The sequence below is a fragment of the Copadichromis virginalis genome, linkage group LG16 (genome assembly GCF_057382275.1).
Source record: "Copadichromis virginalis isolate Kocher_CV1m ecotype Utaka linkage group LG16, C_Virginalis_male_GT1.1, whole genome shotgun sequence".
Lineage (NCBI taxonomy): Eukaryota > Metazoa > Chordata > Actinopteri > Cichliformes > Cichlidae > Copadichromis > Copadichromis virginalis.
Genome location: NC_140633.1, coordinates 10,150,862 through 10,256,000, shown reverse-complemented (window position 1 = coordinate 10,256,000; position 105,139 = coordinate 10,150,862). Strand labels below are relative to the sequence as shown.

Here is a 105,139-nt window from a genome sequence, read left to right as displayed (position 1 = left end):
TTTCCTGAAATCCAGCTTGGTAGTCCTTACTAATCTTACTACAACACAGGTGAGCATTAAAAAAAGTGTAAATATCCAAATATAAACTAAGGACTGTATGTAAAATATGTCTCTGTCCTGAGACCTAGTGGAACTGAAATCTGATTAATAAATTCCAAAATATGACAAAAGTGATGTTTAAAAACACTGGTCTATAAAGAGCTCATTACAGCTACATTTAAAGCTAAAAAAATAACACTTCTATCCATATTTTAATAAGTCAGCTTGTAAAGGAGGTCAGCTAATCAGAGCGCTACTCAAAAGTACAGCTTAACAAAGCAAGAACATAAGAAAACAATCTGGCCTAATGAGTACGGTTGAATAGTCCAAAAAATTTACCTCATATCGTGTTTAGCATTTAGTTTAAAAAGGTACAATTCCCTAAAGCCAACACTTATTCCAGCTGACCCAGAGTCTAAACTGATTCATGATTCTTCATGCATGACAACACCTTGACAAGAAACGGATCGTAAGGCAGCGTAATGTTCACAGGATGTTTTCAAAAATCAAAACATATCAGTGTGCTGTGGCACGAAGTGGAAAGCACATGTTTTATTAACGTTTCCACGATCTCCACCACTTTATCAGTTTTGGTGACAAAAGTTTTGCTGGGGCATATTTACTGATCTTCAGAAGGTGAATCACTATGAATTATGGGATGGCAGTATCTTCGTTTCCTTGCTAAAGTATGGTGTGATGTATCCTGTGCTAAAGACGGTTTAACAAATCAGTGAAAAAGTAGTGAAAACCAAATGCACTCCTCATCATTTAGAATAAAGTGTTGTGTGACGAAATGTGTTGAAACAAATTACCAAACAAGCTGCGCGTGTGCTGTGAAACTCTCATGACTGCAGCAAAAAGGAAATTAAATCTGGCAACGGTGCGGGAGAGGGAGAAACTTTAGACCTGCACGTCTGATTAATGTGAGCGCAGAGAGTGGATGAATATCACCAAACTTGTTTCGAGTGTGTGGTTGTGGATACGGCCATCACAGCAACCGTGACGTCACCTACTGGTTAGTGAAGTCCCTTTGTGAAGGCTGGAGCTGAGCGACTTTGCGGGGGGTGATTCTGACTGAGGAACTACAGAACACTGCACGCTCAAGGTCGACGTCTTTTGACTTGCTGGAGGTTTTCATTAGAGTTCAAACTCATTACGAGCATCTTAAAACCAAAGATAAAGGGAACAAGTGTCCATGTTTCCATTCCTCTATTGGGTTTTCTCTTACATGTTTTCCAAGTTTTGATCTTTTCCTTTATCACTCCATGAGTTTTTCTTCTCCTTGGACATCTCTGAATCGGTTTGATAACTTGAAATTAAGTTTTTTTTATGAACAATCCCTAGCTACATTATTATATAATCAAGGCTCACAAATCATGGTGGGATTCTTACAAAAAATCCCCAGTATGATTCCTACACAGCGGCAGAGGAAGAATTAAGTGGGGCTTTGTGATGGTTTCTCTAACCCTTGTTTATGAGTTTTTGTAAAAACCTTCAACACCGGCAGCCACGGTTGACTCATATATTTACAAGAAAACTTTGTAAGACGTCAACACCAAAAGAAATATAGACAGAATCATCAAAACCTTTCACATCTGTACACTTATGGGCCACATGTTTTCCACTAATGCATGATGTGGAGATATACAGGCACAAGCTGATGTTGCTAGGGAGACAGGTTGCACAGCAGGTTGGGAGAATTAGTCAAAACACAGCTTTGTCGGACAAACAGAGAGGTTCAGCTCAGTGTTAGAGGAACTACAGGCAAAAACGGGTTTTCTTACTATGAGTTCTTCAAGAACTCATGAGTGGCTGATCTCTCTCAGCCATATCTGACAACCAGCAGGCACCCTAACACCTGCTGGCCTCCTGATTTTTGCAAACTTCTGTTATGGGGGTAACAGAGCAAAATAGAGGAACATGTTCAGAGCAGCAAAATCTTCTAAAGATAGAATAAATCAAGTTGTTTGATGCTGTGCAAAAGTCTTGAGCGACCCCTCACTGTCTTTATATATCAGTAGAAAAATGAGAAATGGGTGCATTTATGATGTTGAGGTCCAATGTGGAATTCATTGTGTGTTTTTCTATCCAGGTATGCTTTTACTGCACTGGCGTTGTGTCTGGGATCATTGTCGCACTGAAAGTGAAGCCTTTACCAACCAGATGCTTCCAGCTTTTATTGCACGGATCAAAATCTGACAGCAATTTTCTGTGTTTATAATTCAAACTGATCGAGTAGTATTTGAAATTGCCTTTGTTCTTGTTTTTTCCTGCTGCTGCTTCGTATTTTTATGCAATGCTGTTGTTCTCTATAATGGATCGGTCTACAAACTTTTAAGGGCAAGAATACAGGTATTCTTGAGGTTCGTACTCTATTTTAGGTCTCTTGCTAGTTTTACAGGTGCAGTTTGCGCTTCCAGACCTTAAGTTGCTCCCGTAGCAAAAGAAAGATTTGCTTTTATTTTCAGAAGGATGATAAAGGTTGTTTAACAGCCGCTTGGCTTCTCCATGAGATTCCTCAGCCAACGCCGAACTCGATGCACAGTGAGGTCACACTTGATCCCAGTCATGAATTTCAGACAAATCAGCAATCAGTATGCTTTCCCTCCCTTTGCTATACTGTTGACCCACTCTGAAAAGCATGCAACTCCCTGGGCAGTAACCCTGGTGTTATTCCCACATATTGTTTTTCTGACACACATTCTCCAGTTTTGGTGAAGCAGTAACGCTGCAGCAGGCGTGAGTGAACTCCCATTCGCTAAGACCCGCTAGACCCTGAATGTGATGTTGATTAGTTTTCTAAAGGCAAAATACAGGATCACAACACAACTGCACTAACACAGCAATACAACTGTAGAAACCTTCACAATGTTTTATAGAAGCTGCTGTAAAGAACCAAGCATGTTATGGCATTGTTTCTCCCTAGCTGAAAATCATAAAATAAGATTGTGTGATGGTTTATGGGGCTAGGTAGATGTACACAAGCACAGGAAAACATTTTTGTTTTACATTTGTACATATAAATACAGCAAATTATAGGAGTAGCTTAGAAGAATGTAAGACCTCCGACAAAGCTTAGTTACATAATAGGAGGGAAGATTTATGGGGTTGAAAAAATGTGGTCAAGAGAGCCTGGTAAAAACACCTGGTAAGAAGTCAGTGAGGGAAAAGACTGGATATGTGAAGGCATTTGAGCATATTAATGTGTATTCCCACTGAAATACTGTACGCAAAGCTATTTCTCAAACTTAATATTTCATGCGGTCAGTTTTAATGACATTAGCCATTTTCTACATGTTGCTGTGTGCTCAGCTAGCTAATGAGCTTGATTGTGTCATATTTGACTCAAGCTGTATATAAAAAATATACTTAGTCTCCAAAAACCGTAAAGCAAGAGGGAAGATTCAAGGGTTAACTATGATAGGGTTAAAGTTGGAGTTTTCAGTGGCAAGAAGGTGGCTTTCCTTTTACCATTGACAAGAAGCGTGATGCAAAGGTGACAAGTGTTGGTGTGATTATTTGGAAATAGAAGAAATATAAAATCATGTTGGTCTGGAGCTCCAGGCAAAATGTTGCCTCGTGGGGTAAGGACTTGGAGGGCTATGAGAAAGGTGGTGGATTGCTCCAAAACTACACGGATAGAGGTTGTTTGTGATTTGAAGGCAGTTAGGACCACAGTCCCCAAGAACACCATTGGTAACTCACTATTCTATAATGGACTTAAATGTTGCAGTGCCCAAAAGGTCCCAGTGCTCAAGTAGGCACATGTACAAGCCTGTCTTAAGTTTACCATCTACCTGGGAGAAAGGGCTTGACCTTCCATTGTTGGAGGAAAAGAAATGCTGAGTATGACCCAAGGAACACCATCCCCACAGTCAACCACACAGGTGGAAACATTAAACTTTGGGCTGTTTATCTGCTAAGGGTAGACACTTGTTATTAATCTCTGTCTTTCTTCCACAGCATGTCTTTTATCCTGTTTTCCTTCTCTCAGCCCAACCGGTCGCAGCAGCTGGCCCCGCCCCTCCCTGAGCCTGGTTCTGCTGGAGGTTTCTTCCTGTTAAAAGGAAGTTTTTCCTTCACACTGTCGCCAAAGTGCTTGCTCATAGGGGTCATATGATTGTTCGTTTTTTTTTCTCTGTGTGTATCCGGTTGTTCAGTCTGACGTCACTAGCCGTGTCTGTGTCTAAACTCCGCTGCAGGTCCCTAAGTCACACGATCACCGCGGGATCACTGAGAGTTGAAAAACTGTCTAAATTATTTCGTCTGTAATAAAATGATCAGTGTGGCTGCTCTACCAGGTGTAACAATTAAGTTAAACATCCAGGCATCCATGAAAACGGAATTTATTAAATTTAACGGAGTCAGAAGTTAGCAGGAAGTTAGCTCGCTAGTTTCCATCTAAATATAATATACCATGTTCTGACTGAGAGATTTCTGAAACAAATTCAAACATACAGCTCTGCTATCACTTCCAACATAAATGAAGACAAAGTAAACAGCAGTGACGTTTGTAGGGTTACTGAAGTTTGGCTAGCTGGTATATAACGATGTGCTACGTGATCGCTAGCAACACAGCTATGTTAGCATAATATAAACAGTGAAGCTGGAGGATGAACGCTAATTTTTTCCACTTGATAAAAGTTAACACGAGGGCTCCCAATGGTCAGGGACAAATGCAGTTGCATGGCAGGGTGGCAGGCTGTAAACGGACCAAACTTCAGCCAGGAGAACAACTGAGATAATCCATCCAGAATACGAGGTTAGTCATTCATATACTGCTGCATGGGCTGGGCTGTAGTTACATCTAAGGTCTTAAAAACTGAGCTTTAAAATGATTAGCGGTAATAAAAACCCAGTGAAAAACAGTCACTGACTATTTTTAGGGGCTTTTTGAGATTAAATAGAATAAGATACAAAGCATTAAAACATGTTAAAAACACAACAGTCTTATTAAACGCAGGGTAGTTTGGGCCCGGAAGCAGGATTCATCACGTCATCACTTAAAGACCGGATTGACAATTTGCTACTGTATGCTGAGTCAGCACTACCTTGCATGTCACTTCAATTTAAAACAAACCAACCAACAAACAAACAAACAAAAAGCAAAATTAGGACCTTTAATTCAGAAGACCTAAATAAAATGGTTGAAGTCCCCCCCTTGGCTGTGTGTGTTTTATATACACCCGTAGTCAAGCCCAAATGTGAATTAAAGAGCTAAAACATCTGTGATATTTGATTCTTGACATGCCACCCCCTCATTGTTGTGAGGCACCTCGGATGAAAAGCTCCATCATTAAATGGCTAAAAATGACCCTGCATCATTTTCCCTTTCATCTACAAAGAGTTACGTCTCTATTGCTGTCCTGTCTACAGCTCCTTTTAAACAAGTCATCCTCATCCTCCCCGTCTCTTCTATTATTCTCAAGGAAGCACACATGTCCACTTATTGATAACTAACACTTTTTTCATATCCACAAACAACAAATAGTAAATCTGTTATTTGTCTGTGATATGCAGAAACCTCAGTACAACTCCAGTGCTGTTTTCCACATGCTGGGCTATGCATTTGTGTATTCCTGTACCCTTTATGTGGGTGCCAGGGGAGGTGGGTGGGAAGGCACATGAGTCTGACCTTTGCTGGCATTAAAAGAAACAGATTAAGCCCAACTTTCATCTGCCTCTTTGTTATCCACACCAACGCTCCCATCCGTGTTCCCCCATGAAATCAATAAAAAATGCTTTGAAGGCCTTTTTTTAAACTGCTGTTGGAGGGGAAACCCCAGAATATTCTTTGGGAACCACTCTGTAAGGTGATCTTACTGTACATCATACAAGTAGCCTTCCACAGAAATGCTAAAGTTCTTCTTCACGTATAGTTAGCTGTAGTTGTAGTCCATATGGAGTACAGAGCGTGACCCTAATATATAACATAGAGCAGTTATCTAAGTGCTTAGATAGTGCTTAGATATCCATGTCCCCCTCTCTCTATAGATAACTGATAACTGATATTTATCAGGAGAGAGAGGGAAAACTTGAGAATAGCCCTCTTTCTACATGCAGCATTTAAAATAAGCAAAGTTATTCAAAAATACTACAGTATACACTGTAACCTATAGCCTTCATGTGGTGTGCCTGGGGGATTCCCAAGTGAGTTTTTGAGAGAGCACCCAGAGCCTTAGCACACATTAAAAACTCAGTATTCAGATAAACTACTTGGTCAGTCCCAAATTTCAGTATTTTGCCGTCTGGATAACTTTGCTCCCAGCAGAACATAGTGGTCAAACCTGGGCCAGCCTGGCACCAGTTACATCAACACGTAGAGGTAGCCTAAGAAAAATAGCGGTCTGGTGGTTTGCATGAACAGGGTGGCCTGGTATGGACTCAAAATTCCCAGCCTTAATTATTGTTTTTGTCTGCCCCTGTGTTTAAACCTGAAGCTTTCATTGTACATGCGCGGAAGCAGGGTATGGTTAGTGAAGGAAAAGTTTTGAAATGAAAAATTAGCATGACATTATTATTTATTTATTCTTTTTTTTTTTTTGCATCTTCAAGCGCACCTTAAGGAGAAATCATTTATTTAGTTTTTCAACCTCAGTCAAAACAAATGTGAAATAAAGCAATTGTTCAAAATAAAACAACATTATAAAGCCAGAAAACCACATTAAAGGTTAAGTCACTGTCATTATCAGCAGCTATCATGACTTAACTATTTAAGAACACCAGCACAGCTGATGGGAAGCCTAACAACCAAAGGTGGCATCACAAAACTTTTCCAGAGGACAGCTGATTTCTCCTTTTAGTAATAAGCTCGCCAGCTTTGCTTTGCAGTTTCTATTTTTAACTTTTAACTGATCCTTCAACTCTTTGTTTTGGCTGGCAGCAAACACTGAAACATGAAACATGAGAGGGGGAGAAAAAGGGCAGGTGAGGTGGGGGTGCTGCGATGACCTATGAGTAAAACTGAGCACATCAAGAACCACTGATTTCTCCTACCAAACATCAAGGTCTTAAAAGCACATTGTCCTCCCCTCTTCAACACCGACACCCCATGTTCCTCTCTGATGACTGACACACACGTGACTGATGTTTGTTGGCTGGTCAGTGCTACTCCTGTTGAAGGTATAAAGTGTGTTTTTATGGATTCACCTCAGGTATCAACCATCTTGCTTCTTTGACCCTCTCTCTGTTTTGGCCTTCCTGTAGCAGACTTCAGTGACCTGTTTTAAAGCTGTTGCATGATTTAAGAAATGCCTTACGGTTGGGTCAATGATTTGTTGGGCACATTGTTTAGAGGTTTGCCTTTTGGACACCACCACAGTAGATTTTAAACAATCTACTGTGCAGTCTTTCAGCATTAATTCAATTTTAATTAAAAGGAAATTCAACACCTTGAATCTACTTCAGATGTCTGCATCATTTTTATAACATAACAAGGAAATGCTTTATCTCATGGCATCAGTCCAGTTACTTTTGAGTTTCTAAAAGTTGGGGACTGTCTATCAAAATGTCTTTGATTCCTAAACGGTTATTCCAAAAACCGTTTAGGAATACATTTGGGAATTTATTTTCATTCATATTGTTCATCTTCTCTCCTTTTTCTTCTTCGTCTTCCTCTCTTATAATTGCTACTTCATACGGAGCAACAAATTCAGGTAATGTATAGAGATACAGTTTTTTGGCTTGGGAAATCTTTTTGTAGCCTAAGCCTGCTTTAAATTTCTCAATAACTTTATCCCTGACCTGTCTGCTGTGTTCTTTGGACTTCATGGTGTTGTTGCTCCCAATATTCTCTTAGACAACCTCTGAGGCCGTCACAGAGCAGCTGTATTTGTACTGACATTAGATTACACACAGGTGCACTCTATTTAGTCATTAGCACTCATCAGGCAATGTCTATGGGCAACTGACTGCACTCAGACCAAAGGGGGCTGAATAATTACGCACACCCCACTTTGCAGTTATTTATTTGAAAAAAAAAAAATGTTTGGAGTCATGTATGATTTTCGTTCCACTTCTCACTTTGTGTTGGTCTTTCACGTGGAAATCCAATAAAATTGATTCATGTTTGTGGCTGTAATGTGACAAAATGTGGAAAAGTTCAAGGGGGCCGAGTACTTTTGCAAACCACTGTACCTTTGTTCGACACCTAAGTGCTTTCTAACCAACATTCACACTATGATGGATGCATCAGACCTCCTGAGCTACAGCAACCCAAGATACAGTCAGGTATACATATGTGTGCATAGGTGTTTGTGTGGACCAAGCATCCCCATAGAGAACTTGGCTGTCAGGTGAGATGCAGATGAAGTGTGTATGTGTTTCATATGCCTTTACCTGCCCGCTATATTCATAACTTACAACCCCCTTAAATAACCCTTCTTGTTTACTGCACCCAGGACTTTTCACAGACTGTAAAATGTCCAAAATATGAATGTGTTTCAGGCTACTTCCCAAGAAGTGACTCAGAGCTGGCTTTAAGGTGACATAAAACACCTTCTGAACCCCTTTTGGAGGTCTCCAGCTCTATTGAAAGAGTATTTTTGTACAGGTAATTGAGTTTGAGAACCTCTAACATCACCCACAGTCATATCTGTTGAGTTCTGACCAAAAGAATAAGTTTACAGATATAAAGGTGAGGCTCTTTGTACTGCAAAATACTGTAGAAACAACCAGGATAAGTACTTACATCCCAACTATACGGAAAGGGGAACAAATGTTCAAGTTAGTAGAGCTGAAAAACATAATTTATAATGGTAGACGGCATATATGTAGGGATAGTAAGATGGATATTTAAGGCGAATATTCAGAAACTGTCTCTGTGCACAAAATCAAAGCAACTAAAAGCGACCAGTTTGAGCCTAGTAAACATCATTCTTTGCACAACAAGTAATTCCAACATGAATTTGGAGACTTTAATGTCTTGTTTCAACATGACATCACTCCTGTGTATAAAGCCAGATCCTCAAATAAATGTTTTCCCAGTTCTGTGTGGATGAACCTGACTGGTTGGCCCTCAGCTTTAGGCAGAACTCAAACCTCATCACTCAACGTCTGTGTTAGACCTCACCAACTCTTTCTGAAATAAATGATGGCTGATGAACAAGTTCAGCACCTGGGGGAATGCTGCTTGGACGTCACCATATGTGATCACATTTTTCCAGGTTGTAAAATTGGTAATTTCCAAATCTAAAGAAGCCGAGCATAGAATTTCTCAAATAAGTTCAATGTGAGCTCTTATTTCCGGATTCACCCTGGTGTCTAGATGATGACTTCACTGTTTCTTCTCCTTCTCTGCATCCAAAAACATTTCCAATTTTATAAAAGATAACAGAAGAAAGTGCACACACAGCTGAAAAAAATCAAATGAAAAAACTGAAACCCGTACTGTCCATATCAGGGCATGCTGTGACTCCTTCATGCTACATTTTGCTGGCATGGTTTGGATCTACTTGAGGCAGTGGGTCACTCCAAATCAGCACTAATTCTGAGATTTTTGTTTGTTTTTATTCTAGGACGTGTTATACAGTGACTCGCGTTTTTTAATCAGGGCCAAAGCCCCAGCCAACACTTATCTCCAGTCTTAAATTTGACCTTTACCCTGCACCCAGTAGGAGTATCCTTTGTGAACTTTGCTTCACTTTTCATTATTCCTCCCATGAGTATCACATCCAGGAAAGTTCGTCATATTCTTGCCTGTTTTTCGCAATCAGGAAAAAATCAGGGATGCTGTCGCTGCCTAAATGTTGCTTCTGGTAGAGTGTAAATGCCTAAGCTGTGTAACACACTAAACGGGTTCAGTTCAGGCTCACATTACATTCATAACTGAAAAGAAAGCACAGTACACACCCCCACCCCAGTCAAAATAACCAGCATTTGTAGTAACCAGTATAGATGACATCATGGTTGCATAACAGTAGTCAGCACAAAGGGGAAGTTGGTTGTGTAACCATAAATGTTTGTCAGTCCTGCAGCGAATGCAAATATGCTGGTTTATTTCAATGGGATTTGCCCAACACCTAAAAGCTGCTGCGCCTGTTCAAATATCACCGTCACTCCTGTTTGTGGCCAATATGCTGAAAGAATGATTTTCTCTGCGCTTGGTCAATAGCAAATTGGTCTCAATCCCAAGTCGTTGCTCAATAATAATCGGGACCCTGGGTGTTGTAGAAACTGCTCTTTTAATGTGTGCTTATCACTGTAAAGCAGGGCTGTCTAATTTTCTGTCGTGGGCCACATACAGGCCGGACCAGTTTAATTCACTTTGTCGCAACCCACTAAACAGCAAAAACATCTTATCTGGCACATCACACACAAAAACAATTAACCACCAGATAGTTAGTGTCAGTAGAAAACAAGTATTTATTTTACAGTTAAGGCAAACCAACCAATTACAGGACAAAAATAAACAACCACAGGGAAGCTTTAAGCTTCAGGGTCTCAAAATGTTTTTCAAAAGTGGTTTCATGAAAATCTGTATAACGGTTTTAACTGTGGACAAAACCTCCTGCATCCTCAAACACACTTTATAAGATGAGTCCCAAAGTGATGGAGCGCGAGAACAACTCTAACTACGTTTTATCATAGTGGGTATAAAAGAGAACTATTCCACACATCCTTTGTTTTAAGGTCACATTCATGAAGTAAAGAACTCAGGAAATTATCAACAGTGGACCGAACCACTGCAAGGCCTACAAGGGGGAGTCCATTTACAAACCTTTGCTCTTTTAACCAGTATGAAAAGCAGTGCATGTTATTATTGTATTAGCATCCTCTCTCTTATCCAAATAACTTTGTTACCTTTCCACATAACTGAATGATTTAACCTAATCAAATGGAGACAGAAAAGTTAACTAAAGCACATTTTAAAAAACAAACAAACTTAAACTGACACTGAAAAAATGGTAAAAATCAAAATCTCCTTCCCAGTGTGTCAGAGGGGAGAGGGAATACCGATGTCTGATTTGTTTTTGTAGTTCTTCAGTATTTTTAATGGCAAAACAAAGGACTACAATTTAGTTTATTGCAATAACACGCTTATCTTACTGTCTAAACTGTCTAAACTTCTACCGTTTACATCATATAATGTGACAGTAATAGTTTTATTTATCAAAATGTCAGTCCATATCAGTATATTGATTTATTGCTTTCTTACAGCTCTCCCACATTAGACATCCATTCATACTGTATCTCAACAACAGTTACAGGACATCTTTAGCAGATGCCACAATAAGATGAACAGTTTTGAGTTTTCAGCAGCTCGTTAAATCCCTCAGAGGGATTTCGTTTTACAATATACAAAAAATAAAAACCATTCCAATCTGATTAATATCATCATCATTAAGTAAAAGGCTTTGGTCCAATTTGGTTTATATGACAAACTGAACAATAAGAGGAGGAAAACTAATATTCAGGCACATATCCATCACTGATGGGAGTATAATCTACCATGCTGACCCACTTTCTGGTTTTTGCTTTTCTATTGGCTCACAGCCCAGCAGTTGTCGGGGGAGACAGAGTTCACCAGCTATCATTCACCGGCCTGTTTGCTGGGACACAGTTCAGATTATCCGGTTTATCCCTCGCAATACTTATTTTGAAAGGACGTAAATCTGTCCTCGCAAAGTTTTAGTGTGAAGACTTTGTTTGAGGTTAGCTCCAGGTTAAGGCTGGGATAAAAGGTTAAGACAATTAATGTAAATAATGTAATGTCTACTTAATTTATGAATGCTGTGTGTGTGTGTCTAAAAGAGAGATTTCAAAGGCAGAGGTCCTGTAGGTCTACCACATTAACCCTGCGCTCCGTTTGGCTGTGCACATTCTTTTCCAAATATGTATTTTGAGACCAAAAAAGAATCTTGTTACAAAGTTATATTTAATTATATAATTGTAAAGTTTTGTAAATTTAAAGTCTTAATGCAATTTGCAGTTGATAACAGCAATGACAGCTACACAAACCTGAAGGTTTATCACTAAAGCACACAAAAAGAGTCACCATTCACCCCCTTTGACAGGTTTCTTTTGACATGGCTGCTTTTTCACTTGTTTTTAATCTAATCATAGTACCTATGAATGACTCAAGCAGAAAAAAGGTGCCAAACTCAAAGCATGAACCAGTGAGTTGCTAAAGCACATCATGTGTTTCCATTTCTTTTGCTGAAATGAAAAATGCCAAAGATAACACAATTTGACATAAAAGAGTATTTCTGCAACAACAAGATCATTCCCAAGGTGCTATTAGCTAAAAACCTGGCATGTCTCAGTATGCTTTTCATGTGTGTCCTTAAAAACTGTGAGGAAAGTGGACATGTGCAGGATAAAAGAAGAAGCAGACCTTAAATAATATCTACAGTAGATTAAGAGTGACTGAAAGTCATGTCCTTAAGAAATAGGGAACAGTCCAGTAAAGACCTGATGCAAGAACTGAGAAATGCATCTGGTGCTTCAGTTGATCCATCTACTGTTCGCCAAAGCCTCATCAGTCTCAGTCTCAGTGGATGGGTGGCTTTCAGAAAGCCATAGTTCAGAAAGAGAAAAGGGGAGAAAAGGCTGGGGTATGTTAAATTGCACAAGAACTGGACTGAAACTCAGTGGCAACAGGTCTGATGCAGTGGATGAAACAAAATTAGGAGTTTTTCATTCAAAACATTGTCAATATGGGATGACCACAGTTCAGGGGGATGGGAAGCTCATCTTGTAACCGGAAGGTTGCCGGTTCGATCCCCAGCCATGTCTGTCTTGGTCGTTGTGTTCTTGGGCAAGACACTTCACCTTCCGCCTACTGGTGATGGCCAGAGGGGGCGATGCCACGATATGGCAGCCTCGCTTCTGTCACTCTGCCCCAGGGCAGCTGTGGCTAGAACTGTAGCTTGCCTCCACTAGTGTGTGAATGTGAGAGTGAATGAATAATGGCGTTGTAAAGTGTTATATAAATGCAATCCATTATCATTATTATCAAACATATCATACATGAAGAAGGTCAGGGGAGAGGTACAACAATGAGTGTTTTCAGCCATCTGTAAAACACAGCAGAGGCTCTGTTAAATCAGTCTTGCCTGAGGCGTGTGCTTAAAAGACAATAGCAATGCAACATGAGCGTGCTGTTCTTCTCCTTCAAACATGCAGTGTGCAAGAATCTAAAAAGCTAACAGACAAACAGACAAGTGAGGGCACCTCTGCTATCTGTTGTAAGCCCCTCCCAACAAACCTCTCCTATGTACTACAACCATGCTGATTTCTCACAAAGACACATCTATCCCAGGTGAAAGTCCTCAGCAGACTGTGCAAAAGTCCTATGTGGACTGCTTTTTCTACCATTTTAGTCTCGTTGACCTGATCTGTGATTGCCCCCCCTGTGACTGGCTGATTTTCTAAAGCCTTAAAAAACAAGCTCACTGGAAAGCTTGAAGTACAAGTCTGCTGATATGTGACTGTGGGCTTTTTTCCTGAACTGGATAGGTGAACATGATGGATGAATGGATGGATGGATGGATGGGTACAGCTGATGCCTTGAGGCAATTTGCACACAGTAATCAATATGAACAAATAAAAGGCAGAAGTAAAAAAAGAGACAGTTTAATTTGAGGCAAATTATCCCTTCAGATCTATTGATGTGTGTATTCTCTAATATCTTTTATTAGAATGTCAGTCATGTTAAAGTCTTATTTGACATGAGAATTACTTTTTCTCCCAAAATGAAACTTAAAGCAGTCAGTAGAGACAATGAAGATATGAATATTGTGCTTTGGCAGTGATGCTCTGTAGATTCATCGATTTTGAGGATTTGGACATAAGTGAAGATCGACTGATTGTAGATATTTTTGCGCTTAATGACAGGATTTAGTGGAGGCATCGCATGACAAGTTGTTTCCTAGTCTTGCAGCAGCCAGACACTTTGATAGGTCAGTGGCAAATATAAATATTTGATCCAGTTATGCAAATCATCTTGGCCCAGGACCAGAATGCAGCTCACATGACTTGTTTTATATCCAGCACACGGAAGGAGCCAAATGAGGCCCCATTCAACTGCAACCATCGCTGCTGAACATCTGCCATCTTGGATCTAATAGAAGCACAGGCCGTATGCATCACCTCCCACTTCGCTCTCTTGACAAAAAATTGGATGCCACGTTGTAAAAATGGAAAATAAGACAAAGCAGGTCAAGGCGAAAAAACAATTTCAGCGTTCTGTGAAATACATTCCTGATTAATCGGAGCACCTGTTGTGTTTGAGGAGAAGTCAGAATGGTAACTGAGGATAATTTCAAAGTAAGCAACACAAAATCAGAGCTAGAAGAGAAAGAGCAAGTGGAAAAGGGAAATCTGAGGTGTAAATGAAGACATAGAGCCAAAGAGCTGCCAAGATCAGAAAGTTCTACATTTACTTTGGTAAGAGCGTGATGAATTTGAGTCCTTTCATTGAGGTCTTAGGGTGAAATCACATCTTTGGAATGAAGTTAGAATTCTTTTTCCTTCTGGGGCAAAGTATCATCCTCCACTCTGAAAGTTATCCTCTCATAACACAACCACATTAAAATGAGAACATCATTATGGACTTCAGATGAAGATTCCTTTTCAAACTAGTGTTTTGATGTCAGCTCCTCAGCTGAAAGCGCTTCGTAATGAAGTGAAGGGGAAAGACAAAGGCAAACAGAGGGAACAGAGTAAACACTGTAACAGGCTTAATCGTGATCCTGATTAGATTCTGTTTTAAGAACAGAGCCAGAGAGGGAATCAAACCATCTGAAAGCAAATGTTGTTTTTGGCAGACGGAACAATGGTTATAGGTTTCCAAAGAGCGGTGAGAGAGGGGACTGTTTATTTCACACAACTTAAAGGAAAAAAGCTCAGATTTTTGTTGTATAGAACCTGAAAAACTTCAGCATTTGTGTTTGCATTTTTGTACAAAGTGTGGTTCTTACTCTTGTAATATTTTGCAGTTATGCTTCATATATTTGCCCACATCATATTTCTGTTTTATGTGTTTTCATTGTGTAATGTTGCATGACTCAAAAGTGAAATATAAAGCAGAAACAACAAAGAAGCATCTGCTCCACTACCCCTGCTTTAAAGCACATGTCATGGTCTCTGAGTCTTGAGCCACTTGTTTACAGTTTCTGTTAGTGTTTGTTTTTGTTTAGTATGTTTGTGAAGTGAATAATGTTCATGTTTTGTTCCTTTTTCCATCCTTCTTGAAACGTAGTATTATATTTAACTCCTCTGAGGTTTTGTTTTTGGTAGCGCTTGTGTCATTCTGTTTGCAAACACGATAGCTCGGAAAATTTTGAATTAATTCTGATAAAACTTTTTAGGGGGTTAGAGTGGCGTCATGTTGACAATCAATTCGAACTTGGTTCATGTCCACCAAGGTCAGCTTAGTGATTTATTGGTCAAAAACTGAAACTATGGTTCTTACAAGTGTGTTGTGACATTTATTATGTTAATTTAACCTTTATTTAACCAGGTTAGTTCCACTGAGATCAAAGATCTCTTTGAAACATATGGGAAGTAGCATATAAAGATTTAAAATATCATGTCACCTCTGTGACCTCTGACCTCACCTTCAAGGGCAATAGATTGATCTAAAGGTCAAATTGATAATAATGCTATATAGAACTATTTAAAACTATGTTTTTTACTACCATTGTTTGTACTGATGACATGATAGGGACTAATATATGGGGATTCAAAATATCACCTTACTTTGTGCTCCTGACCTCTTGTTCAAAGTCAAATGAGTTCAAACTCTCATAAAATGTCTTTTATCTTTAAAACTTTGCTTAAAATTGTGCTGCCTTTGTTTTTATCGGTAGCATTTAGTACATGATACTGGTATATGGGGACTATATAAGAGTCACAATATAGTTTGCATCCAAATATCACTTTTACGTTTCACAGCTGTTGTCCCCAAAGTTGACCCCAAAATGCATTATTTTTTACTGCACTAAAGACATCCTAAAGTAGGTTTAAATAGATCAAAGAAAAGAAAAACGAATATATACAAAAATGACGCTTTGTTCCCTTAAAAGTAAATACTGCCCTGAGATTGAGCTGGCTTGGCCGAGGTTTGTGCTCATCATCTTTCCTGGTATTGTTCATTATTACCTTCCCAGTGGCCTGTTTGTATTTTGGCTTACTTAAAGTCCGTCATTTTAGCTTTTCCTTGGATTGAGTTTCCATATTTCTTGGTTAGCTGATGTTTAGTATTAAGTTTCTGTTGCTAATCCACTCTGTATTTACAAGTTCTATTTATATCATATTTTGCATTTGGTTCTCAATGGCTAAATTCCTAGTATTATTTGTCTTATTTTCTTTGTTTTGTTACTCTCAGATCATCCTTTAGTTGGTCCCTTTTGAGTTTCCATTCAGTTCCTCCATCTGTTCCATCTTTGTATTTCTGTGTGTCCCTGTCTTGTGCTCCTCTCTTTCCTATGTGTCACATTATCTTATGAGTGCATTCATTGTCTCTGCGTTTGTTATTGCATCATCCTCCATAACTGCATGAACCCCAGCTCTTGATTCTGTATTTCCTGGCGATTTCTTATGTTTTGGTTTCCCTAGCTCCATTCCTGTATTTTGATCTAATCACCAAACCCTGTTTTGTGTTGGACTTCTGCCTCGTGTGCCCTGCATATGAGTCCGCAATAAACAGGTCACACAGCCCACTTATGACAGCAGAAGTGGAGTTATTCATGAGGAACTCATAAAAACTCCAACAGAACCAAAAAGCAACACACTCTGTCATCCAAGTCTCTGTTAGCAATGATTTGGCAACTGATTTAATCTGCCTCATCATCCATCCATCATCACTCTACGCTTTTAGACATTTTGATTCATATAATGCTTGGGTTATGACCTAAAATATATATTGTGAAGTCACAGAATGCTGGAACATTAAGATTTACCACCTAGATTTAATAAGGTCATTTCAGGTTCAAGTGAATGTCTTTTGAAGAAAAACCCCAAGGCGTCCCTAATATATCACAGTCACAAGATCATAACGCCTCTACTTGTTGCTGCTGCAAGCATGGAGGCATAAAAAAGCCCTCTGTAAAGCTGGATCCACATATTATTCATCAGAGTTAGTGGAAACTGGGAACAACCCCAGATTTCTTTTTAACATTGTAGCCAGGCTGACAATGACTCAGAGCTCTGCTCAGCTTTTTATTCCCTACTAGCGATGACTTAATAACCTTTTCTACAAATAAACTTTAAGAGAAGACAAGTTTTGAGATGAGAGGCTGGCAGCATACGTTAACTTGATCAACATGTCTTTTAGACTGGAGTGCTCAGTGTTGTTTTAACCTGGATAACCACTTTCACATTAAATCTGATTGATCACTTTCATTAACAGTCCTCTGATTATCTTGATGCCAGTAAGAAAATCACTTCCAATTCTCCCACTGAAAATGCTACGTCCACATGAACAGAATCAACTTCATGAGAATCCTCTGATTAACCTCTGATTCAAAATCTGCAGCACGTCCTCGTGCTTCAGCCTGGTGCCTGACTCTGTTTGTAAAATGCATGAAAATGCTGTTGCAAACCAGCTGAGTTTGCTTTGTGATTTGTTTGAAAGGTTTCAGAGCAGAACATAGGCCAGAATCAGCCCTGCTTTAAGTCGCCAGAGGTCTTTTGAAGGCCTCGCACAATTTGTCTCTTTATTTGTTCTGCTAGATCTCAGTGTTTCATTTGACAACATTTTATTACAGCAACTGGAGGTTATAATCAGGTTGAAAGGAATGACACTACGCTGCTCGAAGACTAGAGTAGAAGCACAATCATATACACCTTCCTTAAATTAACCCAGCCTAAGCAAAGTTACTGGCTCACAGCAATAGTGAAAATATGGAGGTGAGTTAAGTGCCTAAACCTAACAGGCGCAGATAGATTCCCTCCTGGTTCTCTATCATGGCTTAAAATTGGATTGCATGAGTTTTTTGTTTGTTTGGGGTTTTTTTGCTTAAATGGAAAAATGACACAAAGTCTTTTTAAGGTAAATTGAGTGTTCATGATCATCATGTGTTCTTCCACAGCATGTCTTTATCCTGTCTTCCTTCTCTCACCCCAACCGGTCGCAGCAGATGGCCCCGCCCCTCCCTGAGCCTGTTCTGCTGGAGGTTACTTCCTGTTAAAAGGGAGTTTTTCCTTCCCACTGTCGCCAAAGTGCTTGCTCATAGGGGGTCATATGATTGTTGGGTTTTTCCTCTGTATGTATTATTGTAGGGTCAACCTTAAAATATGAAGGGCCTTGAGGTGACTGTTGTTGTGATTTGGCACTATATAAATAAAATTGAATTGAATAGTTTAGATACTTCTGTTTAACCAAACAGCCAATCACAGGGCTCCAACTTAATGTATTAAGCCTTATAGATACAGTGAAGAAAAACCTGATGGGGTTCCAACTGAGCACAAAACATGGATGAAGAAAAGTGAATACAGTAACTTTGAATGGCACGGTTGAGAGAGTGATCTAAGTGTTTCAGAAGCTACTACCTGGATTTCCCAACACAACCGGGGTTTACTGTGAATTATCCCAAAATATCATCACTGAACAACCCAGCGAGCAATAGCTCTCTGGGGGAAAATGCCTTGTTGATGTCAAAGGTCAGAGGAAAGTGGCCAGACTACGTGACAGCGAGTTCACTGTGCTCAGATGTTCTCCACAGTCAGCAGATCTCAGTTCCAGAGAGCACCTTAGGAATGCGGTGGGACGTGAGGTTCACCTGAGGGATGTGCAGCTGACAAACTGGATGATGTTGTCATGATATTTATTAAAAATCTCTTAAAAAATAAAATATTTCCAGCATCTTGAATCCATGCCATGAAGGATTAAGCCAGCTCTGAAGATGAAAGGTCTACCAAGAAACTCCCATGGTCTAACTAATGACGAATTTATCCCTGATTAATCATGGAACCTGCTGGATTTGAGGGAGAAGACGAACAACAACTGAGGGAAATTTCAAACAAAGTAAGCACAACAAAATCTGAGGAGGACGAATGACCGAGAGGAAAAAGAGGAAAAGAAAAAGGCACATGATGAATGGATGAAAGGAAAACTTATGCTCAACTCTGGCTCCTATAATTACTGTGGCAGCGACTGATGGTTTTAAATCACTGGAATTAAAATCAGGTTCTCTTTTTTTAGATCTATTTTTTTTAGTAGCGAATAGCTTTGGAAAAATACAAACAATGGCATGAAATCTGACCAGACTTTAGCAATCTCCACTCACAAATGCTCCCACAAAAAAAAATGCTATTTTAAAGCAACTCTAAACAAAAATACTGCTGTTTACATCTGCAGTCACAATTCTGAGGAGGTTTACCGGCAGTCTGAGCTCACAATCAAAGTGTTAAAGCGTGTGTTTACAAGAGTGAAATATCATCTTTCAAGCTGTGTATGGCTGTTTACATCTTAATACTGTGAGCATGAATATCCCTGTTCACAAAAGTCAACAAACACAATAATCGAATCAAAACGGGGGCACAACAGAGCTAAAACACGCTCATCGCCACTGACAACAGCATCATATCTACTCAGTTAAAATTTCCCTAGACAGCCACTAGTAATTTAACACATGATGTTATATATTTAACTTTAATAATTCCACATAGATGTTAAGAAGGTGAAAATTTTGCATTTGTCAGTTAACACTGGGTAAGAGACTGTATTCTAGACACTTTACTGACCTACATCAGGGCAGTATGACGACATGTTTCTGCCTCTATCTAATATGCATATACACAAACCCATTCACACTCATGGTTCAAGCAAAGTGCTGACTTTACTGGGAAACACACACACAGCCCCAACTCGTCTGAAGATTCCCAGAAGAGAAGACGCTAACACTGCAATACCAAAATAGGTCAGAGATTCGGGGCAGCGGGGATGAGTAAAGTGTGAGAGCACGACAAGCTGTCAAAAATCAAAAATGGGGACGTGTTTCATCTGGACTTTTTTCTTAGTTACAGGTCATTCTGGGAAAATTATATTTTGACTGTGACTGGATTGTAAAACAAACTGAATTCACTGTCGGGTCTTCAGAGGGTAACTTCAGACAGCCTGGGTGCTATTAGTAATGCACTAATGTTACACTAACCACAGACTGTATATAAAAGATAGACGTAGCCAATTGGGGTGTCCGACACTGGTCAGTGAACTCTTGTATTGATACCTCGGGCAGAGAGTGAAGATTTTGGTGTTTGGAAGTGAGTGACTGAGCACTGCATACTGACAAAGCAGCAGCTAATCAGTTACAATGCATACTCTTCTTTGTTGTCTCGCTTTGACAGGATAACAAAGTAAATAATATGGACAAATATTATGATCATCTGAGGCCATGGACCCATTAGGAACGTGTTTCGTGGGATAGCAGATCAATGGAGATGAAGGACTGTTTTCTCGCAGGCTTCTATACAGTTCTTTTTGTAATTGGAGGGGTCGCCCCCTAGTGGCCATTGGAAGAAATGTTTAGGGTACTTCCAGAACGTTACAACCTAGGAGGCCATGCATCTTTTGTATATGTTTCAGGATACCTACTGAGTGCATTCCTTAGGCCTGCAATTGTTACACTCTTACCAAGATAAACAGCAAAGCAGAAACTTCCAGGTTAGCCAAATTAAAATGAAGAGAAAACTGAGGCCACATGCAACAATAAAATATTTCCTTTTTTTTAATTTTTTGTTACAGCGATCAAAGTTTGCTTGGTGATACATATGGGTATTACTGTTATCTACTGAAAGACAGGGTTTCCTCTCAACTTCTTCCTTAGTAGGGAAACTCTGAGTTACACCTCTCAAAAAGAGTCGTGTTGAATTATTTCTCCTCTTCTTTACTTGCTTATCTCCGTGTCTATCTCACTCCGCTGCTATGTGTTTCTCTTCTCTCCTGCTTCTTGTCACTGTGAGTTTTTATTTTATCCTCACTTTATCTTCAGTCTCACAGCCCACTACTCAGCCCCCTCACTCCTCTTCCCAGTTTCTGGCATGCACTCTTTGATGTTCTCATTCCTCCATATAAAGCAATGGAAACACTGAGGGTCTCGGGCTGATGATGACACATGCCACTTGTCACTGTGACTGGCTGCATGGGAAAGTGCTCCTCCGGAGAAAACTGAGACACTAACGTTGCTATACCAATATGTTGGCTCCATAGTGTAACTCACAAAGTATACACTAGTAGTTTAAAACGTATGATGTTATCATTCTGCTGCAGAAACAGATCCACAATCCTGACAGCCTGCTGTAAAACAATGCCTTCATGGTTGGATTGCACTAATTTCATTCAGTTTGCAACATGCTGACTGCTGAGAAATACAGACCAAATATTTACTAAGTGAGTTTATGTCCTTATTGCACATTATAATCTGCATCTGTATGGGACAGTACTGAAGAGCAGCCACGTCAACGAGAACCAGCTCAGCACCTTTTGCTGCATTCAAAAAAAATAAAAGCTCTCATTAGCTTTCAGATATGGATCAGATCTCACAGTCCTGATTAAGAGAAGATGCTAAATTCACTCATTAGATACACTGGTTCAACTGCCTGTTAATGCAAATATCTAATCAGCCATTCACATATTAGCTACTCAATGGTCTGCTGGGATTTTCCTGCACAGCCGAGGGCAGCATTTCGCTGGATGTAAATGCCATCTTCACGCTTTTAACTGATAGGAAGGCAACAGAACTCAAACAACCCCCCAGCTACATGTAATGTTCAACATGTCGAACCTTGAAGCAGAAGCATCAGAAGCAGGAAAAACAGGAAAGATTAGACACTAGAACATCGGAAAAGTGTTGAGTCTGATGAGTCTGAATTTCTGCTTTAATAGTTGGGTCACAGGGCCAGAGTTAGTAAACATGAAATCATGCATCTATCCTGTCTTGTGTCAGTGCAGATGTAATGGTGTGGGGGGCATTTTCTTGGCACACTTTGGCCCCATTAGCACCAACTGAGCATTGTTTAAACCTAGTTTTGAGCCTAATCTTAAAAGTAGAGAGGGTGTCTTTCCAGACTGAGAGCTGGTACCACAGAAGAGCGTCCTGAAAGCTGAAGGCGCTGTCTCCTATTCTACTAAAGATTGATCGATCTAATAATCAATAGTATTAAAGGTGTAACATTTGTTCAGTTTAGCCTATTTTTTTAGTGAAACTATAACATCTATTTTACAACTTTTCACAACGTTTAATGCAGGTTAAGAAGCTGAAAGAAGGTATGTGAGACATCTGTGTAGCAAATTTTTAAAAACCACTCTGTCTACAGGAAGGGCAGGGTCTACTTTAATACACTTCATTTCAGCCTTATTTACCTATTTATAATAATTTCTTATATTATTGCTCATTTTTCTGTTTATAGTATAAATAGGTGCTGGTGGAAACTATGCTACTGTTGGGCACAGGAGAGGAAAAAGGTGTGTTCACAGGCAGAAAGGGAGAAAGAAAGTAGCAAAGCGTATGCAAGATTGAAGAAAAGAGGAAGACCACATGTAAAGAAGATGAAGAACATGCAGAGGGTTGGTGTGACAGAAGATGATGCAAGGGATAAGATGAGATGGAGGCAGGTGGTCGACCTCATGGTCTTATTATCTTTTGCTGTCAGTGTTCCAACAGTGGGTTTGTTTCCCTGAAGAGACACAACTGTCTCCCTCTCTTTTGCCTTTCTCTTTGAGTTTTACTATGTTGCCAATTAAGGCAGTTAACCCACACTGACTGCTCTGTCATTTTTCGTAGTCCCGGTGTTTCAACTCAATGGTAAATTTGCTGTTACTAGGCAATTCAGTTTAGAAAACTACAGTAATTATTCTTATTGCAGTTAAGCCCACAATTTGATTAATCCACCACTTTTCCAGCCAGAATCCCATTATTCCACCTGCATAATATTGCTTTTGGCATTCATCTTTACACTGCTGAAAACACTGAGTCACCTTGCTGGCAAAGTCAAACTCTGTGTTTAGTATCCAAGTCTATGTCGCCCGAGCTCGACACCCCAGCTAACTTGAAGGTTGTGTATATCTGATGAGAGTGGAGGAAAAGTAAGAAAATACATTTATTTTCGTGGCCAGAACTTGAGTTATGTTTGAATCACAAATCGGGCTTCTTCTCGCAAATGCAAATTGGTCCTGTTGTGTTACTTAAATAAATCTAGTTAAATTGGTCAATTTTGTAAGATTAACATATTCTAATTCTTTGTCATAACTTCTTGAAGGCATGAATACTTCAGTGCAATTTTTGGCGGTAGAGCAGTGCTCCAACATGGTATCTCACCAGATGAGGAAATAAAAAACATTGGGTTTGGGAGGGGTTTCAGTGGCTAACTACCAGAACTCTTAGCTAGAGGTTTGCTTTTGTTGTAGGGCGTTTATTTACTTTCTCTTTTTGAAATTCTATTTTTTACTTTGTGATTGCTTAGATTTAAGATAAGAGGAGTGTAGGTTAAAATTCACCCTTTGACGACATTAAGCACATGTTGCAAAGTTATCTTGTTCCAATATTTAACAAACTTTTTCACTAGTGGTTTGTTATGGACACAATACCAAGTAAATACAGGGCCAGTGCTGATGCTGATACTTTTAACCTATAAAGGCAGCTGTAGGGAAGAGCAATGTGTCATGCTTTATGAGATGAATCATCATCAATTTGCAGATTTTTATGACCACTAATTGACTTTTTACTTTCCACAATACTGAGTTAGCATAATAAAAAGACACCTTTCAGTTTTTTTATGTATTTTGAAACCAGGAATTTAAACCTCCCTGTCTGTAAAGCACATAACACAAATGTGTTATCGAGTATAAATAAAACAGATGTGACGGTGAACACAAAAGGCTCAGACCTTTTTCATGTTGTGCGTTTGAGGTGTATTTTGTCATTTTCAAAAAAATTTATTATTGCACATAGTTCAGTGGGCTACAAACTGAACTTAGAGGAACAAAATACTGATGCTATGGCACTATATAGATCCAATATCAATTCCAGTGTTCATATTGATATTATTGATATTTAGATCGATCCGCACACATTTTCATTTTTTTCCCACAGTCTACTTTAAAGGATCAGTTGACAAAGAGCGAGCGAGTGAATTCGACAAAGTCGAAAGATGACGGCAGCTCGCGGCCCTTGCTGTCGAGGTGCGGCAATTGTGGCTCAAGAGTTGGGAGTTCGCCTTGTAATCGGAAGGTTGCCGGTTCGGTCCCGGCTCGGACAGTCTCGGTCGTTGTGTCCTTGGGCAAGACACTTCACCCGTTTCCTACTGGTGGTGGTCAGAGGGCCCGGTGGCGCCAGTGTCCGGCAGCCTCGCCTCTGTCAGTGCGCCCCAGGGTGGCTGTGGCTACAATGTAGCTGCCATCACCAGTGGGTGGATGACAGGTTGTGTAAAGCGCTTTGGGGTCCTTAGGGACTAGAAAAGCGCTATACAGACCATTTACCATTTTACTTTTTGGCCACTAAGATAAGTCCTGCAAAAGTGATGACAACAGCTGAGTGCATTTGTTTAGGGTCCTGATGCTGCCGAACTCAGATACTGCTACTGTCCATCAGACAACTCTTAAAGTCAAACAACAAAACAAGCATGACACCCAGCTCGTTCACTGGGACACTATGGCCCTGAACGAGTTGTGCTATTTGGAGAGTCCTGGCAAAGTAGCCACATGTTTCAAGGCAACAGTGTTCAAACATGAGTGCATTTTAAATTATTGTATTTTGTTTTGTGTATTTATTCAGTTTTCACTTTCTATCTTCAACATTTCTTCACTCATAATTGGTTACTTCTGCACACAAATTTAAATTAAATTCATATACAAGAGATAAATTCCAATTTGTTCAGGTAAAAAAATCAGTCTTTCATGTACATACTGTAAAAACATTAATAATGGAGTTCCACAGGGTTCTGCACTAGTACCTATATACTTTTTACTTTAAACATGCATTCCCTGGGAGATATTATTAGGAAAAGAGCATAAATAATAAAAGATTCAAAAATACTTTGATTTTAGGTGGTAAACTGTAAGAAATGAGAAACATAAATGCCTGTATGATTAGAAATGTTCTACTCCTCAGTCCCCAGTAAAGAGAAAAATGGAAAATTAACATGAATTAGCCCTATAATCACTTCAGAAACACATTATATAATTTATTCACGGTGTTTTTGGTTTCTGTAAACTTTACCTGTTGCATAAATGCCAGAAAAATAAATCATGGTGAGAGAGCATTCAGTCCCATCAACTTACGAGGGCAAACCACCTCCATGTGTAAACACACTGGTTTGTTATACTGTACTCTTAGGTAACATAATGAGGACATGATGGAACTGTATGCTGTGTTGACTCTCATATCAAACAAGTCAAACCGGTGTTTGCTTTAAACTTCAAGGAATCAATAGTAAAGGAATGCCAAACGCAAACATAAAAAGTAAACTGCTCAGCACCATTTGTTTGATATTTCATAGGGCAAAAAGAGCCACACTAATACTGTATGTGACATCAGATGGTGATATGCTGCTCCCAAGTGGTCATGGGAAAATTCACTGGGCAGATTTCAAACCAGTGTTTCCTTCTGAAATGGCTGAAAGAAGAATGTTTTAATGCAAAAGCGCCTTATAGTGCTGTGAAAAAATATTCCTTATTTCTTGCTTTTTTACATCTATCATGCCATATGTGACAAATCTGAACTTGTTTAATGATCTAAAACTTTGCCTTTACTCAGGTATCTTTGCCTAATGTTAAAATTTGTTTGATGACCTGAAACAAATATGCAAAAGACTAAGAAATCAAGAAAGGACAAAGACTTTTTCACAGCACTGTGTGTAGTCCACTTTTACCGAGGTAATACATTTAATTTTCCAGCAAAATTAATATCCCAATAACTCTGGCCTGTGTTTAGTTCAAGAGTTTAAAATTAGGTCTCATTTGATAAGTCAGCTGTTGGAGACATTTGCCCTGACATTATTTTTTGTAATTTCTTTCATTTAGTATGTCAAACTCTATGAATATGCAAATTATCCACCTTCTCTCTTCTGATAATTGCTTTTGATTGCCAACCCCACAAAAGTTACCGTGCTTCATTAAGGGTCAATGTCAATCCACAGCCTTGAAGGAAACAACGGCAGGAGAGGAAGGGTTCATAGTTTGAAAACCACAAAATACAGAACATAGAGTGAAAATAGAGTTTGAAGAGAGGAGGCTCCAGCCTGCAAAATGCACAGTCACACAGTTGTGGTGCCAACAAAGCTTGCCCTTTAGTGAACATTTCACATAGACTGTATCGCTCAGAGGGACATTGGGAATGACACCAGCTAACTAATCTTCCAACAGATCAGTCAATGTGGGGATTTATGTTGTTAAAAAAGGGGTGCCCAAAAGCTGGAATGAGTGAGATGCAAATCAAGAAACTCCTAACTTGTATGAGTTACAGCAGGTAGGTATTTGAAGCAATTCAACACATGTGCTAGCTGGATAATTTGGATTAATGATGAGAATACTCATCTCCACTATGTCTCCAGTACTAACGAGGACGAGAGTTGATTATCAAATCAAGAGGATGCATGCATGCTAAGCTTGAGCTGCCTAAAGATAAAAGGGGTTAATCAACTAGCACTCCCTGCACTGCTCATAAGCTGTGTCTTTTGGCTGAATGGGACATAACTAAATTCACTATGTTCACCACAATGTATGCACCTACTAGCACTCGTTCCTAGCAGAGTTTTGGTGGGGAAAGGTGCATTGAGCACACCGGAAATTTGCACCAGTTCTTTCAGGAGTTAGAGAATGGTGAATGGACTGGTTCTTATATAAGGCCTTTCTGCTCTACCTGAGCACTCAAAGCACACGCCCATTCATACAAGCACTTTGTGATACAGTTAAGTGCTTTCTATTTAACATTCATGCTAATGGTGGTGTCAGAGACCATGGCATGCAGACTGGACTGAACCACCAACCTTTTGATCAGCTGATAACCTGCTCTACCTCCTGAGCCGCAACTGTTCCTGTACAGAAGAACTGCAAGAAATGGGCAAAGCATATAGGTAAGGACAGTGGCCGAAGTTTGTTTTAAGTCGACACTCTTCAGTAGTTTTTAAATGGGTTAGCTGTGAGAGGCTCCAATAGTTTAGGCTCATGTTCTTTCCTTACAAAGTCAGCAGTAAAGGTTCTGACCATGATGGAATATTCCAATACAGAAGGCTTTGCCTAAAGAAATGAGCTGCTTAGCTTGCTTTGAGTGGGATGGTCAGACACTTTCACACCTAGAAAAGCAGTAAAAGATGATAAGTGTCCTCGGCTGTTGCCCAGGAAAAAGTTTTGCTCCAACAAGAATTAAGGTAAAATGTTTTGGCTTGGTCTGAAGCATTATAGTCACTGATCAAGCAGTAGGGAATGCTGAGTGGTAAGTTTCTGGATCATAGGAATTGCATGTGGAGATAGCAGAGGAGCAGGCACTGACTGAGTGAGGAAACATGCTTAGTTTGGGTACGGACCCTCTGCGCTGTGACTCTCTGAATCCTTGCAATTAGAGTCTTTTCAAAACACAATAATACTTGGGGCAAAAAATTTAAATATTTGAAAGACACAGCTGATATTTTCTCCCTCATTGGGGTATTAAATGAACCAACAAAGACTGCTGGTGAGTGTGTAATCAGTGAAAGGCCTGTTCTAAAGTACACTGTACTTCAAACTTTGAAGCACATTTAACTTGTCTCTGAAGTGCTGATATGAATGATTGTGTTCTGTACGCGCAATCTTGTCTGTGTGATTGCATTTGAGTAAGACTGTAAGATCCTGCTATATTCTATAGTCTTCCAGCCTTGTTAATCAGTCATGCTTTAAAAAGCCTTTCATAATCTCAGCGAGAGTTAAATATTTGAGCAGAAGTTTTACTTTGTTCTTTTAGATTAACCTTATTGAGCAGAGAGGCTCATGAATGGATCAGCACCTATGGATCTTACTGGGGGTTTTTTTTCCCTGCAGGTAAATTTCCTGCACATTCTGCAGTAATCCTCACAAAGGAAAATTAGGCCCTTGAGTGAACCTCGTCTTGTAGGCTCAGTAATAAAAGTAAGAGGTTAATGCAGAAATGTAACACCACAGTTTTAACTCAGGATTTAAACGGGGTTACTAAGGAGAGAATTTATTAATTCATTTGATATTTTTGGGATTTTTTAGAGTTCGAGAGCGAAGAACACTTGGGTACATGAGGACAGCATTTTTGAAATTCCTGTCATTATATATTATTCTGTGTTTGCAAACACCTAAACATTTGTATTAATAAGAATGTAGTAAGTTCTTCACTGCAAATAATATAATGTATACTAACCAAGGTCTGCTTTCCATGTGTGAATTCAATGCACATTTTTCATTTATTTCTAATTATTTTTTCTTGTCTTTGTTTTTCCACAAGTGAGGCCAGTGTCCTTTTCTCCACTACCCCCCACCCCACACACAAACACACACAAACACACACATGAATCTACAACTGACCTCTGAACTTCATGGTTAAGGTCATGGTTAAGGAAAGTGCCCACCTACACCCTCTAGTGGTTGCATCTTTACAGACTTTTTGCAAAAAATATGGGAAATTGTAGAACCTATAGGTTTACTCAAATTATTTAATTAATTAATTTATTTTTTTTCTCTTGGTCTACTGATGCAACTAGATTGTGGCTCTCCATCTGAGCTTTATAAACAATCTTTATTTCTCTTCCACCTTTAATTGGAGATCCAGATTATATACATATAAACAAAGGTTTATGCTATATTAGCCTTCATCTGTTACCAAACACAGCAACAGGAGCACCCTTTAAAACAGATGTTTCCCTGGAGACTAACAACTTGTGCTCATAAACGTACGCAACCATCGGGTGTCAGTGTTGTACAATAAAAAAAATCTCAGTAGTCCCTTAAACTCTTGTCTCTTTAACAATTAAAACAAGAAAAGAACACCTAAATAACAATTGCACAATCAATGTGTTACATAAATGACATTTTAAATAATCAGTCAGGTAAATTATGTTTCCTGAAGTTGTGCGATTTATGTTAAATGCAGGCTGGGTGCTATATATGCATTAAATTTAAAACAAAACAAAAAAAGCAAAAAAGTAAAGGATTTCAAATTCTGAGTTAAAAACTGAACCATTCAGCCAACAAACTTTTAAACATGGCTAACAAAGAGATGAATCATAGACTGATTTTGAATAGAATAGAGCTGCATATTGCAGTTTTGGATCGAAAGGTTTGATTATCTGTGTTCCAGACTCATTAGTTCAGTTTGCAGAAGACCTTAATTCACATGTTACTGGAAGAGAATCACACTGTGTCATGGAGCGCACTCATGAGATTACTGTAATCCCATTTAATGTACTACATTACTTCCTAAAACTGCCGAGTGAACAAAACAAAACCGTGGTGAGTGAAAGCGAGAGGACACGGCCTTGAAGAGGTGAGAACAAAAAAGAGGAGCCATATGTGGGAGGAATGTGAGCGCCATCACAATGTTAAAAGTATTGAACCTCTAATGCAGAAGAACCAAAGACCATTTGTTCTTCTGTTCTCCCTTTATGACCACCCGTTTTTGACAGAGATGCTGAAATAGGCCAAAGATGCAAACTGATGAATCAGCCCCCCTAGAGATATGCAATTATAATCTGGCCTCCATATTCAAGCAGATTCTTTCACTTTCTCCTTGAGGCTGACATCTGACACGGCCGTGATAGCACACATACCTTTCAGTTGCCCTGCATGCTGTATGCTGATATTTGACACCTGGACAAACTTACACATACTTAATGGGTGGATTATTCCCAAACGTTGCGCGAGTAAAATGTTTGGAAGATAAATTATAAACTTAATGAGCAAATCCGTCAGATCAGAGGCTCCTAATAGCAAAAATGTACACCAGTTCCAGAAAGCCATTAGTCAGGCTCTAATTGGATGTAAACAGCAATTGATATCTGCTGATATTATCCTTGTGTGGGTTTTTTTTTTTTTCCTTTTCCTTATTACAACTTCAAGTTTAGGCAACTGAGAATGCCAGTGACTCACAGCTCAAAGATGACACATCTCTCCTCTTCATAACCACATGGACTGTTTCACAACACGGCTATTTTCATAAAGCTTTCATTTCCAGGCGGGGATGGATGAATGGTGAGCTTTTTCAGGAGATGCAGATGGGCGCTACCGCCTGCTGAGGTGGAAGGAAAACTCGACAGACAAGTGTCGACGATATTGTTCTACTTTCACTGAAGGCACGTATCTGTGAGGTCAAATGTTTCACGTGTGTCTGTGATACCACTGCAGCTCTGGAGTGAATCTGCTACTTCATATGGGTAATATAGGGACTAAACAACTAAGGAGGCATATGTGTTGTAAAGCAGTCCCACCGCCTGCCTTGTGCCTTCAGTCTTACTCCAACACATTCAGCATGAATCCAGCACTTATTTTTGACACTAAGGTCCGCCAGCAGTGTCCTGTTTCGTGTTTGATGTAAATTAATGCGTGCCCCTTGGTCATCCTCAACAGACTCCTTTCATGACCACACCTTAAAAATACCGCCTTAAAAACCAACCTATTAGACTGATTTATGTAGAAGAATTACATGAAAATGTAAAATTGCTGATCATTGGCCAACTGATGTGCCTTAAAGTGAGTTTTTCATCACTTTAGCTCACCAGCAAGGGTCAGCAGGGCACGCTGCAAAAATAAATAAATAAATAAAAACACAGGTGATGTAAAGAACCAGAACCACTATGTGCTGAATGCATGATACACTAGCCATTTCACTTTGCCATTACTCTGCCACTGTCTCAATGTGAAGCTGATTTCTAACGGATCTGGAGCACTGTGAAGGAGTTAGAGCTGCATGCTCTTCTTCTTTTCATGTTTCTAATTTAATGGCCATGCCTGCAAGATTTACACAAACACTGAGGGTTCCCAGTGCAAACTGTTAGCACATTTAAAAAAAAAAAATAAATAAAAAACGAGTCTACATTCGTTAAAGCTTTGACTGCTTTGGTGCTTTTAGCTAAATGTCTATACAAACACTTTTACAGTCACACACTTGCCACATTACATAGCAGCAGGGGGGCACTTCTCAAAATAAAATGTGACCCAACACATTTACCAGAAGGGTCTGTGAGGTAATAAAACGTCTCCTTTTTTGGAGGGTGGGGTGATAAGCTCCTGAACCCCAGTCCTACACCCCACAGCTGGGCTGCTCTGCAGAGTTTCAGTCGCACGGTGTGAGGAGGAGGGGTGGGTGAATCTGCAGGACTCTGCTCACCACGCCTCGGTACGGTGAGTTTGTCAGCCATATTGACTACCTCTTCTCCGGTCGTGGGAGACTAGCGGAGGAGTCTCCCTCCAATGAAGCCTGTATCACTATAGCTACACTCTCAGTACGCACCGTGTCCGGGAACGTGAAACGGTCTATTTTTAATCGCTGTGGATATATAAAGTACTGCTGCCTGCTGGAGGGGGTGACAGTTGGGACACATCCTCGAGCGCAGCTAGGCGTTAGAGGTGAGTTTGACCGTCTTCATCTCTGCCTGTCGTCCTTCTTTTCCTTTAAGCCGTCCATTATGAGAAGGGATTTATTTTCTTCTCTGGGCTGCAGAGCGGCAGCTGTGTCTTTATTTGAACACTCTGGGCCGCTGACGAGCGGCACAACTTATTTTCTAGCGCACTTTGACTGGCAGGTTAAAGGCGGCGTGCCCCCGGTTTGGCTTCACCTCAGTTTCTAACCGGCTTCGTGCACGTTTTAGGACGGGAGGACGGGTGAGTAAGCCCGTGTCGCTTTCCTCTGAAGGGCTCAGTGTCAGTCGGTGTTAGGCAACAGAAGAGGGTAGTCATGGCAATTAGTTGTCATGTCTACTTCGAGATTCAAGCGGAATATATATGTGAGCTTTCACGAGCTCCTCTGAGCGCTTCGATAATGATTTCAACAGCTACCCGGGAGAGCTTGAACGTGCCCGCCTTTGCTGTTGAAATTCAGGCGAGGTCCTGTTCACGTGCTGGAAGGGACTGATGCTCTGGTGGGGAAGAGAAAAAAAAGCTCGCAGCGGAAAGAATGTTTCTTGCGCCGTTTGCAACTTTTGTGGTGCTGACAACGCGCCTTTCTTTCTGTAACAATGTCGAAAACAGCCGCTGCTGAAACACGATTAGCACATCGTTCACACTGAACTGTTAGCAGGTGCAGATACGGCATTCGGGGACTCGTGTGTTGCGGTCACCGCACTTTGAGATACTTGCGGTCGATTTAAATTCCGCTTTTTTTTTAGCGCTGCCTCCAAGATTATACAGGCGATACTGTAACGTAAAAACAAATAACAACTTCGATTTAAGTCTGACTTTTTTTGTTTATCAGCAAGATGAGGATATGTTAACGTTGGCAACCTTGGCCTTAGTTTATCATTTTCAAGTTTAGGCGCTAAGCTTGAAGCACGCGGACCAGTATGGCTTTTGCACATAAATAACGGTTTTCAATTCAGTCACAGTAGCGCGCGCACACACACACATGCAGGACGCTAGCGGTCCATCTGGCACAAACAGATGCTCTGTCGGCGTCAGGCAAATTACGAGCTGCTGATAGGCACAGCGAGTGAATTTATTGGCCATTATTCCCATCGCTCAAATTCTCCTGTTGCTCTCGAGCCCGCCCACTCGTGGGACCGAATTACAACTCATTTGAGAAGGAGGCTCTCCGCACCATGACATCAGATACCCTTGACTGCTGGTTTTAGATTTCTCTCGGCTGCGCTATTTTTTTTTTTTTTTGTAACCTGTTGAATAATCCCACGGCACAAGGCCACAAAAAGAGAATGCTAATGCTTGTCCTGACCACACGTCCATATAGCTGTTAATTCCTGAGAAATGTTGCTGTAAGACCACTTAAATGCAGAAGAAGAAAGCTTTACAGCAGAAGTTATTAATGAAGGCTTGAAAGTACATGCTTACTCATTGGCTAATTAAAGAGACTTGTCATTACGATTAAACTTCGTATTTGTAAATAAACCCTCACTGTATCAAAAATGGTAACCGTGACATAAATGTAAAGACACTAAAATGGCAATAACAGCAGTATCCCTCCGCTATTTTAAGAAAGAGAATAGGCCCTGGTTTTCTTTATTCTTAAAAAATTTAAACCAACTTGCACCAACCAAAAGAATGTTCATAATAAGACAATTTGCCAGCTGGAAGAATTTAGACAGAGTATTCACACACCAGCTGTCAACGTGAAACTCCTCTACTATGTTATGGCTATGGCTGTGTTCGTACTGAGTGCAGTTTTCCCTTATCAGCCTTGTTAATGAAAATTTAGACTTTTATGGTGTTTTGTTGCTATTTCCATTCTATCGTAGTCTATGTAAGCACTTTAAAAGTTTAGAGACAGTATTTACATTGTCTGTTTACATTTCTTCTGTTAATTATAGATGCCTGTCAAGTCTAGTTACATCTAAAACAAAGGAGAAATGTGCCAGAAACATCTATTATTGTCATTCGGTGCATTGTGAAGGTGCATTCATGCATGGGTAACAAGTTTAAATGGTCAGAGTTGAACCAGGAACATGCTTTGCATTGCAGCTGGAATTTAAGTTTAACACTAAGCAACAAAAGTAATGGTGAATCTTTAACTGTTCAAGTGGAAAAAGAGATCAAAAATATAAAACGCAGTGAGTTATTACTGTTGTTCTACTTTTTTCACAAACATAAGGCTGACAGCTTGCAACATCTTAAGTAATATGCCAGAAATATGCCTTTCTGTCTCATGTATGTTGGTGTAATTTATCACATCAGTTGTTACGTTGGAGCATATGTAGTAGTATCAGCTGGGAACAGGGAGCCAATACTTTAGCTCCAGAGGCCTGTCGCAGACTGATGCTATCTAGTTTCTCTCATTTCTCCCTTATTTATTGTGCCTCAATCTCATGTCCTCTCTTTCACTTTCTTTGCCTTTATCTGCTCTGTTTCCTGCACACTTTAAAGCTGGTTTAAGTAACTCAGTGCGTGAAGAATTCTGACACAGAGGTTACGGTTTTGGAGGGACAACAAATGCAAACGTCCTTCATGCACGTCTGTAAATAAAACGGGCTGGTTTCAAATTCAGCCATAGTCATTACACATGCATCTGGAGCTAGTCTTTGTTTTTGGCTGATTAGCGTGGTCTTCTGCGGTTGGCTGTTGAGATTCAGCGTTATACTCCATCCCGTCCCCCAATCCTACCCATTCTCTGCCTCCCATTTCCTCCAACTGAGAGGGGGAAAAAAGTCAGCATGTAAGCTTGGAGCACTTGGAGGTGATTCCAAAAAAGCTGCTGTTTGTGCCATAAATTTTATTATATTTGAGAAACTCATGAAAATTCACACCTTTTCAGTGGCTTGAAAGGAGTTTGTGTTAGCTCAGTTAGTTTCAGAGGTCACACCTGGGACAAGCCATTTGCGTTTTATCACAAAGTCTCCCCTCCTGACATTCACAGAGGGGTCAATTGGCTCTTTGGTGGTTTAAGTAAAGCTTTGTTTTCTAAGCAGTTGGTGCCGATTCCTGCTGTTGTAACAGCTGCTCAAAGTTATGAGTGTGTCAGCCCTGGCACTTAACAGCAGGACATTTTGTGGCTTCTGCAAACACACATGTAATGACAGAGATTTACCGTTGCAAGTATTTCACAGCAACAGTCGCCCTTTGTTTTTTATGTTTAAGCTATCACTATGTAAATTAACAGAATAAAGGAAACCGGTGATGTTGTCAAGAACTGTTGAAAATAATTGAACGAGATCCAGCTCCACATTTCTGAATGGGGTTTCATTACCTTCCCCCTCCCCCCACCACCACTTATTTTATTTTATTGCCATTTTTAAATGGCAAAGAAAGTCAGAACAGTATTTCCCAATATGAATCACAGCCCAACTTAACATGATTAAATGGCAAAGGAGGGACAAGTAACAGAGGTCTGTAAAGGCGACTGGAAAATCTATAAAAGTCTGTAAATTTTTTTGATATTAAGTTAGGGCTGTGCGATCTGACCAAAATCTCATATCCCAATATAAGAATTCTATCGTCCGATAACGATATAAATCACAAAAATGTAACATTTTCTGTAAATTATGTGAATCTCAGGCAGCTCGACTTGCGTGAAGTGTTTCCAGCTGGAGTCGTGTTTTAACCTATGCATGAAACTATACATTTTTAGACATAGTAACGGCCGCCGTTTTCTTTATTACACGGCGTGCTGCAGGGAAAAGCCTGTTCTAACGTTTGAGTCTAAGGTTTATTTTTTAGCACCTGGCGGCTCTTTTTTGCTTCTCATCCGTAAATAATCTGCTCTTTCACGTGATTCATGTGAAAAATCTCAACAGGATCTTGAGCTTTATTGTGAAAGGTTTATGTGGAACATAAACAAGCGGACACGCGATGCTGTTACCGTCGTTGTTGCTAACGACAACGCATAAAAACAGGCGCTTGTCCGTCCCTAGTGTGGTTATATTAAATATAAGAGAAAGAGAGAACTTTAAGAAATTAATAAAAACTACAGTGACCATCAAAACCATGAAAAAATAAATATTGCCGTAAACAGTTTATTTTGCGACACCACGAAACAAACGATAGCGTAAAATGAAACGATCGACGTTTTTATATCGTCATCCGATATATATCTTTATATCAAACAGCCCTATTAACAGTGTTGATATCAACTGGGAAAACGAGAGAGATGAAAGAAAGCAATGTTCACATTGAGAGAGGTTTCTTTTTGCATGAATGGGGACCTGAAAGCTATATCTTTTTTTAAGTGACCCTGTGGTTTCACTAAATATATTACATCACTTTTTTCTAAGCCTGTCTACACAGTGCAGACCTGTGTGTGCTGTGGGTTTTTTCTTTTTTGAACGACTGGCTTTATACTGTTTCACAGAACACAGACGTAAAACCACTTCAACTCTCTTAGCATTCAGTGTCTTCACCTATCTGCTGGCTGCAGGTATATGGGTCAAGTGAAGCTTTGAATTCTTACCGACTTTCTCTCTCTCTCTCTCTTTTTTTTTTTTTTTTTTTTTTTTTTTTCTTCTTCCATCAATTCACTGTTGTAGTCCTTCCTCACTGTCTCTCACCCTCGATGTGAAATAGAAAGACACAGAGCAAGCAGAAGGTGTTACAGGGTTGGAAGAAAATTGCACAAGGTGACTCAGCTGATAAACTCATCCCAGGCTTTAGATTTTGCAGTCTACCTGCTTTAAATTTAAGTTTTCCAGCCAAGGGACTTATGCTGATAATGGTTCAGTTTCTTCTGGTTCAGTCTAGCTGTTATTAAATTGTGGATGAAGTTATTTTAGATCTATGAGACACTTTCTCATCTTTCCTACCTACAGCTGAAAATGGTTTCAACAATGAATTTGTTGCATTGATTGTAATAGGGCTTCTAGTGAAAAAGCTGTTAAGGCCAGCAGGAGCGATGGAACTGTCTGAGTTATTTATGCATTTGTGGTGCTGATACTGATATCTGTTTTTAGGGTGCTTAAAAAAATCCAACATCAATACAAATTGGTCAGTATTTATATATCAGTGCTTCCCACCACAAGTAGAGCTCTGTTGGATCTGGTTTGCACTGTATGTTAACAGCTGTCAGAGTTTGTTTGGTAGATAATTAATCTCACTGTTATTTAGAAAGTTCAGTTGCTGCTAGCCTGCTATCACCTGTACTTTCTATCTTGTGATTTCCATAGCTCTCTAGTTAAGTGGCTGTTCTGGTGTTAGTTTGTGCATATACACTACTTGCATATAGATAATTCATAGGTCCAATAAATATATAATTTCAGCATATCTGGTATGCTTAAGAACCAATATTGGAAGTAAGTAACATTTATTAAGAGCTTTACACAAAAAAAAGTAAAATTAAAAACATTAAGTGCCATAATAGCCAATAAAAAGATAAAATAAGACACAATTAAGAAAAAGATTTCTAAAAGACAAACAAATGAATAATAATAATAATAATAATAATAATAATAATAATAATAATAATAATAATAATAATAATAATAATCCAATAAAATCAACACAAAGCCTGTTTTATTAAAAGTTTTTACTGCTTTTTAAAAGCACCCACAGAGTCAACTAGACGTAGTTGTGGCGGTAGACTCTTCCATTGCCTCGGTCCCACAGACTTAAAGGCTCATTCTCCCCAGTCTTTAGTTGTGTACAGCAAACAACTAACAGATTCTGAACCCGAGAAGATGGTGAGGAGCAGTGTATATAATCTGGACCTTGGCCGTGACTTATTTCGTATGTTATTACAAGGATTTTAAAATGAATCGTAAACCTGTTGGGAGCCAGTGTAAAGAGTATGAATGCTAGTGATGTGGACTTGCTTTCTAGAAGATGTTACTAGCCTGGCCGCAGCATTTTGTATTGCTTGGAAGTGTGAAAGTAAAACTTTGTCCAAGCTGGTAAGCAGGCCATTACAGTAATCTAAATGAAAAAACAAAAACGATAAACATTATTTTCCATTTCAACTAAGGAGAACATAAGTCACAGTTTAGAAATGTTCTTTAAATGAAAGAAACAGGAATCGAGACAAAGATTTTATATGCAAGTCAAACCCCAAAGAAGAATCAAATATTACACTAAGATTCTGAATGCTGGACTTAGCCGTTGAACAAAAAACGTACGAGTCTGACTCATTTTAGGTTATAGTTCACAAGGAGCTATAATTATGGTCTCAGCATTGTTGGTGTTCAAAGCAAGGTAATTGCTAGCAAGCTTATACTAATCTGGGTTAAATAAGATGGACTAGGGTGGATAAAGCTGAATGTCATTGGCATCGAAATGATACGAAACGTAATTAAAAGATTTTAGATTTCCACATAATGACTGCGAGCTACACTAGAGTTTCCTCTGACTCCACCCTGCCTAACCATAGTTCACCATCTTTCAGTTCCTATCCCAAAAGTGGTAGAGATATATCCCGGACAGGCAAGTGTACTCAGTTACATGTCCTATAGATAGTGCAGTATTGTAGATAATGGAGATCAACATTCTCTTCTGGAGAAATTATGAAATGACACAATTTCTTAATTACAAAAGATTTTTATCGGCACAAACTGGAAACCCTGATGTATCTTTGATGGGCAAATATCAGCTGATATCAGGAAACCAATGTACACTACCAGTCAAAAGTTTGGACACACCTTCTTATATAATGATTTTCCTTTATTTTATTTACATTGTAGATTCTCACTGAAGGCATCAAAACTATGAATGAACACGTACGGAATAATGTAGTAAACAAAAAAAGAGTGAAACAACTCAAAACATGTTTTATAATTTAGATTATTCAAAATAGCCACCCTTTGCTTTGATCACTGCTTTGCACATTTTTGGCATTCTCTTGATGACCTTCATGAGGTCGTCACCTGAAATAGTTTTCAACACTCTTGAAGGAGTTCGCAGGGATGCTGAGCACTGGTTGGACTTTTTGCCTTCACTCTGCGGTCCATCTCATCCCAAACCATCTTGACTGGGTTTAGGTCAGGTGACTGTGGAGGTCAGGATATCTGGTGCAGAAATCCATCACTCTCCTTCTTGATCAAATAACCCTTGCACAGCCTGGAGGTGTGTTTGACATCTTTGTCCTGTTGAAAAATAAATGTTGGTCCAACTAAATGCAAACTGGATGGGATTGCATGTCGCTGCTGGATGCTGGGGTAGCCATGCTGGTTCCATGTGATATCAATTGTGAATAAATCCCCAACAGTGTCACCAGTAATGCACCCTCACCATTACACCTCCTCCTCTATGCTTCACGGTGACTATCTAAAAGACACGGTGGGTCGAACCAAAACTCTCAAATTTGGACTCATCAGACCAAAGATTTTCATCAGATGTCCATTCCTTGGGTCTTTTGGTCCAAACAAACTCTTCTGATTGTTGCTTTTCCTTAGTAGTGGTTTCTTAGCAGCTATCTGACCATACAGTAAAGGTCTGATTCACACCAGTCTCCTCTGAACAGTTGATGTAGAGATGCTACTGGAACTCTGTGTGACATTTATCTGGGCTCTACTCTGAGGTGCTGGAAACTTGTGTTTTCTGAGTCTGGTGACTCGGATGGATTTATCCTCAGCAGCAGAGGTGACTCTTGGTCGTCCTTTCTTGGGGCAATCCTCATGTGAGCCAGTTTCGCCATAGTATTTGATGGTTTTTGCGACTGCACTTGGGGACACATTCAACGTTTTAGCAATTGTCTGGACTGACTGACCTTCAGTTCTTAAAGTCATGATGGACTGTTGTGTCTCTTTACTTATGAAATCTAAAATTTGTCAAACAGGGTTGTCAGCTGTGTACAAACCCGACTTCTGCACAATGCAATTGATGATCCCAACCCCATTAAGAAGGCAAGAAATTACGCAAATAAACTCTGACATGGCACACCTGTGAAGTGAAACCATTTCAGGCGACTACATCATGAAGCTCACTGAGAGCACATTCAGAGTTTACAGTGCTGTCATCATGGCAAAGGGTGGCTACTTTCAGGAATCTAAAATATAAGACAGAGTGATTTATCAGTTTTTTTCTTTGCTGCATAATTCCATATATCTTTCTTCATATATTTGATGTCTTCGGTATGTATCTACAATGTAGAAAGTAGTAAAAATAAAGAAAAACCATTAAATGGGAAGGTGTGTCCAAACGTTTGAGTGGCAGTTTATCTGTGAGCCTCAGTTAGCCACACAGTCTTAGTGACTGACCAGCAAACCCACACATTGACCTCCTGTGACTAAAGATAAAATGTATATTTCCTGACCAGCTGGCGATTGATTGAATTTTATTTTATTTTAATGTTTTCAATGTTGAAATCTGTTGCAAAGATGGTGTCACTAGCAGACTTGTGCGGTCACTCCGTTTGTATCGATGACACCAACTTACAACTTACATGCAGACCATATCATCATCATTTGCTCTCTGACCTTTAATGAAACTTGAAAATGTGCAACGCAAACTGGAAATGGAACATTTGCCTTCAAAGTAAAAGTTGCAGTGGTAAGGTGCAACTTTTACTTTAAAGCTGGTAAGCAGATACAATTACCAGCTAGTTTCCATTTGGGATTTTGTGATACCGGGGGTCACCGACCTGTCTCTAGGCCTGCGTAATTGGGGTTTTAGGAGTCAATGTCAATGCTATCAATCACTTGCCAAACGTGGAATACTGAATTTTTCCTCAGGACTGAAAATGCCAGATTTTCACTTGGTGGCTTCTAGCATTGTGACTGAGCCTTTGTACTGGATGCTCTTTCAGTCTATTTACCTGCTAGAAGATGACCTCACTCAGCAGTATTGTGTGATAGAAACCTGAAACTGGTCCTGTCGGAATAGAGCTTTTTTGTGATATGAAACTTTGGCTTGGGGGTGCGTTCAGTTGCTGTCACAACTGTCAGTAATAGTATTGTCCTAGTTGTCAAAGGAGCTTGCAAAGAAAAGCGTCTGGACTTCTTTAAGTTGCTTGAAGACGTTTCACCTCTCATCCGAGAAGCTTCTTCAGTTCTAAGGTCAAATGGTGGAGAGTCCCAGATATAAACCTAGTGGGAGTGACCCCCCACAGAGGGACAAAAGGACCCCCTGATGATCCTCTAATCGCCTGAGCCAAGGTGGGAAACTGGGCGTGGGTCCCAATCAGCCAGAGTTTCGGGTGTGTTCATTGTGAAACCTGGCCCCACCTTATCATGCGAATTCCTGAGGTCAGATGGCCCAGGATGTGAGTGGGCGTTAAGGCGTCTGGGAAGGGATCTCAAAACTGGATTATAGATGGCAGAGAGTTGGTGTCGTAAACCCCCGCCTCTGTTCAAAGATGGTCGCTCACAGTGGACATAGATGGCTTCTTTCACTCCTCTTTCAAACCATCTGTCCTCTCTGTCCAAAATGTGAACATTGGCATCCTCGAAAGAGTGTCCTTTATCCTTAAGATGCAGATGGACTGCTGAGTCTTGTCCTGTGGAGGTGGCTCTTCTGTGTTGTGCCATGCGCTTGTGAAGTGGCTGTTTGGTCTCTCCAATGTAGAGGTCTGAGCATTCCTCGCTGCACTGTACAGCATACACCACATTGTTAAGTCTGTGTTTTGGCGTTTTGTCTTTCGGGTGAACCAGTTTCTGTCTGAGCGTGTTGCTGGGTCTGAAATACACTGGGATGTCATGCTTGGAGAAAACTCTCCTGAGTTTCTCTGATACACCGGCTACATAGGGGATGACAATGTTGTTGCGTCTGTCCTCCCTCGCTGGTGTCTGATCTTCTTTTCTGTGCCTCTTTGCTGACTTTAAGAACGCCCATTTAGGATAGCCGCACGTTTTAAGTGCTTCCTTTACATGTGTGACACACATGTAAAGGAAGCACTCAAAACGTGCGGACAGAGAGGACAGATCAGCCGAAACTCTGGCTGATTGGGACCCACGCCCAGTTTCCCACCTTGGCTCAGGCGATTAGAGGATCATCAGGGGGTCCTTTTGTCCCTCTGTGGGGGGAAACTCCCACTAGGTTTATATCTGGGACTCTCCACCATTTGACCTTAGAACTGAAGAAGCTTCTCGGATGAGAGGTGAAACGTCTTCAAGCAACTTAAAGAAGTCCAGACGCTTTTCTTTGCAAGCTCCTTTGACTACGATGACCTGGATGACTGAGAACCTTCACAGACATATTGTCCTAGTTGATGTGGTCAAACTACAGCTGCTGCTACTGCTGACAGTACAATCAATCTTTAGTAGTCTTAAATATGTTCCTGCCCTCTGAAGGTGCCAGTGTTTCAAACAGTAATATTAGTTTTGCTCACTCTTCTTCTAGAATAATGATTTAAAACATGATTCTGTCCTACATCTTCCTATTTTAACAAGTACTATTTCAAGCGGTAGTCTAGAGGTCACTCGTATTACAATCTTGGCTTAGTTGAGATGCTTCTGCACCTGAAGAAAGAAGCTCATCTGGCTTCCAAAGCTCTCTTTGAACGAAAATGTATTCTGAGCCAGGTAGACCTTTAGGATTTGGGCCTCATAAGACGCTGATGTGATTATGGAAGGCTTGACTGAGACTGAGCAGTGCATTGATTTGCAGGTCATGTTGTACAGTTTTCTGACACATCAAAGGGACTTTTTAAAAGTGAGAATTTGTAAATTTACAATGCTCTCAGATGTGACTATAAAATTTCAGTTTGCCTCAAGACTATTCAAATATGTAGAAATCCTTCTGCCAGCCTTCTAATAGGATGGAAATATGTAGGGCAGTTATTGACCACATTAAATGGATCTGCAGTGACTTCTGTAAAGTATTTAACTGAGGTTAGTTAGCAGTTCAATGTAGTTGTCCAAGTTAATTATTCTTTAAATAATTTTTACTGTTTTTTCTGTTCAATAGCCTAATCCTTTAAATGTGATTATTGTAAAGAATGTTTTATGCAGAGACATGTAAATTCTTGGCTGAAGTCCTCAAAATAATTTTCTTTTAGTCTTGGAGGCGTAGGTTTGTTTAAATTCACTCACTAATAGTTAGACAAACAAAGCATAGCAGAGGCTGACTGCACTGATAAGTCAATTTGAGAACACACACTTTGAAACCAATTTCTTTTAGATCTAAACACCATCTTTATGACATACTGAATGTTTTATTTGTCCCAGTTTACAAACCAAACCTAGTTTCCATCATTATTTCGAAAATAAAAACAAAATGAAGAACTCTTCCATAATTCTTCTTGGATGGCTTCTTGTGGTCATATTAATTAGTGTAAACCTTTCCAGTAACTCTGAGATATTTAGAGAACCAAAATCTTTCACTTTGTTTTTCTTGTCAGACCGAGCCTAAGCCTGTGTCTGAGCCTGGTTTAATGCTATGTGCTGACACTTGTGGAAGGTCTATTTCTAGCCCCACACATCACAAAGATCTGGCACCTACGGGACACCTACTAACTGCTCTCCTTACATTCTAATCATTTTAGGTAACAAGATGTACTAGATAAACCCACACTGTCCAGAGAACATAACATTTCTCAGTAAGCAAGTTATGATTTGTCATAGAGATCATGCAAAGGGCTTTGTAAACCCCCACCACCCCCACCCGTTTTGTCCCCACTTACTGGTTTGTTTCTGTTTCTTCTTTCTTTCCCTGATTTTCTCTATAACTAACCACTGTCCTCTACCTACTCTATGGTTCTCATTTGTTTTTTATGCTGAGTTTAGGACTGCTCCTCTGTTACAGCTTCATCTGAACACTGAGGAATTCTGCTGTAGTCAAAGGATCTCAGTAACATCTGTGTGTGTACAGTATGGTTGTTTGCTAAGTGTTGCTAGTTTAGTTTGTCCCTTTTTCATAACGTACTTGCAGTAAAACATGAAGTTAATAGTGGTTCAGTGATTTTTGTGACGTAATCTTATATCAAATGGCCAGTTTGTCCTGTTTTGACAGTGTGACCATGTCAGCAGTGTTCTGTTTGGAAAGGTTTGCATTTCCCCTTATTCCTTATTAACCTGCAGCAACTGATAAATCTGTTTTGTCAGGGCTATTTTCAGTCAGCGCACACATGGTTTAGAAAGAGATGTACGTAAAGGATTATTGAAGAGGCCTAATCCCACCTTTACAGGTAATATAACAGTTCAGTCACACAGTTATATTGTGTGACTGACTGCGGTGTAATGAAACATCACATAGTCAGACACACAAAGTAAATATGTTACAATAAAGAATTGTAACATCAGATTAAACAGTAACAGATTGTTTGATAAATGGTAAATGGCCTGCATTTGTATAGCGCTTTTCTAGTCCATAGGACCCCAAAGCGCTTTACACTACATTCAGTCATTCACCCATTCACACACACATTCACACACTGGCGATGGCAAGCTACGTTGTAGCCACAGCTGCCCTGGGGCGCACTGACAGAGGCGATAGACTGTTAGACAACTATGTGCTATATAGTTGTCCAGATAACAGTTCAAATCAATATATAGGTCGTTAGGAAACTCCAGTGAAGACTGATCTGTACACAAGGTCTAAGTTTTAAAGTGGGGAAAAATAAATATGTGCAGTAGTGCATGCAGCACCGTAGCAGCAGAGATGGTAGTGAACTGACTACAGCTTGTTCGTCTGCAACGAAGTTTCCTAACCAGTAGGAATTCAGAGGAACACGGTGGTGTGGAAAGTAGCACTGATGCCTTACAGCAAGAAGGTTCTGGGTTTGAATCCAGAATTCAGTCTGGGCCTTTCTGTTGATACAGCCGTGCAGCACGTTACACTTAACTGATGACAGGATTTCTCATTCGGCAGCTTCCTCATAGCTCTCACACATCCTTGCTAAGAGGAGTTTACATGCCTGAGCATAATGAAAAGCACCTTGCGTACATCCAGGAAACTCACTTCAGTTGCTGACTTTTAGAGAGCAAAAAAATTCTTGAGTTGGAGAAAACCCCGTAGGAACAAGGAGCACATGCACACCCCACACAGAAAGGCCACCCTCAGAAGCCTGGGTATCTGAACCCAGAACTCTGTTGCTGCAAGGTGGCAGTACTAGACCCGTGTATTGGTCGGGCTCTAGCATTGAGTGTGTGTCAGCAGTGTTTTTGTAGCCGCAGTATTAAAAATGACTAGGTATGTACATTTATAGTGAGGAGATGTGAATTCAGTTAGTTTATGTATGCACAGTGTGACTAAAATGTGGGAGGTTTATCTGTTACAGCAGATGCTGTGAAATCATCCATCCATCCGTTTATCCATCATCTTCCACCTATCTAATTCAGGGTCGTGGGGGAGCTGGAGTCTATCCCAGCTGTCACAGGGCTGTGAAGTGTATATTAGAAAAATTACCACGTAAGGAAGTGGTTGGTATAATGAAAGGAAACGCAGTGCAAACTGTTGTCAGCATGAACCCAATCAGCAGATCCTTTGTTTTTATCTTTCTGTTTTCTAATCATAGCACTGTTCTGTCTTCAGCACAAATGTATAATTGTACTATAAGAGAACCAAGAAATATAGAAGAAACACACTACAGCAGAGCCCTGGGGCTACGTCTACCTTATGTTGTTTTTTTCTGTTATTTGTTGACATTTGCTTTCATTGTTGCTTTGTGTCTCAGGCGCTGGTGCCCCGGAGTGAGGCAGGAAGACGGAGGACGACTTCTTTCTGTTTCATCAGCAGCAGGGGACAGGAGAGCGGAGAAAGATGCCCAAACCGGTTAGTACCTACATCAGGAATGAATGGTTGACTTACTAGAGTCATGTCATAGTTACTCCCTGTATTGCTATTCTTAAGTCCTGCAAGGTTTTCCCAATCATCAGATTGCAGGGTTTTGGGGGAGTTGTTGCATCGATTTAGGTTTGTATCTTTTTTTTTTTTTTTTTTAATTCTGTGCTATGGGCAAAGCAAGGATCTAATTGCTCATGTCAGCAGCATGTAAGGTTCCTGAAGGTTTGGATTTGCATTTTGCAAATGATTATAAAAGAAATGAATGACTTGAGGATGTTAGAAGATGGCAGCCCATTCAATTAGCTCTAAATTTGCCCAGCTAATGCATTTGCTGGACAGTGGGTTTGTCTGGGTTGTTTCACACTTATGCACACTTCTGATTTCTGGGGCTAGAATAAAGACAATGCAAAATTTAGGTTTCCTGTATATGTGAACAACCTTGAAGTTTCAGGGGCTTTCACACATAAACACCAATTAGTTTGTTTGTTTTTATCACAGTGAGTCAATTTGTCTCTTACAAATATAACATTCAAGAAGATATTAACCACACAACCTGAGGATCATCATTTTATGTACAGTATCTGCTGAGCTCTTGGTTTTTCCTCCATTGAATACTCAGGCTAAAGCTTCTGTCAGAGAAAAATGGTTGGCTGTAAGCTCAGGATGGGTTTTGGGTTCTGGTTGGAAAACCGAAACCATTGTTCTTTTCCTTTTCCTCAAGTGTAGCTGGAGGCAGTAGTACTGGTGACATGAATTACATGAGTCTAGACTTTCTTTTCAGCTCTACTAGTCAGAAGTAATGCTTTGTAGGACAACACAGAGTTTTGGGATAACACACACGCATGCACAGAGGCACAACAGTCGTCCACTTTGTGGGATTGTCCTGTCTGTTGAGGGGGAAAAAACCCACAAAGAGGGCTTTCTCTGCTCTATTTTTAAACTGAAGGACACTGGGAGCTTTCATTTTGCTGTGACACAAACGTGTAGAGGCTGAGATTGCACTGCCGCTTAAATAACAGGATTATATTTTGATGGCTGTGATGTATTTTCTGTCTATTACTTTAATATTACTTTAGAAACACAATGTAAACTCCTCAGCATGATATAAACAAAATTAAAGGCGGTGGTTATGAAGAAATATAGAATTTTATTCCAGATTTAAATACTAACCAAGATCTAACAGAACCAGATGTTTAGTAAAAGTCAATTGTGGTTTTCCAGCCTTAGTTTGGTGAACCAGCTCAATGCATCGCTATAAACCTCAAGCAAATAATAATAATGGGTTCAAAGCAGATTACAGATGGAGCAGATAGTGATCATTAAAAACTAAAGCAAGGGCAGGAAGCTGGACGTTACGGGGCTTTTATGATCCTGCTGCACGTACACGCTGGCTGCTTACACGGTTTTCTTGAGCCAGAGAGCGACAGGACTGAACCCTTGGCCCATCAATCTCGGTAATGGGGAATTAGGCCAGACACAATTCCTGGAAAGAGGAGATTGTGGGGGAGAAGCAGCAAGAGGATGGGAGGTGAAGCATGAGACACAAGGTAATAGAATAGAAAGATGAAGAGATGCAAAATGATGAAACGGCTCATAAGAAAAAGGATAAAAATGACAGAAGAGCAGAAGACGATAAAATGTTCCTGTCCATAAAGATGCCTTCGGAGGGTTTGTGATATGAAATAATTTGGGGTAGTGTTACAGGCTTTTACAACAAATTTGAATACTTACGTAAAGAGGTTAGCTCTGCGAAACAATCAGAGATGGTGCTGAGCCAGATCAGATGGGAATTGCTGGAGAAATTGTGTGGTGGGAGGATGGAGACAGCGCTATGGACAGATAGATGGGGGGTTGGGGTGCAGGAGTGAAGGAGAAATTTGTAATGAAAGTGCAGATTATTGAAATTGACCATCGGGAGTGAAAACAAAGGGATAAAAGAGGATTTGGGAGAGGACTGAGTGATGGGCACTTTGTTCACCTCCAGTCTAGAAAAACGACACCCAAGCTACCCTTGAGGGGAACTCCCACTCTGGTTACATTACAATGCACTTTGACATTAAGCCTAGCGGTTGAATAGTAAACACATCAGCCCTTTCACTGCTTCATTTATGCATTCTGGTTTCCTGAAAATGCTTAAATGTCACTTTGGATTACAAGCTAAAGCTGAGTTCCCCCTGAAGGCATACCTATAACCATTGAGCACATAAGCTAGCCTGACTCCTTCAGCTCCAAGCTAATAAGCAACAAAAGAAGAAACTGTAGACAGGAAAAACGCATCAACAATTGAGGTGACCCGAAAGGTCTGCAAAGCATTTGTCTTGTTGGGGCACAAAGAAAGACCCTCAAAAGGCAAGACAGGCTATAAGCTAGCTAGCCCCAGGAAAGCCATTAAAAAGTGAGTTTGCACTAGATCGTAATCCTCCCTTAAGCAGTGTTTTAATGGCAAGTACACACCCCTAACCCAACATGGACGACCCCTGCTACTGACTGCTTCCTTCCTTCTTCTTTCATGTAGGTCAGAGGGGGTTGTACAAAACGAGTCTGTGTTAGGAAGCAGCCCAGAAATTGATTGCTGTAAAAACAGAGGGTGAATTCTTCAAAAACAGTGAAATGAAATTGAAATGAAATTTTCTTTTTTCTTTCCTCACATTTTCACATGTTGTACTGTGACTGAGAATTTTATATTCCCTCATCAGATAACCTTGATAATGAAACACAATACCACACCCTACCTTCACAATAACCTTGAGCTTGGATTTGGTTGGATCTTGACTATAAGGACGCTTGAACTAAAGTAGGGCTGCCACAAATGATTATTTTGATAGTCGACTAGTTACCGATTATTTTTGCAATTGGTCGACTAATCAGATCATGCATCCATTGAACGTCAAACGTACAGCTTATTGCACCAGCATGCATCTGCTCTTATATAACTATCATTATCTTACAGCTTTAAGTGTTTAAGGTATGTGCTAACTAAAAATAAAGACAAGATGATAGTTTATTAAATTTTAATGAAATTTGCAGATTGTTTCTGTGAAGTTTAATAAACTCCTTGCTATCTAAACTATAACAGGACACCGGAGTATATTCTCGAGCATCTCACACTTCTGATAATCAGCTGTCTGCTTGACGTTTGTTCAGCTGTGTAAAAACTATAACTTTAATCTCAGACAAACTGATTTACTCAGGAACAAATAAAATACTGAAAAAAGCCAAACAATAACATTTTTAAGTTATCAAGTGACTTATATATGTTTAACCTGAGTAGCGAAAGACGGCGGTGGGTTTAAAAATGATTTGCCGGGAGTCCGGTGTTCTCACGGGTTCTGGTGAGCCTTTCCCCCGCTAGCTATCGAGCTAGTGGGTAACAGACGTCTCTGAAAACGTCGGAGCGCTTTTGAAAATATGTGATGTCTTGATAAACTGAGCAGATATTTGAGGTTTATACAGCTACATTCTCGCCTGAAAATATGTTAAATGTTTATTTTGTGACCCAGAAAGAATAATAAGAGTAATATTAAAACTAACTAGCTGCCGCCATTGTTGGAAACTGAGCTGGGCTGCGCTGTGAATTCTGGATAGGTTGGGCCATGAAGTATACACCCGACCCATCCTTCAAATCTGGGGAAATGAAGGACGCATTTGTCGGAGTCACAGGAGGATGCGGTTCCTGAATTTGGACACCACTACGATACCAGACACTGCTTCTTCTTCTTCGGGGTTTAATGGCAGCTGGCATCCTTGTACATGCAGTGCTGCCATCTTCTGTTTCAGTCCGTTATTACACTCTTAAATCCTGCTACTTATTCCTGTGTCTTTTGGGATCTTACAAAGCTTCAAACGATGCGTCGACTACCAAATAAGCTGCCCACGATTTTGATAGTCGACGTAATTGTGACTAGTCGACTAATCGTGGCAGCCCTAGACTAAAGCAACATCTGAGATCAAGCTGAATGTGACCTTGCATAATGTAAGTTATTACTGTTCAAATCCCAAGAACTTTTATGCAGCTTTTAACAGAAATTGACAAACTTCTTATGTTCTGCAAAATCACTTTTCTGGTGATTTCTTAATGCTAAAACTGTTCTACATTTAGAGACATTAATCTTTGGCCGCCAATGCCAACTTCTATTTCTTGCAGTACATATATCCATCAGGAGTCTAGACAATGATGTAAGCTTGATTTGTTTGTGGTAGGGCTGTTTGATATAAAGATATATATCGGATGACGATATAAAAACGTCTATCATTTCATATTACGCTATCGTTTGTTTCGTGGTGTCGCAAAATAAACTGTTTACGGCAATATTTTTTTCATGGTTTTGATGGTCACTGTAGTTTTATTAATTTCTTAAAGTTCTCTCTTTCTCTTATATTTAATATAACCACACTAGGGACGGACAAGCGCCTGTTTTTATGCGTTGTCGTTAGCAACAACGACGGTAACAGCATCGCGTGTCCGCTTGTTTATGTTCCACATAAACCTTTCACAATAAAGCTCAAGATCCTGTTGAGATTTTTCACATGAATCACGTGAAAGAGCAGATTATTTAAAAAAAAAAAAAAAGCCGCCAGGTGCTAAAAAATAAACCTTAGACTCAAACGTTAGAACAGGCTTTTCCCCGCAGCACGGCGTGTAATAAATACTCACAAAGAAAACGGCGGCCGTTACAACTTATGTCTAAAAATGTATAGTTTCATGCATCTGTTAAAACATTCGACTCCAGCTACATGACGCGCAGCTGGAAACACTTCACACAAGTTGAGCTGCCCGAGATTCACAGAATTTACAGAGATTGGAGATTGTTACATTTTTGTGATTTATATCGTTATCGGACGATAGAATTCCTTTATCGGGATATGAGATTTTGGTCATATCGCACAGCCCTAGTTGGTGGAGGCTTGCAGTCCCATGGCAGTAAATCGGTTAAAAAAATGTCTACCCTTAATATACTGTGTGCATGTGTCATTATTTATGACACATGTTTGATTGTGTGCTGCCCACTTAAAATTAAAAAATGAATTAAAGGGAAAAGACTCCCTTTCGAGGTTGCCGGGTTTAGGTCTTGATCAGTTAGACTTTGACACTTCAGATGTTCGGAGCCTGGCTTGACTGTGATGTGCGTATCGTGTATCATTACAGTCGACATGTTTGTTTTACCCATCCTCATCTGCCGGGTCGAAGCCAAAAGTTTAGCTGCTCACAGAGGCCACACGCAAAGCCAGCGTTTGTAGAGAGACCCACTTCTCTCTACTCATTTCACTTGATGATCATTTTAATGAAAATATTTGAAGTTTCAGCGACATGTCTGCCTGGGTGAATGCAGAATGTGTTGTTTACTTGTTTGCTGTGTGTGTGTGTTTGTAGGAATGAGCAGGCATCAGGCCTTTTAATCTAGGGTGTGAGATGCAGCGGGGGATCATACATTATTGATTTATTGCGGCGTTTTGCACATGTTGCCCCTCCTGGCGTTGGTGTCCCTGAGGGCCAGGGGCTTGTAGAGAGGGGGCAGTGAGCCCTCGCTGGAGGCTATAAATATTTTACACAGCCATTTTCATTTATATAATGGGAATTATCAAGTCACTAAATCTAATTAGAGGGAGGGTGTGAAGATCAGCACTACTTCCACCTCCTCTCCCCACCCTACATTCAGTCACTGCTTCAGCTATATTTTCAAAATTTGTAGATAAAACATTAACATTTTAATTGTAAACTTTTATTCATTGTGATCTACAACTTAGTGATTTGGAGAAATAATCGTATGATGTGATTTTAACCATCCAAACGATTCAGTTGTATTTCAATGGAAGCTTGGTGTGGTGTAAAAACGGCAAGGTTCCATTCAGCAGTTTTATGTATGGACCTCTCTAATGTTGCTGGGACTGAATGGGAGGAAATCTCTGCAACCAGTTTCCAGAATCTGGAAAATCATTCGACAAAGCTGGATGCCATCATACTGATGGTCATCATTAGTGATGCACTGATATACAGTATCTGTATCGGCCAATACTGACGATGTTGACTGACACCAGTGGCAGGTAGTTTGTGTCACATTTATTGTGAGCTGGCAAAAAGTAAAAAAAAATTCTCAAAATTGATGCATATAATGGTTTCAAATAACTTTCAGCTCATCCACAGACTGATGAGCTAACACTGTGGCGAGATGTATATCTATTTGCAATTCACAAGAATTACTACTACAATAGTAATACAATAATAGTACTATAGTATTGATCAGAAATCCATCAAACTTACTTTACAGTAAATTCTCACTGCCTCTCCACTGATTAGTACTCAGATCTAACACTTTCGAAAACACATTCTCAATATTGATACATTTATTTATACATAAAATAATAAAGAACTTCATGATATAAGTGAAATACATTAGCTGGGGCCTTCCAATCCCCATTATGTTACCATTAGTAATATAGTTAACGCTCACTTTCACATGGTTTTGAACAATGTTAATTTGTCCCAGCTGTGACTGTTAGTGAGCCTCCTTCTCAGGGGTTAGTTTGTGCCGCACAGCCAACCAAATGAAGCTTACTGTAGGGCCAACCAATCAGGTTTTACAAAGAAACCAGTAAGAGGCGGGCAGTATAGCCTCAACATTTGACAGACTACATTTTAAGAAAATTTGCAGTTATATTTCTGACAGTGTAGGAAAAAAAAATACTGAATGCTTTTATTGGCACTCAGCTTTCAGGCAGCAGCATTTATAAGTAAATGAAGGATTACTTTTCCATCCTTGTTACTGATGGCATACTGCCTCATATAAAGTGTAAATCTAATGAAACAAGGTGCCTGCAGCTTTATTTTATTATAGTGATATAATGCTCTGTCAGTAGTATTGCAAATGACACGGCACAAGTCAAATATAAGCACAAACTGTTAACTGGAAGGTTTTAAGTAGAAGCACAAAATAGCTGCAGAACACTGTTATATACTGCCTAAATTCATACTGGTTATCACAGAAGGTATGATATGGGATGACCCTATAAAGGATATATGTGATGGAAAAAATTGTATGTTGTGGCTCCACCACAAATTTTGTTTGTATTGGTAACCAATGGTAACCAAAGTATAATAATAATTTGAGGGAGAAGGAAGAAAAATCCACCTTTTATTTTCTCGCTGTTTCCTGAGCTGGAGGAAAGTATTAGATTTGTGCTGCCCTTCACTTTTTATTCTTGCTTGGATGTATTGTTTTTTTTCTCTGCATAACTGCAGGCAAAGCGAGATCTTCCATGCTATCCTCTCCCACTTAAGACCGCATCAGCCCTCATTACTGTGTAATTTCCCAGCGCTGATGTATGGATTTTTACTGTGAATCCATAATACCTGACTTTGAGAGCGAAAATACAAACAGCCATTTGAACAAACCCGAAGCAAAACACACTAGTCATTAATGTGCTGAATAAAAAGAGGTGTGGAAGAACAATGGGTCTAGGAAAGCAAAACGATGAATGGAAAACGGGTGAGGCAGAGGTGAGGAGATGAAGCTTGACAGAGGGCAGGTGTTAGATGAGATAAATGGAAAGATCATGCATGATGATGAAGCGCTGAAGGTGGCAGCATAGCCCCCGGTTGCCTTTAAAGCCTCTGTTAACCAGCTTAGCTACCAACAGCTTTTAATTATGGCTGTCTGAGAGTGTTCCTCCCTCACACACACTAACAGTCAACAGGTGGGCTGTATTGCGTGGGCAGCCTGAGCCTGTACACACTAGCCTACTATTTAGCTGTCACTACTTGTTATGAATAACATGCAGGGACTGGAGGATGCTGGTAAACACTGGAGCTACAGGCACACGGGATCCATTTCTCCAGAGTCTCCTTAGATGGAATCTTATTACAAAAACTGATATAGTATATAGTGTTTCAGCTCATCTGCAGTGCAAATAAATATTTCTGCTCTCTGTAGCTCCACTCAACTTTATGGATCTTTCTCTTCATGGCTGTTTTCACACATGCCCTGCAGACCTTTACTTTTCTATATACCTGACAGAGATGCCCCTGAGAAGACAGATGCCCCGTGTATCCAGATTGGACAATAAACTGTCTTTAACCTTCTTTAAAAAGCCACATGAACCCCATAGTTTTCTGTTCTTGCTCAACTCCTAAAGCTAGGAGATATAAATTTTTTCGATAATATGATTTTTTTCAAGTGTTGTAACAGATTGCCGCTGTTACCTTACGCAGTTTTCTGTGTTCTTCTTTTTTTTTTGTTTGTTTTTTGTTTGATGTTGTCTTTACTAAAGTATGTCCAAATAACAGGCACACAATTTTTATTTGGTACAAGCTAGTAGAGCTCAGTATTTGACTTTTCCTCCATGATGTTTGCATGTTAAAGCCTGGAGCCGTGTGACGACACACATGCTAGTGTGCTTTGAAGCAGACAGTACATAGTGAGGAAGTATTAACAGAAGTTAAAACAAACAAACAAAAAAGCAGAAATAACAAACATGGGAACAATTAGTTCGATTAGAGGATCTCAGTGTTGGTTTTGATTCAAGCCCTAGTGCAGGTAATTCTAAATTCGCAGCTGAATACCAAACAGACTATTTCTAGTAGTGTCATGTGGACTCTATACTGGTCTGTGCTACATTAGAGAATTTCCATGTTTGGTCAATGTCACAACCTGATTCTCCAGGCAAAGTCCAGTGTTCATTTGTGGTAATGGTGTCTGGTCCCATATTAATGGCTGTCAGTCAAGATATCATAAGAAGCTGTCCTCAGAGACATGCTGATCATGTGGATTGACGTCATAAGGTTAATATTGTTAACAGTCTACATCAACATAAACAAATCCATGAGGTGTCATGTTGCAGTCAGGCATGATTTTCTACAAACAGCTACTTTTGTTGTCGACCAAGTGAAAGCAAAGGGATCTTCCTGTGCCATCACTCAAAGCGGTGCTTGTGAAATTTACTCATGAATTTTGTAAAGTTTACATTAATAATGTATTTATTTATCATAGCTATTTAACTTTAAACATGTTTGTGTCGTAACAAGTTCAAGCTGTGTTTCAACATGTTGTCTGACTACAACAAGCTATGTGACTGTTAGCGCGCACACTTGTGTGTACTTAACGGGAGTCCTGTTTAGAATAGACTATAATGAGTTTATGACATAGACAGTAGAAAAACTGACATGCTGATTGCATAAATCTAATTTTGATGCCATGACCTGAGCGTTGTTGTTGCTGCGTGTATGTGGAACAAAAAGATGTTATGTGTTTCTCTAAGTTTTATCAGCTGGAGTGAGTCAACAGTAACAGAATAGACTGTGGTCAGTAAACTGCTGAGACCGCCTGCTTTATCTGTTAACAGCTATCAGCAAGAAGACATGGCATGGTTCTTCATCAGTTTGTCCCACTCTCTCTCTGTCACACACAGACACACACAAATACAAATGTTAAAACAGCTCTTGCTCACATGCGTACACACAAATCTACAGCTGGAGTCTCATGTACAATATAGTGAACACTTTATATAAAGAGTTGTTTCAGGTATTTTTTTTTTTCTTTGCAACTAAAAATGGCAAAACATACATCGTAGCGATTTCTCTACAAGTCAGCCTGTTAGAATGTGGTGGTGTTGGGCTGTTTGTTGTTGTTTTGTTTTTTACTGTAACTTCATGTCTTTGGGCTACTGGTCAGACACAACTTAAAAAAAAACAACATATTAGTCAGTGATAACTTGAAGTCGATATCTGCACAATGCATTTTCTGAACTAAAACATGTGGGAGAAATAACACAAACAATCATTTTAGCCTCGCTTGTTTAACGTCGGTTTAGCGTTTTCTTCTTTTACTGTTGCCTGTCTGTTGAACCGATGAGCTTTTCTTTCATCTCAAGAGAGGACGATCCTTTCTAGGCCACCCTGTCAAGTGTTAAAATCCCTCATTAGGACGCCCACATGGCTTTTTAGAAAATTACATTAAAATGTGCCACTGGGATGTTGCTGTGAGGTATTATCATGTGGAATACATGGTGTACAGTGTGTGCACGTCATATGCCCCATATGGCTGCACTCTCATACATACGCACAAATGTCAGTCTTGTTGTTAAATGCATGCACACACACACATATACACACCACCATATGGTAGTGTTCCCATGCTTTCCCCGCATCTACTGCACAAACACTGTTCCCTCTTCAGACTTCAAACACACTTCATTTTTCACAAGCACATTATCAATACATTAACATGAGTAATTATATTTAAAGTAACAGCTACACAGTAACAGTGTGAAAAGCTATTTGGGTCTGAATTCCTGTTTATCCAGTTTAATGACAGAAACTTGATCAAAAATGATTGTGGTGATCAATAATAGTTGAGTAAGGGTTTGGTGTTAAAACTGAGGCCCAGTCAGTGTAGCAAACATCCACAATCTTGTGCTGCGGTCAGCCCGACAAAAATGAGGTAGCTGGTTATGTGTTGCAGCTGTGTGCGTAGGAACAGCCCCCTAGGAGCTGTTGGGTAACGAGTCTCGTAAGATCAACCTTGGATGCAATGTCAGACCAAGAACATTAAATGATGCCCTCATTTTCAAAATTACTTGAATTGGGACCTTTTTTTTTTTTTTTTTTTTTAATTTCTTTCTGCATGTGATAGGAAATTCATTGACATTAAGAGTCAGTAACCCACGCCAAGTCTTTGTGTGTACTGCTTTCAAACTGGCACTTTCACAGTTTCTGATCCATCAGCAGTGTGGTTGGGACATAGTTCTGGCATGTGGACAAGGCTTACGGGAGTGTTAGCTGCTGTGACTGTACAACATGCTGATGCAAAGGATTCTCCTGGTTTTGGTGGGAGTGTTGCCATCGACAAGAAAAGTAATTCAGTTGTTCAGATGCCAGAAGTGCACAGAGGCTATTGGGTTATTTATCATGCTTGTAGCTGAGACATTGTAGAGTCAGAAATGGAGTGTGTAAATAGTGAGTAATTAAATAAAATAATAAAATAAAATAAATCCATACAGTGAAGCAGCTGCTCATTCTGTCCTACCTCCGTATGTTATGAGTATAGTCCGTACTGTCTTAGAGGAGTCGCCTAAAAAGTGTGGACTGCGGCTGGTGGTATATAGTTTAGCACAGTGTGGGGTTTTTTGTTTTTTACAAGAGAGGACCTCACTTTGGTGTGGAACTTATTGGGAATTTATTAGTATCTTTGCAGACAAAAAGATGCAACACATTACAGGACGAGAGGGAAAATATAGAGTATAATATACACACTTTAGTGTGTGTGTGTGTGTGTGTGTGTGTGTGTGTGTGTGTGTGTGTGTGTGTGTACCCACTGTCTGTCGTATATTTTTCAGGTCAGTAGAGCTGTCTGTGATTTCTTATGATTGATGCGTAGGCATCATCTCTTTGTCTTTGTGTGTCTCTAAATATTACACACACACACACACACACACACACACACACACACACACACACACACACACACACACACACACACCTTACTAGTTCCTTATGCAGCAATTTTGTACTTGAAGTGCATTTTATTGCTTTTGTTGTATGCATTTATACTTCAGAGCTGATGCAGGATTGACAGAACTATGACAATAAGAAAAACTCCATATGTCCACACTGGCAGATTACAGTAGTTATTGGATAGCATAGTGAGCAAGCTAGATACAGTTACATTCTATTACATGTAGTTTCACAGGGGTTACTGCAAAGCAGACAGTTGTTAAGGTGGCTGCAGTGTTTGCATTTCTGGGAAGGTATAAGTTAAGCGATTGCATAGATTTCTTATAGTAGTATAAAACGGCATAAGACTGGTAGTTTTTACTGTATCATTGTTATTTCTCATCTCCTCTGTGCCTCTCTCACTCCCCTCTCACTTTCTGCCAGGGTTACTTGAGGATAGTGCCAGTTGGTGGTTGGTTTCACTGCAGAGAGGGTTTCATACTGCGGCACAGGGCATTATAATGTATTGCACCTCGAGTGGGAAGAGAGGAATAGATGCACACCAAGAGAAATGTGCGATTGCATATTTATGTACTGCATATGAGTATGAGTTCATTACTATTAAAAGTGTCTGGAAAGGATTACTGTAGGGCAGTGGTGTGGTTTTGAAGGCTGATCTGATCTCTGGATTTCTTAGTCTTTTAAAACATGTTACTGTGTTAAAATTTAAAATGAGGTGAAATTTCCTGAATTCACGCAGAGACGGTGTGTTTTCCTGAGATATCTGTCTGGGCTTTTCTTATGAATAGCACTACATCATAACTCATTGAGGAAGTGACGCATTCTCCAAATTATTATGGTTGTTTCTTGTGCAAACTTCCACTCTTCTATGCGGAAGCACAGATGTCCAGTGAACCCCAAAGATCCAGGAGAAATGGTTCTTATTTTAGTTTGAGTTAGGGCTGCTCAATTAATCGAATTTTAATCACGATTACGATCTGGGCTTTCAACGATCATTAAAAATGACTGAGCCGATTATTAGCCCCTCCCTAATTTATCCGCGACACCTTAAAGGCCGGTCCGTGAAAATATTGTCGGGCATAAACCGGTCCGTGGCGCAAAAAAGGTTGGAGACCGCTGATTAAGAGGACCCGAGGGAAGCTCGGAAAGCTAAGCAGAAGTTATTTGGAGAGTGACTGCCGTTGGTTGAAAAGAGAGTTTAAAAAAAAAAAAAAAAAACTTCAGTGGTGTTGCACACTATTTTATATTATTTTTTTAAAGTCATTGTTAACCCTTTAAAGCCGGTCAGAGCAGCACGCTCCGTTTTGTGTAACTATTGTTAAATCCCTGTAGAACCTGAACCGTGTAAGCTAGCGCAATAATTTGTTTTGCATATGAAACCGGAGGAGTTGTACTTACATCTGATGCCATCAGCTTGTCCTCGGTCACGGTTTCGTTCCACATATAGCTTTGCAAAAATTGCATAAAAAGCGCTTGCAGGAACAAAAACATAATATTCCAGAAACACGCTTTGCCGTTCCTATCAGCTGTTCGTAACACTTCCCACAGTGAAATGATGCACATGCTGTTTTCTTTGCAAATTTGCATCATAGGATTGTTTTTTGTTTTTCCTGCAGTATATAAAAATTGCTGTATCTCCAAAATAAAACTATGAAGACACTCAAAATAAATTTCCTGTGGTGGGAAACTATTTTTTGCAACTTTATTGTATTTAAAGTTTTGAGGGATAAACCTCTTAAATTTCTCCAAGTAGAAATATATGTAAACAAAACAAAAGCGATTTTCAATTTTTTTTGTAGTTTATTGCACTTTTTTGCAATTTATGTAATTACTATGGACTTAATGCATACATATTATTAAAATATGGGCTATAACAGTTGTATTGATGTATAGCAACTTGAAATGCTCCCACAAATGGCACTACAGCATGTAAAAAAAATAATATAAGCTCTGGTGGACTTGGTTCTATAGTAGGTCTTAAAGGGTTAAATAAATATCGTCAAATAATCGTGATCTCAATTTCAGTGAAAATAATCGTGATTATCATTTTTGCCTTAATCGAGCAGCCCTAGTTTGAGTCATTGTAGTTTTCACTGAGTACCCCCCTTTTTTATTTTTATTTACATTACAGTTAAATCGGAAACCTAGTGACAGGTCTTGGTAAAAGTGGAGTGAAAACTTCCTCTATTCAGTTTACGGGAAGAAGGATAAGCAGCGTAAACAGACTGCACCTAATATGGAAGGTGTGTGTGTGTGTGTGTGTCTGTGTGTGTGTGTGTGTGTGGTCACTATGTGTTGGGAATATTTATAGAAGTCTGACAGGGACTCGCACACAGCTGCACAGGCAGTCCCACCGGCAGACTGTGGAGCCTCAGATCAGTCCAGTTTACTTTTTTCCAAGCTGCTTATATTTGCTTTCTTTCAATACAGTCTTTAGATTTTCACACGTTGTTAGGAACTTTCACATCCTGTTTTTAGCAGTTCTGCTTCCTCCACACATTTATTTATATATATATTTAGTTATTTTTTTTAATATACACTTAGGGTTCCCTTTTTTTCTAAATGTAATATATTAATTCCTATTACATTTCATTTAACCTGTTAAATGTGTTGCAGCTTCCTGTACACGCTTCCTTCTCCTTCCCAGTTATAGTGGGGCAAAAAAGTATTTAGTCAGCCACCGATTGTGCAAGTTCCCCCACCTAAAATGATGACAGAGGTCAGTAATTTGCACCAGAGGTACACTTCAACTGTGAGAGACAGAATGTGAAAAAAAAATCCATGAATCCACATGGTAGGATTTGTAAAGAATTTATTCGTAAATCAGGGTGGAAAATAAGTATTTGGTCAATAACAAAAATACAACTCAATACTTTGTAACATAACCTTTGTTGGCAATAACAGAGGTCAAACGTTTACTATAGGTCTTTACCAGGTTTGCACACACAGTAGCTGGTATTTTGGCCCATTCCTCCATGCAGATCTTCTCGAGAGCAGTGATGTTTTGGGGCTGTCGCCGAGCAACACGGACTTTCAACTCCCGCCACAGATTTTCTATGGGGTTGAGGTCTGGAGACTGGCTAGGCCACTCCAGGACTTTCAAATGCTTCTTACGGAGCCACTCCTTTGTTGCCCGGGCGGTGTGTTTTGGATCATTGTCATGTTGGAAGACCCAGCCTCGTTTCATCTTCAAAGTTCTCACTGATGGAAGGAGGTTTTGGCTCAAAATCTCACGATACATGGCCCCATTCATTCTGTCCTTAACACGGATCAGTCGTCCTGTCCCCTTGGCAGAAAAACAGCCCCATAGCATGATGTTTCCACCCCCATGCTTCACAGTAGGTATGGTGTTCTTGGGATGCAACTCAGTATTCTTCTTCCTCCAAACACGACGAGTTGAGTTTATACCAAAAAGTTCTACTTTGGTTTCATCTGACCACATGACATTCTCCCAATCCTCTGCTGTATCATCCATGTGCTCTCTGGCAAACTTCAGACGGGCCTGGACATGCACTGGCTTCAGCAGCGGAACACGTCTGGCACTGCGGGATTTGATTCCCTGCCGTTGTAGTGTGTTACTGATGGTGACCTTTGTTACTTTGGTCCCAGCTCTCTGCAGGTCATTCACCAGGTCCCCCCGTGTGGTTCTGGGATCTTTGCTCACCGTTCTCATGATCATTTTGACCCCACGGGATGAGATCTTGCGTGGAGCCCCAGATCGAGGGAGATTATCAGTGGTCTTGTATGGCTTCCATTTTCTGATGATTGCTCCCACAGTTGATTTTTTCACACCAAGCTGCTTGCCTATTGTAGATTCACTCTTCCCAGTCTGGTGCAGGTCTACAATACTTTTCCTGGTGTCCTTCGAAAGCTCTTTGGTCTTGGCCATGGCGGAGTTTGGAGTCTGACTGTTTGAGGCTGTGGACAGGTGTCTTTTATACAGATGATGAGTTCAAACAGGTGCCATTCATACAGGTAACGAGTGGGGGACAGAAAAGCTTCTTACAGAAGACGTTACAGGTCTGTGAGAGCCAGAGATTTTCCTTGTTTGAGGTGACCAAATACTTATTTTCCACCCTGATTGACGAATAAATTCTTTACAAATCCTACCATGTGGATTCATGGATTTTTTTTTCACATTCTGTCTCTCACAGTTGAAGTGTACCTCTGGTGCAAATTACTGACCTCTGTCATCATTTTAAGTGGGGGAACTTGCACAATCGGTGGCTGACTAAATACTTTTTTGCACCACTGTATATAGCACTTGTGTTGGTTATTTAAAATCACAGATTCTGTAGAGTGACCTCTCGACAGTTTCTAGATCTCCTTTGCCACCTCTTATTTCAACTCAGTGATCTCAAATTAGAATTTACTGAAGGGGTTTTCCAACACTCTGCATTGCTGTCAGTGTCACAATGGTTACAAGGTGTGGATCATCTTTGACCAAATACAGTGGCCATCACTGCCTTTATGCTGCATCATGGTCGTCTGTGGGAAACATTCAAACCACATAAATCAGGTTTTACATTTTCTACAGTATAAGTCTTCAGCTGACACTCGCAGAGCATGCTGGCAAGCTGCACAGCTATAGAAACCCAAATGAAGCTTCTGGTGCACGTTTTTTCTGCTGATGTTAATGCCAGAAGAGTTTTGGACCATTGCAGTTGTTAAGTGTGCTTTTCTGCAATACACACTTCAGCACTTGGCAATGTCACTATGCAACTTCACGTGGTCTACCGCGTCATATCTGAGTTATTGTGGTTCCTAAACACTTCCACTTTGCAATAACAGCACTTACAGTGGAATATCTGAAAGGGAGGAAATTTCACAAACTGACTTGTTGCAATGCTAGCGTCCTATTACAGTACCACACTCGAGCTCTGTGAGCTTCTGAAAATGACCCAATCTTTCAAAAATGTTCGTAAAGGCTGACTGCATGGCTAGATGCTCGAAAACTATATCCCTGAGGGTAACATCCCACTGAGTATGTCTGTCTTTTATATATCGTCCGTGTTCAACAAGTAGAATTAAGTAAACCATTTACTGATCCATTACTTGTGTTTCACAGATCAATGTGCGCGTCACCACCATGGACGCTGAGCTGGAGTTTGCCATCCAGCCCAACACAACAGGCAAACAGCTCTTCGATCAGGTAAGAGTCGCATACTGTAAACACAAAGATGTGTCTTATTTTTAATTTATTCCGTTTTGATCTCAGATTGTGAGGACCAAATCTTCTTCTGCAGCTAGAAGGGTTCAAAATGACTTCTACTGTTAGAATAGACACTACAGGTATTTTAGACTATGTGACCTACTGAAAGACTCATGGATTACTAATGAAATGCAACACTGAAACTAAGTGCTGGTGCGTGTACCAGGGCGTGCTTGGCTGGGTTCGGGTTGGTACTGGTTCTGTACAAAGAAAACATATAAAGCACTCTTTGTTCAAAAGGAGTCAGCAGATGGGTGGAAGTATTGTGTGGATGGTGTGCATAACTGTGTACGTGTGTACGCTGTCTGGGAAGTAAAAGGGCAGCTTTCAGTGTCGTTTCATGTCAGACTACAAAGGGTTGTTGGGGTTGTGGTGGAATACTGTGAAGACAAAATGCGAGAGAGACACATTTGTTTTCTGCTTTTGTTGTCGCTTTTGTTTTCATGTTCTGTGCAGCATGAGGGGAGTAAGGCTGTGTGTTTGTAATAGATCTGTTTTAACAGCAGAAATCAGGACTTGTTGCAGTCTAAAGCTGCAGATCATATCTGTAGTATTTGTGCAATATACACACCCAGTGAAACTGTGGTTTTGTTTTTGTATTTGTGTGTTCTGCTTCCTGCTGTGGATAGCTGAGCAACCACGTTCTGTTTCAGAGCTGTCTATGAACGTGCCTTTGACCTTTGGGTACCAGGATCCATAGAGAAATCAGACTCACTTAATGACTTGCTTCTGTGACTCGTAAACAGATTTTCCTAACATTTGTTATACAGTTATTTTTTTCTCATTCATATTCTGACACTGATCAGCTCATCTGATTGTTTGAAAGGATGATGACAGTTGGTGGTTGTAGCTGACTCGTGGAAACCACTGAGAAAGATGCCAGCTTCTGTTGACACTAAACATTTTAATCTTGCAGGAAATGCAGGTGTAAAACTGCGTGACGCTGGAATATTAACACATTAGTTAATTTTGTAGTTAACATGAATTGGCTCTTTTTTTTCTTTTTTTTTTTTTTTTTTTGGTGACTTCACAAAGTCTCTGCATCCATTACTCTCTAATATCGCTTTTCTTTCTATGAAACGCACAGACGCACCAAATCTGAACGTTTCAGCTGCCTGTGCCTATGCATCGCCATAGCAACAAACTGTCAAATGCCCAGTGATTTGTGTGTGTGCGTGCACTTGTGCTGCATAGTACCGAATCTGCCAAAGGATGCTTGTTTACAGTCAGCGTACAGTGATATGTGTGTTCAGTGTGTTTCTGTTATATTCACGCTCATAAAAAGAATACCAAATATTCATTTGTTTGAGATTATTTTGGATTTAAAAGCGACCGAAAGTAAGCAATAGACGGGATGCCTTGCAGCTTATAAATGAACAAGCCAGTGGGGATAAAGTATTGAATGATGAGATCTTGTAGCATGTGAGTGGCTTATATAGCATTGGTGTGGGATATTTTGGCAGGTTTCAGACATGTGAATGAAGACACTGATTCTTTGTTCTACAGGACTCAACAGAGACCAAACAATGACAGGTCTCCACAGGGCTACATTCAGTAGCCATACAGATGAGCTCCTTGTTGTCTGTGTGCCTTTCAACTCTAAAAAAGGAGGTAGCACCACCTTGTGGTGATTTTGAGCATTTCACTAGAGCTACTTGAGAAGGCTTCGAACCAACATCGGCTAATTGTTATTAGTACACACTTAAAAAAGCTTTAAAAATCAGTTATTTACCTGAACAGAATTCTTAATATCAGTGAAAATTCTACCCTTCACACATTATAGCACTTATTCAGCTAGAAATAGATACGATGGTGGATATTTGGAGAAATTATTGTGATTATGTTACATGAATATACAAATCTTAATTGTTCCAAAATGAAGATAGCTCCTGTCTTTTCGCTTTGTTTTCCTCCCTTTATTATTTCAAGGCTTGTTATCGCTGTGTTGTCTGTTCTGGTAATTCCCATCATTAAGGGCAAAGCTGTTACGCAGGCAGCCAAGGTATTACAGGTGTATGGATTTAGCCAATGTGCAGTCAGAATTCCTAGAAAGAATTCTGCGAGTTTGATAAAATAGGTTTGTTCAGTCCAGAGATGCCCAATTCCTGCTGTAACTTTGCTATATGTAGGAAACTACCTTAATCTTTATTTGATGGATTTGTTTTGGTGATATTTCTAAACTTTTTTTTTTTTTTTTTTGTTAATAAGAAGAAATATCCCAAAAGTTTGAAAATTACAGTGTTACAGTAACCAAAGTGTGGAAAAACAACTTTGCACAATAAAAAGAAAACCAAACCTCAACTGGTACTAAAAATGTATTTTATTTTATTTATTTTTTTAAAAACTATTAAAAATGAGCCTTTTTGTGATCTTCAAAAAAAAACAAAAAACAGGTTTAAAGTGGAAAAGACTTTGTATCTGTTGCTGTGGCAGCGGAGCTGAAATGAATGTTAGACAAAGTGTTCAGCTGCTTGTTGTAAATGGTGCAGAGCGTGGTCTGGATCCACTAAATATCCAGAGCCACAGTCATTCCACAGAGGAATCCAAACAGTGTGATGATTCAGACTGGATTGGACCCATAATGACAGCAAATTCCCTCATGATGATATGAATGCATTCCAACATCTAAAAGGACATTACTTCATGTTAGACCACCTCTCAATTACAGCTAGTACAGTCCCTCCACATTTCAAATTAACATCCACAAGAAGTCCTGAAGCCACACTGTGGTCCAGGAGTGTGGCAACATCTCACTACAGTGCTCCATGAAGCACACCAGTCTACACACTGTAGTACTGTGCAGTATTATAGTCCTCGCTGCAGGCAGCAGAACTGTCAGAGGCGATCAGCTGATAAAGATTGTCTGTACCAACCTCGGTCATGGAGATGCTGACATGGTTGTCTTTTTGTAAGACTCGGATGTAGTTCTTTTTAAACCATCCGTCATATAAAGTGTGATTGATATGCATAGCAACAACTGACGTGCTTCAGGAGCTATATTTCTTCTGCATCCTTTATAATCCTGTGATCCCTTAAATGCAGCCTGGCTATGTTACCTACAGTACAGGAAGTCACATGTCCAGAAGGCAAACGGAGGCAAAGGCAAATGACATGCAGCACAGGGGAAAAACTGTGCTGCATGTCCTGATTCCTTCGCAGTGATCCAGATTCGCATGAATGAAGTGAGGGCTTCATTGATAAAGAGGCTGCAGAGCTCACTATAAATGGCTCACTCAAACACACACACACACACAGGATGATAAAAGGCCACATCATGATGGAAAAGCTTTTCAGACAAACTAACCCAAACATGTAAGCCTGTGATGGGTGATGATCACACTCGCTTGTAAAACTGCCCGTGTGAGCAAATGTTTTTATCTAGCCTGAAAGTATGAGAGTCCTGCTCAGAGGTCCAGGCAGCTTGATCGCCTTTCCCCGTCTCTGCTACACTCATCATTCCTCCCCTCTCATCCTGAAGTCTCTTATCCACATAGCTGTCTCCTCGTACCGCAGTCCCACTGGAGGCCCGCTCTGTGTAGGCGTATGTGTGTGTGTTTGCAAATGTAATTGATTGTACCGTTACCATCGCAACGGTGTGGTTTTTTTTTTTTTTTTTTTTTGGATGGGCGATTGTGGGGGCTTTCGCAGTTGTGCGTGCATGCGACATGGGTATTTAGCTTGTTTATGTCAGCATCTCTATTATTCTCTGTGCGTGAGAAAGAGTTAATTACATGGTAGAAGTGGCGTGGTATTGACTGTGTAAATCACCTTAACATCTGAGAGAGTGTCTACAATCCCCTCTGGGATCATCTGTGTCTCTTTCTCACGCTTCCTCTCTGTGTGTGTATGTGAGACAATAGTTTGTGAATGACAAACAGAGAATTGTGTTTGAGAACAGGGAGGAAAGACGAGGGGAAAATATTCAGTTTCACTTTTTAATGATGCATCGATTTGGTAAGATTGCTGTCAGTACATGATACCAGTGAGATGACAGAGCACTTTTACTTTATCTGACGCAGTGCGTACAATTTGTGGTCTCAAATCCTGAAAGAACTGAAACTGCAAGTACAGACAACAGTCATACTGACTACAGGTGTCGGGGAAATTTTGAGACTTTTTGAAGAGGAAGTGGAAAATATAAGATATATTTGTGGTTTCAGGTGGTGAAAACAGTCGGTCTGAGGGAGGTCTGGTTCTTCGGCCTGCAGTACACAGACAGCAAAGGCTACGTGACGTGGCTCAAGCTCAATAAGAAGGTGAGAGGCTGCTCAAAACACAGGAAGAAATCCATCCCTCAGCATAGCTTAAGCATGCTTATGTTTATATTCTTTGTAACAACTGAATTTATTCTCACATTAAGAAAACATTTTAATCTTATGACTCCTTGTAAATGGTAAACATTCATCATCCTGTTGTTAATACTTTATAAAACGACGTAGAGGATGGACCATGAACACTGAGATCTGTTTTTAATGTATTTTCAGTTTAGTTTTCTCAGGACTTTCATGTCCCATGCACTTTGTAAAGGGCAGATGATGAAGGCTTGTGTTCGGGTGTTCCTTCCAGGTGACCCAGCAGGATGTCAAGAAGGAGAATCCACTGCAGTTCAAGTTCAGAGCAAAGTTCTTCCCTGAGGATGTTTCTGAGGAGCTCATCCAGGAGATCACACAGAAACTTTTCTTCCTGCAGGTACTGTGAACTGCTCAGGCTGCCAAGCTCATGTACGGGGTAAACCTGCATGAAAACTGAGCTGGATTTACAGCTGTAAAGAGCCTTTCTTATCTAAGACAATAATTACACCTTTTTTGAGCTGGTGTCATATAATGTGGCTATTGTGGTTAGTATAGATCATGCTTACCGGTATATTTGCTTTCTACATCAATTATTGGCAGTAGATGGATCAACATATCAGCAAATAAAAGAGTACGTATGGTTGCCGCTGGCTTAAATTTATTAAATATAATATTGAAAGGTGGTTTGATGACGAGCTGAAATACTTTTCCTGGAGTTTTAAATCATTATTTATTTCCCTATCTGCATTGCCAATGTCTGTCAGCTAAATTGGGGGGTTTTGTTTTAATAACCATGTTTAATGTGCATCCCCCGCTGCAGAATAATATTGACAGAAACACTATTCTCTGAATCCTGCTGTTTAGTGAAAATCCCTGTAATTCCTCTACATTCATTTAACTATAGCCCACCCACTGACTGTTGTCACCTCCAGTTTTCTGATATATGAGTAAAAGGCCTCAATTATACTCTGTTGTGGGCGCGGACAGCTGGAGACACCACGGGTGAGCAGTGATTCCCGTTATGCTTCTTTGAAGCGTCCTTGTAGTCCGCCACCTGAGGTGCACTTGCCTGCCAGTTTTTCGAGACTACGCTTTACAATGCACCAACTGTTCATGCAGCCTAGGCAGTGTGCTTCCATCCAGGTGAAACAGGAATGATTGCTCAGCTGTGATGTTTCCGTGTCCGCAACAGAGTCCTGTGTTCCATTTGCATCGTAAGTTGGAAGGCGGAACTGGGAAGTGACATTACCCCCAAGTTCAGCACATTCATTAGGAATGTCAGAAAAGGAAGAATAAACAAGGTTTGTTTCAGTGCTTAGCAAAGGTAAAGGTAGAGCCATTAATGAGGCACATGCATGGCCAGTGTTCTGCATATGGCTTATTTAATTTATTTATTTATTTTGGCTTATGTCTCAAACACACATATGTAGTAGTGTAGGTTACAAGTCACAAATGTTTACATACACTGCCGCCATTTGGACTGTTAAGTTAGGGTTGGTGGGGGATCACCAACTTCTGAGTTGGAAGTCCGACTAACTCAGAAATTCCTTCTTTGGACTTAAGATGGAATGCTTTGCATTGGCTTACATCTGCCAAAGATGATTTGGCTTGTAGCGCCAAAACACAACAGCAGTCTGCTCAAGGCGCTTTATGTTGTAGGTTACAAACCCTACGAGACACCCTAACAATCAGATGACCCCATATGAACAAGCCCTTGGCAACAGCGGGAAGGAAAAACTCCCCTTTAACAGGACAAAACCTCCAGCAGAACCAGGCTCAGGGAGGCGTAGCCATCTGTTGGGGTTAAACAGAGAGGGACAAGACAGATGGGAGAAAGCCAGAGTGTGAAAGGAATTACTAATTAATGATATAAATGTATTTTAAAACATCTTTGGACTGCATTACTATTTTAGTTCAACTCAGTTCTGCTGGAAAAACAGAATTTTCTTTTTTACCCATGAATCATGGAGTCAGAAGATCTTGACGCTTGTGTGTTTTTGCTTATACGTGTCCTCTGAGCAGGTAAAGGAGGCCATTCTGAATGATGAGAACTACTGTCCTCCAGAGACAGCCGTGCTGCTGGCCTCGTATGCCGTTCAGGCCAAATACGGAGACTATAACAACGATATTCACAAGCCTGGCTACCTGGCATCTGACCGGCTACTGCCACAGAGGTAAAATCAGTAGACATAATATGCTACTCCACGTGGGTCTAATGAAATATCTGATTCCAGAGTCTCTCTTTGTTAAGAGTAAAAATGTGTACATTTTAGCATGATTAAAAGCCCAGGAGTGCTTGTTGTGTTATTGTTTTCACTGTTAACTCTTGTGTTGTGTCTCTTGTGTCCTTTTCTCCTCGGCGTGTCCTGTAGAGTTCTGGAGCAGCACAAGTTGACAAAGGAGCAGTGGGAGGACAGAATACAGACGTGGCATGAGGAGCACAGAAGCATGCTCAGGTGAGTGTATTGTGAAAGTTTCATGGTTATGGTTTCATATTATTTTGCATGGAAAGTTTCATTCACTGGCTCCTGCATGTTTCTCTGCTAACTGTTTTCTCCTATTGTGTGTGCAGGGAGGACGCGATGATGGAGTATCTGAAGATCGCTCAGGACTTGGAGATGTATGGCGTCAACTACTTTGAAATTAAAAACAAGAAGGGCACAGAGCTATGGCTCGGGGTCGACGCCCTGGGACTCAACATCTACGAGCATGAAGACAAGTAATAAATCTACACATTTGCATGGATGTGTACTTGTTGTGTTATTCGTGGATATCGTCATTGTTTCTTGTGATCAGGGACTCAGCTCAGTATTTGTTTGACGAAATCATTCATGTAGCGGATGAAAACCAATACGTCATTTTAACCAAAGAAGGAGCAAAATGGAACAAAAAGAGACGTTTTGTTAGACAGCTGCTCGGTTTCATTTGGGGAAAAAGTGGAACAGAGATTGATGGCTGGCATACATACACTAATGCGGTTTAGAACAGCGGTCCCCAACCCCCGGTCCGTGAGTCGTTTGGTATCGGGCCGCGAGAGTTGAGGCTCAGGTGTGAAATGTATGATTTTCAGGGTTTTTATCGGTTTTCAGCGTTATTTTGTTATCGTTAACTCAGTTTTCCTGGCTCTTTTCACGTGTGTTATGAATAAATCTTCTTTTTCGGTACCGGTACTAGTTTTATTTTGTTGCATTTATCCACGACACCTTAAAGGCCGGTCCGTGAAAATATTGTTGGGCATAAACCGGTCCGTGGCGCAAAAAAGGTTGGAGACCGCTGATTTAGAACTTAATTACACAAGAAAACGTAATTCAGTCGTTTGTTTAAATCGTTAAATCCACCTTCTAACACTTTTTTGATATTTAGTCCGAGTATGTAAATGAGGTCTGGGATGCACTGACATTATTTCCCTCTAATGGTTGTGAACAGTGGTACACAACTGATTGTTGAAACAAAACCAGGATTTTAATGGGCACCCATCGTCTGAAAGCCACTGTTGTTTTGAAGTTTTATGTTTACCAGCTCGTGCGTTTATTTAAGTGGAGTAAAATCTCTCTCTGCTGCCTCAGGTTGTCACCAAAGATCGGTTTCCCCTGGAGCGAGATCAGAAACATTTCCTTCAATGACAAGAAGTTTGTCATCAAGCCCATTGACAAGAAGGCTCCAGTAAGTGCTGATGAATTCATACACGGTTTAATGTTTTGTTTTTTTTCCCCCCCACAGAAGAATAAAATTTTTACTTACTAACCTTTCTTATGCCGGCTTCCTCCAGGACTTTGTGTTCTACGCCCCACGGTTGAGGATCAACAAGCGTATCCTGGCGTTGTGTATGGGAAACCACGAGCTGTACATGAGGAGGAGGAAGCCTGATACTATTGAGGTGCAGCAGATGAAGGCTCAGGCCAGGGAGGAGAAGCACCACAAGCAGATGGAGAGGTACGGCGCAAAAAGACCTATTAATGGATTTATTGCATGAAGTTTATATCTAAATACATACCAGCAGTTTTAAATGGTAGTCATTTCCCACCAGTCTATCCTGTATTTCTCCTAGTACTGCACACTTTGTATGACAACTACATACAGTGGGGCAAAAAAGTATTTAGTCAGCCACCGATTGTGCAAGTTCCCCCACCTAAAATGATGACAGAGGTCAGTAATTTGCACCAGAGGTACACTTCAACTGTGAGAGACAGAATGTGAAAAAAAAATCCATGAATCCACATGGTAGGATTTGTAAAGAATTTATTCGTAAATCAGGGTGGAAAATAAGTATTTGGTCAATAACAAAAACACAACTCAATACTTTGTAACATAACCTTTGTTGGCAATAACAGAGGTCAAACGTTTACTATAGGTCTTTACCAGGTTTGCACACACAGTAGCTGGTATTTTGGCCCATTCCTCCATGCAGATCTTCTCGAGAGCAGTGATGTTTTGGGGCTGTCGCCGAGCAACACGGACTTTCAACTCCCGCCACAGATTTTCTATGGGGTTGAGGTCTGGAGACTGGCTAGGCCACTCCAGGACTTTCAAATGCTTCTTACGGAGCCACTCCTTTGTTGCCCGGGCGGTGTGTTTTGGATCATTGTCGTGTTGGAAGACCCAGCCTCGTTTCATCTTCAAAGTTCTCACTGATGGAAGGAGGTTTTGGCTCAAAATCTCACGATACATGGCCCCATTCATTCTGTCCTTAACACGGATCAGTCGTCCTGTCCCCTTGGCAGAAAAACAGCCCCATAGCATGATGTTTCCACCCCCATGCTTCACAGTAGGTATGGTGTTCTTGGGATGCAACTCAGTATTCTTCTTCCTCCAAACATGACGAGTTGAGTTTATACCAAAAAGTTCTACTTTGGTTTCATCTGACCACATGACATTCTCCCAATCCTCTGCTGTATCATCCATGTGCTCTCTGGCAAACTTCAGACGGGCCTGGACATGCACTGGCTTCAGCAGCGGAACACGTCTGGCACTGCGGGATTTGATTCCCTGCCGTTGTAGTGTGTTACTGATGGTGACCTTTGTTACTTTGGTCCCAGCTCTCTGCAGGTCATTCACCAGGTCCCCCCGTGTGGTTCTGGGATCTTTGCTCACCGTTCTCATGATCATTTTGACCCCACGGGATGAGATCTAGCGTGGAGCCCCAGATCGAGGGAGATTATCAGTGGTCTTGTATGTCTTCCATTTTCTGATGATTGCTCCCACAGTTGATTTTTTCACACCAAGCTGCTTGCCTATTGTAGATTCACTCTTCCCAGTCTGGTGCAGGTCTACAATACTTTTCCTGGTGTCCTTCGAAAGCTCTTTGGTCTTGGCCATGGCGGAGTTTGGAGTCTGACTGTTTGAGGCTGTGGACAGGTGTCTTTTATACAGATGATGAGTTCAAACAGGTGCCATTCATACAGGTAACGAGTGGGGGACAGAAAAGCTTCTTACAGAAGACGTTACAGGTCTGTGAGAGCCAGAGATTTTCCTTGTTTGAGGTGACTAAATACTTATTTTCCACCCTAATTTACGAATAAATTCTTTACAAATCCTACCATGTGGATTCATGGATTTTTTTTTTCACATTCTGTCTCTCACAGTTGAAGTGTACCTCTGGTGCAAATTACTGACCTCTGTCATCATTTTAAGTGGGGGAACTTGCACAATCGGTGGCTGACTAAATACTTTTTTGCCCCACTGTAAGTGACAGTACGCTAGTAACCCTTTCTGGCCACTAGGGGGCAGTGCTGCTTTGAAGAAAATCATAAGGCTGAACTTTTTTCTGTTAACTGTAAATTTCCACATATTTCTATTTGGTAGCAGGTGATGTGGCGATTTTTATAAATGCCATCAATGTGTCCAGCATTGGTTTCACTTTGTGCTGAATCTTTGTGTGTGTGGGTAGATTTAGTTTTACTTAACAAATTGGTAAAAGTGTCTTTTATTGACTACATAAGGGTTTGTTTGTTTTTTTTGTTTTTTTGTAAGTGATTCTAAAACATATTGTTTTATCATCTTCAGTCTGTGTGTGCCAATATTATGTGGTTGTTATGGATAAACAGGTAAATTTGGCATAATATTGCAAGAATGATGTAAGCTGAGTAGTCAGTCGATCTGAGTGTGCACACAGTGCCTGAAAAAACATGTTTTTTTGTGTGTGTCAGCGGGTTCACATGAACAAAGGAACCACAGCTTTCTGTGGGAAACTGGGTTAAATGGTTAATTGATATGAAGCTGGAGACACAGCAGCAGGGAGCCAGACTCAACACAAACCTTTAAAACCTTCCTCTTGAGTTTTGTCGGTACACAATCATGTGACGTTTGCTTTCTTTGTGGTCTGGACAGGGCACAGCTGGAGAATGAGAAGAAAAAGCGAGAGCTTGCAGAGAAAGAGAAGGAGCGAATAGAGCGAGAGAAGGAAGAGCTGATCGAGAGGCTGAGGCAGATCGAAGAGCAAACTCAGAGAGCTCAGAAAGGTACGTCTCCACCCACTTCACTAGTGTGTGCGTGCGCGTGTGTGACAGTGGGGTGTACTACAAACGAAGCTCAAGGAAGTATTACGGCTGGGCTTTGTTTGCTTTAGCTGGCTCAGCAAAACCTAAGCCCCACTCGGAGATAACTGCTGTCATGGTGATGGTTATCAGCTTTCTCTGTTTAGCTCTCTGTCTCAGGCTCTGTGCACGCTCGCATTAAAGGGGGGCCTTTCACCTCCTACACCAATCACAGATGAAGATGGTAAAATGGTGATTAAAAAACTTTAGAGAACAGAAAACACTAAAATTTCAGACTGCTGCAGATCAGGCAAAAGATCTGGTGATTTAGATCACAGAGAACTTAGATAACATAACGTAAAAAAGTGTATGCATTTAAACTATAAAGCTTGCTGACCCACAGTCAGAGGAGAGTTTGTTGGCACATCAAAGTGAAATTAATTTGATTGATTTAACAGGTACTCTTGGTGACAGTCTGATCAACTTTCTAAGCTGTGGTCTAGCAGCTGCAGTTCCAGCTGTGTAAAAGACACATAGTAGCAGATTAGAGTCGAGCATAATTATATTTGGACATTTCCTTAGTATTACGTCACAACAATGTGATTGGTCACTTGCAGTGTTGAACCTGGAACAATATTTATTATGATGATGTGGGAACAACACCAACTCGACGATATCAGATCATCTGATGTAGCCAGGTAAAAACAAACCGACCGGTCACTCTCACCTCGTTCTGCACGTCCTCTGTTCGTCAGCCTGTGAGACGTAGATATTTCCTTTAGTCCTGGGAGTCATTACATGTTTGTAGCCACAAGTCTTTTATAGTGACATAATTTATATTTATTTATGTCATTTCACACATAACTTTAATTGTGGTTTCAGTACTGAACTGATAAGAGACATTTGGTAATAATGTTTTAATCACTGAACAGGGAGCTGTTTTTCTTTCCCTGGAGGTCAAATGCAGTTTCCCATCCTGAAGTGAGGGTTATTGTGAAGTGTATCTAATCTGATAATCTGCACACCTACCCACAAGTTTGCGTTACTTGGCTGATGTTTAACATTTGGGAACTGCTATCTAAGACGGATCAGCATCTGTGGTTCATCATCTTATTACTAATTCTCTGAATTTGCATAACATAGAAGCTGCAGTGCAGACCGCAGGCAGCAGCAGGCTGTACTGGCGCCGATCCCAGAAGATTAAGAACAATTCACACCTGGAGTGTTTTTAATCTAAGAAATGCTTGAAGCGTTGGATTCACCACTCTGTATCTGGACTGTACAGGTACAAATGTGGAAGTTTAAAAAATGAAAAATAAACATATTTTAAAGAACTCGTGACGTGACGTTTGAAAATATTGGTCTGCTGCAGTTCTTTAACTTGGATTTTTTTTTTTACCGGGTAAACATAAAATGTTTTCGGTTCATCATTAAAAATACATGTTATTTAAAAAACTTTATATTTGTTGACGACTTTACATCCAGGGTTGCAAGTAAAGCTTAAAAGTAGATGTGAGAAACATTTTAGTTAACTCATTTTGACTTCAGTTTTTTTTTTTTTTTTTTTAAATAAATGGATTTCTGTATTAAGACTTTAGATGCCTGCATAAGCTGAGAGGTGATTCCATTTAAAACACTAAAACTAACCCTGGACCACATAAAAACGAAATAATCTGAGAGCAAAAAGGGGCTAAACTGACACGATCAAATCCACTCTGGAAACTGAACTGAATAGAAAACAAAAACTCTAAAAAACTGGTCACTGCATGTTAGCGATGCATATTGAGACGCTGATATGCGTGTGCCTGCAGAGCTGGAGGAGCAGACCCGCAGAGCGCTAGAGTTGGAGCAGGAGAGGAAGCGGGCGAAGGAAGAAGCAGAGCGGCTGGAGAGGGAGAGGCAGGTGGCGGAGGAGGCCAAGACAGCGCTGGCTCAGCAGGCCGCTGACCAGATGAAGACCCAGGAACAACTGGTACCTGCACACGCACGTGGATATTCATTCATTTATACTGGTGCTGTGGTGCAGGTGTAGATGCCACCAGATCTGTGAAAAACCACATAACAGTTTTTTGTTATAGATTCATGTTTGACCAGTTCAGTGATTATTCATCATTTTCCTCTTTTATTCACATTTAGAATTTTTTTTTTTTATAAATAAATACATAATGTAAAAAAAAATTGTAACCATGTAGCAAAGGCTGTGTTTCTCCACCAGAACCATCCTTTCCCTAAAATATGAGAATTGCATCATTATTTCTGCTTCATATTATTTTGCATTGCAAATAGCATTGTGTGCTTGAAATGTCAGTTATGTTTGTGATAAGTTTTTGCTCGGATGTGTTATTATTTTCCACAGGCTGCTGAGTTAGCAGAATTCACTGCCAAAATTGCTCTGCTTGAGGACGCAAAGAGAAAAAAAGAAGAGGAAGCAACAGAATGGCAACACAAAGTAATGCCTGTGTTTGTGTGTCTGTGTGTTTGTGTGGTTGTCATTACTCTTTCTAAGTATGCATGTATCTTCTTTCCAGGCTCTGTCAGCACAAGAGGACCTGGAGAAGACCAGGGAAGAACTTAAGACGGTCATGACATCTCCACCGGCGCCAGAAAACGACGAGCAGGATGAAACGAACGCCGAGGCCAGTGCCGAGCTTCTCAGCGACGGCGTCACCAGCCACCGCAGCGAGGAGGAACGAATCACTGAGGCGCAGAAGAACGAACGTGTTAAGAAACAGCTACAGGTAGAAATGAGCCTGAGTTTCTGGGGGAGGGATTCTTCCAAAGGTACACACTCACTGGTTACTTTGTTAGGTCCCACTTGCTGGGCAACTGCATTAATCCTGCACGGCAAAGATTAAACAAAGACCTCGAAAAATGCTCAGAGATTTCTGTCCATATCGACGAGACAGCATCACACAGTTGCTGCATGCATTAATGATGTGCGTCTCCTGTTCCACAACGTCCCAAAGGTGCCCAGTTGGATTGAGAGCAGCTGGTGACCATTTGATCTCAGATATCTTCTTGTCGTGGTCATTGTTAGTTTCCTGATCTTAGCTGACAGGAGTGTCACCCGGTGTGGTGTAGCCCATCTGCTTCAAGGTGTGAGTTGGCTCTGTCCAGAGATGCTCTTGTGCATACCTTGATTGTAACAAGAGGTTATTTGAGTTACTGTTGCCTTTCTAGCAGTTTCCAGCAGCAGGCCATTGTCTGCAGGCATCAACAAGCTGTTTTCACCCAGAGAAAATGCCGCTCACTTGATATTTTCTTTTTTGCTTTTAAGAAGAGAAAATATTTTCTGTAAACCCTAGAGATGGGTGTGTGGGGAAAATCCCAGTAGATCAGCAGTTTCTGAAAGGCAGACAGCCCACCAACAACTGTTTAATGTTCAAAGTCACTCAAAGTCCCTTTTCTCTCCCATTCTGATGCTCAGTTTAAATTTAGGCAGGTCATCTTGATCATGCCTAAATGCACTGAGTTGCTGAGATGTGGTTAGCTGATTAGCTATTTGCACGTAGTAGTTGAGTAGATGTACCTAATAAAGTGTCCAGTGAGCTGTTTTAGATGCACACAACAAAAACTGTATGTGTGTGTTTTCTCTGCATTAATGAGAACTCCTTTCATCAAACATCCAAGCTGGCAGACACGTACACACTTGCTGCCAGTTTGCTACAACAGAAACACCACCTGAGAAAACGGGTTTCTGCAAGACCGGCACAGTCGAGTTTGTCAGTGCAAATGCAAAGCCTCCAATCCCACTTTTCAACGCAATCTGTGTATTTGGCATCATTTGCAACTTCAGGACTGTCACAAAGCTGAAAGGACTAAATAAATAATGCTTCTTTCAGTTTATTAGACAAAAGCCAAGAATCGTACAATTTGATGGGGTTTTTTTTGTTGTTGTTATTAATAAATTTCTGCAAAACTTTGAATGTACTTCTTTATTCAGTGTGGTGAACAAAGTGAGGAAGTACTGTGTATCAGTCGGTCGAGTTTTTGATGTTTCTCAACACATGCAATCATTGGAAAAACAAAGATTGCACTAATTTTCTGTCCTCATTGGCACTATCGTACAATCTGTACATCTTAAGGTGAAGCGTTGGTGGAAGGACTGCATCCTTTCTGAAACCACTGCTGCGTAGACACTGTGGCAAAGTTATTTTCCGGTAAAGCTGCTAAAAAGATCTGGGTCTGAATTTTGTAGTTTAATCCGCAGAAAGTAGCCTGTGCAGTGAAAAGCTCGTAAGTTTTCCTGCTGCACATTAGAATATACGACAGATTTGATTGCAGCTTCGGTTACAGCGGCGGTTTGTCTGAATCCAGAGCAGCTGTGAAAATACATTAACACTGCCTTTTATCTGCAAATCAGGTGGCGCATAAGCCAGCCTGGCAGGTTGTTTTCTTTTATCACTCAGATGTACCGATGTCCTGTTGAACGGCAGCTGTTAAAAGCTTTTCATCCTTATTATGATATGGGAGTAACCACAAGCTGCCGGCTGTCAGAATTCAGCATTTCTTGGCCGTTTGTTGATCTTTACAACAATGTGTCTTTGTGTTTCTGGTCTTTAAAACTTGACTGAATAAACAAAAGCCAAAATTCCCTGTATGTATCAACTCCCTGTAGGAGTTGATATAAATTTAAGCAAATATTTCATTCGAGCAACGATGGAGTCGATCTTAAGTGAATTGTGTCTCACCACCTCCCTCCCTTTGTCTTCCGTCCAGGCTTTGAGTTCGGAGTTGGCGGAGGCTCGGGACGACACCAAGAAAACGCAGAACGACATGCTACATGCCGAGAACGTCAAAGCGGGCAGAGACAAGTACAAAACCCTACGGCAGATCCGCCAGGGCAACACCAAGCAGCGTATAGATGAGTTTGAGTCCATGTGAGCCAGAAACGTGGATGGACACGACACTGAAAAGAGACCGTTTGGTCTCATTGCCATGTCAACGCCTCACTCTCCTTGTAAAGCCCAAAACCTGCTGCCACTGCAGAATAGCTTACCTTTTCTCTACCCCGGAGAAAGATGAGATAGAGGGCTTCGTAGCTTCAACCTCGCCAAAGCTCTGCCTAGCAGCGGCTGGCCAGCCACATACTCAGCTTTCTGCTTTTTAGAGCTCTGCCCTCGCCTCGATGAAGCACACGTCTTTTAATCAATCTGGACAAATAGCAAGCAACGTGTCGTCTCCCTGTACATTACTAGCAATTTAAATGCTTGCATGTTTGATAATTAAACAATATCGCAACCTTTAGACAAAACGTGACTGTTCCGAAATGGTTTCTTTTATTCAACAAAATAAAATGATCATTTGTAGCTATAGCTTATTGATGTTGGGAGTTCGCTTTAATCTGTACCTTTATTTTGTCTTCAGCAGAACAATTTAAATTTTTTTTTTTTAAACTGCTTTACTCGTGTCATTTCTTTCCCTTTCACTGCTGTCATTTTGTTTTGGTACAGTTACGCTGTCGTCCACATTCAGCAGTTAACTTGTTCTTTAACAGGTTGTGTGCTCACAGAGAGCCGTTAGCAGGCAGATAAGCAAACTAGATTTGCTTGGCGTTCTCTTTCCATTGAGGCAGTTGTTTCAATATATATTTTGTCTCACAATAAAGAATGAATTTATATTTCCAATAATACACCTATGGTATGATCTTGGTCCTGACTCTTCCGTCAAACAGAATGAGTATCAGATTTGCAGGATGTGGCCTGAGCACCTCTATAGAAGCAGAAGTGTTGGGAGTTCGCTGCTGTGGTGCATTTAGCTGTGGTTTAACACAGTACCATAATCTTCCCATGAGTGGATGTCCCAGCAAAGTGAAAGCCAAATATAGTTCATATCATATCACCATAAACACCTCATGCCAGCTGTCAAGCATGGTGGTGGAGGTGTCATGATTTGGGTTTGCTAGCTACAGGAGCTGAACACCTCGCAGGCATAGAGTCAGTCATGAATCATGAAGTCAAACTAGGTCATCAAGACAATGATCCAAAGCACACCAGCAAATCTGTAACAGAATGGCAAAAATATGAGTAAACTAATGCCTGCAAACCTCAATGGACTGAAGCTGTAAAGAAATCCTCCACAATATGACAGAAATTTATACAGAAAACAGATCAGTTATTGCTACTACAGGTGGTTTTACAGCTACTGAATCATGGAATTTACTTAATTTTTTCACGGGGTCGCAAAGTGGAAAGTTTCATTTTCATAACTTAATGGAAACATTTCACAGCACTTTTCATTGTTTCCTGCCACAGCTGATAGATTGTCAAAAAACAGGAAGAGTGATGCAAGTGTAAACAACTGCAGTAGAGCAGTGATGTCACTTCTCTTGCTGTGTCCAAAATACCCAAAAGAAAAACTCTTCTAAAATCGGTGTGATAAGGTCCATCCAAAAGCGATCATGCAGGTTTCTGTGGCATCTGTGGTTCAGTGTAGGCACATTACATTTAATACAAATAAAAATGTTCATGAAGGAAAATTAAAAGACTCTTATTTCAAATCACACTATACCAAAATCCAGCATGTACACAGACCAGGCAGGACGTGAAAGCTTTAAGTGAGGCTTTTATTGGTCACTTTTACATCACTCACAAGAACAGTCAACATGTCTCATTCAGCCACATTTTCCCTGATCCTGTAGGTATGTCACATTTGTTTTATGTGCTCTTGTTTTGGGTTTCAATCTCTAAAGCTTAATCGAGCACAACAAATGTTTGGTGAAACCGACTCTGGAATGGTGGTTTTATAGAATAAAAAGTTAAACTCATACAGGGGCGAAAAAGTGAAAGTACTGTACATTAAACCAAAAATCAAAAAAGTTGTTGTGAAGCACAATTTTAATCACCTTAATCAATATAGTGATGAGTGACAACATACAGCGCTGGTCCACCAAATACAAACAAAACGGCTTCAATGTCAATTTTCCACGTCTCTGACACTCATCTGGAAGGATAGTTTCATTCTTCTATCAGATATTCCCGCATTTAGTGTTTTGATGATGGTGGTGGGAAGCATTGTTTAACATGCAGGTGGGGTTGGAGTCAGGTGATCAACTCATCAATGCCATCTGAACTGAAATGTTTTGTCACAGGATAAATATGACGCCCCAGAACAACTGACGCTTCCCTCCAAGGGGACAAATGCAACCCAGAAATTCCCTCCTCCCCTCCTTTTAGGTTTTCCTTTTAATTTGTTAACTCTATGTATGAATCAATACTGTGATTTACCACCATAATCCTGGATCACATTATAGAAAGAACCACTTTATTCCCTAGCAGAATATACAGTGAAACAGCAGCAATGGTCTAACACTTTTTTTTCCTTTTTAATTTTGGTTTAATAAAAGCACCACTAGCCCGAGAGATGAGCAACAAACAGCCTTTTCCTTGGCTGTGGTCCCTGAAGAGATGGCACTTACTTATTTCTGTAGCAGAAATGAAGCTGTATTAAAGCACACTAAAAATAAACATGTGAATAAATGTGCTAAACAGGGACTGTCGGCATTTTACATTTTTTCTATTGATAAAACACCTAATAAAATACAAACACACATCATGATTTTAGTCAAATGAGCAACAAATGACAAGTTGCTCGTCATCGGTTAATACAAACCCCACATGCAAATTCAAAATGCAAATAAAGCGCATTCAGACTGAACAGGAGGCAAATCTGAGTTCACTACACACATACAAATCTCCTATTATTGCTTTGGTTGTCAGCAGATTGCTACCATCGTCTGTAGTTTGCAGGGAAAATGCTAACTACCACCTATGGCATAGAAAAACTGCAACCGAAGTTGGTGTGTTCCATGCTTACTGCTACCAACCTGCTAGCAACCAAAGCAGTCGCAAGGAGGTTTTTGCCAGCCGGTGGTGGAATATTTATTATGCCCTGGCTTTAGCAATCCATTTGCATCCTCCTTCAGAAGCTACTTGCCAACTGGTCAAAGACTACTCATTGCTCCCACACAACCAGAAGTTGCAGACCAGTTCCAAGGACTGTGTGACCATCCCTAGAGAGCCAAAATTGGGACTAATCATGGCTATAATTGATGGTAAAATTGTCTCCATGATTGTCATATATAGATGACCCTTTCAGAAATAACAGGGCAGCTTAAAGTACTTTATTACAGTAATGATAATCCAGGATATGCTAGTTGCCGAGTCCAGATTCAAAACACTAAGATGGTGCAAGAAAACGCTTGTGCTTTTCAATGGGGTTTTGCTACTCAATGCTTGACGTCACGGTGGCTAGGTCCATCTCTGATACTGTCTATCATTTCAGATCTTTTCCCCATGAACTGATATGAACCATCTTAGTTGTTGCAGAATTCTCCAACATATTTAAATCCAGGATTCTTGAGAGCCAGGTTCTTCTTTTTGATCACTGCTAGCTAAAGAGACAGAATATTAAATGGACATATGCATAAGACGGAAAAAAGAAGAGATTTAACTGTAGTCATTCCAAATGTGGCCTGTATGTTGCTAGCTAAAGAACATTTACATCTGTGTAGTCAGCACATTAGCTATACTTAAATTTAAGTATATAATTCAAGACAGAAATTTGCTTCATGTTCAGTCGGAATTCACTTTTTCAAGCAACAGCTATGAAGAAATCCATTCACAGCATGATGTCAGGACATGATTTAACACACACTTTCTAGGGATTTTTTTTTTTTGAGAAAAAAAATACACACATTTAGAAAAATACCTTTTTAAAACGTTTGTAATAATAGAAAAATATGTATTTGTACACTGAATAAAGTTGTTAATATTTATCAGAATGTAAACACAATAACTTTAGAAGTTTGTTAAATTATACTGTAGGGTGTCTTAACCCATTTAGCAAACACTAGCACATAGTGCCAGACTAGCAGGGTTACCACAGACTTAGCCTTTAGCATCATAGCGGATAACAATGTAGGCTAATGATAAGAGAAAAAATGTGTAAAAAAAAAACCAAAAACCTGACAGACTGTTACTCACATTTGTTCATGCCTTGCATACAACTCTCCAGGGTTTGAGAATAAAGTTTTTTGATGTTAGAAAGCTCCACAGAAATAAAGAAATACATTTTCTGGAAAGTGTTTAAGAAACATTTGGAACATTCAAGCTAGCTACAGCGTTTGCTGCTCCCATGGAGTGTGATGCCAGGAAACTTTAATAACAGCCAATCACATCACAAAACAACTTTAACAAGCTCTTTCTGTTATAAAACTTTTAACCCTGATCACTTTTACTGTTTTATGAGCGTGTGCCCACTTAGCCTCTAGCTAACCAGTGTTAGAGGTTTCACCATTTCTGAGCTAGACTCCACCTTGCTTTCCGTTCACCGACAATACACACAACTATATCCAAAAAGTGCACTTGAGACTTTACTGCACCCGGAAACAGGGAACAAGAATCCCCCTTACATAAAAGCCGAACTATCACGGGCGACATATTTTGCCACATAAAAATATTCAACTGAAAACTTGTTCTCACATTTTCATATAAAACAATGTTTATTTTCACCATATAGGATACAATTTGTATCAACTAAGAGAGGTGTCATCGGGCTACTTGAAATTAAGCTAACCAGGCGAGAGAGTTAGCTTTCCAAACAGTTCCTCGGGTAATAAAAATAACCTCACTGGCAGAGATAGTAAAAATAAATTATCATAATTTCATTCAAAAACACACAGCTCCAAGCAAGCTGCATTAAGAAGACACAACTTAAAAATAATTTTAAAACACTAAAAATATATTTTAAATCCCCCCCGCCCCTCGATTTTTGGGAGAAAACAGGCAATTCACAGAAGTCACCTTGGGCACTGCAAAATTATTATGAATATAAATATATAAATAAAAAAAAATATGGTTAAAAAAGTAAGGATAACTGGAAACCTATACGAGCCCTGCTGGCATTTAAGGAGGTCTGTGATGGTCAGGATCAGTTGAAGTTATTAAAAACTATTTTTATTGTCTTTTTTTAACAGAACCACAGACTTTGAAACCAAACATGAATATCTCCTGAGAAAAAAACCCTGCAAAGTAAAAAACTACCATGGTCCAAAATGTAGTTCAGTGGTGATGTAGTGATTTTAAGGTTATGATTCTCACCCGGTGCCTGTTTTGTTTTTTTATTCAATGTCTCATAAACTAAAAAAAAAACAAAAAACTGTGGATCTGTGCAGTTAACACAACTGTATGCAAAGCATTAGAGGCAGATAAACCCTCCACCACTGATAAACGATACCCCGTGTCTCACATTCACAAACATTAAGTATAATAAATTAACACATAATTTAAATTAAAACAATACCAACAATCTGTTCCCCATAAACATTTCCAGTTGCCACACTTTGAACCTGATTTAGCACACTGATATTGTTTAGCGATGGAAAGGAACAGCGCGTGATGAACCGTGAAGTCAGCTGACAGGGCTATCCTAACAGAGGAAATAACTCTCATTCAAAAGTGAACAAGAGCTTGGGGTTTTCAAGTGGAGTTTTTGCTATCTTCTTTTGTGGGTGCTGGTTAAGTTTCACTTCCTTGTTGGGGGAAATCCACAAAATCTCGCAACAACTGATCTGCCACCTGTCAGCACAGAAAGAAAGCCGTTTGTTGGGCTTACTTGAGCGTCAACTATGGTCGGGCTGTATTTGCAATGTGGCAAATACGTGCGTGCCACGTTAATGCTGAAAATGTTAGAGCTACATACCCAATGTTGTCATCTCAGTGACTAAAAAAATTAGAAACAGAGAAACAGCGCAAACGGCTATAATTATACCCTGATATGATTGCCAAAAGAAATGATCTGAAGAAAAAAAAAATAACAAAAAGTGCAATAAAACTAAAATAATTTTAAAATTATATAAATAACTTAAATGTAACAAATAAATAAGTTTAAAATCAACAATACTGCCACCCTTGAAACACCTTAAAAGCTTCCCTAAATACAGTGCTGTTTTGACTCATAACCAAAAAAGATGAAACATGCAGATGCACCCCTACCTTTTCCTATGTTACGTTCAGAAGTAGCAGGCATATTTCTAGAAAAAAAGTATGGCAATTTTGGTATTTCTCTGTATAATAATAGCATTAAAAAGGCAGCGTGTTAACAGCTGAAGGAGTCTCGTATCTTGTGATTTTGGTTTCTGTATGCCCAACTTGACTTTTTTTATTAAGCTTACAGAGGATATCCCTGCAAATACGAGTTTAGTTAAGATGAAAACTTCACTGTGTTTATTCAAGAGCTGTGCTGTGACTTCTCCATTAAAATGGCAGCTGCAAGCTCCTGAGCATCCGTCACATGTGGGTTCCTGGTCATTACCATCCTCACCAAATCTGGAGGGAAGATGCCGCACAAGTTAACAAACACCCTCTCCCTAAGGTCCTGGTATCGACCCAAGGCAGTTGGCTTTGCGTGCTGGGTTGCTGAGGGCATGTGGCTCTTGTGGGTAGGGACAGATGGAAGAGACTGCTGTGAAAGCGATGGAAGACCTGGTATTAAAAGGCCATGTGGTGATGAATGAACTTGCTGGCCCCAAGGAGAGTGTCCATGGACTTGTGGAAAACTCTTATAGGAAAACAGATCATAGTAAGGCTTAGGGGGTGGCTCATAATTAGGGTCCCAGTTCTGCTGGTGCTGAGGTTGTTGGGTTCGCACAGAGTAGTTTCTTCTAGAATGAACTGGTGAGCCTTCACACACTCTGTCCTGAAGCCCATGTTCCGGCCAAAGGGAGCCCACCATATTGTGGCCTCGAGGGAAGCTCTGAGACCGGGCATGAGTAGTGGGTGTTTGGGGTGGATGTTGTGGATGAGGTGGTTCCCCTGGAAAATTGGCGAGCAGCTGAAGCTGTTGCTGGGGTTGGATGTAGACAGAAGCGGTGTTGACGTGATGTGGCGAAATGCGAGAGGCGACAGATGCTGGAGTATCTTCTATGCCAAAATCACGTTGTCTCCAAAGTCCTTGAGGATGGACATAGCCACGAGGAGAATGCTGGCTCAGACTAGGAGAAACACGGCTTGCCTGGTGAGGGTACTGGCCAGAGTAGTGATGATGATGGTGGTGGTGGTGGGGATGATGGTGATGGCACTTGGGGCTATCATCTAACACGGGGTCAGGAGAGAAAGAATCTGAGCTGACACTGCTTTCACTGCTACAATCTGAAGCCAGTGAACTTGTGCCGAGCTCACCTGGAAAGAAGCATTCAGGAGTCTGTGGCACTACAAGACTGAGTCCCGAATAAGCCTTTACCACAGAGTTGTAGCCCACCACTGGAGAACTGCATCTGTAATAAGATTCAGCTTTGTTTGGTCCTGAAGCCCCGGCAATACCGGAGCTGCATCCAGTACTTCCAGCAGGGTGTTCCCATCTTTCCAGATGTCCCGATGAAGGCGGTCCCCCTGGAGCAGGATGTGCTACAATGTTATTGCTACAGCTGCCACTAAGACTGCTGTTTCTCCTCTGTTCCTCCACTTTGGAACTGACCTGAGTTTTGTCCTCTGAGAGCTCACTGAAGGAGCTCTGAAGGCTCCGATTTGGCTGTTTCTTTCCGGTATCCCGAATCAGCGGGGCCTCAGCCATTCCTTCTGATTGACCATTTTTTTGGCTCTTCGCCATCAGGGCATGTTCCAGCAGGCCTCTTGAAGCTACTGATGAAATTTTGGCACTGGCACGGAGTTCATCTGCCACAGCTCGCTGGGGCTGACTACCCCTTTCAGGGTGATAAAACTTGCACTTGTGGCCATATGTGCACTTTTTTCCTAATGGAAGAAAAAATATGAAGTTTTTTTGTCATTGTACTGGAATAAAAAGCATTTATTCTCGTACAATTTTTTATCTAATTCCACTATGCAAGAGCAGACATCTTCTGCAGCATAGCTGATAAGCATGCATTTGATAAGAAACATAACTAAACATTTTTTTTATTACCATAAGGACATGGCTGCTTTCTATGTTCAGGAATAACAGGCCTCTTTCTCAAGAAATTCTCAAGACTAGGTCCATGGCGTCCCAGCGGGTCATCAGGTGGCATGAATCTAAATATACAGTTAACAGACTGAAATTAGATGCAAATATTGAGTTCTTTCAAACACAGACATAAGTTGAAATTCTCCCTTTTTTTTAACAACAAATTGGTTAGAGTAACACAAAGACAGCATGTTATTTAGTATGTTCAAAGGTGCAGGGAAACAATGACGTTAAAAGGAAATCCAACAGATTTGCTTCTTGTGCTGGTGCGATATGCTTACTTGTCATTTACAAACGAGTACATCAGCAGGCGCTCATCTATAAATTTCTTCCACTCTGGCTTCTCATTTGCTAAGTCACGGTAGTTGTCGTTTGAAACAATTATACCATCTGACTCGTAGGCCAGTTTGACGATGAATCTGTCATCGTAGCAAACCACACGACGTCCCTGAACGCGTCGTGATGGAGTGAAAACCAAGATCTTTTCTTTCTCCAGACGCCGCAGGATCTCTTGGTCTGAACAAGGAGAGGTGCAATAGTTAAATATAGAGAGAAAGACTAGAGTTAATGGATAATAGGAAATGCTTCCAAGAGCAGGATATTAAATCACATCCTTCACACTGTTGTTATTCTGGGACTTTCAACTGTGACAACGACTGTAATTTTTACCTGTGATAAGAGCATCAGGTCGCGACTGCTCCTTTCTCCAAGCAGGGACAAACACTGTGATGTCACGGTGGCCTCGCTCCAAGAACCAATCAACTGCTAGCTTGATACCTTGGCAGGAAAAAACTTCCTTGTTCCCATGACTACACAAACAGAAGGCAAGCATCAGCCACACAGCTAAGATTAAACTTTGCCTGTTTGCTTGTCATAGTCATACTGTCAGTACGGCAGGTTTTTCATGTTTTTTGAATTATAATCAAGTAACACAAAAAAAGCTTAGAAGTCAAACTCTTGAATTAGGCATCTGAATGTAGAGTATCCTCAGGTTGATATTGTTGATGAAGATGTGTTTTTGCATTTTACTAATGATTGTAACCATCTGAGGTTTAAGGTTGTAAATCCAACCCTCAGAGAAAGAACTGTTTTTTTAAATAGTTGTCTTCCCTGACTGCTGAGACTTTGAAAAACAATTTAGCAAAAACAAAAATTACATAATCGTATTACATCTTCCCACAATGAACAATTGTTTCACTTTGTGTCACTAATTACAAACCAGTGATACAAACTACAAAGGCATAGCATTAGTTCACACAGGCCACAATCTCAAGCTCAGCTAGAATTAGCTGATACCCTTCTATGCATCGAATTGGCAATATAAAGCACTGCAAGCCACTTTGCAACCCATCTGTATTCCAACTCGTTTCTTAGTAAATCTGATTAAATCAATCTTACACCTGTTTTCACCGATGTCTCCTCTATTGCATGCCGGAGTCTTGCTGCTTGTCTCAGCATGTATAGTATGTAACATGTAACTAACATTAATAGTTTTAAACTGATATCTTCTTAAATGGTTTTGGTAAAAACTGGATTTACAAAAATTCAGAAAACTAAACAATGCATGTTTTCAACAAATAAGCATTTCTCTAAATGTGTGTTATATGGCTTTCAGCTTAGCTATATATGTTAGGCTCTTAAGCCTAATATAAAGTAATAAAGCTACACTCTTTGTGAGGTAAAGAGGTAGATACATGAAAGCAGAACAAAACCCTAGTATATTCCAAAGCTTCTCCTCCTCACCTCATGGCTACATTGCTTCCATCCACAACAACAGGTCGCAGGTTTTCTTTGTCTTCTAGCAGGTGGGACCGGCACAGTAGCCGAGAAGAATCCAGAGAGGAGTTGGAGGTGGAGGACAAAGAGGACGAGGGAGACTGTGAGACAGCTTGACCTCCTTGCTGATCCATCTCTATTTTGGTTCCCAGTTTAACCAGCTCTCCCAGTATATCATTGATAAGTGCGTCAGGGCCTAGTTTCCTCAGGACCAGCAACACTAGCTCTTCGGGGTAGCCTAGTTTGAGAGCGAACTCCACCTTCGTACGGCAGTGTGTGATGGGGTCAGTCAGAGATGTTTCCGGGGGGTCTCCAGGAGATGTATTTGGTGCCAGGTCCAGCCTGACTGGCTGAAAGACTGAGGACTCCTCCCTTTGGTGTAGGTGAAGCTGATCGTGGTGCGGTGTTTTAGAGTCAGAACCAGACCCGGTCTGGAGTCTTTCATCTTCACTGTCAGAGATAGCACTCTCTTCAGAAAAGTTACTGCAACTGCTACTGCTGCTTGAATGAATGATAGAGCTAATGCCTCTGCTACCAGCAGTATTGCTGCTTTTAACAGTGACACCCGCTCCTAAATTCCCAGCCTGCCGTTCAGCACCTTCCACGTGTAGGTAGTCCAGATCCAGCCCTGGGCTGAGGATGTGGCCTGTCCCATCCTCCAGATGGTCCTTCAGGCCCATGAATCCTTCTCATACATCCAGCTCCACTACCTCCGTGACCTCCCAAACACCTGACTGACCCCACTGTTACTACTGATACTTAACTCACTTACTAACTAGTCCTGTGAGGGTACCTGGGAATTAAAACATAAAAAGGAACTGGTTAAATTCTCAGTATATACTCACTTGTCATGTGATACCATCACATGAGGACACAGGGCACTACACTGCATTTATGTTCAAATACAGAAACACTCGTGGTCAGTACTCCATTAACTTCTACATAAAAAACAATTGAAATGTCATAAACATTAAAAACCAAAAAATCTGTTTATCTAAAGTATGGCCCAATGATAATAAAAATTCTCCCCAGCAGCTGTAAGGGTATTTTATTCTGCTTCTTCCTCCCATCTCAAGCACGCCTCTTCTTCATCAAAAGGAAAAAAAAACGCAGGGCCCAAAGCAGCAACACCTCCTCTGCCCTGGGATGCGTCTTGACAGAGTCTGTCTGCTCCAATAGCTAATTTGCATATTAAGTTCTGACTGCAAGATTCAAATGAAAAGCTGCTGATGGTGCACGCTTTATGATGCTTAAAACATGCAGGCTGAAAACTATCTTTACCAACTTCTACTGATTTGCATTTTAACAGTGATGAGTTGTATTGTCAAACAAATAACAGCTCTGGGACAAAACGCTAAACACCTTCCCCTCGAGCAAATGAGGGGAAGCCAGCACAGACGTAATAACTGTGCAGCACGGGCAATTTTCATCTGCTAAAGAACAGCAGCACTGTCAGAAACACTGTTGAATCATATCCAGCCCTCTGCTTAAGGCATTTTTAATTCTTCAGTTTGATACTTTACGATTTAAAGCACCTCATTTTATATGTACAGAGTACAAAACTTGACTCTGTCATATGCAGGCATTCTTATTCTTATTGACATATGCATTTTATTTTGTGAAATACATTACTTTACATTTTGAAACAACAGCTCAGTGAGAAATAGGCCAACGATCTTGCCATATGAAACACTTCATTGCTGCTTCACACCAGTAATATAAATAAAATAAAATAAAATAAAAGCCTTTTTGGCCAACAGGCAGATTCTCCGCTTACCTAATCAATGCATGCACTAGCTGTAACTTCTAAAATGGGATTGACATTGTTTGTCTCCTCATATTGTGGTGACTTCATACTCAAACATAGAAAAGCGCTTCTTCTTGATACATCATTTCAAAACAAATATGAGCAAAATTCATTCATATGCGTTTAGTGATTGCATTCACTAATGGAAACCGAAATGAACGTGACGACGTGACGTTACAGTAATTACAAAGATCTGCAAAGTTTGTGGCAAGTCATCGGACACGTTTTGTGTGATAACTCAACAGAGTGCGTTAACTTTTCTGTCTCACTGAGTAAGTGAGAAAACCCACTGCAAACATGATTTTATTGTTAGCAGCCCTGTTTGGCACATCTGTGTCCTCAGAGTAAAGGTAAGAATAAGCTGTCATACAGAATCAAACGCATTTTTAACTGCTTGGCACATTTTGCACATTCAAAATCTAAACGTGCAGCAAGAAAAGGTACAGCCGAAATTTACAAACATGAGCAGCCAACAGGAGATTAACTATAATTAAGAATAATTTATGAAAAAAGCCATGGATATATGTATGATAAATTAAATCCATTTTGACTGGACAAAGCTAATGTTAAGAGGCAGGAGGTGCTGGCCGTGACATGAGTCAAAAAACACATTTTCCACTTATTTCAAATCGTCCTATCAAAATCATAAAAAGAGGGCTCTTTCTGACACAAACAAGCGTTACTGTTACAGCTGTGTGAGCTACCATGACAAAGAAAAATTACAAACTGCCCATTAACACAAACACAGTACATGTTTTATGTTTTCCAGTTAGTTTACTGATCACCGAAAGCCCAGAAGAAATCCTCACAGTTGGACACAAACTACATTACATAAAGCTGTACTTCTATTTAAATCCACAACATAAAATCTTAAGTAATGTTTATGAAATTCAGTCAGTGATACACCAGCTAACACTGCAGTCAGTGTTTGTGTTTATGTGGCCTTCCTGAATGTTTCTCAGTTCCATCTGTGGTAGCAAATGAGAGAAACCCCTAATGTTGCTCAGAGCCTCTGAGTGTGGCCTGCTGGTTGTGTGGGGGTGCACAGACTGGCTGAAACAAAGAGTGATCTGTAAATTGTTCAGTGACCACTTTAAAAAAAGAAATTAAATGTCTTTGTTTACTTCCAGTGTATTCACACAAAACATCCACTAAATTACCGATGCTTTTGGTAGCTATAACCTCATTTTGAGTTGACTTTAAATGTTGCTCATTTCCTCAGAAATACTATGTCTTTTTTTTTTGCCTGTCCCGTTTGGTTCCTTTGCCATCAGAATTATTGTCTAAAGGCAAAGAAAGATGCCCAACGGATTTACTTTACCAAATTGACCATCCCAGCCTCGCCGTAATGGTCCATTTGATTCACCTTTTATTGTTTATTTTATTTATTTTTTATTTTCACTTGCTAGATACGGGACAGACTTGAATGAGGAAAAGAAAGGGGAGAAAGGAAGAGGGGGAAAAACAACGGAGAAGAGGGACGGGGATAAAGGGCAAAAAAACAAAAACCAACTAAATAAGCAGACAAAAAAAATACATATATCAATCACCTGGATCACCTGTTGAGAAAGAAAAAAAGAAAACAAGCAGAAGAAAACGAGAGCAATACAATAAACAACATCACGATGATATATGGGAATATAACAGTAAATACTAAATATTAAACATTACTGTGCAGCACGTAAGATCGACAGCGCACAGTGTGCTTTGAGGTGGGAGCCAAAAAGGGTGTAGTTTGTGTGTGTGGACCTGTGAGCATGGACGCGCTTGTTTTTAAAAGGTTCCTTCATGTAATGATCTGCTAGAGGGTGTGGGGAGAAATACTATATATCTGGTTCCATATTTTTATTTAGCATACTAAATAAGCCTGGCATATTTTAAAGTTCAAAATAGTACCTTTATTTGATAGTGCTGGATATTTAATATTCTTAAATCACACTTACATCACCCTCACACAGCTAAACATGAACATTTGAAAAAAAAGAAAAAGAAAAGAAATAAAGCTGTCCAGCGCTCAGAGCAAGCCACCAGCTAGCTGCTAGCAGCCTCGGTATGAGCAACGGAGGCAAGGTAAACATTATGGAGATGAGTGAAAAAGAGAAAAGTTATAAATATATAAAGATACTGAAAAATAGTGTAAGCACCTGACATTAGTTTTCTTAAGTAAATCTGCTGCACCAGCTTTTGTTTGGTAAGGTAAAATATGTTGGATAAAGGTGGTTTAAAGCAACTCTTTCACTTTTGCACATAGCATGTAGTTTTTAGATATTTAAGCAAGAAAAATATCCTCTAACTTACTCAAGTTTAGGGGGAAATAAGTTATATCCAGTGAAGTTTAATATTTTACATTAAAAAATGCTGTTTGTTTGTATCAGCAGATCACAAAAATTGTACAACTGAACCAGCCAAGAAAAATAAAATCAACTATTTACGCTCGGCCTAGTTCCTGCCCTTCATAAACAGCAGGTTTGTACACCAGGTGGGTGGGGCTTCTTCAGCCCAAGCTGATTGCCAGAGATGACTATTTCATATAATATCCACTCTCACTGACATACAGATCCAAGAGTAGATAAAAATTCTGTGAATCAGAGCGTGATGCCTCATGTTTGGTTCATATTGAACATGAACATCCACTGTTCTAGCACAATATATATGAAGGAAAGCAAGAAAAAGCATTGTATACAAATTACCCGTTAACCTAGTTTAGTCTTGTTGGCTTCATGCATAAAAAAACAGACAGAGCCAAGATCCTCCTTTGAGGGTACCTCAAAGGTACAAAAAAATTTATCTTCAAACAGAGGCATAGAAAAAGGAAGTGACAGTTGAAAACCAGTCATATGATGACTTGCCTCAACACCCCACCTGTAACTGGTATGATGTGGACAGAGTGGGCCTGCTTCAGTTTTTAGTGACAACGGTTCACATCACAAACAAATACCAACAACTGTGTGTTTGCATATAAGGTTGTTTATCTGTGGAAATACCCACGGAGGGTACTTCCAGTGCATGAAACTGCCCTGAGATCTGTGAGAAGTGAACGGGAATGTTATTTACAAGTTTGGTGCATCTTCTTCAAATGTTGTTCTTCAAAGTACGATGTCAAAAAAAAAAAAAAAAAAATTTCTGTGAAAGAAAAATACTCTGTTATGCTGCTCTGGACAAATAATGCTGATTTTTTTTATGTGCTGACACAAGGTGAACAAATACTGTCTGGTAGCATTGGAAGACTTCAGTTCACTTCATGAAGCTGCTCCTCATACAAGACTGAACATTTATTTCAAAAGATACATTTTTTCACCAGTTGTTTGCAAATCACTTCAAAAGAGCTACTTCTGCACTCTGTATGTGCTCCTATTTATGGTTATAGTTTAAAGAAGAATTTCTCAGATCGCACGCTAAAGCACCGGAAAGCAGGGGCCTCTTAATGTCCCGACCCCCGACGTCTAAGCTGCACCGCCGCTGTTTTTCATCCTGAATGCCACAAGAGAGCCGGAATAATTTAGTCCAGCAAAAAAAAAAAAAAAAAAACAGAAAAAAAACAAAAGAGGCACAAAGGGGAAGAGAGCGAGAGTGAGTTTGTGTCGGGGGGGAAGAAGTGTGTCTGGCGTGCCGTCCTTCAACAATGCAGCTGCCACACAATCTGTCCTCCTGTGATGGGAGTATTGTTCTCTCGGCCCGAGCAGCATGCACAGACGGAGGCAGGGGCTTTTTTTTTTTTTTAAACCCATTCACCCCCCACACCAGCACATCAACATGCAAAGCATGCCTGCTTATGCATCAGCCGCGCGGACTTCAGTCGCAGGATGCCAGACGGAATCTGAGGAGTCAGCAGAAATGTGAGAGTGACACAGCAAGTGTGAAAACCCACTTATAAGGCAGTCCGGTGACATGTGGTGTGATCTCTGCACTATATACGTGTGCCATATAAAGGAGTGTGAATACACAAATGTATTTGCATGGAAGTTTTTGGGAAAACCAAGAGGAAAAAAAAAAACTCCAATAACTCATGAGGAATGCCATTAGCTGTTCCTTGTAGTATTTCTTATAATATTTCAGTTCCATTTTAATGTTACTTAATACTACACAAAGACCTGGATGACAATTAAGCTATTATAGTTTGTGTTTCAAACATACTAAATACATAAATAAATAATATCGCTGGTGGATTTGTACAATATCTGAAAATGTCCAGTTAAACTTTGAAGCACTGAACAGCAGCATCTATTGCTTCATTTAGTTTTATAAGTGTTGATGCTGTGGGTGTGGATCATAAACCAAGAATGCAGTTCAAGAGTCCTGTACAGCAGCAAGAAGTGCTACAAAGGAGACTTTTGAGTACGTTGGAAGGTGTTTGTATATCTGTCAGTCTTTGGTAACATGACAGCGTCACCACAATGCAAGATGCAGTCGCGATAATTCACAGGTGTGCAGCCGACATGAAAATAAGAGTGGGTGTCTTCCAACAGCTTAGTGGTTTCAGAGCTGGCGTGATCCCTACACATGCTAAACTTTAGTTTTGAATGAACTTTCTGTTCACTGCTGTCTATCCGGAATAGCCCATCTTGAAGTACAGAAAACAAGCAATTGTCTCCTGGTTAAACGTGGACTTGGTTGTAGGGAGGAAACTCAGCCTATCAGATGACTGTGTAGTGTTAATATACACGGAGAGAGTTTACATAGTTTTTATATTTAGTTACAGGGTGAGTTTTTTAGCTTCTGCCACCACACAGTGTCAAATCACCAACCTTTTTGTTCTTTTCAGTATGAAATATCAGAGATGGGTGAAAAAAAAATGCAATTGCCGGTGAATACTGTTTTTGTTGAGCAGCCATATATTACAAGATGAGCTGCAGTGACAGATTAGCTTAAACCATTTAGCTGAGCATGCATAGCCGTTGATTAGTCTCCTAAAAAACTTAATTACATGCATCAAAATCTTGAAGAACTGTAACGATCCTTTAAGTCCCTTTGGATAAAATAAAGAAAGAAAGAGTCTCACAAACTGCCAGCTACCGTGAGTTTTAATTTTGAGTGTGTATTTTATTGGAAAGAATAACTTGTCTACCAAACTTCGGTGAGTCAGTGTTTCATCGAGGGGAAGCTGAGAGTCTTTCCATACTGAGCAGATGCTGCAGTCTGCACTTCGTTGACCTACCCTGCCCATCCTGACAGTGGTCTGTGCGTATCATTATATGTGTTGTGATCCCGGGTTAGCCCCCTTGGGTGTGGGGTGGAAGGATGAGCTCCCCTGAGGAAAGACCCCGACCAGTCCCTCAGGGCCACCGCATGGCTGCCATTTGCCGGCTGAGTACAGCAGTGACCCAGTCTGCCACGCCAGCGACCGGCTGGGAGGGGGACAAAGAGGGTGCGGAGAGTGGGGGTGGGGGTGCATATAGGATTGGGGGAGTGGTGGTGGGGACAACAGATGCCTGCTGAAGCCACAGGGGACCTCCCTGAAAGCATCCTGTTCCTACACCCTCCCTGACTGCAACTGGTGGTGTCCAGATTCATCCTCATTGATACATATCACCACTGTCTGTCATGTGGCTTTTTCTGGTAGCGGACAGCACTCGGTTTCACCTCTAAGCTGTGCAGAGTCTGATTCTGCCTCCCTCGCTGCTCAACTAAAGGCCATCATACGGAGACATTTAGTGGTCCAGACCCTGCTAACGTTCGTCAGCACATATGATAATCTATAATTTGTTTACATTAATTTAATTGAAGTGAAACCTAACCAATGACCCGTTGAGGGGGAAACCCAAGGAATCCCCCAAAGAGCCCTGATTTAAAACCACAAACGGCCTTGTCTTAATTTCACTTGTGAGCTCAGACTGCGATGCTTATGTATACGACAACCTTCCAGAGTGAACTGCGCTGTCCTAAAAATCACACTCAGTAACTAACAGGTATTATTAGTCTATAAATGTCCCCGTTTGAGCGTTACAGCAACAAAGACTGTGCAGCTTTAACTGTTGTAGTATTACAGCACGTCTGTTCACTGGTCACATATGTTTATCATTAGGTTATATGGTTACAGAGATTTCATGATAAAAAAAAGAGTGAAAAAAAACCATCAAAATACTGCAGATAATCCAGGATGAAGTATGACAGCAGTGTTATCAGCGTCTTTAACGGGCCAACGCGAATCCAAGCTAAACGCACAAAAGTAAATTAGTAAGACTTACCGAACAGTTCCACGAGAAACAGCAAGGCAGTAAAGCACAGAAGAACCAAGAACTCCTACAAAGTGTCTCCTGACATGCTACTCTGGATCATATCAGCAACAAAGCACAAAGTGGGAAAGATTTTAAAAAAGAAAATGACCCAGTAAAGTGGTGAGGACTAAGCCCAGGAGTATGGCCCGATTTTCTTTTAATGGAAAAAAAGGAAGTTAAATGTCTTGTATCCACTAGAGAACTGGAGAAAGCTGCCAGTCCAAGTGGGGCTGAGCAAAAAATGAGTTTCCTGGTCGAGTCTGGCAGCAGTCTTAAGTGATCAACCATGAAGTTCTCCTTTTTTTTTCTTTTTGTTGTTGCAAAGCAGAGTGATGTGTCCTGAAGCTGCAGGGCTAGCAGTGTTACTGACAGCAGATGGAGTTTAAGGCACCTACCGTCCCCTCCTCACTGTGAGTCTGCCCACCAATACGAGCACAGAAATCTCCTCGCACAGCTCACTTTCGTCTCTTCACCAAATCTCCTTCTGTACACATGCCAATCACCCCCCTCTCCACCAATAAAAAAGGGACTGTGAGATGTAGTAGGGTAACTCCACCCCTTCCCAACCCCTCACAGACACACGCACACATCACCAGACCATCCGCCGACCATCAGCCATGAATGGACGAGAAGGCATGAGTTGACAATAGAGGGGAGGGGGATACAAAGGAGGGCCCTCAGCGGGCAGCTGCACACGGACACACCGTCCTTAGAGCTATTACACCCAGACACACACGCACATGCACTCACAAACACACACACACAAACAGATACACAACAAGAAAGAATGAGTAAAAAAAAAAGGAAAGAAAGAAAAAACAGCACCCAGAATGGAGCCCTGCGTAACACCTGGCTCGGTGGAGACGGCTGTTGCCTTCTACATCTTTGTTTCATGGTGGGAGGACTGGCTTGACTCAGACAATGACACAATTATGTTAAAAGTAGTGTGTGCTTCCCAAAATGGGTGTCAGGAGTATGATCGCCTACGAGTGCGTATGCATCTCTCTTATGGAAAGTTAGCAGGTGGGGAAGGAAGCTGCAGTGAGCAAAAGACACCAAACTAACGCAGTAAAAAAAACAAAAACAAAAAACCCCCCAGCCATTACAATCAGGAGGAATTTTTCAGTCTCAAAGGAGGTCGGGCTGGACTTGAACAGCTCAAGTTAACCAGTCATTTCAAATTTAGATAGAAAAATATTTATGATTTTATTTTTCCAGAGAATAATAAAAACACATTTTAAAACATCCCGTGAACAAACGTAATCTTTAACAATTTCTGTGTGAGGTTTGCAAACACCTAAGGGGAAGATTGTGATCCACGTTCCTGAGCAGATTAAATTCCTTTAATCTAAATGTAGATGTCAGCGAGGGAATGTTGATTGACATATAAATAACAGACTGTATACCAGAGTCAAAAACTGAAAAGTTAAGCCAACCGGAGGTATCCTTAATGACCAGCAGGGGGCGACTGCTTTAGTTGCAAAAAGACTTCCAATTGCGTAGAAGTCTAGGTTAGAAAAAAGACCCCTCAGCTCCTTTCATCAGCGACCATGGTTCAAACATTCCTGATCATTTTATGGGCTCAAGTGCTATTTTCACATCACACTTTTTACACGTGCACATTATCTATACACATCTGGCTAGCAAAAAGCAAAAGATCTCAGTTAGGTCCTGGGAGTAGACAGGATTTCATCCGATATAAAAAACTCTGCCAAATCAAACATGGTGGAGCTACCTGCTGTGGCAAGCCCTTGTAAATAAGGGAGCAGCTGAAAGTAGCTTTGTTGTTGAGATTTGAGACGTTTCATAATCGAATTTCTGAAATTCTTTGATAAAAAAAATCTCAATACCAAATCTCAGGTCTTTAAATTCAAATTGAACCTCACGTAGTGGAGCTTTGACCTTTAATGGCTCTTTGATCAAATCTGTCTTGTCTCGTGTAGAGTCATATGTGGCATGTTTCCATTTGAAATGCAGTCAATATTGCCAGCGGACGACAGTCAGGAAGATGTTCCAGCTAAGCCCACACAGTCTCAGTGGAAAGTCATTTATGTGGCATGCCACTCATAAAGCTACACTAACAAGACACTCGGTTAGGTGCATACTACTAGTCCCAGGTTTGATCGTATTTTGCTTTGAGAACTTCATAAATTTTTCATGACTCTGCAAATTGAATTCTTGTCAAATGTGTGTGGGAATGTGGGAAATATAGAAGTGCGCTACTGAATTGCAATCTGATGTGTACGTCTGTGTTCTTAGTTGTTGTTTTTGTCTGATCGGGGACTAAAAATGAAAAGTAGCCCTTTGGCTAATTTTGTGGATGCACAGCAGCCACCTGCTGTTCAAACCGTCTGTTTTTGTGGGGCAGCCAATTAGAAGAAAGCTGGCTCAAAGGGTGGGGCGTTAATACTGAAGGGCTTCAACCTCTACACCGGGAATGTCAAATTTCATATTAGGGGTCAAATACAGTCCACCTTGATCTTCAAGGCGCTGGACCACTGAACTTCCCACTTCTATCAGTGTGAAGAAGTTTAACCACATATTAAATCTTTGACACAGCTTAATATAAGAAAAGGAAGTGCAACTCCAACAGTATGTCCTAGATTTTCCACATAATATAAGAAATTTTCAATGACGTTTTTAAGAGATGTGAAAAATTACAGAAAAAATTACAGTAGCTCATTGTGCAGATTGTCCCGTAACTATAAAACAGAAAGTTTCCATTAATTCACAGAAAATGTTGTTATTTGGAGACCCATTGTGAAAAAATTGTCTATAGTCAACAGTGAAAAAACTGGAACTTTTCTGTTATTTAATTTTTTGTCTTGCTTAATTACTGTGGTGCAATATGAATGATCATGTCTCTGTAAGCAGAAAATGCTGAAAAATGTAACTAAAATATGTTAAAAAAGTCCAAAACTTTATGCCCTCCTTCACATTTTCCAAAGTGTCCAATGCAACAGATTCAAGTCTTTGCCTGGCCAACACCAATTCTGGACCCCGGACCTTATGTTCGACACCCACGCTCCACCAATACAAGATAAATAAAGATTACATTGAACTTTACTTTATTAGAGCCCAAAAGTAAAAATGAATAGGTCTCCTTTCATTTTCTTAATTCTCTTAATAAATAAAATAACGACAATTATTACAAAGACGATGCTTTCCCGTAGCTGTTTCTAGTTCGTCTGTCTTCCCCCATCTCGCATACTTCTTCCCAACACCATCCACAACGTGCGTCCCCCTCATTCTTTGTCTCAACTTCTCTAAGTGACCCTTATTTTTTGTTTTACTTTTCGGTTGGCCAGTTAATCTTCTGTCTTTTGTCTTCCAAAAACAAAAAGAGAAAAAATATATAAGGCCCCCTTTGCTTGCTTAGGAAAAACCCATGGTAAACAACTTTACATGTGGTAAACATGGTTCTTAATCCAGGAAAATTACTTTAAATTACTTAACATGAAAAGCGGCCAAACCTGGCTCACCTGGAAAGTCCAGGCCATGCAAAACTGTTGGCCTGCTCCCATTGTTGTCTAAAGCCTCAGAATTTATCCCTCAGGGTTGAGCACTCGCTATGTTTTTACAGTAGGCATCACTGGTTCTTTAAATGCAAATCTGACCACATCAAGCAGTAATACCTGTTCTGTGTACGCCCATGATAAACACAGGCAGCATAATGGTGTCACTCCCTCTACAGGGAAGACTTTAAAAAGATGTAGGTGCAGAGTTTGTCAAAGTTTCAAACAAAGAACCCTCTGAGTCATCACAGGCGTTAACTCTGAATCTGTCCCTTAAATAATTTTTTTTAATTTTATTTTTTAAATGTGTGTCAGTTAGACTGATTTTTTTTTCTTTGACTGATTTGAGTTGGAGTCATCACCGATGATGACTGAAACCTCAGATGGATAAAGGTGTGTTATGTGCTGGCATCTACATATCTGGTAATTATAGTGTGAAATGTGGACTTCTTCTGCTAAAGAAATGCTTCATTGTATTATCCATTGTCTAAGCCGTTGGTTCCCTTATGGTGTGAATTGTTACTGTACTGTCTACTGTGTACACGCTTTGAACACACTCATTTCCTCAAAAAACAAAAAAACTCTGTCAAACAGAGCCCCAGTCCCTTTGCATGGTTCCTGGATGATGGGAAATTCAAAGGCCCTGAATGACAGCAAGGATTGTATGCGGCGTTAGCCATCATGATTCACCAGCACAGATGATTGGCGATGACCTTTAGAAGAGAGAAAAAGTATCACAAAGGCAACTTGTCTTAAAGTACAGCTAGTCTGGGGATGTCAACAGCCCCTACGCCGTGAAATCTCTGCGTTATTGTAACTTTAAGCGCCTTGGAGTCAACTGTTGTTGTGATTTGGAGCTTTAAAATAAAACTAAATTGAAATCTGAGATTTATCCTCCCACATCTTTAAGGGAAAATAATAATTCAACCAATCCAGAGGCTACTGATATGTTCCGCCCTCCAAAAGAACATTCCCTGACAGGATTAACTTTATGCCTAAACTGGATCGTAGCTTAGGCCCTTGCAAACATCTAGGATGTTTGCAAGGGGGAAAAGAGGCCAAGCATACGTAAAGAAAGAAACCTCCACAGATGACAATGGTTTAATTGCTTTAAACAAGGTTTAATTGTTTTAAACAAGGTTTCACTTCAGCAAAGTTTTTTGTCTGTTATTGCTTCTGTGTTCCCTGCAACAAGTGCCAAGCTTAAAAACCAAGAGCAGAGGAGACCGGCTGTTCCACCCATTTCTGAAACAAGTGACAGTTCACACAGCTACAGCATGTAGGTGTGGCTCTGCAAAGCTCTGTTTAGACACTTGGGGACAGTTGGCGAACTCTAACCTTCACAGAAAACTAAAGAAGCATTTTTAAAAAACACAACAAACATCCCTTCAGATAAAAAGATGCTGCATCTGAACAAAAGGCAACACAACTTTGACCTGGATTATGTGAAACTGTTTGAGAAGGGAATTTAAGTCTGATATGCGCCAGCAAAAACAACCGACTCAAACGGGCTAAGAGAAAAGCAATCAAAAGCAGAACTTTGTGTGACTATTTACTGCAGATATGAATACACTGTGACTACACATTTTGGTTTTTCCCTTTTAAACCTCTGCACACAAAATGTTTGAAAGTGACTGCACAGATTTACTTAAAAGGATGCATCTTTCCAATATGGCACACTTTTCTCACATAAGTCTTTCCAATTCACCATAAAGAAAAACGTCCAATTAAATTATCTGAAACTTTTTTTACTTGGAAAAACAAACTGCTTAGTTTCAAGTGACAAAAGCATAGCTAAGTATATCATATATCTGTGTATGCTGATTAGATGACTCACATGTCGGGGGGTTAGTAATTAGTAAAGTAAAGAAGGGCTCCTAACTTAACCAGCAGTATCATGTCTTTTAATTCCACAGTCTGATTTGTTCAATTATCACGTCACAGTTATTTGATTATCAGACTGATTTTCCTCTCTCTCTCTCTATCATCCACCCCCACTCCCCGCTCCCCTATGACTTGCAGTGACTCCTTAATTGGGGCTCAGCTGACAGTTTTTCCCCTCGGGGGAGCAGGCGCCATGTGGACCATCTGCTTCAAGTCGCAGGATGAACAGGTGTCCTGCTCCCGGCCGCCTGCCTGCACCTTACCAACCCTATCGAAGTGTAGCACGGCACAGTGTTGCGCGGTGTAGTAGCCGCCGCCGCCGCTGTGTACACAAGATAAATCCGAGTAGTTTTGTTTGACCTGAGCAGCATTTCTGCCTCAGACAAAGGAGGAAGCATATGGAAGCGCTACCTAATCTGACATAAAGATCACAGCCATGACAGTAAAGCCTGTTACTGCACGTCTGAGTCAGAGTTGTTTGGTTGATGCATCTGTTCTTAAAAGCATTTTGAAAATTGGGGTTTTGTGTTTTAATAAGCGATTTCTATATTGTGTCCATAATCCAGAAAATCCATATTTATGTTGTTCGTCTATATTCTACCCAGCTTTGGAACAGGATCTCACTCATGTGTGATAGTGGGTCACTACAAAGTGGTTCCTCTACAAAGGATTTCTATGGTTAGTTTGCGCTGAGTCTTGTTGAGTTTAAAATTCAGATAAGGAAATACAGACAAGAAGAGAACATATCAACTCTACACTGAAAACCACCATGTAAAACAGCGCAACTGGATGATATAACTATGGGTTAATACATGTCCCAACCTATATCTGGATGAATAACAACAACCGGTGATTGAATCAATATCAAAAGTGGCCTGCATTTCACAGGTACACATTTCCGATCTAATTCACCTAATTCTGCACCATCATATCCCACACCTTTACTATTTAAAACTACTTTTTTGCAAGACTAGGACTGTATTAAAACACATTTTACTCCTTTTTTTTTAAAGCATTCTGCAGTATCGAATGAGTTCCAACAGGAAAATTAAAACTTCAACCTGGGTAAATTTAAACTTGAAACTTTTAGAGATGTCTGTTATAATCTTTGATGCTGCACCAAACATGCTGGTCTGCGTCGTGTGCGTTTCACTTCAGAGTTCTGGAGCTCTGATTGCAGATTACTTTAAATAACCTTTAACCTGTCTACACCACCCTGAGTACCTCCATTAAAAGATTATTTTAATGTCCTTGAACAGTGAATATCCAGTTGAGTCCTTTTTACTCTAAAATCAATGACAAATAAGGACAGAGCAAAAAGGATAGAAATAAGTGTGGGTGTAAAGGTAATCCACGCTGAGGGCTGAGTAAGTGCCAGGAGCAGGGTCTGCAGCAGATCTTCAAACAGTACACTGGATAAACACTGATCCAGGCTGCAAGGATTACTCCAGCCCTTTAACAAGGCCTGAGGGGTGGAAACAGGCAGGGGAAGAGGTAGTCCAGCTGGTATCAATGACACACACGCGCACACACACACAATACTATGCTAACAGGCTCTACACATGCTGCTACCTATGAAGAGGGAAGTCAAACAAACCAGTGTGCGTCGGGTGTGTGTGTGGGGTTTGTGTGTGTGTGTGTGTGTGGTGGGGGTGGGGGGGGGAATGGGATGGGGTCACTCAGGACTTTGAAAGAACAATAGGTTGGCCTTCAGGCCAGTGCCCTCTGGGTCACTTAAGGAGGCAGCATGAAAACATGTTAGTGCGCACACACACCACCTGCTGTTTCCTGCAGGCTTGTATTTGGTGTAATGGAGATGGAGTGATTCTGCAGCCACACATTACTGAGATTTACCACATAGCTGAGGCCAATAAAACCTCCATGGCAACTTGGCTAGCATCTTTGGAATTGTAGTTTTAAAAAGCACATTAGGGCCGTAACTGAGGATAATTTTCACTGTTGGTTTGTCAGAAAGCGGTTAAAGACTGAAACATACACTGGCAATATATTACTGCATCAGATTGAACTGTTTGCTGGGAAATTACAAACCAAATTATAATGGCACACAACACACGACTTGGCTACCAGCAAAGCTCGCCAGGACTCGACAGAGAAATATCAGCAACTGACACTGATACAGGTCCTTTTTGCCTGCAGGCTAATATCAGTCAAACAGTCGACAGCGGTGACCTGTCAGTACACCCCTGTTTCTAAAGAACTGAAAAGCGATGCTACAACATCCATATTTCTGTATTGCCAATTACCTGTGGCAATTTTCAAGCTGCTACCTGCAGACCTACTTCAGTGTTCCAAGTCTTTTGATGTTTATGGTAATGCTAGCGGGATTTTGAGTTCTTTTTCACTTTTTTCGAGCACTCTGTGAGAATTAGAAGAAAAAATATGGGAATGATCTGAAGCAAAACAAATTTCTTAATGCTACATAAAGTGAATCAGGCACATGTACACGGTGTTTCACACATAAATTCACAGCTCTGTGATTAAGTCATGATGGATCGTCCCCACAGGGCCTGGCCTATTGAGCACCGTTGTGTGTGTATGTGTCTACAGGGCGCTTTAGCAAATAATCAAATTTACATATATGCCTGCACATCCTTGCATGTGTGTGTGTGTATGCGGGGTCATGTGTCTGACTATGTGCAGGTGTGCGAAAGTGTGTGTGTGTGTTTGACATCAGGGCGAGTGCCGGGTCAGAAGGGTCACAGAGAAACAAAAGCATGGAGCAGCTCCAGCAGCTGCCGGGCCAAACGTCATCCACAGAGACCTCTGGCCTTACCATCACCCTTTCTTTTCAATGGGAGCGTGCCGTGGTCCTACTTCTGCTAACACATGCATATTTACACACACACAGACACACACATGCTCTGCCTGGCGGGCCACAGTCATGTCTGGAGCTCAGTGCAGCAGGCGAAGGAGGTAAAAGGTCATTTGGGGACATATGCAGAGGATGTATGGGTGCAAATCAAGTGTAAACCTCTGTGGCTGAAAAAGTGAAGACATCACTGAAGTGCAAAAAAAAAGAAGTTTCTCTAAAAGTCACACGAGTCTGCCTCCAAAAATGAGCCAGTCTTCATAATTCAGCATCAGCTATGCTTAACGGTTTGATGTAAAACTCTCTATAGTCTATTCCCCCTTCATAAAATCATCTCATGCACAGTAATTATATTTTTTTAAAAACTACAACACAAGCAGCTTATTCAAATCACTGAGCTACATCTCTTTACTTGTGGTGTTGGTGCCTTCTGGAGCATTTTTAACTGCAATACTTGAAAAGGTTATGGTCTGCTGTGTGGTACATCCCACTCATGAAGTTTGTGCTTCAGTTGCTTTTTAAATTCTAATATTTTACACATATGTTGCACTCATGCAGTTTATGGCTGACATTATTAGCTGATAATGTCTAAAGATGGCCATTTGTCGCAAAACACAGCACTCACCAGAACCTAATAATTCAGGCTTCCTTCCTTCCTTCCTTCCTTCCTTCATTCGTTTATTAACGTTTGCTGTGCCCATCTGCAGTGTATGGTGCAAATGCCCAACATGATTATACCTCAAATCAACAACTACAAGACTCTTAAAATTATCAATCAATCAATCAATCATGTCACAAATTGTGTAGAAAATCCATGACCTCTTCACAACCATTTGCCTTTGTGCCACTGTGTCACAGATCAGTTTTTCCTGTTCCTGCTCAATTCATCAAGCTCCCAGCTTAGATGACATGTTTGAGCACAAAGGGCTTAGTGAGAAAGTGAGTGGCAGTGTGTTTGTATGTGTTCACGAACAAGGAAACTGAATATACTTAATGAGGAATTATTTTAGTAAGTAAATTTTATCCCAACATTAGCTAATTATATTGTATACTGCACTTATGTCTGCAGACTATAAGCTGCACTGACCATGAGTTCATTCAGCACTATCACTTTACAGAAATATTTGGTTTTTTTTAAAAAAAACCCAACATAGAATAACTATACACCTGTCCCATATCTATTAACGATCTTTGGACATGTCTGTGATGCTACACCGACTTCATATTGATTTTACTAAAGTTAAAATATTTCCTGTGCATACTGTATTCTTGGTTCCAGTTTTTATAATGTTTTACTTTACTGATATCTTCTCTTTTCCCTAAATGTAAACTGCCAAGAATCAGTAAGGAATCTTTTGGTGCATTTTTGTTCAGGCAGTGTGAAAAGATTCATATATGATCCCTATTATATGTAGTATTTCATGATATAGTATTTCATTTCTTATGCATGTCGTTAATGATGACTATTCATTACTGTATATCTTGTTGAAAACAAAATAATGTCCACTTACTTTA

The 105,139-nt window shown here is 40.4% G+C and overlaps 2 protein-coding genes across 5 annotated transcripts; one reads left to right on the top strand and one right to left on the bottom strand.

Annotated features, from left to right (window-relative positions):
- Positions 1–31,196: 31,196 nt before the first annotated feature.
- Positions 31,197–78,272, top strand: LOC146690260 (radixin). Of its 4 annotated transcripts, none has more exons than XM_085435243.1 (15): positions 31,197–31,310; positions 45,108–45,205; positions 61,732–61,815; positions 66,036–66,131; positions 66,442–66,564; positions 68,190–68,341; positions 68,540–68,623; positions 68,740–68,886; positions 69,734–69,830; positions 69,937–70,100; positions 72,495–72,625; positions 74,452–74,612; positions 74,997–75,089; positions 75,169–75,378; positions 77,360–78,272. In XM_085435243.1, exons 2-15 carry the CDS (start codon positions 45,194–45,196, stop codon positions 77,522–77,524), a joined length of 1,719 nt encoding a protein of 572 aa, XP_085291369.1. In that variant the 5' UTR covers positions 31,197–31,310; positions 45,108–45,193; the 3' UTR covers positions 77,525–78,272. The 4 variants fall into 4 exon arrangements, with proteins under 4 accessions (XP_085291369.1, XP_085291368.1, XP_085291367.1 ...); XM_085435242.1 differs by having other exon boundaries at positions 31,197–31,315; XM_085435241.1 differs by lacking the exon at positions 31,197–31,310 and adding an exon at positions 31,322–31,540.
- Positions 78,273–83,550: 5,278 nt separating this feature from the next.
- LOC146690259 (putative ribonuclease ZC3H12C) lies at positions 83,551–88,072 on the bottom strand. The gene is made up of 5 exons (XM_085435245.1): positions 87,341–88,072; positions 86,267–86,406; positions 85,879–86,113; positions 85,559–85,665; positions 83,551–85,389 (listed from the first exon to the last, which is right to left on the bottom strand). Exons 1-5 carry the CDS (start codon positions 88,051–88,053, stop codon positions 83,870–83,872), a joined length of 2,715 nt encoding a protein of 904 aa, XP_085291371.1. The 5' UTR covers positions 88,054–88,072; the 3' UTR covers positions 83,551–83,869.
- Between the last annotated feature and the right edge of the window lie 17,067 nt (positions 88,073–105,139).

What these genes read in the sequence shown, in the direction of transcription:
- LOC146690260 (XM_085435243.1), top strand. An exon ending in GAGCACAGAAGCATGCTCAG is followed by an intron (nt 68,624 to 68,739) that starts GTGAGTGTATTG and finishes TTGTGTGTGCAG; the next exon opens with GGAGGACGCGATGATGGAGT. An exon ending in CACCACAAGCAGATGGAGAG is followed by an intron (nt 70,101 to 72,494) that starts GTACGGCGCAAA and finishes TGGTCTGGACAG; the next exon opens with GGCACAGCTGGAGAATGAGA.
- LOC146690259 (XM_085435245.1), bottom strand. Translation starts at nt 88,053, where the DNA reads ATGGGCCTGAAGGACCATCTGGAGGATGGGACAGGCCACATCCTCAGC. An exon ending in ACCTGATGCTCTTATCACAG is followed by an intron (nt 86,114 to 86,266) that starts GTAAAAATTACA and finishes CTCCTTGTTCAG; the next exon opens with ACCAAGAGATCCTGCGGCGT. An exon ending in TACTCGTTTGTAAATGACAA is followed by an intron (nt 85,666 to 85,878) that starts GTAAGCATATCG and finishes CTGTATATTTAG; the next exon opens with ATTCATGCCACCTGATGACC.